At 40.6% G+C, this 116569-nt stretch overlaps 1 protein-coding gene and 1 pseudogene across 1 annotated transcript; one reads left to right on the top strand and one right to left on the bottom strand.

The window, feature by feature from the left end:
• Positions 1–3669: 3669 nt before the first annotated feature.
• On the bottom strand, positions 3670–86215 carry LRRC8C (leucine rich repeat containing 8 VRAC subunit C). The gene is given in 13 exon segments (XM_030324035.1): positions 3670–8253; positions 8256–8337; positions 8339–8871; positions 8874–9464; positions 9467–9812; positions 9814–9893; positions 9896–9976; positions 9979–10023; positions 10026–10205; positions 10208–10231; positions 10234–10297; positions 39853–39994; positions 86004–86215. Coding segments are annotated over 12 exon segments (2385 nt in total). The 5' UTR covers positions 39991–39994; positions 86004–86215; the 3' UTR covers positions 3670–8032.
• Positions 86216–100085: 13870 nt separating this feature from the next.
• Positions 100086–101506, top strand: LOC115520682 (annotated as a pseudogene).
• The last annotated feature ends 15063 nt before the right edge of the window (positions 101507–116569 follow it).

Below are 116569 nucleotides of genomic sequence, written 5' to 3'. Positions count from 1 at the left end.
GTTTTCTTTAATAATCATTGGATCTGCTAAAGGAGTGTGTAAAATTTATCAGTGTTATTTGGCTTCTGTGGATCCTGTATTTATTATATACAGTTGCTAGTGAATGTTAGAGTGTCAGTGAGAGGTGGTGCTCAATGGTTGAAGAGACTGGTGTGGATAGTGTCACAGATTGTAATCTTCACAGATGCCACAACAATATTTTTTGTTCCACGTATTCTTACAATCCTGACACACCTCTTATTGAAAGGTGGGGTGTGTAGTCCCTCTCCCCTACTCCTAAACTGGGCAAGATTTACAACTGTCTCAACCAGTAGAATATGGCAGTAGTGATGTCACAAGAGTAAGGTGATACAGCATCCTTTCTGCCTACTAGAATAGTCTGTTCGGAGCCCTAGGGTATCACATAATGCCTCTGATTCCCCTGAAGCTGACAAGCTGTGTGAAGGCTCAGGCTATGTGGAGAGGACCAGCTGAGGTTATAGCCAACAGCCAGAAGCGAATGCCAGAGGTAGGAGTGAAGATGACTCCAGATGATTCTAGCGCCCAGCCATGGAGTCTTCCCAAATGAGATTCCAGATGCTGTGGAGCAGAGATATGCTCTGCTATGTTTGATAAGTTTTTGCTATGCCCTCCAAGTTCCATACCCATGGAATCTGGGAGTATCATGAAAGAGCTGTTTTAACCTACCAAGTTTTGGGATGGCTTGTTACAGGGCAATAGTAATTGGAACAGGTATGAAACCAGGAGCTCTAACTAGTCTCCGAATCCTCCTGAGATACTTTGTTGGAGCATTAGAGTTTCTTGGAACACTACTGGAAAACCTCCTGACTAACCAATCTTTAAGGGCTCCAAATTCTCTGTTTCTAATAAACCTGGAATATAATAGCTTTATCAAGAAAGTGAAGTATCTTGTCTAGGGTAATGGATTGAATGGTGTCCCCCGCAGTGGCCAAGGAGAGGCTGTCCCAAGATGGGCCACTTTGGCATGAAGATTATTTTCAGTTGAAGGGAGTCGAGACCCTGCAGGCTCAAGAGAAAATTTTTGCCCCTCCTTTAACTAAATAGAAGAATATAAATCGCGGTCTTTCCCAGAGTAAGGGTTATTAACAGATAAATTTTATCTGAGTGACCTATCTATACGGCAGAGCAAACCTCTAATTACTAAACATCTGCTTGTCTTATTGCCCTGTGAATGGCATTCCTTCCCTTCAAAGTCCCAGACCTCTATCCTCTTCTCCTTAGTTCATGATGACATACAGATCTCATTTTTCCTGACTGTCTTTGGAGTTTCCAGTCTGTGTATTCCCCATACATATGCTATCAACATTTTTTTTCTCCTAAAAATTTTTTTTCTCGTATCAATTTGATTCTTAGGCCAGGGACCTGGAAGAGAACAGGAATTCTTGCTCTTCAACATCCTCAGAATGATAAAGTCCTAAGCATTTGGAAATAGGGTCTTTGCAGATTATCAAGATGAAATTATTAGGATGGGCCCTAATCAGTATGATGGAATCCTTATAAGAAGGGGAAGTTTGAACACAGAGGTAGACACACACAGGGAGGACGCCAAATGAAGATGAAGGCAGACATTCAGGGATCCATCTACAAGTCAAGGATTGCCAAAGATTGCCAACACACCACCAAGAGACAGGAGGGAGGCGTGGAGCAGATTTTCCCTTACAGCCCTTAGCAGCCACCAACCCGGCTAACATCTTGATCTAGAACTGTAAGGCGATATATTTGTTTGTGGAAGCCACCTGTGTGTGGTAGTTTGTTATGGCAGCCCTAAGGAAAGTGTGCGTCCCAGAACCAGTTTGGACAGGGATGATGTCCCTTCACAGCCCCAAGACTGTCAGTTAATAGCCCTGTCCAAATGTTAGAGTATTATTTTTTAAAAATGTTTATTTATTTTGAGAGAGAGAGAGAGAGCAAGCACGGGAGGCGCAGAGAGAGAGGGAGAGAGAGAATCCAAAGCAGGCTCTGCGCTGTCGGCATGGAGCTCCACAGGAGGCTTGAACTCATAAACCATGAGGTCATTACCTGAGCTGAAACCAAGAGTTGGACAATTAACCGACTGAGCCACCCAGGCGCCCCCTAGAGTATGATTTAACAAAATTACTCCGCAAAGACCATATGAAACCAGAAAGGAATCCCAAGAACCTGTGCAATGAAGATTGAAGAAACGTTACAAAAAAAAATTTTTTATAGCAAAATCACTGCTAGAAGTTTTTTTTTCTTAGACTATGGAGGAGATATAAAACATAAAATTTACATGCTACCCCTTTTTTGTCGCTTTTCCCAAGATCTATTATTACCTGATAACTGCTACTAAGACACTTTGTTTTTAATGGTGATGTCTAGATGTAGCTTGAGTTGAAATAAAATAAATTCCTTGAAAGATTAAAAAATTAAAGAGAGAGCCCATTTTCAACTTGTTCCCAAACTTTCTAACAGGAATCCCTAAATCAAAATAATCAGAATAGCCAATTTGGTTTACATTTGGTAATATTACCTTTGCTTCATGCTGTGTCTTTTATGCAAAATATTTTAACTTTGAAAAAACTGTCATCTATTGTGGGCCCAATCTTATATGTGGTTGTACGTTGCTTTGTTCAAATATGAAATGTAAAGTATAGCCTGCATTCAAAGACTTACACACAAAAATAATTCAGCCTTTCACTTCTTTTACTACTTGGATATTTAGGATAACATTCAAACTTAGATTTATAAATATGGAGGCCTATGGCCATGTAAGTACCCCCACTGAGTCAAAAATTCCCTTCAGTGACTTTCCTCTTACAGACTTCTGCACCCAAACAAAAATGCTTATATCTTACTAGCCTGACCAACAGTGAATGAATTTATTTAATTCCAGTGTTTATCTCACTATTCTGTACAAATGAAAGGACCAGAAGATGGGACATTAGAAGGGACCAGTGGATAGTCTTTTTCGTATGTACAAATTGCACTGAAATCACCAGCTGTGTCTATTCTATTGTATTTCTCTGCTCTTGTGTCCAAAATTTCTCGAGCTCACACACAATCTGATGCCCACATTCACAGGGCCTCTCCCCAACTCAGAATCCTTCCTAGTCTCAATAGTCTTTCTCCAAAGGACTATCAGTTGATCATCAGTAAAATAACGAGTCATAGATGACTATAGAAAAATACGTTAAGTGACAAATTAGCTTCAAAAGTTACCAATCGCGGTTTTCTTATGTATAAGTGGTGTATTCACTTTTCCTAAAAAGGGCTTCCATAAGCCTGGTGTGTACGTGGTTAACAACGGGGGGCATCCTAACTGAGAACCATTCTGATTGCTTTAAGTAACCACGATCATGACCATAAAAGTATTTACTGAAAGCTGGGCTGGACAGCAATTGTACAATCTGATCTGGCAAATGCACAGAAATTGCACCCCAGATTACATATTAATGTGCTAATTGCCCAAATGAAACTCCAGGGGCACCTTAGGTAGATGCAGTGCAGTGAATTAAGGAAGGAAATAATTAGTCACAATTGCAGAAACAGGCTGGACACGAAGTGGAAGGATCCAGGCAGCCTACTTCCTGCAGAGTACGGAGAGCCTTGGCAACACAACATGCAAAACACCAGAGAAATGCAAAAGATAAATATGATTTCTACAATCGAATAAGGGACAAACCTCACTTTTAAATTACAAAAATGTCTTTATTTAAGTTATTTTCCGTTCCTATGTACTACATAGCCAAATAACACTAAGACATTTTATCATGAATTCGCACTGTGACAAATCAACTTTCAAGCATTTCCTTGACAATCTTAGAGGTTTACCAGCATTTGACACAATCTGAACACATAGAGACAGTGAGAGAAAACAAGTCGTAGGAAGAACAAACAAACAAACAAACAACAACTGAGTGAGCACATAAGGCATTATGAGTTTCAACCCCAGTAAAGATATTCATTGAAGAGGCAGGATCAGGTGGGAGAGAGACTAGTATTCCGCAGAAAGCCAATTTATACCACGTTAAAAACCATGCAGAGGAACTGTTACTTAACACGGCCAACAAATTAAGCTCTTCAAAGTACCCTTTTTCAAGGTCTTCTGATTTAAAAAAAAAAAAATTCCTTGGGGGCAGGAGGACACTCTTTCCTTTCCCCAGAATGAACTTCAGGATGTTAACTTTTGTCAGTGTGTGGCTCTGGGAGAAAGGAGTAAGAGTGGACACCTAGTTTGAAAGCTAGTATGAAATTGTATTAGAAGCATGTCACTGAGGCCTAAATCTGAAAAATCAATGGCAGGCCTGGCTGAGACTGTCCAAATTTTCCTACAACGGGTCTGAATAGACAAGAAAAGATGAGAATACCTTACAGACTCTTGAGGCATTCCCCTCACTGCTCACTGTTCTGTTTTGTTCCTTTGTTTTACTAACTTAAGGCTGCTATTGGACCCTACTGTGAATTATTGAGATCCTACCAAAAATGTGAACTGCTTGACCAGCGTGGTCACTTTCAGAATTAATACAACACGAGTTGAAATTATATTAAAATGTATCTTATGTATTCACTACTAAGTACTGCTGACCATTTTCATAAAGATGGATCATGAATGTTCACTGTTTAAGTAAATACATCATTACTATGGATCAGGTATTTGGCATGAAATTAGAAAGTAAAATAAACTACTTATAAATGGACTTTTTAAAACAAGAATTAGAAAAATAAACAACAGCAAAACTCTTCTTGGGGGAAATGGTAAGAAGAGATGTAAAGAATTTGTCTTCTCTTTCTTAATATCAGAAATCATAAGATAGCATATTGCAAGAACTTGGGCTTTCCTCATACCAAGTAGCCCAAGAAAGAATCCAGGAGGTTTAAGATGCTCTTTCATGAAGACGGCTTGAGAGGCAAATAAAGTGGAACCTCTGAATGAACAAAATACTCATAGCAGGCATATTTTCCAAGGCTTTCTGAAAACGCAGTGCCTGCTGAACAGGATGCCATGTGAATTGTTCGAACTCTTTACAGTAGCTACATAGGAAATGTAACAGCAGGGAAGAGGTGCGTGAACAATAAGAAAAAATTTACAATTGTAAGTAACAGGTTTCACTGTATCAAGAACATTTATATTAAAAATGTTGTGTTAAGAACAAAACAAAACAAAAACCTAACACATGACTAGTTTCTGAGGTGTGGTCTCCTTAGGTGTGAGTTCCATTGGGATATACTTATATGTTCTGTTTCAACCAGACCATCACCAGACAAATAAGCTGTTTGATACTTAACCATTAAAACTGACCAAAAAGCATACCCATCATGGGCGTCAAGCAGCCATAGGAGTTATGATTACATATGGTGCTTTTATATTTACATAAGCAGTTTCTCATGAATCCTATAGAGGTTGGAGAAAAAGAGCTAGTTTGTTTCTTGTTAGCAAGAGCACTTGTAAAATACAGAAAGGGATTAGGTAAATACCCCTTTTACACTGAGTTGATCCATTAAAGGACTTTAGAAAAGTCAGCAGTTCGTTTACCTGAGTTTCCCATTTAAAGGCTAAACGTAATTGAATACTTTTTGCTTATAAATGTGAACAAAACCTTACAATATTAAGAAGGGCCAGAGTCAGAAAATTGAGACTCAAGATGACATTTGAGACTTTTGAATTTTTATAAAATCTAATAGAAACATCTATGAATTTTCCTTCTTAGTTAAAACATAAAGTCATAGAGCAATACCGATTTACTGGATGTTATTTAGAATTTATGTTTGGGGTCAGCCTGTGACATCATTAAGAAAGCAGATCAAAGTCTCTTGGAATTGTGAACAAATTATTACAAGTGAGAAAACTACTTATTAGTGCCTTACTTCAGTTATGAACCCATATGAGATTATGAATTAACACCAGATAAACACTTCAGCATAAATATGATTTTTAACCTGAATAGATCCCTTTTGAAGGGTGACATAGAAAATAACTATAAATTTTGTCCAGAAATATAGTGCACCCAGTGTTTTACCAGTAGTTATTTAAGCTTACCTTTCAACAGGGTACTTTTGTCATGCTCGGCCATGGAGAATCTTCCAGGTCTTTTGTTTGCTTAAAACAAAATAGGGCTATGTTTCTAAATACAACACATCGTTCATAATCAGGATCCTCACCATATTCTGGAATTGAATATTTTATCATACAAGAAATATAACCATGTTACTATTTTAAACATATCATTTCAGTTCCAGTGGGAAATAAATCAGTTATACAAAATCACCATTTGAACACTTTAACACAGAGCAGAAACAGTAAAGCACTTTGGACTATGTGATTTCATTATTAAACAAATGAAAAGCATCTCTTTCCCAAATCCTTCACTCCATGACATCTCATAACATTTAAAACACGACTGAGGTACATGTATCCGTTGAGGAGTTTCTGTAGTTAATGTTCTGTATACGACTCGAAGCAGCACTGAGCAAAATCACCAGGACCAAGGAGCAAATTCTAAAAGCAGTGTTCTGAAACCCCCAAATCATCTTCCTATTTTCTTGCGCTGTTAAGTCACAAAACTTTCTTAGATCAGACTAGAGTTCCGGAAACAGTCCGTATGGATTCACTACGTAAAACAAAAATCCCATGATTGGTGATACTGTTCCTGGATTGAGGGCACAAAATAGTCTTTTCATTTTCCTGTTCTAACAGAGTAAGAATCAGTGATGGATTTTGCCCAAGGTGCATACTATGTTGGTTTAAATACAAAGATAAATAAAAGCTCCGCTGACCATCAAGCAAAAATTAGTTGAGTGACATCCGCTTAGCTATTTATTCGCCCCTTTGAAACAAAAGTAAAAGAACCATTTTAGATGAGATGCTTATTTTAAGCCAAAAGAGAGCAGAAAGTTCCTGTGCTTGCATCACTGGCATCTGCAGCAAGGGCAGGGTTAAGGGAGCTCCATGTCTGTATATATGGGTATTTTGTGTAACAGGCAGAATCTGAATAGATGACCACCCCACACCGCCCAGGGCAATCAGGGCGCCTGACTACAGTGCGCCAGCCCTTTAACAGAGTGCTTTCGCAGCGATTTTTTTTTTTCCATCTGATGTACCCACATATCAAGATATCAGAGATTATTAAATTACTTAAAAACCAGGCTTCTGATTCTGATTTTTAAATTTAATTATCTATTTTAATTAAAATAAATCTAGCTTCTCTAAGGTTGTTCACCAGTACTACATAGCAATATTAAGATTAAAAGGCGAGGGGCGGGGCGGGCCTCTGTATTTTGCTTTTAAATGATATTTTTGAAACGTCGTTGAAAACGCAGATCAGTTAGATTACAAATGACCGATTCGAGTAAGCCAACCATGGAAGATTATTGTCTTCACTCACAAAATCCTAGCCTAAGGATAACTTTCACTGTCAGGTATATGAAATAACACAATTTAGGGTTCTTTTGGAGAGGAGGAGAAATTTTAAAAACACTCGTCTGTGACAATGCACTTATGTGAATTTACACTCCAGAGAAAAATTTTCTGTAGGATGAAGGACGTGGCCAATGGAGAAGGCAGCTGGTATTACAATAAACTAGCTGAAATTCCTTGGTACATACACAATGAAAACAAAACAAGGACTCTGTACAGGTGTAAACAAGCTAAAAATGACCTTGGCAAAATGACTATTTAAAAAATACCAAAAGCATGCAACTCAAAATTCCCTCCCTTTCACAAGAATGGAAAAAAAGGAAAAAAACAAAAAAACCAAAAAAAAAAAACAAAAACAAAACAAAAAACAGATGGAACCACCTGTTCCTGTCAGTAGAAAACAATAATAGATACATTAGGTTCCAGGACAAATAAAACTTTAAAATATTAATGTTGAGAAAATACAATTAAATTTTTATTAAAAAATACATACTCCTTGCTCAATCTCTGTGTACATTTCATTTTGTGTGAAAGAGAAAAAAAATAAAATAAAATAGGAAAGGCATTAAGACTACCTAATTATTGATACTGTATTTGGTAGAAGCATGTGTCAGTCAAGCTCTAAAGAAAAATAAGTTATTCTGCTTTCATTTGTTCCCGGACGTCAGAAGGCAGAGTTTCAAACAGAGCATCTTCGACAACTAACCCAGCTCGCTTCAGAGCCCGGCAGTCACCCAGTTCAGGCGGGAGAATTTCAAAGTGATTGCCTTTAACGTCTAAGTAGGAAAGAAACTACAAATTTCCGATTTCGGGGAAAGTACGAGTGGCTGTTTTTCCCAATCTCAGAGTTTTAAGTTCTTGCAGAAGTAAAGTTCATCCGGAAGGCTCTCCACTTTGTTACAGGTGATGGAAAAGTACTGTAAACTTTGTAGAACTCCGATTTTCAGGTGGGATAAACCGAATGTCATTGTAGGATAAGTCCAAGTATCGGATTTTGTTGCATAGGAAGAGGTGGGAAGGGAGCACCTCTATTTTGTTGTGACTGAAGGCCAGGCGCTCCAGGCTGGTGAGTTTCTTGATATGCTCCGGGATGTAGGTGATGCTGTTGTGCCACAGTTTGAGCACTGTCAACTTTCTCAAGTGCTGGAAGCTAACGATTTCTTCTATAGATTTCAGATTGTTTTCTTTGAGGTCCAATTCCTGGAGGCTGAGCAGACTAAACACGGCATGGGGAATGCGCTCCAGGTCGCAATGGACCAGCTCTAGCTCCGTCAGATTGGTCATCTTCTTTAAATTGTTGAGCATCACCAGCTTGGTGCCGTCGTTGTGTATGCACATCTTCTGCAGATGGCTGGACACGTCCACCACGGCCTGAGGGATTTTGGAAACGTTGCTTTTGATAGAGAGAATTTTAAGGCTTTTGAGATCCCGCAGAGACTCAAGAGTGACATTTTTGGAAATATCGTGACTTAGAGACCAACCAGGTAGAGCTCTTCCAGATTCCGGAGCCCATACATCCAGGGCGGCAGCTCTCTCATGTCATCAAACTTGACGCTCAAGACCTTGAGGTTTTCCTTCAGGAAAGAGAGCGCTGCACTGTGGATTTTGACTGAGCACTGGTGCAGCGAGAGCTCTTGGAGATTGTCTAGCTGTGCGATGGTGGCTGGTATCATTACGTTCTTAATGATTTCAAGCTTTAAAGACTGCAACTCTGTGATTTCAAAAACCGTGTCTGGAAGGCCAGAGAGCATGATGAGAGGCAATTCTAGCCGGTTATGGGCATTCGTCTGGAGCTTCTGCCTCAGTTTGTCAGGAGTCCACTCGTTATTTAAGTTCAGCTGCTTTAATTTGTTCTCGCTCACTTCAGATAGGAACACCGCAAATCTCTTGGAATACAGAGGGTCATACTGATCTATCATATGAAGCATAAAAGCAAAGTCATTTTTCACATCGGGAATATCATCGATTCCAGTCTCCTGCCGGACATACTCGAAAGAGTATTCCCGGAGAGAACGATAGAACAGCCAGTATAAGGTGTAAAGGCACGTCAGTCCATAGATACTCACAAACACAGATAGCAAAAGGACAGTTTTGAGAACAGATGGGCCATGGTATGATTACAAGAAAAGTTTTTATATCCAGTCATGTCCTGAATGTCAACGTTACAGTCCACTGTAAATTGAACTTTGGAAACCAGGGCGCTATTATAGGCAATGATGATCAGGAACTTTATAACCTTAAGTACAGTCTGGCGAACATACATAGCATATAGGATATCACCTTCTTCTACATGCAGCCTGAACTTCTTCACCTTCTCAAATAAGGCCTTTGCCTGCTCACCTTCCTTCTTATCCAGTGCTCCCGCCGTGGACTTGTCGACCACAAACTTCTCGGGAATCGACTTTAGTGACTGAGCGGTTGACCAGGCTGCCTTCCGGACCAGACTGGATGGTGTTGGACCTGCTCATGTTGTTCTTCCTGTTGTCCTTTTCTTCGAATCCTCCCCAGACACTTCAGATAAAGCCCGGGTGGTCCATGGAGAGTCAAAACACTTACCCAGGATCGAGATGAAATGTTCTATTTGGAGCTGGAGCCAGGGAATTTGAACCAGAAGTTGCGGCAGAGCTGAAGACCAGGGTATGGATGAGCACAAGGTAAGGGAAATACTTGGCATACCAGTGGAGGGCTCGCTCGTAACACATCTGGTTTATGAAACTGTACTGCTGAAGGTCCAAATCTGTCTTTAGTCCTTTCATTTCCACAGTGGCAGGGTTAGTAGGAGATGGTTTAGGGGGAGGCAGTGGGGTGGGCTGGCAACTGCCTGAGAGACATTGAAATGGAAGAGTGGTTCTGAGAAGGCTGAACCCTCTTTGGAAGGCAGATTATCTTGTCTTGCATGACCTGAAACACAGAAGTAATATTCCAAATTATATATTCAAAGAGCTTTGATAATGTCATTAGTGTGGAGAGGGCAGCAATAACATCCAATAAATGTCCATTTCCTTGCTGGAGAATACAACGTTCGATTCCGGCACCAGGATTTTATCCTCGGCCCACATGGTGGGAAAGTGAAATATCTGACTTTGTTCAGCATGTGTAAGTCATGACATAAAACACAGCGGTTCTGCTAGGACTTAGAACAACTCACAACAAAATAAATATCTAAAGAATATTTGTGTGTTTTAAAATTTTGCATTTCTTCCCTCACTGGAGCTGGAGAATCAATCAACATGGGAAGTACATGTCCTTATCAGACTCAATCTTTTTTTAAGTAAGATTTATTGCCCAACATGGGCTTGAACTCATGACCCCAACATGAGGAGTCACAGTTCTCCTGACTGAGCCAGCTAGTCACCCCTTATCAGGCTCAATCTTGAATGCGGATGGCTTCTGAGATGACATAAACTTGTGTATGAGAATTAAAAGGATTGGAAGGAGGGAACGTGGAAGAATTTGTCTTTATCATTTCCCCTTTACTTTCTACCCATATCCCGACTGCATGCACAGGAGTGCAATGCCTTATTACAATGGGAATTACTAAGCTTTTATGAAAGCCATTTCATCTCTCTGCAGAAAGATATGGAACAATACAGAAGTGTTTCCACAGTAAAATAATTAGGTTTTAAACTTGCTGGCTTTTTATACAAATATTACCATCACACTTTTATTCCTGTACCAATACTTCATTCATCAGAAAAAATAGTAATCCCTAAAAAATGTACCAGTAGCCCCAGACATTGAAATTTGGGTAAGAGATAGTGCGCGCATACTTTCTGAATATGAGGGAATGTAAGGCAGCGTACTCTTTGAATCAACCAGGAGGAATTGTCCCTACGAAGAAGTCCATGTAGGTGGAACTCTTTGAACACAATCAAATGTGTAGAGGAGAATAACACCCAAGGATCGACAGCAATACACGTGGGATTAATAATGCAGGGAAGATCTATTTGTCCGTAAATGTCAAATGGCTGGAAAACCATAGCATTCAGTATTCTGCAACAGCAAAATACTTAGTGATTTTGGTCATAAACAGCAAAGCCTTTTCTATGGATTATAGAAGCAGGAACTGAATCCGTTGCCAAGTGGGCTGCCGTGGCATGGGGGATGTGACCACGCGTTGATGGCATGGGAGATACAGGCCACCGGAGAGAAGTACGAGGTCTGACAATGGAGTGGAGCACCAGCACTGCGCAGAGCGCCCCGTACAAAGGAGAACACCAGCATGTATTTGCTGAGAAAGTGGGTGAATCAGAACTGACACTGGTATTCCAGTTCGAGTTCCGTATGTCTGGGTGTGGCCCATCTCTCTCCGAGGGATGAAGATACGGATGGTGATTATAGTGGGTGACAGCAGAAAACTTCTGCTGTGTTAATATGCAACTGACCCTATTCTAGAATGTCACAGGTAATCATTCTTTCATTGTCACCTTAATCTGATGAGGCAGGTACTCTTATTATTCCCGTTTCACAGATGACGAGAAAGGCACAGAAAGGTTAAGTCACTCAGGCCACCTGCACCCAGAGCCCACATTCTTATTTTATTTTACCGATTTCTAGAATTAAACAAAAAAGATACCAGTCTTACTTTATGTAGTAACATATTACTTATGCAAATATGTTTTAGGGGGGAAAAAAAGCTTACTTCTTCAATACCCTGTGCAGATAACAGGGAAAGAATGAGGCTAGGGAGAGAGAGGAAGTCTCTCTACAAGAGTTATAAAAGTTCTGTCCTGGGACACCTGGGTGGCTCAATCGGTTAAGCGTCAACTCTGGCTCAGGTCGTGATCTCACGGTTTGTGAGTTGGAGCCCCGCATCAGACTCTGTGCTGACATCAGGTCCAGGTGCCCGGAGCCTGCTTACGATTCTGTGTCTCCCTCTCTCTCTCTCTGTCCCTCCCCTGCTCACGCTTTGTCTCTCTCTCTCTTGGAAAAATAAATAAACATTAAAAAAAATTTATAAGTTCTGTCCTGGAAGATAAAGCACAGAGCAATTACACATTATGTCAATCAAAAGAAGCAGGGAAGAGGGAGAAATGGGGGATGGGCATTGCGGAGGGCACTGCTGGATGAAGCAGTGGGTGTTTGTATGGAAGCCAATTTGACAATAAATTTACCAAAAAAAAACCACAAAAGCAGCAGGGGAAGAATAATATAATGGGTCTGCATTTTAACCAGAATTTGGTGGCTACGAGGTGTGAGAATGGAGTGGTGGTCTTCGGAACATTTTTATCACTGTCCCATGTCAGGGAAAAAATGTTGAGCGTGCCCACCCGGTATATTATTTCTATTCAAAATTATAACCATAAAGTCCTGTCAATTCATATGTGAAATATTAGAAAGCTTAATTCCCTTCCCTTTAAGCCTAAATAAATACAGGCATACCTTGAAGATATTGCAAGTTCAGTTCCAGACCACCACAATAAAGCAATACTGCAACACAGTGAGTCAAATGACATTTTTGGTTTCCCAGTGCATATTTACGCCTATACTATTGTCTATGAAAGAGTGCGAAAGTGTTATGTCAAAAAAATACGAAACCATCCTCTGAGCTTTCAGCAAGTCATAATCACTGATCACAGATCGCCACAAGCGAATAATCAATAAGAACGGAGAAGTTTGAAACTTGCACGAACTACAATGTGACCCGAGACACAAAGCAAGTAAATGTTGGAAAAAGTGGCGCAACAGACTTGCCCAACACAGGATTGCCACAAATCTTCCATTTGTGAAAACACAGTATTTGCAGAGGACAATCAAGGGAAGTGGCAATAAAATGAGGTATGCCTGTCTAAAAGTTTTTGTTTTTATCTCACTTTCAGTGGAGCATCTTTTGCACTTCTGGGGGGGTCAAGGACTCGTACCTTGGAAAACCCTGGATCGAAAATAGGAGGAAGCCTAGAATGCAGACTATCCTTAAGGAATACAGAAGAGAGACAAGTAAGCAGTTCAGTTTGGGGTCATGTTCCTGGATGGTTTCCCATTAGTGGTCTCAACGGATGCTGTAACAGTCTGTGTAGTAAGCAGTAGGCGGGGGCCAGAGCTGAGCAGGGAAAGGGAGCGCTTCCCCCAAGGACCTTCCCCAAGAGGGACACATTTGAGCCGGTATGTTAATAAGGCATTGTCAGTGTTGTGATGAAAACACAGGAGAATCCATTTGTGAAAGCAAGACCAGTTAGAAGGTAAAAAGGCGGACACCTTCTTCAGTGCTAACTCCCTGCCAAGCAACCAGCAGACCCCATTACTGTCCCCTGCCCAGTGTTTCTCCAGGCTTGTTCCTAATGGTGGAAGATGACAGACCTCTGGAGCTTGTGTAGGGTTTCAGGATATGCAGGGCATGAGAGGGTGCGGAGCTAAGGGGGCAAGGGTGGGCTGAAATCCTGTTGTGTTTCCCTCAGCAGGATGGGAGCTCCATCCTCCTGGGGCTACCTATGGTCACACAGCGGGGATACCTTTTTAGATTCTGCACAAAGGTCCCTGACTGGCTAACATCTGCCACGCCAGGGAGGCAGGTCATATTCTCCCCCTTCTACAGAAGAAGAAACCTAACTGAACGGAAGTGACTTGCCCAAGTTCACATAGCTAGGAAATGGTAGCGCAGGAATTTAAACCTGTCTTTTGTTTACAGACTTGTGTTCTTCTAATTCCACACATCTTCCCATCTCACCCAGCTTCTTCTTTGAGGGCTTCACAGAGAACAGCCCAGTTGATCTCCCCAAGTTCCTTTCAGCCTTCTGATGCCCTATTTCTCTTTCAATCTTCACAAAGACAGAATTTTTTTAAATGTGCCTACTTATTAAATCCCAGGAGGGTAAGGATGGTGTTCTATTTTTCAGCAGCTGTTAACTATTCAGAAGTGAGCAGAGAGTCAAAAAAATACTGGTGTTCACTTGCTAAGAACAATAGCTGCTCGAGCTGCTGAGAGAACATTTCATAAGAAGACTCCAGCAGAGACGCAACTCAGAGGAGAATTCCCAAAGAATGTGACGGCAGGTTGCCTAATCCAGGAACCTGGATTGAAAAGGATGAAAAGAACAGGGCAGGTTAAGGAGTCCAACAGTAAGAGCATGAAGACTGGAATACTAAAAACGTCCCAGGCGAGAGGAAGTTACCCCCGCCGTGTTTAATAGACATAAGTATTTGTTGAACATTACAGCATTGAGAAGAACCGGAGAAGAATCTATATTTTCAAAAGGTACAGTAAAAAAGGGAAAGACAGACAAACATAAGGGAGCAGCAAAAACAACAATGGTAAAGGGTGTTTTTGTGGTATCTTTTGTAAACAGCAGCTTATAAGAACTTGAAATTTTTGTTTCATCCTTTTCTTGCTCTTTTGAGAAATTTGCTATTTAAATCTACATACCTCTCTTCTCTTTACCTTTATCCAGCAATTTAAAGGTTAGAGAACCAAACAAGCCTTACCGAGAGGCTAGAACACAAATTTCAAAGGAATATCAGGGTCTCAGGCTGCTGGTGCAGGACTAAGGGAGAGCACCTGGGGGGTGGGTAGGGAGAAAGCCCTCCACGAAACACTAAGGCTCAGACCATCACCACCAGCTTGTACACACACATCACAATGCAGAGGAAGTCCATTTTTATTTAGGAGCAACCCTCAGAATGCCTTTGGAGGAAAAGGGCTTGAGACCAGGAGCTACAATGTGTGTTTGTGAAGGGAAAGAGAGACTGGAGGGGGAAGAAATGGGGTAGGGGAAGAGAAAAAGATTGAAAAAGCAGGATGAGCAAGAGAATCCAACTCAAAATATAGCAAGGTGAGAAAGTTACTATCCTAAAGGTGGATATGAGAATAATTCTTGAATAAAATCATCTATATTAAGGAAAATATCTAAGTTAGCTTGGAACAAGGAGGAGAGGGACACAGAATGTGATCACTGAGAGCAAAGGTCAGGTGAGCCATGGCACAACAATGGCCAACCCTACTTTATCTGGGGATGAACAGGTCTGGAGGTGGGAAGTGGTGAGTCAGCAAAGCAGAGAGGGGCTAGAATCAAACAAAATAGGTCAGGCAACATGGTAGGAGGCTGGAGTATATGCTCATTATTCTTTTCTTTCTTTTTACATTTTTAAAAAATGTTGTTTATTTTTGAGAGAGACAGACAGAGTGTGAGCAGGGGAAGGGCAGAGAGAGAGGGAGACAGAGAATCTGAAGCAGGCTCCAGGCTCTGAGCTGTCAGTACAGAGCCTGATGCGGGGCTCAAACTCACAGACCACGAGATCATGACCTGAGTTGAAGTCAGGAGCTTAACTGACTGAGCCACCCAGGTGCCCCATATTTCTATTTTGAGATAGAAATACCTTTCAATCTTCCCTGAAACTTTGGTATAATCTGCTACAGACACATACACATACACACACACACACACCACACGCACACACACACAGCTTTTGTGAGTAATTTTGTAAAAAATCACAACAAAAAGGAAGATTTCATGCCTGGATCCAACTGTACAGATGGGGAGAATTTGCCAGGGATGGTAATAGTCTATCATCTAAACTGTTTCCACAGAAGTAGGAATGAGAACCATGAGAACCATAAGAACCAAATCCTTCCAGGAGTCTGTAGAACTTGGAGAGGGTCATGGGGCTATGGACTGCAATTTGGTCCATTAGGCTCTGGATCCCAAGGAGCAGCTGATATCTAGGTGATAAAAATGTATACTATGACCCTCAAGGTCTTGCAATTAAAGAACCTGGAGGAATAAAACTATTCATGCAAAAGTCTTCCATCACTGTGATATCTAGGAAATAGTTCTGGAAAAGAAGCCTAAAGGTTTCAGAAGTGGGCTCAGTGAAATTTGGATTCATACATTCCCACTGGTAAATTATTTGAGATAACACAACATCTGTTTTTGGTAGGGGAAGGAACTCAGTGTGTTTTCAAGAGAAATAAAGTAAACATTCAGGCCGCCTTAGGAAAGGAAACAACCATCTAAACCATGCCTGATGTGCTGCTCATATCTAAGAAAAGAATCAAATATTTAACATTGTAATTGTCAAATTTATACCCACAAAGAGTGGAATTAAGTGGAATATTAAGTGGAATATGTTGAAATACTTTACTACCTATTGAAATGCCCTGCATGGTCAATGGAAATTGGGGCCTTTTAATAGTAATTTTCACTATTTTAAATCATTACTGTTCATGCCTCCATCTTTGATTGTATGATATACCTTTGATGATAGCGATTTGATTCCCAGTACTTTGTTAGGATTATAGCATTTACTGTATAATGTAAAAATAAGATCTACTTAACTTACACAATTTCTAGAAAAGCAATGCAGTACAAAGCAGAACCCACTTGCGGTAACAAGTTGAAAAAGTATCATATTGGCATGCATGAGACACCAAAAGAGCTGAGGGTAAAAGCAAAACAGAACAAAACAAAACCACTTAGCTTCAGAGAAGCTGCTTGAAATAACAAAGAGCAACATGAAGAAGGGCCAGCTTATCTATTACATGCCACAGATATAAATGGCATTGATGGCAGTGGGGTAGGGCAGACAGAACATGAAAGTGGAGTGTTGTATGCGTGTCCTCAGGAGAGGTCAGCCATCTTGGAGTATCTACTTATGCCAGATATTATGTGAGGAATAGAAGAACAAGAAGTCCTTCAAGGTCAGGGCACCTGGGTGGCTCAGTTGGTTAAGCATCCGACTTCAGCTCAGGTCATGATCTCACAGTTCACGAGTTTGAGCCCTGCATCAGGCTCTGTGCTGACAGCTTTGGATTCTGTGTCCCCCTGTCTCTCTACCTCTCCCCTGCTCAAACTCAGTGGCTCTCTCTTAAAAATAAATAAACATTAAAAAAAAAAAAAGAACCCCTTCAAGGTCAAGCACAGCAGAAAGACAACTAATCAGTAATTGGTGTGGTAAGTGCTCAATCTCATGCTTGTCTTGCACGATGAACTTTAAAATCAACTTGTCTAGATCCAGGAAACAACAACACCTTGGTGGCATTTTTATTGGGACTAAATTACATTTATAAATTAATTTAAGAAGAACTGACAGGGGCGCCTGGGTGGCGCAGTCGGTTAAGCGTCCGACTTCAGCCAGGTCACGATCTCGCGGCCCGTGAGTTCGAGCCCCGCGTCCAGCTCTGGGCTGATGGCTCAGAGCCTGGAGCCTGCTTCCGATTCTGTGTCTCCCTCTCTCTCTGCCCCTCCCCTGTTCATGCTCTGTCTCTCTCTGTCCCAAAAATAAATTAAAAAAAAAAAAATCTCTTTAAAAGAACTGACATCTTCACGGCATTGATTCTCCTCCTTCATGGTGTGTTTTCAGTTGTTTTCACCCAATTTTATGCCTTTCAGGAGTGTTTTATAGCTTTCTTCACATAGATGTTGGATACTTAATGTCAAGTTATGCCTAAATAGTTTTATTATTCACTATCATAAATCTTCTTTCTAATCATTTTTTTAACACTTTTTTTCTGGGAGAGAGAACATGAGAGAGCGTGTGAGTAAGTGGGACAGGGGCAAAGGGAGAGGGAGAGAAAGAGAGAGACTCTTAATCAGGCTCCATGCTCAGCATGGAGCCCTACGCTGGGCTCAATCCCATGAACTGCGAGATCATGACCTCAGCCGAAATCAAGAGTTGGATGGACGCTTAACAAACTGAGACACACAGGTGCCCCATGAATACTTATCTTTAACACAGAAGGTAGAGTCCTCCTTTCTCCCTTTCTACCCTTGTGCCATTCCTTAGTAAGCCCTGCTAAGTCTGGTGTACACTCTTCCAGATCTATATCTGTGTATTTGCATATATATGACATATAAACACATGGGATCTTACTATATAGACTGTTCATGCACCTCGAGCTTTTCACTTTCATTATACATCCTGAAGACCTTAACACATTGGCACATAGGGCTCTACTTCATTTTAAGGACCACCAGAATTCATAGTGTGGATATGCTATAATTTAAAAACATTCCAATGATGACATGCACTTAGGCAATTTTTCTATTGAAACCAATGCCAGTGTTAAAAAATTATGTGCCATCTGACTTTACACGGCATTCTGTAAAACAGGACAGAAAAGTTGTGGGCAGTTGCCGGGGGTTCCCTGCAGAGTTTCAGCACAGGGGAATTCCTTAGGGTGTTGGGATTCCTCTGTATCCTGTCTGTGGTGGTGACTACAATAATTTATACATCTTTTAAAACTCACATATGTATCTTGTTCTGATAAAGAGTGCATTCTTGAAGATGGCAAGGCTAAATGTGTCTAATATTGACAGTGTCCCACCAGCTTTTTTTTTGTTTTAATATTATTCTTCAATCTACTTTGCACCCCTGTCTGTGATTTTATTTTTTGGGTATGTCTTTTATGGATTAAAAAAAAATCCAAACAAATCATTTCTCTCTTTTTACAAGTGAATTAAATCCATTAATTATTTTGCTCACTCATATTTGTATATTTACTGGTCTTTGGATTTATTTCTGCCTTCCCCTGCACTGTTAACATTTTCCACATCTCTTATTTGCCATCCTGCCTCAGCTGGGTTAGTAAGGTGTAGACTGTATTTCTAGAAAGATACTACCCATAATTTCTTAGAATATATGCTTTTAAATTTTTCACTATTGCAATCCCACTCCAAGCACGTTTTAACTACCCACTGAACTATCGCATTTTGTTACTGTTGGGGTTTTACTTTTCTTCTGAAACACACATTTTAAAAAATGACCTAGAGGTGATTGTGTTTATTTACATATTTATTAAGTCATGTGCTCACCAGTTTTCTTAGATCCTGTATCTTCTCTCTGGGTTCATTTTCCTTTTAGTTGAAGTATATCCCTTAATAATTCTTTTAATAAAGGTCTGTGGATAGAAAACTCATATACTTGTATGTCAGAACATGTCCCTATTGCTTTCATTCTTTTTTTTTTTTAATGTTTGTTTATTTTTGAGAGACAGTGTGCATGAGCTAGCGGGGGAGTGACAGAGAGAGAGAGGGAGTCAGAGGATCCAAAGTAGCTCTACACTGTCAGCAGAGAGCCTCATGCGGGTCTCAAACTCACAAACTGTGAGATCATGACCTGAGCCGAAGTTAGATGCTTAACTGACTGAGCCACCCAGGTGCCTCTATTGCTTTCATTCTTGAATAGTTTCATAAGTTATAAAATTCTCTGTTGGCAGTAATTCCCCTTCAGCACATTAAAATACTATTCCATCTTCTTCTGGCCTGTATTTTCACTGCTGGGAAGTCTGCTGTCACTCCGCACTTGTCCTTTAGTGGGCAATCTCCTTCTCTATGATAACTTTTAAGATTTTACCTTTAATACCAGGTCTTCTACAATTTCACTTTCATTTTGAATGTGTGTGGATTAATCCTGCTCAATATCTATAGCTAAGGACTCAACTTTCTTCAATTTTGGAAAATTTCAGCAAAATCTCTTTAAATATGACTTCCACACTTGCTCCATCATTTCTTCCATTTTTTCCTGTAATTCCTATTAGAGGTATGTTAGAGTCTCTCAATCGATCACCCATGGGAGTGTGTGTGTGCTTTTTAATCTCTGCCTCTCTCTGCTGGGATCTGGGTAAACTCAGAATGCTTATCTAATTCATTACTTCTTTCTGCAGCTGAGTACAGTCTTATTTTTCATATTTTTAAGCTCAGTGACTTTTTTCATCCCCAAACTTCTAAATTAAAAAAATATATATTTATTTTGATGGGGCACCTGGGTGGCTCAGTCAATTAAGCATCTGACTTGGTTCAGGTTATGATCTCCCTGTTCATGAGTTTGAGCCCCGTGTCAGGCTCTGTGCTGACAGCTCACAGCCTGGAGTCTACTTCAGATTCTGTGTCTGTCTCTCTTTCTCCACACCTCCCCTGCTTGTGCCCTCTCTTTCTCAAAAATAAATAAACATTAAAAAAAAATTATTTTGAGAGAGAGAGTGTGAGAGCGAGTGGGGGAGGGGGAGAGAGAGAATCCTAAGCAGGCTATGCTGCCAGTGCAGGGCCCAATGCGGGGCTGCATCCCGAGAACCGTGAGGTCATGACCTGAGCCCAGCAGTTGGATGCTTGACCAACTGAGTCACCCAGGCTCAAAATTTCTAAATGTTTTATAGCCATTTGCTCTTATGTCATATGTACCCATTTTTTAGTTGTTATGCCTTTATCTCTTTGACCACTGTAAGTATATTTATTTGAACTTCACTGTTTGTTTCAAAATTTAGTTTCATCTCAGGTGAATCAGTATTCCAAAGGCTAATTTTGCTGAGAGCCTTTGCTTAGCATAGTTTTCTTCCTGTGCTCTGGGTGGTAGGCTGGTTGGGAGATGAAACTGTTTCCCACCATCTCTTGTGCGCTCTTTTGCGGTTCCCTGCACCCAACCCCCAGCCCCCCAACCCACCATTAGGTCTTATCACGGTATTTTGATGTCCCGCTGTAATGTCAGGATCCCATGGATCCGGTCAGGATACAGCAGGCAGGCTGGCTCAGCTCCCAGCTGGAGGCACAGTTTCCTCAGAAGTGTCAGTCCGCCATCCAGTTACTCGCCATTCTTTTCAGCTTCCTTTTGGGAGTGGGGGCCTTTGGCTTCCAACAGTGACCAGGCTCCAGTCTCTTATCTTGCTCGGTGCATTTTTAGCTCCCCTTGCTGGCAGGAGCTGAGCCCCTGGCTGCTACTGCCTGCTTTTGGCTAACAGCCCGGCAGCTGCTTCAGCCTCACTCAGTATTCTGTTCCTGCTCCACACAAATGTTGGTCTTGTTTTTGAGTCCATGTATGCATTTTCGTTATCTCTTTTTACACTTTATCATGGCTATATACACTCAACAGAGGGAATGTTTTGAAGTATAACACTTGCTTTAGTATCTTTTCCAGAAGGAAAAGAGTGTATGTGCATTCTAGTATAAAAATTTAGTCTTAAGACTAACATTATGAAGAACCACATTGCTCGTGTAGTGCCAAACAAGGCACATCTATGATGCCAAATTCCTCTCCCCACCAAAAAAAAAAAAAAGGCTGACTTACTTTATACATCTCCCACTGTCACAGCATATGAGAGTACTTATTTTCCTACAACCTCAACAATTAAGTACATTACTCTTTTTCTTTGTACTATAACCCAAAAATTATTTCTCTGGTTTAGACTTTAAGTCATAGTTATGACTATGTTATCACTGAAAGAAGTGAGAACATTTGATGCATGTGATAAAAAGGCAGGTGTCATTCCAATATGCTAACTTATGATCCAGACATATTCTTTAGATTGTGGTTGATTCTTCCTTCATTTGCTTTTCCTCCATCTTTTCTTTTTTCTTTTCTTTCCTTTCCTTTTCTTTCTTTCTTCCTTCCTTTCTTTCTTCCTTCCTTTCTTTCTCTTTCCTTTCTCTCTCTTCTTTCTTTTCTTTCTTCTTTATTTCTCTTTTCTTTTTTTTTCTTTCTCCCTTTCTCTTTGTTTTTAAATGGTTATTTAAAGAGGGGGGGGGGCAGAGAGAGTAAGACAGAGGATCCAAAGCAGGCTCCGCTATGACAGCACAGAGCCTGATGGGGCTCCAACTCATTAACCATGAGATCATGATCTGAGCTGAAGTCAGAGGCTTAACCGACTGAGCCACCCAGGCACCCCTGTGGTTGACTCTTTAAAGAGATAGTGCTTTAACTGGGTTATGCTCTAGTTAGTTAGATGGCAGCCACAGAAAGGCAGATGAGCCAATATAAAAGTGATTAACTTTATCCTCTCTCCGCTCCATAGATTCAAATACAGTTGATTCCAAAGGGTTCTACCCTGCAGCTAATCATCCAAATTCCTCCCAGTCTGACAGATCAAAACAATCTCTGGTAACCCAAGAATGGCCTTGCAAGAAACAGACCCTAAAGACCTATTCCTCAGACTTGTTCAGAGATACTAGGATAGAACAGTTTTAGTTTTATCAACTAAAACTTCTTGAATATCTACTCTGTGCAAAGCATCACAGGGAAATCAAGGAGACATAACCAAGGTTTGCTGTTCTAAAAGTAGTTATAATCTGACGGGAGTGGCATAAAGAGTCATATAAAAAGTCAAGCAGGGGTGCAAATAAGGCAGGATCTACAGCAAATGAACGGTGTGGTAAGTACAATGAACACTCAGGCTTGGCGTCAGTGGGGAAGGCTTCATGGGGTTGGAGCACCTCCGTCTGCCCCTCAAAGCTACTGGACGTGGTGGTTACGGGAGGGTCAAGTCAGAACCTCGTGGTTGCAGAGGCAGGAATAAAGGATTGCACTTGGGAAGGGAAAGAGAAAAGATGACAAAGGTCGAGTGCAGCTCTTCCTCTCTGAGGCACACTACCTCCTCCTTGGAGAAGGGATGGAGAACCAAGGGAAGGAAATGAATTTTCACATCTCTAAGTCATCAGTGAGCGCACACACTTACTCCCCCAGAAACAAGGTGCTAGAAGATAAAGAAAACACCTATTCTCAAGAGATGCAATATTTGCCTCTGTCAGGGACAGGATTCACTCTGAAAATGCAGATTTTGTTTCAGGGCTAACTACTGAAAATATTTTCGGTACACACAAATCTTGGTGAGAAAGAAAAGGAACTGAAAAGGTAGAAAAGATGGTTCTCAAGGGGGGAACATCTAAATGCTTTCTTTCTCAGCAAATGCCTTGTTCACAAACCCAGAATGTGTGTATGTGGGGCGGTGACCGCGGCAGCACAGACACAGGCACCCCCGAGCGCCACACGCAGCAACGCTCTCACCAGCACAAACCAGGTCCCAGTCTCCAGGGGAGTTGGGGACCTGTGGCTGCTGCAAGGGTGTGAGGTTCCCGGCCTGCTGTGCGCAGGGCACCGGCTTTCTCTTCAAGGATGGCGTTTAAGACTTCTATCGTGGACAGGAAATAATACCCTGTGTATGGAGGAAGTATATACCCAGATAGTAAGAGGAAAGAGAGGGGGGAAAAAAAAACAAAACAACACCAGCCTCAAGCAAATTGCCCAGTTTTAAGGTGTTTATTAAAAACACAAAAGGGCCGAGTGAAATGCCTGTTTTTATCGGTTGCTCATTTTCTCGATAACAACAGGAAAAGGAAAAGGGAAAAAAAAGGTCATCCTCTAGCACCTCTGAGGCATAGTTGAATTTATTTTATTTGAGAATAACTCCAAGGGATCAGAGGGATGAGTGACTGAAATTTGGATATCTGAGTTTATGAATTCTCTCGGTGGCAAGGTACAGCAATAGTACACTTGCTAAAGGGTTCATCTGTGCACGAGTGAATCCCAGACAGCAAGTACATCTTCTCAAGTTAAGCATTATCAGAAATGTCTAAGCTTGAGGGAATTAAGTGCCACTAGTCTGGCGGAAGAATTAACCACTGAAAAAGTTAAAGCCTCATTTCTTGAGTCATTACTATACAGAACAAGGGTATACAGTTAAACAGAACTGGAAGTCTTTTAAGCCCTGGTTTTCCCCCATCATAGCACCTAAGGAAACCTGGCATAATTGTTTATTATCATTTTACCTCCTCGACCAAGAAGCTCTTTAAAAGTGGGCTCCATCCTTATTAACACTGCCTGGCACAAATTAGGTACGTAATAAATATGAGGCAAATAGACAAACACATGTTCTCACCTAAGGAAAACAAACTACAATCACAAACACATGCATTTATAAGATCAGATGCCAGTGAGCATCAGGAAATATTTGGCTTCTAGCTACTTTCCTCTGAGATGAAACAATTCATTTCACACATCTTCCAAATTGCCAGGTGATGTCTGCCTAGAGATTCGTAAAGCTGGAGCTAAGTGCTTACTCATTTAAGATACACAAAGAAGGGGCCAAGATTTGCGAGGCACTATCCCTTTATTCCCAAATGAAAAAGAAACCATCATGCCTCCATTAGGATCATGTATACATTCGACACTTCACTTAACAAAGGTGATTCTCTTACCACTGTAAATACAGACATACTGACTTTTTGAGGGAAGGATGATTATATACTATAAATGTTATATATTTTTAAACCATTGATTAGCCTGAGACTTTCCAGCCATCAAGGATGCTCTCAATTTCTGTATCCTAGTTGTATTTATCTTGTGTTTTCTTTTCCCTCTTTGAGGTCAGCTGCTCTAGGATACAAAAGGAATTGGAAAAGAAAATTCAAAAATGAAGGAATGGGTCTGATTCAAAACGGCTTTCATTTTGCTTCATGGCATTTTCCCATAAGCCAAGTGGACTAGTGCATTATTTGATCCACTGCAATTCAAGATTTAAGTGGAAAGTATTCATTTTAAAGCCAAAACCATGTGAGAAGATTTAGTGAATATAAAAAAACTGGATAAACATTAGGAACTTACAGTTAATGATTCATAATGGAGACTGTTTCAGTTGCTTGAGAAATTTAAAATATTTATAATTATGCTCTTGAAATAATGAAGGGAAAGCTCTTCTTAAAGCAATCTCCAGGGACTGAAATCCTAGCTCTGTACTCAACATGACTTATCCCTGGACACACTGCAGTTCTCTGATAAACTGTGAGCTGAAGGAAGAGGAGAGAAACTGGGGGGGTCCAAAGAGAAACAAATCCTCTGGATGGTCCACACAATGTACAACCAGTATAAAGATGCAGAATTCTAAACAATGGAAGCATCCACACACAAACAAAATTTGTTTAAATTAAACAAAAACTAATTTACTCTAATAATCAAAGAATAAATTGCTCATCAAGTGAACGATGTCAAGGTTGTGGTCAATCTATGGGAGGGAACTGATGGTATAGTTTACGAGAGAATGCCTGTGCCTTGTTGTGACATCCTGGAAAGCTTGCCGGAAAGGCAAAAGTCAAGGCAAGTGTTATTCATTTAGGTGTGTTGGATGGTAAGGAAAAAAGTTGTTTTTAATCATCATGCTTTTTGAAGCTAACCTATCTGGACTCCAGAAATATCATTAATTTGGATAAGAAAGGTTCCATACATTCCAGGCAAATGGAACTTTTACCATATAGGATGAATTTCAGTGATGGGTCTTTTTCTGACTTATCTAGGTGGTTGACCTCGGGGTACAACTCAAGATTCTCCTTTGTTCCTCTTCCTTCTTTCTAGGAGAAATGGGGTTAGTGGAGATAGCTGCATTCAAGGAAAAGTAGTGAATCTTGGTGCTCATAAGGGGTGAAGGCTCTGAGTTCAAGTGGCATGAGCTCTCAAGATGAGTTCTTCTGGACTCTCTTTAGAGCTTCCCTTGGGGGTCACCACTTTGAAGTCTCTCTTCTTTCTTGAAGCTGATGTGATATGATGGCTCTGGAACTGCCTCTGTTGGAAGCGGACCATCTCCTCGGAGGGCCTGGGGAGGATAGCTCAGACAAGTTCTCCCCCTGGCTTTAGGGAGAATCGACAATCAATCTCCTCCCCCCACTGTCCCGATCTCAGTGTCTTCCTTGCCCTTTCCAACTCTGGACAGGCAGGGATTAAAGTGCAGGGAAAGAGGATAAGGCAGCTTCTTGAGCTGCCCTCCCCCTCCTCCTACCCCAGATCACATAGCCTTCAGTGGTTAGGCAAAGGAAGGCCTTGTGACTTATCTGAGGTCTGGCTTAGCTCACCAGGGGATTGATATAGTGAGTTTGGGGACAGAGTGGGGCTTTTATCAAATGTTCTTTTATTACATGTTCTTTTTTTTTCTTTTATCAAATATTCTTTTGCCTGGTCTTGTCCTCTGTCCATATAGCTCCTGTAGGGTCCTCTGGGAGAGGGAAGAATTGAGCATTTGGTCCTTTCTATTAGACCTTTCTCAATCTGTTTGCCAGAGACCCAACTAATCACACCTAGGGCTGAAGGAAATGCACCAGATGAAGGCATTTGAAGTCTATAGTTAAAGAGACTAAAAAGAATACATTTCTATTTTACCACCATTTTTTTCACAATAAACTGTGAAATGGAAATGCCAATCCTGCTCATTGAATAAAACTGAGGCTCAGAAAAACCATGTGTTTCACCTAAAAACCTATGGGAGAGTTCATGTTTTCTGTTAAAATGGTGATGTAATTGATGGCCTGTTTATTAGACAGAAGATTTGTGGTTAATGGTGCAGAATTTTTTGTTTTGTTTTAGTGTTTATTTATTTATTTTGAGAGAGAGAAGGAGAGAGAGAGAGTGAGCAGGGGAGAGGCAGAAAGGGAGAGAGAGAATCCCAAGCAGGTCCCTTGCTCTCAGTGCAGAGCCCGGTTCAGGGCTCGATCTCACACACTGTGAGATAATGAACTGAGCCGAAGTCAAGAGTTGGACGCTCAACCCACTGAGCCACACAGGTGCCCTGATAGTGCAGAATTTCTAAAAATATAAAACTAAATGACTAACCAGTATGATCATGCACAAAAGTGAACTAGAAGATATGTTTCTACCATATTTCCTCATTTTGCCGTAGGCATTTCTGAGCCCAACATCTCGCACCCACATTTTAATTTTTTTCCCTCTTTTTTAAAAATTAGGTTTTAATTTTAATTCCCGTTAATATACAGTGTTATATTAGTTTTAGGCATACAATATAGTATTTCAACAATTCCATACATCACCCACAGTAACTACATTTTAAAAGTTAACATCGGGGCACCTGGGTGGCTCAGTCGGTTAAGTGTCCGACTCTTGATTATGGTTCGTGGGATTGAGCCCCAGATCAGGCTCTGCTCTGACAGCGTGGGGCCTGCTTGGAATTCTCTCTCTCTGTCTCTCTCTCTCTCTCTCTCTCTACCTCTCTCTCTCTACCTCTCTCTCTCTTCCCCCCAAAAAACAAACAAAAAAAAACTTTAAAAAGTTAACATCAACATCACAAAACATAAGCTAACATATTTGAACTTAAAGTTACACAGCCTTAGCTTAAGGTATCAGTGCAAAGAATCTCACCAGCTCTTACAGACTAATATATTTTGCGTAGGGAGACACAGCTCAATTTAAAAATAGCTGACCCTAATTTGCCAGTTAGCAAAGTTTACTTCTTAGAGAAAGCTAATGTTTAGACCTTGCTATTATTACCTGATGAAAACTCACTATGCATATTTAAAAGCCTTTACTCCTTTATTCTTTAGGAAGAAGAAGTGCTGTTAAATAAAAAATCTAAGAGTCTTTATTTGCTATAATCTTCCAAGGGAACATATAATTAAATTTTACTTTGCCTCACAAGTCTTATTTTCTGTAACACAGCGTAATACTTTCTTCCCCCAGGAATATAATTTAAATCATCCTATATAGAATGTAGACAAACTTGATTTCCCCAGGTAGACTTAACTGTTTTTCCTGCTTTGTAGTCATTGCAATAACTGGTCGTTGAAATATGACCATATAGCATGCACGCATACACACACACGCACATGCACACACACTGCAGCAATTATCTTGCGTTTTAGAAGGATGTACGTGAATGTTTATCTTTGCAACAGTTTAAACACCTTCAGAGTCAAGAGCAAGTTTCGTGTTGTCAGAACTTAGCATGTAACACAGCACAGCAAACAAAACGGTAGAATGAAAGTCTGTTATTTTGCTTCTTCAACTATTCCTTAAGGAGACGGAGCCTTAATTATTTTGTATCCCCCATAGTACCTAACACAGTCCCAGGCACCTAGTCAACAGCCAGTACTGATTTACTTGCAGTTTCATGGCAAAAATTTCATTGAACAAAACACTTCTCCCTATCACCACATATACTCAAACAGGAACTAGGTATTAATCTGTCAAGGATGTTATAGAAGAGATTTCTATATTGGATGGGAACTTATATTAACTCACCTCTAAATTCTCCTCTAATTCTGAAATTCTATTTTTATTTTTTAGAGAAACTTAATTAGTGCGGGACTACAAACTTCAAAGAACAGAATAAACCGATATCATGGAAGTATCACCGTTACTCAAGAACCAGTAAATGTTAATTTTTAAAACCCCCTGAAAGACGAACGTATACTAAAGAGTTAATGAATATAAAAAAACCCTTAAAAGTCCATTTGAAAACTGGTTGTTTAGAATGAAGAAACCATTTTCCCACAAAACAACATGGAGGTTTTTAGACTCTTAGGGAAGCTCATAAAATCCAATCCCTGGGTAGTAGGTCAAGTATTAATATTGCTTTGGAACTTAATCACTGCTCATAATATGGTTTACTTTGGGATGCTGGCAGTATACTTCTCTGTACAACACTGAATAAATGGGCAATTGTCTAGATAAGAAAAACCTGGTTTTCACCATGACAGTCAACTACAATTGTATTAAAAAACCACCACACATGCCAAACATAACAAATTTTCAGTCTGTAAAATATACTCCATTGGTCTCACTGGATTGACTCTATAACTTGCTCTGCTGAGGTGCCTCAATTTCTATAAATTTCTTTGCTCTAACAGCATGCTATTTTTTTCTATACAAATTTTGGCTCTAGTTTTCTAACACATGAAGCCACATAACCACCTATAAGTCAGGGTGTATTGATCTCTTTCTAGCCCATTATTGCAAAACATCCTCAAAGGACTTTTTCCCCCCAAGTTTGTTGCTCAGACACAGAGCCAGTCTTACTTCTTTGTCACTGGGTTTATGCTAATTATTCTAAGGATGGTGCTCCCCAAGTCTTATCCAGTTCTAGAAGGCTGTGGTTACTCTCTGATATTACTAAAGGAAAATTATTTGCTACTGGCTTCTTTTTCTACTTTTGGGGGAAGATCTGATTTTTATCACCTCCTTATTAATTACCCCACACAAAACTTTCCTCTGTCAGTTTTTGGTTCAGTTTTAAATTGCAAGTTCATATAATTGTTTTTATTATTATGACAGTCACTGAATCCTTAGAGCTGCTGAAGCATATTAATGCATCCACTCAACACATTTCTTGAGTGCATGTCAAGTCTAAGACATGCAGGTGGGCAGCACAAAGATGAATTAGACACGCACCCCGCCTTTTAGCAACTTGAAGTCTTTTAGTAACTTGAAGTAGGCGTGATGAGATATGCTCTTGACATTTTCTGCCACACACTGTGGCTGAAGTGTCAACAAAGGGTCATGCTAATTGCTTTAGCAGTTCATAAGGTCCTAGGTTCCAAATGCTGTAGGATTAAATTCTTTGTCTTACGTCTGATGTCAGAGTCGACTTAAATCTGGAAGCGTCAACCTAAGACATGCTATTTGCAGGAGCACGGTGCTCCAAGGCATTAGTGGTAATGCTCACTTTAGGTTAATAGTGATGTCAAGCCTTATAAAGAGGATCCAAGCAAGAAAAACTGCAAGAGACCATAATCCCTGTTCTCTCTCTGTACCTGGAACACTGCCCTCCTCTGTTTCCTGTCTGGCATTTTCTTCCTCTAGATACCTACACATCTCCTTCTTTCAGTTCCTTTAATTCTGCTCAAATGGCACCTTTTCAGAGAGAACTTCCTTGACCACCCTATTTAGAGTAGGACACTTGTCACTCTCCTAACATGGCTTTACTTTTCACAATTCACTTATATCTAATGTTGCACTTTACATTTTTCATTTTTTTTGCCAGGGACTTGTCATGTTTTATCACCACCTAACCTCACTGCTTGGCACTATTTATTATATCTAGAGAACAAAGGAACATTGTTTGCATGACACATGGATTCTTGAGCCATTCACTTTCTGGAAGGGCATCTCTAAGAAGAGAAAACTCACTACTTTGCATGATATTTTCAGAAAGTTCTTGACTTTTTGAGAGTCTGAGTTTGTACTCAGCCCAAATCTTCTTTCCTAAAACTTCTGCTATTGGTTCTATTTGGTGTTCTAGGACACATGGAATGGTTTAAGCCATTTCAACTTTCCACAAGGCAGCCCTTCAGGTGTCTGCTGTCTATTCTCATGTTCCCTTCAATCTTCTCAACTTTAGGCTAAGTGTACTTCCATCAGGCCTCAGACAGGGGCCGTGGGTTCCTCTCTTGTACTGGTCACAGTCTCTGAAGTTACGGTGTGAAACACCCACAAATGAGTATAGTATCTTTGTGATTCAAAGGTCTCAGCTCCTTCCCACGGCTGTTGGATGCTCACTGTACCTTAGCACATGGCAAAACATGTCTCATCTACTCTTCCTTGCTCACTCACCCCTTCATTCCGCAGGATGGCTTCTGGTGAGCACTCACACCTGCCTGTTACTGCTCTCGGTCACGGGGATATAGGATAAATCTGACAGATGAGGCATGGTCTTATGGAATTTATGTTACTAGGAATTTATGTTACTAGATTTTTGCTTTTGAAACAAAAGGATGATAAATCTTAGAGTTAGTGATTCTTCTATTTGTAAAACTTGGAGTTAAGAAATTTCCAGCTTATGAAATCCAATAGAAATATCTGTACAGAGATTTAGAAGTTTATAACTGAAAGAAAGAAAAAGGATGAGATTTAAATGGAGCACCTGACTCATATTCTATAAAGAACATTTGAATAAATTAGTTTATATAGTTGGGGTGGGCTGAATGTGTGTGTGCGCGCGTGTGTGCGCGCGTGCGTGCGTGCGTGTGTGTGTGTGTGTGTGTGTGTTAGGGAGAGGGGAACCTCAAGGCCAGAGGCTTGAATTACCCATATTCTTCAGTGCACAGTATATTATTAGTTCACGCAAAGCCCCTTTCTTCCTCCCTCCTCTCTCCCCTCCTCTTCCCCCTTCATCTCTTTCTTTATTCCCCTGTGCCATTCTAGTCCCCCCCCCCCAAGTGAGCACTTGTCATATAAATTTTGGTGTAAGTTTATCAAATTTCTCAAAAAAATCAAGCTGGAATTTTATTAATATTGCTTTTATTTCATAAAATAATTCATGGGGACTGGACCTCTTTGTAATATCAATTCTGTACTAAGGGCACATAATATCTTCCCCTTAATTAAAATTGTCTCTTATGTCATTTACTAGACATTTTAAAGTTTTCTGTGAAGTTCCTGTGTATCCTTTGTTAGCTTAATTCCTACATACATGATAGGTTTGGTGCTATTTTGAATGGTATCTTATTTTTTTGTTAAATCTTCTAGTTGGGAGTGTTTTATTACATATTTTAAAAAGTGAGCACAAAACAATAATACTGGGTAAAATTTTTTAACTATACAAAGGCTAAATGTTCCCAAACAACAGAAATTTTAAATATAACAAAAATGTAAGAGTTTATAAAGAAAACATTACCACAGAGGGAGAAGGCACAGCAAGCACTCTTTATATTAAACAGAGGACTCCAGATATAAACTAGAAATTTCCTAGCCTTACAATTAAAATGCAGTCCCAGTGCTAGCCAAATCTTTTGATCTCAGGGCCCCTGTGTGGCTGAGATGACCCACATGTCATCAGTGTGGTGTCCTCAGTGAAATGGAAGAAGGGGACTTGAAGAGGAACCAAGTGAGGGCAGGGGAGGGCTAGTCGGTGTTTGGTTGGGAGGATTAGAGGACTGGGGAGGGTCTCCAAGTTCAGGACCCTGATTAGAAATACAAGATCATGCCCTCCATATCAGAGCAAACCTACTCAACAGAGACCTTTAAACATAGGTCTTGGTGAATTACAATCCAGGCTCAACAACAGAGACTAAATCTCCTTTGCTTCTTATAGGAAGAAAAAAAAAACCCACAAAAAATCCTAAAGCCTATCAGTGCTGTGCTATTGAGGGAAAAGGTGTATTATTAAACAATCAATAGGCAACACGATCATAACAATCAATAATAGTGAGATAAAGGGAAATGTTCCTTCTTCACTGACTGGCATTGGACGGCATTAGACGACCTAAGAAAAGCATTTAGATTCATACCCCATGTTAAACCCAAGAGGATGAGGTGAAAGGCACTCATATATTATTCTGGTGGCCAGGGATTCACTGCATATTCAGTTGTCAAGGTGAAAGATGACAAGAGTCATGTTCTAGGGAAGATCAAAAGTATCAGTCTGAATAAACCACCATAACAAGGAAGTCCTAACTAAGACATATTTTTGTTACTTAGATGTAACAGGGACTTTGAAATAGTGCTTCTCTTACAGGACCCACCACCATCTTACAGAGATGGGAAAGGGTGCTCTTTAAAATTATTTTTGCCACCAAATGATTTCTGTTTATATTCCCCAAAGACTCAGAGCAGAATGATGACATGAGGGTATACAGAAACTTCATAAAACATGATCTTAGATGAGGGTTTCATTTTGAGCCTACCCATTAGTGCCATCTGCTCTTTCACCAGGACTCTGAATTTCACCAAATACAACAGGCTAAGTAAGAATTTCTGAGTCTCCATTTTTAAATTCAAATTTGACAAAAGAAAAAGATCAACTAGAAATCCAGACAGTATGGGACAGAGAATGGGGGAAGGAGACAGAAGCCAGAACTCAGGGCACATTATCAAAGTGAACTCTTTTGGAATCATTCTGGAGTCTACAATTTTTACCACCTGTACTTTCCTGGGAACTGCCTGTGAGCATTTTCACCTGAAGGCCACTGTCGTGCAACTGACATGGACGGCTGTAACTCAGAGAGGTGGAACTTACCTTCAATATGTACCAAAAAATCAAGGTGGGACTCAATTCCCACCAATAAGCCAGATGTCCCAAACTCTTCTCCAGTGTAACTCTGCTGGCCGGACTGCTCCTGGGGATTGGGTTAAGTCCCCGAGGATTTTTTTGTAGGTGCTTTCAAGTCATTGAAATCATTCTCTTGGCTTTTTTTTCTTTCCTAATTCAGAAAGCAGGAAATGTCTTTCTTGTGTAACAGTCACAAAGCAGTCCCCTTGGGCTTCCAGGGGGCTTGTTTCTTCCAGTTCCTGTTTCTGGTTTCTAACTACTAACTCTATATTTGGAACAGCCTGCCTGGGGGCTGTTTTGGATTTGGTCATAATAAGATAACCTGGAGTCACTGAGCAGAGATCTAAAGCAATCTTATTTTTCCAGGAAGCAATGTGTTGACCTTTCAGGATTTGTCCCATTTTATTGAGTGTGTTGAGTTTTTGAATAGCGTTGTTTATAGCAAAAAGTTGGGTGTTTACACTACTGGTCCTTAAGGGTGTATGACTATACAGGAATAGGATATGCAGTCTCCCGGTTCACAATGAGTTTACATTTGCTTCTTATGTGGACGGACGTAATCTAAGGAATGCTCTTTATACATTCTCTTATTCCATGGCAGCCTTGAAAATAGCTACTTGCTTGGAAATGGACAAATATTTGTCAGAAGAGTAAGACCAGAGTGTTGACGACAATCCTTTTACATCAGAGCAAAAAAGAATGAACACTGATAACAACTTATTGATAGATAACAACTTCTTCCTTTCCCCAGTAGTTTCAAAATGCATAGTGTTAAACCTATATGAACACAATATTATAGGAATAAACAGATAATCAACTTGCCACTGGACAAAGCCATTTGAAGAGTCAAAGGAGACTCTTACCACCACTGAGCACTCTTGTAACCCTACCTTTGATTTTTTGCTTTGTCATGTTTTTGAACCATAAGAGTAACTTGTTTTGTAAATAAGATCGGAAAAAATTATCACACTTTCATTTTACAAAGGGAAACCCAAGGCATAAAAACACATTTTATGATAAGATTTTATGATTATTTAAATTATTGCCTTGGGAATGGGAAGGGAATTTGAGCTTCACAAAGAACCTTTTGTTTATGAAGTTATCAGTCATCATGTCAATTTCAGAGGATTATGATATCAGAACTAAAATAAGAGTGCAAATTCTCCCCCTAAAGAGTATTACTTTCATGTGTAATATGGATATATGAGATGGTTTTACTTTAAGTAATTTATACCATATTTTATTTCTTGTTTCTTTAATGTTTACTATAGGTTAAAAGTTATTCTTTCTTATAGTAGGTGTACAGTGAATCATCTTTTAGAAAATCTAAGATGTAATTCAGGAAATTCCTTCTTTTTCTAACTTTCTATTTTCCCTTTTGGTCATTTTGCCCTTGTTTTTATACTTAAGATCGTGTGTCACAATCCAAAATTTGGCCATACGATCTGTGCAGTTGTAATGCTTCCATACTATTCCAGAGCAGTGTGCACAGCGTTCATGAAAAGACCCATTCTGGAGAATCAACAGCAGATTGGAAAATCCACTGTATCCCTCTTGGCTTTGGGACAAGTCACCTAACCTTTCAGATAAAAATTCTCATCTGAAAAATGGGACTAATTTACTTTTACAGTTTCATTCTGGGAGCTAAAATACATGCAGATTCTAGAACAGGTTCCCTTATCAGGGTTACTCAATGCAGATGCGATTAGCATTGGAGATGAGACAATTCCTCTGCTATGCAGGAATGTCCCACCCACCATGAGCCGCCCTCTATAACGCCATTGATACTCATCAATGAGGGCTTTGTGAAATGATCATACTAAATCTTTTGTTTGTGCTGATTTTTCCTTCCACTCCTTTAAATATATATATATATATATATATATATATATATATACACATATATATACACACATATATATATATACATATATATGTATATACACACACACATATATATACACACACACACATACACACACATATATATGTGTATATATATATTAATACACATATATATACACATATATATACACACATATATACATATGTATACACATATACACAAAACTAATATATATATGTATATATACATATATATATTAGTTTTGTATATTTATTCATTGAGACTGAGTTCAATTTTCATTTCCTCAAGTTCCTAACTTCGAGCAGCTGAGATGACACCATATTTAATGCTCTTGAAGTCTATCACCATTGAGGTGCTTACATGCTGAGTGGCATTGCTTATGGATTTCTATGGTCTTTTGACTACTAGCAATCTGAGGTCAGGGGCTCTATTATATTTCTCTTTCAGTGTCTAGCACTCTACACAATGCCTGACATATTGTGGGTACTTGGGGATGTTGTTGAATCAAATGGTCCACCTCCTACGAATTCTGAGACTGGTAACCTTCATATTCTGACACAATCTTCCTTTGAGGCATTTCACATTGTTTAGAGCCTTGACTTCTCAGACTATACTTCCCATATCTAGATAACTGGGGTCCGTTTTTTTTGTTTTTTTTTTTAATTTTTTTTTTCAACGTTTATTTATTTTTGGGACAGAGAGAGACAGAGCATGAACGGGCGAGGGGCAGAGAGAGAGGGAGACACAGAACCGGAAACAGGCTCCAGGCTCTGAGCCATCAGCCCAGAGCCTGATGCGGGGCTCGAACTCCCGGACCGCGAGATCGTGACCTGGCTGAAGTCGGACGCTTAACCGACTGCGCCGCCCAGGCGCCCCATGGGTCCGTTTTCTTCTAAAGACTATGAGAATGAAACAGGCCTGTGTGTGAAGGGACCAGGTTAGGTCAGTATCTGATACTCGGTGATGCTGGGTGGGGTGCTAGGTGGGGAGTTCCAAGAGCTACAGCACAGCAGAAAGATGCAACAGGGCTGTGCTCCAGGAACAGAATTCTGACCATGACACAGGAACAGGTGCTCCAGTTGTGCTTGAACTCACTTGTCCCTTCTGAACTTGCTATGGGTGCACTTCTTAAAGGATGTTCACGGTAGATATTTTCATCGGTTCTTGCTCTTGTTTTCATTTTGTTCCAGGTTAACTACTAGTTTTTATGGATAGTCTGTGTGGTTTCTCTTTTCTGCATTTCATCCTGCCATGGGATATGCCAACAAGAGAAACGATTCCAGGCCCTGCCATGGTAATAAAGTAAAACAGGCACAGAGTCCTCCTGCTGATCTATGTCACCTCCCTCTGTGACTTCCCAAACTGGCCATTCTAAATATTTGCCTTTCTCCTCAAGGACCCTACTCCAGGACTCCTTTCTTGCCACATCCTATGGCCTCCCGTACCCTCACAAGCTCTCTCCAGATGTGTTGCTTTCTACCTCACAGAAGCTATTAGGTGCAAACTCTCATCTTTCTGTGCCTCGTCCCTGCCCCTCCAACCAAATGCATCTGTAGCCATCATTCCCATTGTGGTGGAAGATGCCCCCTCCCCCCAAATCAAGGGTTGTCCTGCCACTGGATCCTGGATCCATCACCTCCTCCTCTGTGAAGATGACCATCCTTCACTTACCCTGAGCTCCTTCCTGAGTCTTCTATCCAACTTCTGACTTAACAGGTCTACTTGGATATCTAACATATAACTCAAACTTATGCTCAAAAACAAGCTTTTTCCAGTTGTTCAGGCCTAAAAATTTTAGTCATGATTTTTTTCCCCTCATACATCACATTCAATCTTTCAGCAAATCTTACAGCTTTTCCTTAAAAATATATCCAGAACCTTGGGGCGCCTGGGTGGCGCAGTCAGGCATCCGACTTCAGCCAGGTCACGATCTCGTGGTCCGTGAGTTCGAGCCCCGCGTCAGGCTCTGGGCTGATGGCTCAGAGCCTGGAGCCTGTTTCTGATTCTGTGTCTCCCTCTCTCTCTGCCCCTCCCCCATTCATGCTCTGTCTCTCTCTGTCCCCCAAAAAATAAATAAACGTTGAAAAAAAATATATATATATCCAGAACCACTGCTTCAATCCTGGTGCAAGCCATCTGATTCATGTCTTGCCTGGATTTTATTGCACTAGCCTTCTTCTTCTTCTTTTTAATGATTTTTAAAAATTTTATTATTTATTTATTTATTTATTTATTTATTGAGAGAGAGCATGTGAGTGAGGGAGAGGGGCAGAGGGAGAGAGAGAATTGTTTTTCAATGTTTATTTATTTTTGAGAGAGAGAGAGAGGTAGAGAGGGATGGGCAGAGAGATATGGAGACACAGAATCCAAAGAAGGCTCCAGGCTCTGAGCTGTCAGCATGGAGCCTGATGTGAAGCTCGAACTCATGAACAGTGAGATCACGACCTGAGCTGCAGTCCAAGGCTCAACCGACTGAGCCACCACGCGCCCGAGAGAGAGAATCCTAAGGAGGTTCCACACACAGTTCAGAGCCTGACATAGGACTCAATCCAATGACCCTTGGCTCATGACCAGAGCCGAAATCAAGAGTTGGAGGTTCAAATGACTGAGCCACCCAGGTGCCCCTGCACTAGCCTTCTGAAATTAGCCTTCTTAAACCTCCCTGCTTCTATCCTTGCCCCCTCTACTGTATTCTTAACAACTAGAGTGGTCTTGTTGAAATACAAGTTAGCTAATGACACTCCTCTGCCTGAACCTCAAAACATGTTCCATCTCACTCAGAGCAAGGCCCAAACCTTTACAGGGACCTACAAAGCCCTGTGTGATCTGCAACTACTGCCTCTCAGGCCTTATTCTTCTACTCTGTGCCTAGCTCACTCTGCTCTAGCCCACTGGCCTGGCTTTCTTCAGCATGCCAGGGACATCCCTGCTTCAGGCTTATAACATCACCAGGGGTCCTTCTAGGTTTATCTCAACATTCGGACTTTAAGATTATCCTAACACTCATCTGGTACCAGAATCACTTAGAAAGATCCAGGATTAAAGTCACAGCTTGCCAGCAATGTGGCATCAGGCTTTCTACCTTTGGAGGAACCTTCTTAACTGTCTGTGTGGGATCCACACCCTGCCCAGGACCTCGTCTCTCCCCAGGCCCCTCCTCTCCGGATCATCTCAGGCACAAGGAAAAGAGATCCACTGGACATGGGGGTCTGCATTTACCCTGGCTTAAAAGGCTTATTATGCTCCAAAGAGACTAATCTCTGGTGTAACTCAATAGATATACTTTCTGTGTGTCAAGGGGCATGCCCTGTTATAGGTGTCACCACAATCACAGAAGTCCGGTGGTGTGGCTTCCTACCAGGCATTTATCATTCTTCCAGTCCAGATGCAGTTGACAAAACAGTAGTCATTTATATCACAAGCAACGTTGCCTAGTAACACAGCTAACATTCTACTTTTATCAGGTCTCCAGGGAAACAGAGCTAGAAAGCTGAAGAAGTCAAATGTCAAGTTCTCCTGGAGAAGGGCAAGGAGTCTGTGAACACTCTGCCCATGTGTCTTTTGCTTTTGCTGTTCCCTCTGCCGGGGAGGCTCCTCCCTGGACATCTGCGTGGTCTGCTCCCACACTTCCTTCATCAGAAGTCACCTTCCCAGTGAAGGCTTCCTACGTGAGAATTGCAACTCCTAATATCACCTGCTGACACCATCCACGTATGCTGTATTTTCTTTTTCATTGTCCTTATTACCTTCTAATATATATAATTTATGAGCTGGTTTTGCTTATTTTGTTTTCCCATAGAATTTAAAGTCTATATGGCTGGGGCATTTGTCTTTTTTCTCCTGCACTGGTAATTCTTAGCACCTAGGACAGTGCCTGGAACACAGTAGGTTCTTCAACAACTACTTGTTTTATTTATAAATGAATGTATGTCTTTTCTGTCTTTCAAATTCTGAATTTTCACTGGTATCCTTTTTTGGGGGGTAGAGAGAGGCCAAATATTTTCAGCCTACAAATAAAAAGGGGCATGGTGTTAGAGATTAACACGCAGGCCAAACTGCCTGGGTCTCAGTAAAGGTTTTGCCACTCACCTTGGAGGTTTCCTTAATCTCTCAGTGCCTTTGTTGTCTCTCTGTAAGTGGGGATAATAATAGCACCGATATCTCACTGTTGCCATGAGGATGAAATGAGTTAAAATATGTGTCAAGTATTCAGAAGAGTACCTGTCACTTAGGAAGCATTATGTGTTAACCATTATTAAAATCAAATTTTAAAATGCCTTTGTTTCCACTCTGCACCACTTCTAGATATTTCCCTTTCTTCCAAGTTTTTCTTCCTCTCAGCTGATCAACCTGAAAGTCACACCTACGCCAGTCTTTAATTTCCATTCACTTTTCCAACCACTCAAACTATGATTTCGAATGACCCGGGTGCTACTTGTTTCTCCTTAGTCCGTGAGTGAGTTGTATGCCTGCCATAGTTGACCACACGTGTCTTTCCACTCTCTCCTGGGTTCCACCTCTCCATACGGCTGCCCCTTCTCAGTCTCCCTCAGAGGCACCCCTTTTTCCTTTGCTCACACGTTGGTATTCCTGACGTCATCTCTCTCTCCACATTCTCCCTGGTGACTCCATTCACAGGCATGGCTTCAACTCTCACGCTGATGACACCCAGTGAGTGCCAGCCCTACTGACAGTTTCCCAAAGGTGTCATGTTCTTCCTCACACCCATGACTTCAAGCTTTCTGTCTCCTTCCTGGCATCTTTTTCTACCCCTGGCTCCGTCTCCCTTAATACAGTTGGTTCTCCAAGTTTTAATACAACCATCACCTTTTCTCTCATTCCCAAGCCACGGGCCCCTCCTCTGCACTCTCTTAGTGCTTTATGGATGCCCCTATCATAGTAGAACACTTGACGGCCAGTTTATTTAGTTTTATACAAATATATATACATATATGAAAGTGCAGTGAATATGTTTTGGGCTCCCTTCCATGACTACAAACACCATACACAAGTAGAGCAGGACAACTAGTATTTACATGGCTGAAAATCATACCACCAGCTCTTTTTAAAGGTTTCAACAGCTCAGTGTCTTGCTCTGGCTCCCATTTTGATGTGAGTCTAGGCACCTACCTGCAGAGTACATCCGAACACACCGATCATCAGCATAGCTACCGAAAGGTAGTCGGTAAACACATCCCACCATGGTTTCAGCACACGGAAGGCAGGCTGCTGTTCAGAGAACTGCCGGAATTCTGTCACCGGAATCATGTTTCTGAGAAAGGAAAGGCTGTGAATTAATTTCTCTTCATGTACAACACACCGCATTAACAGCATTTGACGTGCTGCTTCAACCCATGAGAAGCAGTGACCTGAATTAGTCCAGGAGTTGTCAAGGCACCTTGGTGTTTTATGAAGCCATTGAATAACGCCACTGGTAGAGGAAATAAGCCCCACACGGAAATGGCAAATACTTGACTATTATCCCATAAGTGGGTTGCCTTTGGCTCCGCATGACCAGAAAGACCATGGCCAGAGCAGACCATTATTTCCTGGACCTTCCCTTCCCCTAAACAAAACATGAAGATGCCAGAGAGAACAGAGCCCAGCCTTTGAAACGCTTCTGTTATTTATCTTCGCATCCTGGGTTGCTGCTTTAAACTATTTTAAATGTAATCTCAGCATTGGTTTGTGTTAATTATTTACTAGTCTCTATGTGTAAAGCATTTACTTGCCCCCTGGGAAGGCAGACTGCTTTGCCACCTGGCCCTGGTCTTGTAAGATGGAAGGACCTCATTGGTTGTGGTTGTGGTTGTGGTAGGGGGAGGGGATGGCTTGCAAAGGACTTCACTTTTTCTTGCTTCCCATTTTTTGTCCCCGTGCTTTGTAAAACATTCCTTTCTTTTCTTTTTTCTTTTTTCTTTTTTCTTTTCTTTTCTTTTCTTTTCCTGTTTATTTCTGACAGAGAGAGAGAGAGAGAGAGAGAGAGAGAGCGCGCGCATGAGTGGGGAGGGACAGAGAGAGGGAGAGAGAGAATCACAAGCAGGCTCTGCAATGTTAGCACAGAGCCCCATGTGGGGCTTGATCTCACGAACCCACAAGATCATGACCTGAGCCGAAATCAAGAGTCAGACATTCAACCAACTGAGCCACCCAGGCATCCTGTACCTGTGCTTTTGACTTGATTTCTTTTTCTCTATTTTCTGTATTCTGCATATTTCACCGTGAACCTCACATTTATCCTGATTTTCTGCTCTGAGAAATGAGTTGTCCTTGGAAACGCCTATCTCTATCTCAACGACAGAAGATAAATGAGTAGGATGCAACTGAGGCTCCAGGAAAAAGGAGAAAGAGACACATCCTTCTTAGACTGTGTTGTCCTTTCTCATGGCTCAGTCCCACTGCCTTTCCTATGGTCCGGGACTTGAAGTTCATCACCCTGCTACGTGAGAAGAAACGTTCTGTTCTTATGGCAATAAGGGCAGCCAGTGTGGGACAAAAAGAAAATTTCTCTCCCTTTTGCCACCTTTGGATCCAAGAATCTAGCTCTCTGCACCTGTCCTTATCACTCAGTCCTAATTACAGAGCAAGAGCAAGGCTGCGTTTTGCTGCTTATTCTCCCAAGCCTTGTTTATTTTGTGGATCTTCCCTTCCCTCATACTGAATTGAGGGCTGTACAATAAACAGCCCAAAGCCAAGCCATGCCTCCTCTTTGAGTTCACAGGTGGTTATCTTTGGAAATGATTTTAATTATCCATTCTGTCTTGTTGCTTTAGCTGACTTCCTAAAGCGGCAATCTGTCTTCCTTCTAGGCTTTTTCCTTAACACAGTGTTGAAAATTTCAACTGCCTGCTGCCGCTCTCATCTGTGACCTGCCTACTTGACATCCGTGCAGCATTTGATATGATTTTCTCATTTTATCAAAACACGACTTCCCTAACTTCATTCTGTTACTACCACTAGGCTGCAAGCTTCTTGAAGGAAGAACCTATATGCTATGCACGTGTGTTCTCAAAACACATGTTGCAGGTAAGCCATACAAGCTAAATTAAGAACTTTGCAGATTCCTAGTGTCCTTGACATTTCAGACTAGTTCATGATTTCCTAACACTTCATGACCTCTTTGCTTCCCAGTGAGTCATTACAACCTCACTGCCCCAAGTGTTTCCTACTCACGGTTGGGCCAGTGACAGTCACAGAGGCTCTAACTCATCTTAACTTCCGAGTTCTGCTTCCAAAGCAGGCTCTGCGATGTCAGCACAGCGCCCCATGTGGGGCTTGATCTCACAAACACACAAGATCATGACCTGAGCCAAAATCAAGAGTCAGATGTTCAACCGACTGAGCCACATTGTCTCATTCCATTTTGCATTCCCATCACTGACCACAGCACCTGGCAAACAGGAGCAGGGCCTGAACAACTGCTGTTGAGTAAGTGAATGACTGAATTCAGATGCTTGTTCATGGAGCTCTGCTCACCCAAAGGAGATTGGAGGTGACCCCAGCCAGCTGCAGTGACAGTGCTAACGAGGGCAGTATACCTGTGTGCTAGTCCACATTCTTTGACAGATTTGGTGGTTGTTTCCTTCATGGTGAGTTCCTGTACAGCTTTGGAGGAACTGGGCTTGTTTTTTGAAGTGAGGACCAATCTCAGGAATAAAATGCACCAATGTCAAGCAGTGGCTTTCAAATGTTTTGATCTCAGGTCACTTTCACCCTCTGAAATGTAGAAGGACCTCAAGGAGCATTTTTTTTTTAATTTATTTTTTATTTTTTTAATGTTTATTTATTTTTGAGACAGAGGGAGACAGAACATGAGTTGGGGAGGGGCATAGAGAGAGGGAGACACAGAATCTGAAACAGGCTCCGGGCTCTGAGCTGTCAGCACAGAGCCCGACGCGGGGCTCGAACCCACGAACCGTGAGATCATGGCCTGAGCTGACGTCGGACGCTCAACCGACTGAGCCACCCAGGCACCCCAGGGAGCATTTTTTTAATGTGGATCACACCACTTAATATTTACTGTATTAGAAATTTAAACCAAGAAAGTTTAAATATATATACTAAGTTAAAAATAAACCCATTACATGTTGATTATAACTAGTCTCCAAAACAGTAACAAAAAAAAAAAAAAAAGAGAGAGAGAGAGAGAGAGAGAGAGAGAAGCATGGCTTTCCACTTTTGCAAATCTCTTTAACATTTGGCTTAATGGAAGATAGCTAGATTATCGTATCTGCTTCTGCATTCTGTCTGTTGCAATGTTATTTTGATCGAAATTTATGAATCCAATAGATAGGCAGTTGGAAAATAGAGTATCTTAACAGCCTTTTCATATAATTGTGGATATTAACTTTTGATATCAAACTGACCTAGTTAGTTGCAATATGGAATCTGAAAACTATATCAACAAACTTTTCAAACTTCATGATATGTTGGTATTTGGTCATCTGGAAAATATTGGATTGCTGAGTTATGCAGATCTTCCAAATGTTGACAAATTATGTAAAAAAAAATCACATTCATTAATATCATTACTGCTTTCACAAGAAAAGTTTTAAGGAATGGGAATTTTTCCAAAATTCTAATCACCACCTGAAAGTTTGAAGTTTGTGGTAGCAAATGGTAACAGATGTTTTCCTTAAAGCATTACGCTCACTTCATTCATTTCGAGAAAATATCTTCCACAGGCTAAAGTCTGACTAATCAGTTGTTTTATTCAAGTAAAAGTGACATAATACGATAAAGGAGCTAACTCAACTTTCAACTCAAATGAGGACTTTTCCTTGAGACAACCGCTGTACTGTGGAATGTACCAGAAATGCTTTATGTATTCTTCTCCTTCATCGTACAGCACATTAATACAGTGTGTAGCCAAGGCTTATGAGTTAAATAATTTTAATGCATCAATGAGGAGACTAAATAAAACTGGCATTTAAGTTGTAAGTGTATGCTAATGAAGAATGTAATCACCACAGCACAGTCTGATACCTCTATCTTGGTTCGTGCTAAGGTGCATTACCCACCACTGCTTCGGCACCATAAGCGAAAAAGGCAAAAATAAAAAATAAAAAAATAAAAATAAATCTGAGCATGACAAAATACTTTTAACCTTGTGGACTCCCGGTTTAGGCCACCAGGGTTCCATCAACCACACTTTGAGAAGCACTGAGGTAGAGGCTCACTGTTCTTTCATCGACAGCTCTTGTTGAGAAAGCAAAGCATAGGCACTCAGCAAAGGCCATGTTCTCTGAGTCCTTGGCTACATTGCCTTCACAGGCATTAGTCTTTTTAATGTGGAAAATAAAGACAAACTAAGGAATCTAAGAAACTTAAATAGTATGTACTGCCTCCCCATACTGGCACAACCTAACTAAGATGGGTTTTTAGAGAAGCTGCTGGCCACGATGACACAGCCTTTTTGTTAGAGCTCTTAACACACTTCACCGCTTTTGGGTAAGTATATGTATGTGTCCATGTTTATGGCCATGCCATATATGCGTGTACACACATACTCCACATGAATGTACATACACAGATCTACCCTACACACACAGAGACTTTATTATTTTAACATATCACAGGGCTCATCCTTGTAATTATTTTTGATGCAACAAAAGGGTGGGGATAAAGAAGTTGATTAAACAACTCCAAAAACTAAAGAGAGAGCAGATGGACCTTGTGCTTGCTGATTGAAAACAAAAATTTATTTTGTATTCTTCTTTCAAAAATTTCAGCAGCTCTGAAGACCTGCATTATCAGTGGCTACCCTGGATTTCTCTTTCATTACTATTGTGGCTTCCAATGGATTTGTTACCATTTCAAGAGTTACTGTTTCAAGCTCAGGGAGTCACCACTGAATCAACTGCTTGGGTTTAAATATAGTCTTTTCCCCTAGAGATCAATCAGCATAATTTTATTTCTATTTAACTTTTTTCTATTTTGGAATTTTGTCCAACTTTGATTTCCAACTTATTATGTAAGAGCTTAGTTTACCTAATTAAAAAATGCCTTTGGAAATATGGCATTGCATTTCAATCATGAGATTCTGAAGTCCTAATTAAAATTATATAAATTTTACATTATGTTATAGAGCTGCCTCTGTGTCCTTTTGCAGAAATCCACGTGCATTTCCTTTATTAGAAATATTTATTTCTGAAAGTCATTTTAATGGCTTTATAAAATTTACTTCTCAGAACATCATATGATATAATCCTCTGGTAAAGAATATTGGTAAAGTTAGTTGCAAACCCAGGGTTTCTTTCTTTCATTTATTTGGCTCTTCCTGAACAATCTGTCTTTCTCCCTCTCAGGAGAGTTTTATTATTTTCTCCAGAATTAATTACACAGAACAAATTCTGCTCTATTAACCCTTGGCTCTAAGAATATGAAACCTACTCTATTTGATTCAAACCTGATTGCTAACACTGCTCTCCAATGCCTATCAGTTGGATACAGCCAACATTTGCTTTGTTCCACAGTTTTTTGGCAGTTGGAAAATGGCATTACCTTTAGACAGACATCGTTCAAGGGAACAAGAGCCAATTCCAAATTACAGTAATGTGGTGAGTGAACCATTACAAAAATAAATTTAAAAGTTCAATAATTCCTGGGGCGCCTGGGTGGCTCAGTCAGTTGAGTGTCTGACTTCAGCTCAGGTCATGATCTCATAGTTCATGAGTTCGAGCCCTGCATCGGGCTCTGTGCTGACAGCTCAGAGCCTGGAGCCTGCTTCAGATTCTGTGTTTCCTCTCTTTCCCTTCCCCACTCATGCTCTGTCTCTGTCTCTCAAAAATGAATAAATGTTAAAAAAAAAGTTAAAAAAATAAAAGTTCAATAATTCCTCAGCACATGCAATATGGATTCTACAGAGAAGAAATCCACATATATGCTTCATCTATGTTGCTAAACCTATCTAATGGCCAATGCTCAGCCCTCACCTATTTGCTCTACGAACATATAAGCAGCATGGGCATAATCTGACCATCCTTTACTTGACTTTCAAGACGCCATAGCTGTTAGGTTTTCCTCCTCCTTCCCTGGCTGTTCCTTCTTTAACCCTTTTGCTGTTTCTTCCTCTTCTCCTTCACCTCTGACTTTGGAGTGCTCAGGGCTTAGTCTTTGGACCTCTTCTCTTCCCAAAGTCATTCATCCTCTGGCGATCACATCTAGTCACAGTGCTTTAGTTTTTTTCAATTTTTTAAATGTTTATTTTTGAGAGAGAGAGACAGAGCATGAGTGGGGAAGGGGCAGAGAGAGAGCAGGAGACACAGAATCTGAGGCAGGCTCCAGGCTCTGAGCTGTCAGCACAGAGCCCAATGTGGGGCTCGAACCCACGAACTGTGAGATCATGACCTGAGCCAAAGTTGGACACTTAACTGATGGAGCCACACAAGGTGCCCCTAGTCACACTGCTTTAAACAGCATCCAAACTAAACACAAATTCAAAACTGAATTCGGACTCATGGACCCAACTGTCTACTTGACATCTCCATCTGGATATTCACCAGACACATTAAATGCGGTATGTCCCAAACCAACTCCAGGTCCCTTCCCTTATTCCTATTTCTCCCAACCCCACACAGCCCTATTTTTCTTGTAACTTTCCTATCTCTAGGAAATATGGCAACTCCATCTTTCCAGTTGCTTAGGCCAAAAACCTTGGAGTCATCCTTGATTCTTCTTTGTCTCTTATATCCTACATCCAATCTACCAAAACATATTGTGCTCCTTTATGGTCTGTCTCCTACCAGAATATAAGTTTCATGAGGGCAGGTACTTTCTTTTAAGTTCTACTCTATACATTGACGTATCTCAACTATTTAGAAAATAATGCTTGACATATAGTAGGCACTCAGTATTTGCTGAGTAAATAGTGGATACATGGTAATTTTAATGAAGAAAGGGAAGTACAATTGCCTTTAGCTTTAGAAATAATCACTGTAAAGGCAAAGGGTGTCTCTGGATAATGTTATGGGAAGAAGATCCCATGGTGCAAGGCCAGGACATCAGCTGGTGTCCTGAGGCTACTGTGGAAAAGGAGTGCAAGTGAGGAAGAGCACAGAAATACTTTGATTTATTTAGGGATTCTTCTCAGCTGTACCCAAAGGTTCCATAAATCAAAATAAAGTCCTCAAGATATGCTCAAAACATCAATCATAAAAATAAAACAAACTGCTTTTCTTCTAGCAGTGCAAAGATGGAAATAAAAAATGAGAAAATGCCAAATTTTCCAATTCCTAAAAATGATACCCTTCTCTCTTGGGAGAACGTGACTCTAGATTGTATTTTATTCTGTAGTTGTGGCACACATGACAAAATATCTCTAGAAAAGTTCACCAAACAAGATCATAATTACATGGTTCTATAGAAATATATCTAATTAAAAGGAAGTAAGAAATGAGTTATAAAATTTTAGAACCTGAATGGCACTTCAGAGGTCATCTCGTCCATAACTCTCATTTTAAGAGTGAAAAACCTGAGTTGACAGATTAGGTGACTCATGCCCAAGGAACACGGCCAAGGGTGAGCCATGACTTCTAACCAAACCTTACCCCATACAGCTCCTAGTTAAAACTACATCATGATGACTCAAATGCAAAACAATTAAAATATACTAGGAAACAAACAGTTTAAGTAGAAGTTCTCCTGTATTCAACTTCTCTTTTCATATCCCTATTTGATAGCAGGAAATTTCTAAAAACCTATTATTAATACATTTAAATGATTCTTGAACTCTACTGCCCTTACAGCCCCATAAAGCAAGAACTTTCCAGTCAGAAGGAATCGAAAGAGGCAAGTGAAACTTGGAACCCAGTGGATACTTCTGTATTATTAACTCCTTGCATATTTCCACAATGTCATACATTAAATTAATGGCCCAATCACATTATTTCAAAAATATTCAAATTGAGCTTGCCCTTTTTTCTAAGGGTGGTAGTGGTGGTGGGAAGCAAAAATTACTCCTACCTAGCAATTCTCATTCTTAAAGAGAAGATATCATATCTTCTCTTCCTCATTATACCTTTCACATATTAAAGAAAAATCCCTTTAATCATTGTACTTCAGGCCATACATCTCAAGGACTTTGCTTCACATGATAGTTTCCACAGTTACCTATACTGTAGCCAGAAGCTTTTGAATCCACTAAAAATTTAGTATATATGATGATCAACAGCGGATTTTTTTTCTCTCACAAGCACAGATTACCTTCATTTACTTATGCACTTGCTGTAGAATAATGAAACCGTAAAATATGTCAGGTCCTGTGCTAGGGGAATGCAAGTGAACAAAACAGAGGACAAGGTACCTGCCTTCACCCACATGGACTCTCATGGGAGAATGTGTATTAAAGAAATTCCTATAAAAGCATGAATTGTAATTGATCTGCTTTGTAAATGTGACTGATTAGTGTTCCCTGTGCCAGTGGTGCATTTAAAGAGGTTATTTCTATCTCACTGAAGCTGGAGTATATATCTTGTTTATCTCTGTGTCTTCTAGAAAACAACACAATGCCTTAGAGTGGACCCTCCATTCCTATTTGGTAAATCAAACCAGGCCCCCATATACAAGCATACTCAAAGATACACACACCCATTCAAGCATTTTGTAGTAAAGACCAAATTCTTTCTTCTATTATTATCCTGTTATAAAGTTTGACACTGCAATAAATGACTATTACCATTAACTATTCACATTATAAATAGTGATTATTCAAAGAACATGCACTATGAAGAGAGTGAGAAGAAGAAAAGAGTCAGGAATAATTTATAATTTCAAAGTTAAGGATCATTGCAATTTTAATGCACAATGTTCTGTCACTGGTGCTAAAGAGGATGTGTCGATCGATAATGATTTCTTAGGTTTAGCTTGTATCCAATGGCCAACTATTGTGACTCCCTTATCAGAACATTGCTCTATTAAGAAACAAGAGACAGAAAACAGATCCAAACATAATAGTCTTGTTTATGATATAATGGTTTGGAATAGTGCCCTTCTAAATCTTAGTGAGATCTCAAAAGAAGGCTTTGCTTTCTTTGGGATTTTCTGTCCAAGAATTTCAGCTTCATCTCTATGACACTAATAATAATTTAAGGTTTATTCTGTGCATTTCAAGTAAATTTGGATTCAGAAACATTTTCTAAAATGAGACTAACTTGTGATCTAACAGTCTCAAAAAGCGATCATAAAGGATATCAAGGCCTTCCTCATCTCTGTCATTCAGAATTTACTAAAAGTCTCTCCAAGAAACATGGCTCCAGCTCCCTGCATCCCACTGGCATTCTTGGTCACCTCTGTTTCATGTCGTTTCTCTCTCCCTTAAACCAGAAACAGTCTTGCAGGAGGCACACTGTACATGTCAGCCTCCACCCCTTCCCTGACAGGATTCTAAACCCTTGAGAAGACTGTGTGTTTCCCCTCCAACTCTTGATATCATTTATATGTGATTGAGAAAAGATTTCAGTTCATCTTATCAGTCCTGACATCCAAAAACTAAGTCTAGGATTCAACTGAGCAAATCCATAATGACTGTTTTGAAGACTATCTTCTTCCTTCAATGGACAAAAAGAAATTTATCTCCAGTCCAGTTTTACCCCCTGAACCAAGAAAGCGCAATAGTTCTAAGCAGCAGAAGCACCACGAACACATGGTGCAGGTCAGAGAGTCCAGACAAAATGCATGTAGGATCAGTGGTAGGTCTACCTGGAAGGCAACTTTCTTTCTAACAAAAGGAAAGCAAGGAGAGGATGGTGGAGAAGACAGGATGGCTCCTGCCCTTCAGAACATTAAAACTGAAGGTTCCTACTTAGTTTTCACTTTTTGGAGTTTAAAGTAGTCTGAAAAGGCAGAGGCCATCTTCCATTTCATATTGTTAGCTCCAGGCCCCAAAATGCTCCATAGTTTTGAGTTAAATTCTTAGGGATCCTATGGGGGAAAGTTGCCTTGTCTGTTCCAATAGGCAGTTTGGCTGTTTTACAAATACTTTTCATAAACATAGATTGATACTTTTATTTTTTTATTTTATTTTTTCAATATATGAAATTTATTGTTAAATTGGTTTCCATACAACACCCAGTGCTCATCCCAAAAGGTGCCCTCCTCAATACCCATCACCCACCCTCCCCTCCCTCCCACCCCCCATCAACCCTTAGTCTGTTCTCAGTTTTTAAGAGTCTCTTATGCTTTGGCTCTCTCCCACTCTAACCTCTTTTCTTTTTTTTCTTCCCCTCCCCCACGGGTTTCTGTTAAGTTTCTCAGGATCCACATAAGAGGAAAACATATGGTATCTGTATTTCTCTGTATGGCTTATTTCACTTAGCATAACACTCCAGTTCCGTCCACGTTGCTACAGAGGGCCATATTTCATTCTTTCTCATTGCCACGTAGTATTCCATTGTGTATATAAACCACAATTTCTTTATCCATTCATCAGTTGATGGACATTTAGGCTCTTTCCATAATTTGGCTATTGTTGAAAGTGCTGCTATAAACATTGGGGTACAAGTGCCCCTATGCATCAGTACTCCTGTATCCCTTGGGTAAATTTCTAGCAGTGCTATTGCTGGGTCATAGGGTAGGTCTATTTTTAATTTTTTGAGGAACCTCCACACTGTTTTGCAGAGTGGCTGCACCAGTTTGCATTCCCACCAACAGTGCAAGAGGGTTCCCGTTTCTCCACATCCTCTCCAGCATCTATAGTCTCCTGATTTGTTCATATTGGCCACTCTGACTGGTGTGAGGTGATATCTGAGTGTGGTTTTGATTTGTATTTCCCTGATGAGGAGTGACGTTGAGCATCTTTTCATGTGCCTGTTGGCCATCCGGATGTCTTCTTTAGAGAGATTGATACTTTTAAAAACAGTCAGCAAAAGTGCAACAGGCAGCTGAAAAACTTATTATGAAAACTTTCCCACTAAGCTTGCTTGCTTTTTCCTCTTTTCTTTTCTTTTGTTTTCTTTTCTTTCCTTCCTCCTTTCCTTCCTTCCTCTCTTTCTTTTCTTTTTTCTTTCTCTTTTCTTTCTTCTTTCTTTCTTTCTTCTCTTTCTTTCTTCTTTCCTCCCTCCCTCCCTCCCTCCTTTCTTTCTTCCTTCCTTCCTTCCTTTCTCTTTTCCTTCCTCCCTCCCTCCCTCTCACCCTCTTTCTTTCTTCCTTCCTTCCTTCCTTCTTCCTTCCTTCTTTCTTTCTTTTTCTCTTTCTTCTTTCTTTCTTTCTTCCTTCTTTCTCTTTCTTCCTTCCTTCTTTCCCTCCTTCCTTCCTTCCTTATTTCTTTCCTTCTTTCTTTCATCTCTAGTCACTCTCTGTTTCTTCTTCATTCCCTGTCACTTCCCGCCTTACCTGTTTTTCTTTTCTTTTCGTTTGTTTCTTTTCTTTTCTTTCTTTTCTTTCTTGGTAAGATTTAAAAGTTCCAGCTATGTTAAATCTAACAACTAGGAAACAAAGTAACACTGCTCAGGAAACAAAAGATTGGGACTTAAAGTGAGAGACTGAAAGACTAATAGATTTGTAGTATGAATATTTTTATGGCCTTTTTTATTAAGCTCATCTTTGCCAGAATCTACCTTTTAAAATCTCTTTTTAAAAAATGTTTATTTATTTAGAGAGACAGCATAAGGGAGCAGCAGAAAGGGAGGGAGGGAAAGAGAGAGAATCCCAAGCAGACTCCATGCTGATGTGGGGCTCAAACTCATGAACCATGAGATCATGACCTGAGCTGAAATCAAGAGTTGGACACTTAACTGAATGAGCCACCAACGCACCCCTAAAATTTCTCTTTTAAGAGAAGATTTTACAACAGTAAAAAAAAACATTAACTGTTAATCCTCTTAGGGGCTTTTCAAAAAGGTTGTTTTGAAAAAGTCAGCTCTTGGTTTGTCTTTCCTGTTGGATGTGCTCAGTAAAATCCACGATGGAATGAAATCCAGGCCCTCCAGCCCCCAGGAAGAAACAATTCTACATAAAGAAATTAACAACCACCATACTTTTGTCAGAATATTAAAATGGATGTGAATACACCTAAAATTTGAATATTAGGTTTTTGTTCATCCAACCAATAAATATTTAATGCAAGGCTTTTTGCCTATAGGAAAAATATTTGTTGGGTTTGGCTCTAAATTTAACATATTGATTTAATGGCCTATCTTTTCCAAGTTAGACATTACAGGACTTCCCTCTTTCAACTCTTATTTTCTCATAGCAAAGCTAAGTAAAATCTAACATGATGATATTCAATACTAGAGGCTCACATTTTAGAAACTGAAGGAGGGAATAAAAGTTTCTTTATATGAAGGCTCTAGGAGAACATGGTCAAAGGCTACTTGCCTCTCGGACCTAGAATGTGCCAAAAATTTAAATGAAAGAAATGCTTGGAAAATATGAATCAACTTGTTAAAGTACATCTGTTTCTGAAGATTAGAGTCTTTAGTTAAAAAATGAAAACAAAAAACTCCCCCCCCCCCACACTACCAGAAAGAAATAGTGAAATAAGGTGGTATACATTGCATGATTGCAAAGGTCAAGTGATCTGTGTGGCTCTCGAAACGTCACTATGAAGGAGATTCAAGCAATAGCAGGGCCTTGTGGTATTAATCCTAAAGCTGGAATGTTCTTCCAACCCCCCTTGCTTTGCAGATTCCTATGCATCCTGCAGACCTCGGCTCTAGCACCACGAGCCAACCCTGATCTCCCTGACTGGGTCAAATCCAGCCCACAGGCTCTTGGAGCACCCTGGACTCCTGTCACAGACTCCATTTTCCACTCATTTGCATGGTTCTTGGATTAATGTTGGTCTCTATTGTTTTCCCATCACCTAACAGTCTTCGGCATGTCATAGGTGCTCAGTATAGAGACATCAAATAAATGAATAATTAAAAAGAAAGTTATAATACCAGTCTAAGTGTGAGACCTAGACTTACTCATTTGAATACTTTGTCAGCAAAAAGAAAATGGTGGTGTGGGGGCAGGGGGTGGGAGGAATAGAACCCATTAGCCAACTTGGAATAAGACCCAAAGCAGTGCCCTCTTTGTAGACAAACTATAGTATTTTGAAAATCGTTTGCTTGCAGTTGCTAATTTTAGAAAGAAAGATGGCTTGGGGCCAAGGAAGTCTTCCTGAGAAAACTATCTCAAAGACATTGAGAGCCCTGCCAAATGCGTTTTCAAAAATGGCAGAAAGACCTAGAAAACAAGACCCTGAAGCCCCACAATCTGTCAACTTGCAGGGTGCCATTTAGTTACCTAAAGTTGCATTGCAGTTTCATCAGCAGGATGAAAAGGTGGACTAGGGATGCTTGGAAGGAATAAAACTAGTTCAGTGGTTGTTGAATTGGGAGGTTTTATGTAGTGATCACCAACATTAAAAAAATGAGAAGCTGTGTAGAAAGGTCACAGAAATTTACCTAAAACCTTAGATTTAGTTGGAAAGAGCAAGGAAGAAACAAGAAAAAACTTACATTTAAAAGTCAAACATTTCAAAGCTGACAGACCGTCAGAAGTTCTGAAGTAGGGGCGCCCGGGTGGGTCAGTTGGTTGAGTGTCCAACTTTGGCTCAGGTTGTGGTCTCACAGTCCATGAGTTTGAGCCCTGCGTTGGGCTGTGTGCTGACAGCTCAGAGCCTGGAGCCTGCTTCAGATTCTGTGTTTCCCTCTCTCTCTCTCTGCCCCTACCCTGCTTGCTTGCTGTCTCTCTCTAAAAAAAAGTTCTGAAGTAAAGCGGGACTTAGAAATGGGTGGATGATCTTTTAGGTGGCTCAGGTCCAGGGGAAAATCAAGGTTTATGGAACAACAACTGTGGGGATTTGTTTGTTTTTGTTCCTTCTGTAATGTTTGATCCTATTTTCAGATGACCCCTGTTAAAAACTTAACAGACTAATGTTTTAGGAACCTAATAAATGGCTACATAGACATAAATTTAAATTGTTTGGGTAAAAACAAAATAAATATCCATTTCAACAAAGAAACAGAAATTGGTGGAAAGATAGGTTGGTTCATTTCTATGCCAGTCCTTAGATACAAACAGAGTCTGTGTTGGGATACTTGTGGTCAAAGAGGTAGAATTTGGGGAAGTGAGGTGGAAAAAGCCATACCATTGTGATTCGCCCTTGGTCTTTCCCCTCTAGAAACTGAGAGAGGGATAAATTATCATTGGAGATACCCACTTCAGAAGCACAGTTTCTCAAGGCTGGATGTAGTGTCTTTGAAAGCTTTAAATCCCTAGCACCTATCACAGTGCCTGGCAGCTTTATTCATTCTTTCTGCGAGTCCTAGAGTAGTTTTAAACTGCGAAGTACTGGGGCGCCTGGGTGGCTCGGTCAGTTAAGCATCCAACTTCGGCTCGGGTCATGATCTCATGGCTTGAGCCTCACGTCAGGCTCTGTGCTGACAGCTCACAGGCTAGAGTCTGCTTTGGATTCTGTGTTTCCTTCTCTCTGCTTCTCCCCCAGCTCATGCTCTCTCTCTCCCTCTCAAAAATAAGTAAACTGCAAGGTATTGAGCTCACTGATGTGGACATACCAGTGAGTAAGCCAGATATAACCCCTGTCCTTATGAATCTTACATTATGGTGGAGAGACAGACAGAAGTAATGACATACAACTGCTTCATCGCAGTTGTGATAGTCTGATGAAGTGGACGTTTAGGACACTGATATTTACTGCGGTACCTGAGCCACTGGGGGCTTGGGAAGTGGTGCCTGCACAGAAAGATGAAGTACAGGTAGGGACAGTCATCTAGGTAAAGTTGGAGGCCAGGGCCAGAACATTTCAGGCACAACGTAAGGTCTATAATATGACGGCTCTTTGTTCCCACTTTAAGGTGTATCATTTTGCCTTCCATCACTCACCAGAAATGATTTGTTTCTGTTTATTTTGAATCAGGTTAAAGCTGATATTTTCCGTGTCTGAAGACACAGGGTAAGGGTAGCCTGAGCTGGGCCAGATTCTGAGACCAAGTGGGCAACTGAAATGCCAAAAGGCACCAAGACTCACCAAGTCTTTTTCTAAAGTGTACATAAAAATTCACCCAAAGCAACCTTTTTGTAGAGGAAGGTAGACCTTCTCAGCTTCACCTTGTACCTTGCTACTGAACTGCCTTCTAAACACATGAACCAACCCACCACTGGATCTCTTGAATCATCCCCCACACAATGCCTTCACTCTCTTGTTAACTGTCTAACGATGCCCCAAAGTTCTGGCTGGGTAGGCTATGTTCGGTATCGAATTCACCAAATTCTCACCACAAATAGCAAACATTCTTCTAGAATCTCAGTAGGCCAGTCATGACCAGTGAGGGGGCTGCTGAGTAACTTCCTGGAACTGAGCACAGGTGGCAAGCATGAAAGCCTAGGGCTGCTCTTGTCTCCTGCACCTGTCCAAACACGTGCCAGCCTGCAGTGTAGTCACCTCACTCAAAATCCATCTAAGCTAAGCGCGCACTCTACCACTGAGCTACACCCCCCTCTTCAAAATCCATCTAGAATTCCCCCTCAGGAGCCGACTTCCAAGTTACACACAAGAAATTCAGTCTTTGGTCAGAGGATAGTCTCCTATCTATGGTCTACTTATTTCCTCCTTTTCTTCTTTCCCTTGAATAGGAAATCCTCCTCCTTTCCTTTTCTTTCTTCCCCCTCCCCTTGATCTCTCTTCCTTCCCTCCCTCTTTCAACATTTGCTATCCAACTATTTTGTGTCAAGAACTAGGGATAAAAGACAAAAAGAAGCTATAGTCATATGTGTGGGCAACAGATCTGTTAAACAAGGAGATTCAAAATATGGTATCTTTCCTCTTTGCTCCTCAGCTTTTTGTATGATTTCAAACCCAAAGGGCTTGTGAGCCAGACCAGCACTGGGAATGATGCATGCCAACTAGCCATTTAACTCGGGCATGTACTTTGCCAAGAGGCTTTCCAGATGACAGATATAAAACCAAACAGGAGATTGCCCTGGGATGAGGTAAAAATGAAAACAGAAATAAACAGGTGCCTTAACTTTCACAATCTGAAGTTAGAAACAGAATAGATTGGGACAGATTTTTTTTGATGAATCCCTTGCTATACCAACTCTTACAACTTGCTACTCAAAACCTAAGACCCAAATAAATTTGGATAAGAGATACTATTTGTTCAATATTTTCATCCACCATGTCTTTTTAAAATTGAGATATAATTGACATATAACATTGTATTAGCTTTAGGTGTATAACATGATTTGATATATGTGTCTATATTGTGAAATGATTGTCCAAGTAAGTTTAGTTAATATGCACTGACCACATGGAGTTACACTTTTTTTCTTGTGGTGAGGACTTTTAAGATCTATTCTTTTAGCAAGTTTAAAATATACAATACAGTATTGTTAACTATAGTTGCCATGCTGTACATTACATCCCCAGGATTTAATTATTTTACAACTGGAAGTTTGACTCCCTTCACACATTTTGCCCACCCCTGCCTCTGATAACCACCCATCTCTTCTCTGTATCTACAAGTTTTGTTTTGTTTTAGATTCCACATTTAAGTGAGATCACACAGTATTTGTGTTGCTCTGTCTCACTTAGTTCACTAGCATAATGCCCCAAGGTCCATGCACGTTGTTGCAAATAGCAGGATTTCCTTCTTTTTATGGCAAAATAATATTCCATTGTATGCATATATGCACCACATTTGCTTTATCCACTGATCCAGCCACAGACATTTAGGTTGTTTCAATGTTTTGGCTATTGTAACAATGCTGCAATGTACGTGGGGGTGTAGGTATCTTTTCGAGTTAGTATTTTTGTTTCCTTCAGATAAATACCCAGAAGTGGAATTGCTGGATCATATGGTAGTTCTATTTTTAATTTTTTCACGAACCTCATAGTTTTCCACAGTGCCTATATCAATTTACGTTCCTATCAATAGTGCACAAAGGTTCCCCTTTCTCTATATTCTCTCTACCACTTGTTATTTCTTGTTTTAATAATAACTGTTATAACAAGTGTTTTGGTAATAATTATTATAACAAGTGATAGATAACAAGAGGTGATATCTCATTGTGGTTTTGGTTTGCATTTCTCTGATGATTAGTGATGCTGAGCATCTTTTCATGTACTTGTTGGCCATTTGTACCTTTTCTTTGGAAAAAAGAACTATTCAGACCATCTGCCCATTTTAATAGAACTGCTTTATTTTCCTATTGAATTATATGAGTTCTTTACGTATTTTGGATATTAACCCCTTATCAGATATATGATTTACAAATATTTTCTTCTATTCCATAGGTTGTCTTTTAATTTTGTTGATGGTTTCCTTTCTTATGTAGAAGTTTTTAGTATGAGGTAGTCTCCACTTGTTTATGCTTTTGGTGTCAAATTCAAAAAACCCTTGCCAAGACTGATGTCAAGGAGCTTATCTCCCTTCTTCTAGGAGTGTATGGTTTTAGGTCTTACATTCAAGCCTTTAACTCATTGTGAGTTTATTTTTGTGTGTGGTATAAGACGGTGGTCCAGTTTCATTCTTTTGTATGTCACTGTCCAGTTTTCCCAACACTATTTATTGAAGAAACTGTCTTTTCCCATTGTACATTCATCCATTATTGCTTAAACTGGCTTTTTTTCCCCCTCTGGTGAGAAGGTCCATAGCTCCTTTCTAATCCTCAGTGGGATTTGTAATTCCCCCAAATACTTAACTACTATACCAACAGGACCTCATCTATCATGGCTACAAAAAAGCAGAAAACATCTGTGTAAAGAAAGTAGCTGCGGGAATTAAACTAGAAAAAAAGTAAGAACATGAATGAGTCAGCATGAGGGTATAACAGCTTTAAAGGCATCAACTTCAAAGAGAAAATGAAATTATTTGGGTTGCCCTAGTAACACCAAGATAAAACGTGGAAGTGAAAATGCAAGATTTAACATTAAGAAAACCTCCTTCAGCACTGAGGTCTCTCACTCATGGAATGAGCTTTACCATGGCAACAGGCAAAAAACATGTAAACAGATTAAAGAAAGAGAATATCCAAGGGAGTAGAACCATAGTAATCAGGACTAAGCTAATCTAATAAACATTCTGTACCTTTCTTTTCTTTAACTCCCAGAATTAACTCTCAAAGGGTCTACAGGGATCAAATGAGACTTTCTTCAGTGACATGTGATCTTAAATGACTTTAGAAGTTCAGCTATATGTATGATCTCCAACCCACTTACTTTTCTGCAAACGACATGGAACTTCCACACATTCTGGAGCTCTGGTTTTATTATAGGAAAAGACAAACATAAAATAGGTTACATTCTGCATGCCCAACCTCTACTTTTTTGGAGGTGATCCGTCCCTGGTGATTAAGGCAAGAACAGATAGTCGTATTAATGTAGTACTAGAGTTTTAAAGTATTCCTTTAGAATTACAGTGATTAGGGGCACAGCACTCAAGTCCAAGTGCCTGAGTGTGAATCTTGGTTCGGCCACTTGAGATCAGGATAACAACAGTCAGGGTGCTTAATCTTTGTTTTTTCTTTAAAAAAAAAAAAATTTTTTTTTAACCTTTATTCATTTTTGAGAGACAGAGTGTGAGTGAGGGAGGGGGCAGAGAGTGGGAGACACAGAATCCAAAGCAGGCTCCAGGCTCCGAGCTGTCAGCACAGAGCCTGATGCGGGGCTTGAACTCACGGATCAAGAGATCCTGACCTGAGCTGAAGTTGAACGCTTAACTGACTGAGCCACCCACGTGCCCGTTTCTTCTTTAAAATGGAGAATAGGATAGTATCTTCCTTCATAGGATGGCGGGGAGGAGTATGTAAGAGGTAATTGTAGCAAACAGTAACTGCAGAGCTATAGCACTGCTACTAATTCGAGCAATAAAGCAAACAACCAAATTGGTAAGTGTGCTCGGGAGTTTTACTACTCAAAATAAGAACTTCTTGGTGTTTGGCGCCTTGGTTCTAACTCGAGGTATCACACTAAAAAATAATTCTTTATAAAAACAGAAGAAACAGAACTTTGAATCATTTTAATGGGAAAGTAAAAGTACAATAACATTGAACACTTAATATTATTGTGTCTATTAACCACCAGGCATTAAATGTGCTATCTGTGGACCTTCCACATTATACCCATGAGGTAGTATTATCTTTGCTCTACAGATGAGGAAGTGTGCAGAGATCAAATAATTTCTCAAAAGTTACACAGGCTGTGAATGGCATAGCAAAACTTCCCATTCAGTCAAATTTCAGTGCCCAAGCTCATTTCACTTTATGAGAGAAATTATTTCAGTCTCTAACAACTTCCTTTATGGGAAATTCGTCTTGTCATCCACTGGCAACAACACCTATTTGAGGCATTAGGTGTCTGAGGACTGAATTCAGGACAATCGTATTTGTGATGTGCACACTCTGGCCTAAAATCTGGCACTGAGAGAGAAATCCACTCTGAAGTCAGATCTCCTTAGACGTTAGAAAGGACTCAGCTTCTCTCCAAAAAGGTGTAACTGGTAAGAGACTTACCAGTCTATCATAAACAGCTAGGAAAGACATAATTTTACCAGAGCCACAGAAAGCTTTTAATGTTCTACTTTTGGTTATACCTACTTTTCACTTGACACTAACCCCTTGGTTTGAAAATGCAGTCCTCAACTTTATACTGTTCCAAACTCTTTCAGGAGGAATCTCCATGTTATTTCCAGGAACTCAGCAGCAAAATAGCAAGAACCTTCTGTACTGAAAACTTGAATACTGGGAAATGTATACCAAATGAAAATAGAAGGACAGCGACTACTTACTTCCTTTTCATTGTTCTTTTTCAATTAATTTGGTCAACACACTTAACTACTCTTAGATATTAACCACCACTTGCCCCTATAAAATTATCAGGATTTCCCTTCCCTGATGTTCCAGCAACGTGTATTTGCTCTACTGCAGTAAGCCCACAAAGAGAATTGGCTTTTCTTTTTTCTTTTCAAAAAAATTTTTTAATTTTTTTTTTAATTTTTTTTTTTTAACGTTTTATTTATTTTTGAGACAGAGAGAGACAGAGCATGAACGGGGGAGGGGCAGAGAGAGAGGGAGACACAGAATCGGAAACAGGCTCCAGGCTCTGAGCCATCAGCCCAGAGCCCGATGCGGGGCTCGAACTCACGGACCGCGAGATCGTGACCTGGCTGAAGTCGGACGCTTAACCGACTGCGCCACCCAGGCGCCCCCAAAAAAATTTTTTAACGTTTAGTCATTTTTGAGAGACAGAGAGAGACAGAGCATGAGTGGGGGAGGGGCAGAGAGACAGACACACAGGATCTGAAGCAGATTCCAGGCTCTGGGCTGTCAGCTCAGAGCCCGACACAGGGCTCAAATCCACAAACTACGAGATCAACTACGAGCTGAAGTCAGATGCTTAACCGACTGAGCCACTCAGGTGCCCCTCTTTTTTGTTTTTTAATTTTTTAAGTTTATTTATTTATTTTGAGAGACAGAGGCCCTGAGAGAGAGGGAGGGAGAGAGAGAATCCCAAGCAGGCCCTGCACTGTCAGCATGCAGCCTGATGCAGAGCGTGAACTCATGAACTGAGAGACCATGACCTGAGCCAAAAATCGCGAGTCGGATGCTTAACGGACTAACTCACCCAGGTGCCCTGAGAATTGGTTTTTCTAAAACAAAATGGTTCAAATATTCAGTCTTTTAAAAATTATGACTCTGGATTTCTGGCTTCCCCATTCAGGTCCACAAAGTTTCCAGAGGCAGGGGACAGAAACTACCTCAGATGAACTTTACGTGAACATTGTCGTGGGTACCTAAAGTCCAGCTAATGTTCGATGTTGAGACACATGCATACATAGTGGACCACTCTGAAGTTCCAGCTCTCCTAGGGTCTCATCTGGCTTACGATGCGCTTTCATATCAACCTGCCTTCCAGGGCTCACATTCCCTTAGCTTCAATTTTCTCCATAACACCAAATACTGTCCTGTGGACACTTCTATTACTGCTCTGCTTTCTACTTTATCCCAATTCCTTTGTCCCAACTTTCCAAGTCTCCTCGTTTTCTAGTTTTCTCCAGTATAAGTAATCCTGATCATCTGATTGGTCGGATATGGGGTTTCAGTGAGAGGGAGATGACACCAAGGTTTTTGACTTGAGAAAGAATGGAACTGCTATTTGCTAGGGGAGAGGGAAGCCACCGCGAGAGCCGGTCTGGGGAGGGGGCGATGAGCTTGGTTAGAGATGTGTTAAATCTGAGCCCACTATCAGACATCCAATGGGGCTCCATTAACAGCTGGATACATGAGGCTCAAGTTAGGAAGATCTGGGCTGGTGATACAAATGTGGTAGTTATCACATGACAGGAAGTGGGTAAAGCCACAGGGCAGGATGAAGTCACTTAGGAAGTGCATGGAGAGAAGAAAACTACCTAAGGACTTCCGGTAGCAAGGAGCATTTTCCCACCAGATGTGGGACTGAGTCACTCACTTCCTTAGGCTTCTGTGCAAATGTCCTATTATCAGATGCCTTCTCTGGTCACCCTATTTAAAATACTAATCCTAACTGGATACTGCCAGTAGCACAGCAGCCCAGCACTCCCTTTTTCATTCTAAGTTACTTTTCTCAACAGCATTATCTTTGTCAGATGCACTACACCGTATTCACTTGTTTCCTTGTGTTATTGTCTGTCTCCCCATTTATAAGCTCAGTTCCATAATAAACAGGAGCTTTGTCTTGTTCATTCCTGTCTCCCAGGGTGCAAAACAGTGCCTGGAACATAAAAAGTACTCAATAAATAAAGACGAGTGTATGCTTATTCTGAAATTCTTCCAGTTGTTAAAAATGGGCAACAGAAATAGTTCTGTGAATACCAGAATTTAGAGTTAAGTGTACTTCATTTTGGGGAAGAGAACCACCAGATTTCTTTTGCAGCACTCTGCATTTTCTCATGCTATCTGCTATCTGCTTAGGGGCACAGGGGAAGCATAGAAGGCATCAAAGGCCCACTGAGAGATTGATTAGTAGGCTAAAGAGCAAAATCTTCTTTTTCTGCTTTGTTGAGGGAGTTGGGAGAAGACAGGAGTCGAAAAAGAGGTGTTCTTGGCCTGATTTATTTTGAACCTTGGGTTCCTTTATAAAAATATTAGTATTATGTTTGGGGCGCCTGGGTGGCTCAGTCGGTTGAGCATCTGACTTCAGCTCAGGTCATGATCTCACAGTCTGTGAGTTTGAGCCCCACATCGGGCTCTGTGCTGACAGCTTGGAGCCTGGAGCCTGCTTCAGATTCTGTGTCTCCCTCTGTCTCTGCCCCTCCCCTGCTCATGCTCTCTCTCTGTCTCAAAAATAAATAAAAACATTTTAAAAAATTAAAAAAAAATAAAAATATTAGTATTATGTTCTTTCCTCTACTCCTATTGCCTGCCTAAGCTACCTTCCAGGGACTCAGGTAAAGGCCACAAAGAAGGGAAGAAAAGCACCAGCTGTACAATAGTGATCATTGATAATTTGGGTCAAAATACTCAGTCGCAAATGACAGCAATGCACAAGCACAGGAAAATGTGGGAAGTTATGGTAGATCAGAAGTAGAAAAATTCAGCAATGCTGGTGTCCTTTAAAAAACCAACAGGATACTGAATTTGGTGTATTCAGGAGCCAGAAAGTTAAACTTTTTAAATATTATAAAAAAAATTTTTTTAATGCGTATTCATTTTTGAGAGACAGAGAGAATAGAACATGAGCAGGGGAGGGGCAGAGAGAGAGGGAGACAGAATTCGAAGCAGGCCCCAGGCTCTGCACTGTCAGTACAGAGCTCAATACAGGGCTCTAACTCGCTGACTGTGAGATCATGATCTGAGCCAAAGTCAGACACTAAACCAACTGAGCCACCCAGGTGCCCTGAAAGTTAAATTAAAAAAAAAAAAAAAAAATTATTATTTATTTTTATTTTTGTTTTTTAAATTTTAGAGAAAGAGAGAGCATGCTCATACACAAGTGGGGGAGGGGCAGAGGGAGCGAGAGATTCTTAAGCAGACTCCATGCTCAGCACAGAGTCGATGTGGGATCATGACCTGAGCCAAAATCAAGAGTCGGACCCTCAACCGAAAGAACCACCCAGACACCCCTAAACTTTTCTGTTACTAGAATTACTCGGGTCTCTTCCTGGGGTTTAAGACTCTTTTAAGGGGAATGTGGAAAAACATTAGACACTTATTTGAGAGCCACAAATTCTACCTTCAAAAGTACATCCAGATTCAACTGTTTCTGACTCAACTCTACTGCCATTATCCTGGTCCGAGCCATCATTATCTCTCAACTAGATTATCCCAATAGTCTCATAACTGGTCTCCCTGCTTCTACCACTGAGCCATACAGATTAGTCTCAATGGAGCAGCCAGATGATCCTATTAGAATGTCGGGTTTCTCCTCTGCTTAAAACCCTCTAAGAATTCCATTTCGCTTAGAGAAAAAAGAAGTCAATATCTTTACAAAAAGCCTATAAGGTCCCCTGCCATCTGCACCCCTCCCACTTCCAATACCAGTATCAGAGCCCTCTTTCCTTGACTCTCGCTTGCTCCAGCAGCACTGGTCCTTCTTGCAGCTTCTTGAACATCCCAGGTTAACTCCTGCCTCAGGGACTTTGCATTTGTAGTACTCTCTATCTGGAATTCTCCTCTTGGTGATAGCTGCCTGGCTCAGTCCCTGGCCTTCTTTAGGCCCTGCTGAAACTTACCCAGACTCCAACCAGTTTTCATCATCTCTGTCACTACCACTCTGGTCCAAGCCTTCACCAGCTCTTGCTTGGATAACACAGCAAAGCCAATTTAGTATCACAACCCAGGCCCAACCCCAGCACTCCGTGCTTCCTGTCCTGCCTTATTTTTCTTTATAGCATTTAACCCCTCTGAACATACTACATATTTTTGTTAATTATGTGTTTTTTTCTTCTGTTTCCCCCCACTTGAACATAAGTTCCACGAAGGCAGGAGTTTTTGCCTGATTTGGACACTATTTTGTCTGTAATGTCTAGGAGAGTGTCTGGCCCATATTTGTCACTCGAGATATTTGCTGAATGAAAAAGTAGTGGAAACAGAACCTATACAGAAATATTACATGAACAGAGATAAACAAAGGAATTAATGAGTCTAACAGATGAGTCAAGAACCTGGAAGCATATGGACAGACTGAGGTACCAGATACAACAATGCTTCACCTCTGTGTATTAAAACAGACTTCACACTGCTTATATGAGACGTTTAGGGCAGACCAGAAGAACCTGTTATTAAATGATTGAACAGAAGGCTCTAGAACAAAACTTGTCAGTTGGTCATGCCATGGAGATGTGAAAATCGGCAAGACTCCCTGGAAGCAGAATGCTAGTGGAGAAAGCCCTCTGTTGCTCCACTTAGATAGAGCCTAAGGTCTGAGCCAATGTCACTTACTGAAACAGCAGAAAACGGTATGTGTTTCCAAAAGGAAAACACATGGACTGATATGAAATTGGAAACTGCCAATAGGAAAATCTGTTCACAGAATCCGGGCTGAGCCAGTCTGGTGAAAATTATTATATTAGAACATCTTGGGGAAAACAAAACCCTGGGTAGGTAGAGTAGTGGCTCTCAATGTTGGCTGCACATTGGAATCAGCTAGAAAGCATTAAAAATACTAACACTTGGGTCCAAGTCAGTCAGTATATCTGGAGTGAGAGCCAGGCATGAAGTTTCTCAGGTGATTCTAATAGCTGAGTAGCTGAGGTTGAGACCTATCTCTCTAGAAACGTCTTTTTTTTTTTTTTTAATTTTTTAAATGTTTATTTAGTTTTGAGAGAGAGAGAAAGAGGGAGAACAGGGGAGGGACAGAGAGAGAGGAAGACACAGACTCCGAAGCAGGCTCCAGGCTCTGAGCTGTCAGCCCAGAGTCTGATGTGGGGTTCGAACTCATGAACCTATGAGATCATGACGTGAGCTGAAGTCAAACACTTAACTGACTGAGCCACCAGGTGCCCCTAGAAAACATCTTGATTCCTCTTCTTGGGATAAAACGTAAACCCAAGCATCAGATGAAATCTTAAAGAAAAATCAGAACTTTCTCTGGGCCTATCAAGGCAGAATTCACTTAACTTAAAATGACTTCAGTACTCTATGAATTTATATTTTATAGCTGTAAGGAATAAGTTAATCACGTCTTTAGTTACTACATACCTCAGACCCTCTCTCTCCCCGGATCACCACATCAAGACAGACAGGCTTTCCCTGCAGCCCCCTTCCCATGAGAAATACATGCCACTGGATTTGCAAGGGTCTTAGACCATAAGGGCAGTGTCCTATTTTGGAAGCCTGTGGCTGAGTATTTTCATATGCAGTCCAAGATCAACACCTTCCCTACCTGCTCTGCTCACTCCTTCACTCCCCTTCCTGGGTTATTTATACACCCATCTATCTCCCCTCCCAACTATAAATCCTGCGTGGGCGGAGTGTAGCTCATCTTGGCACGCCTCGCCTCTGACCTGGTTGTCTGAGCAGTAATGGTTTTACATGACAAGAAGGCAATTATTTGCCTCTCCAGAACATTCTCTGAATGTAGACGATGCTTTTAAACTGTAAATAGAACTGTGCAATCTATTTTTATTTTATAGGTGTTTTACTTTAGAATAACGGTGAGTACCGATCTTACCTGGCAAAGATCTCTGTATGTATAAAGGAAAACTCCACTTCCAACATAACATGAGCTAAGGTTTACTGTGCACCTAGACAGTGTCTGGCACTTCACATGTGACATATTATTTAATCCCCAAACATTCCGAGGCTCTAGGTACCATTAGCTTGCTCTTACAGATGAAACTGAGTCTTTGGAAGGTTAAATATCCTGCCTGGCGTCACACAGTGGTAAGCAGAGAAGCCTCAATGCAATCCAGGGAATCTGTTTTTAGAGCCCGTTTTTCAAAGTCACTAAACCTAACATTCCATGGACAACAGAAACAATAGAATTGAAAGTTGAATTCCTTCTAGATTTAATTTTGGAAATGGTTAGCAAGAAAGGGTGTTTTCCTCTATAGAAAGATTTCTTTAAAAATGGTAGTGATATCACTTAAAATTTCCTATTAACTTACATTATAATGTCAGAGATTTTTTTTAATTTATAATATACTCAAGGTGTAATATATCCTCTGTGTATTATATTAGTGTGTGTTTTCTCTTAATTTCTCTTTGCTTTTCCATTGGCAGTGGCTCCTAACTCCCTGCCTTTAAAACTCTTAGCTCTTCTGTCTCTTGGTCAAACACTTAACTTTAAAGAATTTAAAGGGTAAAATCTACTTCATCCAACAGCTAAGTCAGAGTATGGATAGTCCATTTTCCTGTTAGAAAAGTGCCCATTTTCAGCATACTGTATATCTTTATTTTTAATAAACATCGTTCATCTTGATAATGAATAATATACAGGTTCAATTTTTATATCCACAGCTTGGTTTTATAAAGATAATGAGGATTTCTTTAATCCTGTTCATAGGTGACTCTAATATAAAAACAGTGATGGTGCTTAGGGATAATCTTTTTTTTTTTTTTTTTTTTTTTTTTTTTTTTTTTAAAGAGAGAGAGAGATCAGAGGAGGGGCAGAGGGGGAGAGAGAGAGAGAATCTTAAGCAGGCTTCATGCCCAGTGCAAAGCTCAATCCAGGGCTCAACCTCACGGCCCTGAGATCATGACCTGAGCCGAAATCAAGAGTCCGACACTTAACTGACTGAGACACCCAGGAACCCCTAGGTAGAATCTTTTTAAAGGTGAGGACATAGCTGTCTATTTTTAAAACACTGTGTTCCTCCACCTTCCTCACTTCCACTAAATAAATTCTTGCTGTGAGATGGTGGATGGCTGTTTTAATACATCATGGAGGTTACAAATTTTCTAACTTTTTAGATTATATTCTAAAAACAAATATATTTTACAATAGGCTTCATTCCAGGTTTCCAAGCAAACACACCCAAATAGATTAATATATCAGACCCTTAGACTGTTTTCCAATGCTATACACTGCTTATGATGTCACACAAATAATTTTGATTCAGTTTGAATATGTCAACAGGAAGAGGTCTGGCAGAAACATAAAAATTCTAAGCAAACTAATTCGGAGACTTGGGCAATTCCATTACCAGAAATGTTAGTTAAACCAAACAGTAGTGTGGCCAAAGAACATCAAGGAACACCACTGTTCTCAAGATTTGTGGTTCCCTCATATAAGGGATCTATTCTGCTTGTATTTGGATGTGGCACAAGGGGGCTTTCGGAAAAGCATAGCATATTTTGATTAAAAAAAACCTCTCAACGCAGCTGGGTAAACGTAAACACGCTCTCAGGCATATGCTTACATTCCTGAGATTCACCATAAATATGTTTGACCTTCACACTGATAACACGCCTTACTGTCTCACCTACATTTCTGGTTTTGTGTATAAAATATTCTAGGGGTGCCTCGGTGGCTCAGTTGTTTGAGTGTCCGACTCTTGATTTCGACTCAGGTCAGGATCCCAGGGTAGTGAGATCAAGCCTTGAGTCAGGCTCCCTGCGGAACATGGAGCCTGCTTGAGATTCTCTCTTTCCCTTTGCCCACACCTCCTGCTTGTGCGCGTGCAAGCACTCTCTCTCTAATTAAAAAATAAAAATTAAAAAAAATTCTAACGTGATATGGTCCTTTGTGCATGGCTCCAGTTTGGGTGTCAAATTTTCTTCTCTTCTATAGCAGACTAGACCCCCTAAAATTCTCTGCAGAGGCATGCGGTCATATTAAGCATCTTCCTTCTAAACCACAATGGCCACTGCTTACTGAGCCTCCTACCATCCTCAGGTGGACATATGAAGATATGATATGCTCCTACTCAGGACACCAGCATGATTTTAATAGTATTTTGATAGAAAATTTAAAGGTAGTTTCTATAAATTTCCTTCTCAGTGAAGTGATTACAGTTGCTGTGCACATCTAGGGTGATATAAAGTCCTTATTCCAAAACAGTATATGCCCACAATAAAACTAATAAAAATATTCCTGTTATTACCTTATATGTATATATTACCTCTTTGAACATCTACATTCCCAGAACTCTAAGTTTAGTAATAAACAACCACATTAATCTAAAAAATAAAAGTCATCTCTACTTTCATTTTTTTCAACGTGATGTACTGGTTACAATGCAAATTTTACAGCTAGAAATTTATAGTGGGTTTGAAATCTAGCTCTGTGCCAACCTCTTTGAATTACGTGCACTTAGAAAAGTGCCTGGCAGTAAATACGACAATTATCAACCTCATTATTTAATTAAGAAAATATTAGCTAGGCTTCTCTCTTGGGAAGATTCTGGATCCTCAAAAATCCTATTTACTCTGTTTCTTTATATCTAATGTTCATAGAATGTGCCTAAAAAGTACTCCCAAATTGTGGTGACCTCTTTAAAACATTTGCTAATTTTTTCCCTTGCCTCGAGATTGGCCAGTTTCTGTGGCACCTGGGTGGCTCAGTCAGTTGGGCGTCCGACTTCGGCTCAGGCCATGATCTCAGTTTGTGGGTTCTAGCCCCACATCGGGCTCTGTGCTGATGGCTCAGAGCCTGGGGCCTGCTTTGGATTCTGTATCTCCCTCTTTCTGCTCCTCCCCTGCTCATGCTCTGTCTCTCTCTGTCTCTCAAAAATAAATGTTAAAAAAAAGGCCAGTTTTTTCAAATCAACCATCTCTAATTCCATTTGTTATCTGTCCTTGTTGTATGATATAGAGAAACAAAACCCCATGAAAATGCCAACCTGCCCCAGTTCTTGAAGTAGATATCTGCAAACGCAGAGGACTCAGGTGTACAAATCTGCTAGATCCTCCATAGACTATGTGGCTTCTAGACCTTACTCAGCACCTAGCATCTCTGGAGTATGACACAGAGTTTTAGGAAACTCTTGAGTTTAAGAAGATCTTAATGATAATGATAAGGTCAACTGAGTAACTGAACTTAAGAACAAAGGCCCATCCCTACCCCACACCTTCAGGTGGTTACACCTGCTAGTGTGAAGAACACAGCACTTTGGAAAGACTGTCTGAGTGCTGCCATCTACGAACACAGCTGCCTTTCTGAGGTCTACAGCATGGTCAGCAGCTGTGCTCCTATGTTCCTTGTGCCTTCGGCTATAAGATAGCAGTACCATTGTGGGAGAGATCACTTATTGCCTTCCAATATCTAGTCTCTCCTTTTTACATAATAGAGAATACCTGTTCCAACCTCCTTGCAGGCAGGGGTGACCATGTGACTTAGTTCTAGCCAGTGAAATATAAAAAGAAAAAATATAGTCAATTCTGAGTTGTGTCCTTAAAAGCAAGGAGTTTACCCTTAACATATCCTCCTCCCCTCTTCTAAGCTGGGATGAAGGTTTAGTATTCAGGATCTTCAACCATGCCAGTGAGGGATACACAATAGCAAGAGCGGAGCATCAAGACATGTGGAAGATGAACTCTTGACATCATAGATCCACATGACTGTGTTCCTACTAGTATGAGAGAGAATGTCCTTTCTTGTTTGTCACTATTAGGGATGGAGGAGGCAGAGATTTTGACAGTACTTGCATTCATAACTTAACTCTTTAGTTGCATGTGACACTGCTCACACTGGAGGAGGTGAACGCATGCCAGCTAGGGAGTGTGAGAAGTCATAGGTTCCACACGGCATATTTTCCAGGCACACTGGCTTCACTCAAAAGATTAAATTTTTTTTTACATTTATTTATTTTTGATAAACAGAGAGAGACAGAGCAAAAGTGGGGGAGGGGCAGAGAGAGAGAAGGAGACACAGAATTGGAAGCAGGTTCCAGGCTCCAAGGTGTCAGCACAGAGCCCGACGTGGGGCTCGAACTCACAAACCGTGAGATCGTGACCTGAACTGAAGCCGGACACTTAACCGACTGAGCCACCCAGGTGTCCCTCTACTCAAAGATTTTGGATGAAAAGAAAGTGTCACATTGAAACCAACAAGGGTGTGGTTTAATGTGCATTTTAGAGTTAAAATACAAGATAATAAATGAAATTTGGTGCTTCAAACAATGCTTCTGGCTCTACTCCAGATTTATGAAACGAGCTGAAATTCTGAAAGTCTGATTTCTGAAAAATCTCTTCTATCCCGAGGGAGGCTCTGATAGACAGTATGAACAGCATTACTTGTAGAAAGAATATTAGACTGGACGTTCAATGTTCTAGACCAAACTCTACTACTGACTATACTGTATTAGACCAGTCCTAGTGCCCTGGTGCTTGTTACAATAATAAAACAGAACCACATGCCTATATGTTCAGCCAATACACACTATTAAACACACACACACACACACACACACACACACACACACACAGACTAATGGGTTGCATGAGGGATAAAGATGATGTAGACATGATCTTGAAAGGCAGTGAGATGTGAGGTATTGTAATTCTGGCACAATGACGTCTAACTGGAAGCCTTCCAGAAAAGGGCTGCTTACCATCTTAACACCTATTATGAAGCTCTTTGGTAGAAAAATTCTACAACTCCCACAGTACTCCTAAACAGCTTTCTAGGCTTCATTATTAAATATGAACACACCATTACAGATTACCAGCCATCTCTGGGGAATGCCTCCAACCTGAAAGACGGATCTAAACAAACACATAATCAAGAGTGAATGAACACACAGAAAAACCAAAAGCAGGAGAAACACACAAAGCAGATTGTAACAGATCACACTTAAAAGACTCCAACCTATATTTAATATTCTCAGAGCGCTAGTAGAAGATACTGTGTCCATAAAATAAACACATCAGAAGAAACTTGGAAATTAAAAATAAGATAATAAAAAAGTCAATCTAAGGGTTAGATTGCAACCTGGAGGAAATTCACTGTAAAGTCAAAAAGGCAAAGGGAAGAAAAAACAGAAATATAGATTCCAGATCTGATAGCTGAAAACAGAAATTGTATTTGTAAAGAGTCTGATAGCTGAAAATGGAAATCTTATTTGTAAAAAGTAAAAAGATAAAATGAGCAGGGAATTATTGCAAGAAAATTCCCCCAAACTGCAGGATATGAGACTCAATATTTAAAAAGGCTGACTAAAGTGTCCAGCACAACGAATGCATATAAACACCTGTACCATCATGAGATTTCAGAACTTTAGGCATAAAGAGAAGATCCTAAAAGCTTCTGTGAGAGAGAAGGTTAGAGAGTACATACAAAGAAACAAAATTCAAATCAGCATAAGACTTTTCAGTAACAACACTGAACACCAGAAGATAATGGTTAAAAAAAAAAAAAAACTTTAGAATTCTTAGTGAAATAGTTTTTTGTTGTTGTTTTGAATGCAGGGCTCAAACTCACGACCCTGAGATCAAGACCTGAGCTGAGATCAAGAGTCCGATGCTTAACTGACTGAGCTACTTGGTGCCCTCAAAAGTAATTGTTAATTTAGAGTTCAGTATCCAGCCAAACTAACTTTCAATTCTGAGAGAATAAATAATAGATTTTAGACTCTGAAATGTTCAGAAAACTTACACTCACATGTAAAATTTAAGAAATAAAACAGATGAACATAGGGGGAGGAGGGGAAAAGAGAGAAGCAAACCATAAGAGACTCTCAATTATAAAGAACAAATGCAGGGTTGATGGAGGGAGGTGGGAGTGGGATGGGCTAGATGGGTGACAGGTGGGTTTTAAGGAGGCACTTGTGAAAAGCACTGGGTGTTGCATATAAGTCACTAAATTTTACTCCTGAAACCAATATTACCCTATATGTTAACTAACTAGAATTTAAATAATAACTTGAAACAAACAAAAAAAGTACAGAGGGATGTAAAGGCAATTAAAAAATCCCTCTCTTAAATCCCAGCTTTAGACATTCAGCTAGGGCGCCTGGGTGGCTTGGTCGGTTAAGCGTCCGACTTCGGCTCAGGTCATGATCTCACGGTCTGTGAGTTCGAGCCCCGCGTCGGGCTCTGTGCTGACAGCTCAGAGCCTGGAGCCTGTTTCAGATTCTGTGTCTCCCTCTCTCTCTGCCCCTCCCCTGTTCATGCTCTGTCTCTCTCTGTCTCAAAAATAAACGTTAAAAAAAATTAAAAAAGAAATAGATATTCAGCTGCAGACTTGACATTTACCATTGAGTGTTTAATAGGCATTTCAAAATCAATCAGTCCAAAACAATCCTTCATTTCACCCCCAAATCTGCTCTTCCCACATCTTCTACATTTCAGTTCCTCTGGTCCAAAACCTTGAATTCCGACTTTATTCTCTCAAATCCAGGTCTATTGTGTCTGCAAACCTACCGGGCCCACCTTTACAGTATCTCCAGAATAGGAACATTTCTCATTACACTTATCGCTAGGACCTGAGCCACCAGCGTATCTCGTGTGGTTTACTGCAACAGCTTCCTAATAGTCTCCGTGCTTACCTGCTTGCCTCCTATAACCTAGTCTCTTCTCTGCCTCTGTTTCTCAAAGTGTGCCTTTTCAGGAAATCAGTAAGTTCAAAGAATACTACACATTACCTGCTTTTTTAATTCTCATTTTCTCATGAGTATACAAGGGAGTTTTCTAGAAGCTACATGACATGTGATAGTGAACAGACTGAATGCCAGACACTGAAGAAATTGTAAAAATGTAAACACTGTCATTTTCTCTTTTTTGGGTGAAAATATAGTTATTTTCATTAGAAAATGTTCTCTGTGTTAACATGTAGTGGCTTTATTAATGTTATTTTAAAATAAAAACTTAGTTTTAAATTCCTAATATGGTAGATATCTACAGATATAAACCACACAAAGCTCTGTCTTTATATAATTTTTTAACTATATAAAAATTTCAATAATTTAAAAAATTTTTTTCCACTTTTTAATTAAGCTTTTAAATTCCAATATAGTTAACATACAGTGTTATATTAATTTAAGGTGTACAATATAGCAATTCAACAATTCTATACATTATTCAGTGCTCATCATGAAAAGTGTACTCTTTAATCCCCATCACCTATTTCACCCATCCCCCCATCCACTTCCCCTCTGGTAACCATCAGTTTGTTCTCTAGAGTTAAGAGAAATCTGTGCTTTTAACAATCCATACCCTTCATATGTTTGGTAGCTACTGATGAAGAGGACAGAACCCTGGCCTATGAGCTTGGAGTCCTGGATTCCTATCAGGGTCTCCATGATTTGCTTCATAACTTCATTTTATTTTTTTAATTTTATTTTTTAAAATTTACATCCAAATTAGTCAGCATATAGTGCAACAATGATTTCAGGAGTAGATTCCTTAGTGCCCCTTACCCATTTAGCCCATCCTCCCTCCCACACCCCCTCCAGTAACCCTCAGTTTGTTCTCCATATTTATGAGTCTCTTCTGTTTTGTCCCCCCCCCCTGTTTTTTTTTTTTTTTAATTTTTTTTTTTAATTTTTTTTTTCAACGTTTATTTTTGGGAGAGAGACAGAGCATGAACGGGGGAGGGGCAGAGAGAGAGGGAGACACAGAATCGGAAACAGGCTCCAGGCTCTGAGCCATCAGCCCAGAGCCTGACGCGGGGCTCGAACTCACGGACCGCGAGATCGTGACCTGGCTGAAGTCGGACGCTTAACCGACTGCGCCACCCAGGCGCCCCCCCCTCCCTGTTTTTATATTAGTTTCCCTTCCCTTATGTCCATCTGTTTCTTAGAGGACTCTGTTTCTTAGAGTCCTCATATGAGTGAAGTCGTATGATATTTGTCTTTCTCTAATTTCACTTAGCTTAATACCCTCTAGTTCCATCCACGTAGTTGCAAATGGCAAGATTTTATTCTTTTTGATTGCGGAGTAATACTCCATTGTGTGTGTGTGTGTGTGTGTGTGTGTGTGTGTGTGTGTGTGTACACATACCACATTTTCTTTATCCATTCATCCATCCATCGATGGACATTTGGGCTCTTTCCATACTTTGGCTATTGTTGATAGTGCTGCTATAAACATGGGGGTGCATGTGTCCCTTCAAAAGAGTACACCTGTATCCCTTGGATAAATACCTAGTAGTGCAATTGCTGGGTCGTAGGGTAGTTCTATTTTTAGTTTTTTTGAGGAACCCCCATACTGTTTTCCAGAGTGGCTGCACCAGCTTGCATTCCCAAATAATTTTTTAAGAGTGAAAGGCCCTGAGGCCAAAAAATTAGCTAAGGGCTTCTCTACACTGCCACCAGAGTGATCCTTTTAAAAGTCAAGTTGGATTTTGACCCTCATTTCCTCACAATCCTCTAACGGCTCCTCATTTCACCCGAGTAGAAGTGGACAAAAATAAAATCTTTAAAAAAGGGGGGGGGGGAGGCGGCTGCTGGGGCATCTAGGTGGCTCAGTGGGTTGAGTGTCATGACTTTGGCTCAGGTTGGGATCACATGGTTCCTGAGTTTGAGCCCCACATTGGGCTGGCTGCTGTTTGCGCAAAGCCCACTTTGGATCCTCTGTCCCCCTTGCCCTTTCCCTCCCCTTCTTGCATTCTCCCAAAAATAAATAAATATTTTAAAAAGGGGAGGGTTCTTCGCTGGCTCAGTCGGTGGAGCATGTGACTCTTGATCTCTGGGTTGTGAGTTCAAGCCCTACACTGGGTGTAGAGATAACTTAAAAATAAAAAAAATTTTTTTTTTTTAGAAGAAGTGGACAAGATACTCCATGAGCCTACAACATCCTCATTTAACAACTACTACTCTCCCCCTTGCTCAGTGCCCTCCTCTCACTTTGGCCTTCTCGCTGTTCCTCCATCATGCCAAGGATACACCTTTGTACCTGCTGTTCACTCTGCCTAGATTGCTCTTTCCGCAGATGTGGATGGCTCCGTCCCCGAGTCCAGGTCTTCGCCTTCTGAGCCATATTTTTAATTGTTTCCCTTTCTGGATAATTCAATACATGCAAATATTTCCTTGTCCCCCTGTGGTAGTACTGTCCCTTACCTTTGCCATGCAAGTATTTGTTTGCCTTACCCCCTCTGCCACAGAGTAAGTCTTCAGGGATAATGGCTGGTTTTTAATCTCCTCAAAGGATAGCAGGTCTGATGGTTTGCACCCAATATAGTCTTAAATGAAAAATACATGATCTCAAGGGATTATCTGGCTAAACCTTCAGGCAAGACCATATTCAACCCATGACAGAGAGCCCCAATGCTACTCTATTTTTAAAGTATCTTAAAGACCCAACCTCTATGAAAATTCGTGTAAAGGCTGATGTCTTGATGTCATCCTCATTCCGCAGATTAAATTTTTACCTCTTTTGAGAAGAGATGTATAATCACTCTTCACACTCAGTTGGAGACCCCTTTATACCCTTGGAAGTAATTGTAACATTTCTCCTCATCCTCTTAATCTGAGCTGAAACATCCCAATTCTTTTCATTTTTTCCACATAGATTCAGTTTTTCAATGTTTTAATTTAATCCTCTTTGTGATGGTCTTCTGACTTCCTTCCAAATTTTTCATCTTCCTGCTTATTTGTGTAGTCCTAAATTAAACCGTAAGAGCTAGTGTGGCGTCAGAGGTTCCTAGAGTCTGCTTTTCTTTTACTGCATCCTGGGTATGCTTTTAAAATATACAATACATTGCCTTGTAAAAGAAAAATTGTTCCTAATCTGTTTGTCTGATATAACTTGCAACCTCCTCCCAGAAAGAAATGTGCTCTCGATACAATGCTTAAGTAGTTGAGTCTCATGAACTTTAATGACATTAAGACTTGTTCTGGGAAATCAGTTACCACCCACACAGTTGACCGGCTGTCAACCACGTTTAGTAGCCTTTAACCAATATTATTTTCTTCTGATGTTGAATCTAATGCTTTTCTAACCATTCTTTTCTCCCATAAAATGTCCCCACCAAGAGCAAATCTTTAAATTAGCCTACTAGGGAGCTTTTCCCTTTCAAGAAGTTTGTTACATACTAACAATGAAGTCGGGGTTTTTTTTTGTTTTGTTTTGTTTTTGTTTTTGTTTTTAGTAAATGAAGAGATAAGTAATCTTGTTCTATAAAGGGAGAGACAATAAGTATTTAGGCTTTTCAGGTCACATATAATCTGTGTTGCATATTCTTTTTAAAAAATTTTAAACAACCTTCCAAAACATAGAAACTAATTTCAGCAAGTGAGCCAGATAAAAACAGGTTGCAGACCTCAAACTACATGGGTCACAGTTTGCCAATTCCTAGTGGAATGGTTCTTGAAGTTTCAATGGAGATTCAAAAGAAGCAGAGCTGTGGGCAGCCTCTGGATCAAGGACCCTCAAGGCATGTTTGCCAATGAGATCCTGTATGTTTCTCTTCCTGAACCTTGGAGTTTTTGCTGCAATTTAAGCACTTCAATGCGAAAGTCTAAAGGCCATCGGAAAGGAATCTCACCCTACGAGACTTAGATAACTTGTCATCCAAGTTGAGAGCCTGGAGAGCAGTTTGGGCCCTAAGAATTGGCTGCACTTGGGGGTGAAGTTAAAATAGAACTCCTCCCCAGAATGAAGTTAGAGAGGTATACTGACACAAAGGATTCCCTAGAAGAGAAGTCAAGGGTAGAACCCAAAGTTTCTGTTCCATGTTTGAAGTTTGAGGATTTCTATGGCCAGTGTTTTGTATTTGACACACTCCATGGCTGAATGTCTGTTATTTTACTAAGAACAATCAAAGCCCTTAGAAAGAAAGTTGAGGATGAGCAAACGTATGCATTGTTAAGAAACAAAGTATCCAAAACTTAGAAATGAGACAAAGGGAAGGCAGTACACTCTTTCAAGGTAATATTAAAGAACTGTTTAACTGGCTCACCCAAAGGTTATTTAGGGAATATAGCTTTCTTTGACTTGCTAATTATTGCTGATTCAATTCCAGACTTGTAGATTTTTGTCCAGTAGGAAACAAACAAACACTGGTTTGTGTGTGTGTGTGTGTGTGTGTGTGTGTGTGTGTGTGTGTGTGTGTGTTTTAATAGCCCTGAAGGACTCTACCTAATTTTTGTATCTAACTGAGAAATGTTATTCTAACATTCTTTTTTCAGATAGTTCCTTGAACGCTCTTTGAACCAGCTGGCTTCTTTATTAAGAACCTGAATAATTCCTCGACATGTTCATTCTATATTAAGAGTCATGTTCAACTTTTTGAAAATTATCCTTTGACAACATTCACAGAAGCCTTAAGTTATTTTGTGTCTTGGTTGCAGTGGGTTTGTGCATATATTTACATTTGTCTAAAAGTTAAAATTGCATGTAGGAATTTATTCAGGGGTTTTCTGTTCATTTGCCTGTATCTGGAAGTGGTTATTTATAGTGTTCTGCTTTTATGGTGAGTGAGTCCTTTGGGCCCCTATGAGGCGTTAGCTTCCCACTTGCTCAGAACATCTCTAAGAATGAAGGTTCAGTGGTTGCAGGAGTTCGTCTTTTGTGTGTTAGGAGAATACCTGTTTAAACAAATAGATTCACTTTGAAAGGAAGGGAAAAGGGAAATGTGTCTGGGTGATTTCACAAGGGTGTGAAGAGAAAAGGTTAGGGGAAATTTCTGCCAGGTCTTGGTCTGACAGTGAATTAAAAGAATAGTACTAAATAGACTGAAACGGGTCCAATTTACCAAGGTAGTCTCTCCATCACCATCCCATGCAAAAGAGCAGTGCCTGAAAAAAATGTTAACCAATGAGAGGTATTTTACTTTCATAGGTGACTTTCCCTCTTTCCAGAGAGAAACTAACAAGACTGTAGACTTGAAAATGAATGGAGTTCACATTTTTTAGGCAGAAGCTAATAAACACTTACATACTTCTAGACTAAGGGAATATGAAAAATATCCCCCTCCACCCTACAATAAAAAGAGGAAAAAAATGCACAAAAGGGAAGTTTGGCGTTAATGGGTGGTGTCCCGGTCGCTAAGGATAAGGAACCAGAAAATATACAAATAATTATGTAGTCAGTCTTCAGCAGGCCTTTTCATATTTCTTAACCAGAACTGTTATTCCAAAATTTAAAGAGATTTTAGTTGCACTTTACTAGTACTTTGCAAACTGTGGCTGAATTATATTAAAATTCAAAATTCAATGGATACTTCTGATGATGAATACTTAGACAAATTAAACTATCTTGTTAATTTTCATTAAAGAGCCAGTTAAATGCCTCAGCCCTGATTTTATTCTAATTTGGGATATGATGCAAAAATTATACTCATTTACATCAAACTCATTTACATCAAAATTTTAAACACACAGTTGCATACAACCCAGCAATTCTATTTCCACATGCATCTATCCAACAGAGAAATGAAAACCTATGTCCACAGAGAAACTTGTATATGAACATTCATAGGAGTATTTCTCAGAACAACCTAAATGTCTAGCAACTGATAAATGGATAAAGAAAATATGGCATATCTATACAATATTGTTTGGCAGTACAAAGGCAAGGACTACTGATAGATATTACAACATGGATAAACCTCAAATGTATGCTAAATGAAAGAAGACACTCAGAAAAGATCACATATTGTAGGATACCATTTACATGAAATGTGTGCACAGTAGGCAAATCTATAGATATAGAAAACAGATTGGTGTCTTTTGACAGCTCAGGAGGAAGAGAAGTGGGAGGGTACAGTGGGGAGTGATAGCCAATGGGTACAGGTTTCTTTTCGGAGTGATGAAACTGTTGTAAAATTAGATTATACTGAAGAATTCTGTAACTGTACTAAAAACCACTGAATTGTATACTTTAAACAAGTATTATAGTATACAACATATCTCAATAAAGTTGTTAAAATGTATTTTAGCTTATGCATGATTGATACATTCTCTGATAAGATGTATATTTAATTGGAAGTTACTAAATTCCTTGTATTTATCTCACAGATCAGATCATTATTTACACTAAAAGTTTAAGTGCTTGTAGATATGTTCAAAATTGAATTATAACCATTCAATGGTATAAGCATTCATACAACCATTATAACTATTTCTCTAATGATGGTTGTAAATTTTAGGCAATGCTACGATAATGTGAAACAATGGATGTTGTATTTCTTTGATATATATATATATTTTTTTAATTTTTTTAATGTTTGTTTATTTTTGAGCGAGAGAGGCAGAGTGCGAGTAGGGGAGGGGCATAGAGAGGGAGACACAGAATCTGAAGCAGGCTGCAGGCTCTGAGCTGCATGAGATCGAGCATGAAGCCTACCTGGGATTGTCTCTCTCTGCCCCTTCCCTGTGCACACACATGTGCATACATGTGCTCTCTCTCAAAATAAACAAACATTAAAAACAATTAGATAATGAATAATCTTTGACAAAGTACTATCATGTGATAATTTAAATTTACATATCATATATACAAACATAATTTATTCTTCATAACATTCAAATAATGATTATAAACACTGTTTTATAACACGCTTTATAAAGTTAATTTTATCTCAAAAAGTAAAGTTTCCCATTTTAAATACTGTCATCCCCAGTGCTTAGCTTATGCAATTTATATGATAAATAACATATACTGAGATACAATTATTTTTTGAAAGAGCTTAATAGATAACTGATAACTGAGAAAGAAAAATAATTATTATTATTATTTAAAGTTTACTTATGTATGGGGGGAGGGGAGACAGAGTGAGAGAGAAAGAATTGCAAGCAAGCTCCATGCTCAATCATGAGATCATGACTTGAGCCAAAATCAAGAGCTTAACTGACTGAGCCACCCAGGTGCCCCAAAAGAAAAATTATTTCTGAGATGACCTTTTCTCAGTATGAGGCTGTAAAATCATTTGCTTATATATCCTACCCAGATAGCAAGTTATTTTTTTCTTCACCCAGCCCCATGTATTATTTCAAAAGGGGCAATTAGTTTTTTGCTTTTGTACTGCTTTTTGGTATTCCTAAGTTATAAATAACTGAAAGCAAACAAGCGGAGTAATAAGAGATTCCTGGCCTCTAGAGATATTAAAATTCTGACATGTTGTATAACTTTCCGATTTAGTTGTTAGTAAATACGACTACCAACAATATGGCTTCTCTTGTCACTGAGCATCTGTATTCTTATATGACATTTTATAATTGTTCTTTTATGTTCCAAATTTGAAGCAATGAAGAAAAGATTTTTTACACTCAGGACATATTTGACACACACTAGACAGTATCCAGGTGGCATCAAAGGTTTGCTCCCTCTCCTACAAGCCAGATTATGGCATTCATAAGTAATAGAGATGCTAGCAATCATTAGCTTTAATTGATTTGCTCCCTAATTCCTTAATTAGGTCAACAGTAGGCTGCTCTGTTTATTGCAATCACATTATGGGGAAAGCTATCAAGCAGAAAAAAAAGTCAATAGGTTAGATGTTATTTAAAAAAAAATTATTTTAGAGACAGAGAGAGCATGAGTCAGGGAGAGGGAGAGAGAAAGAATCTCAAGCAGGCTCCATGCTCAGCATGAAGCTCAACACAGGACTTGATCCCAGAACTCTAGGATCATGACCTGAGCACAAATCAAGAGTCGGAAGCTCAACCGACTAAACCACCCAGGCGTCCTGATAGGTAAAATGTTATTAATGTGACTATAATGTTAGGTACACTCTCAGGACAAGTAAAATCATCTACATGTTTACATACAAGGGCCGACTGAAATAGTGACTGACAACATATTTACTTCTAAGATTTTTGGTAAATTTTGAATACCTGCAATTCAGTTAGAGATTAGTGGGGCACTTATTGTTAGTTGCTGCTTTGTAGATTCCTTAGATTATGGAATCTTCTCTTCTTTCTTTCTTTTTTTGAGAGAAAGAGAGCATGAGCAGGGGTGGGGGAGAGGGAGACAGAGAGAATCCCAAGCAGGCTCTGCACTGTCATGCGGAGCCTGATGCTGGGCTTGAACTCATGAACCATGAGATCATGACCTGAGCTGAAGTCAAGAGTCAGACACAACCGACTGAGCCACCCAGGTGCCTCTGGAATCCTAATTTCTAATCACAAAGTTTATAGGGAGAGATATTTTTGCTACATCCTTTCTAATCTTTTATGTCTTTAATTTTTTCATCATTATTACATTTGCTAGCCTCCTGTATAATGTGGAGTGGGGATAAGACTTATGCTTGGAAACCAGCTACCCAGTGACCCAGTTAATTGCTGACTGTAAGTCAAGAGTCTAGTAACCTTTAACGCACATTTTGTATTTGGTCTCACAATTGTATCTGACCATCCATTACTTTTATAAAATGGCCTTAGTAAGAATGAATTTTCAAGCTGACATATCAGAAACCTTTTTTCTTATATGTCAGACTAAAATAAAACGTTAACAAATACACTATTCTAAATACTGGTGATACAGAAATGAACATACCCAAACAAAACTCTGGCATATTCGTATGGTAGGCTTGTTTATTGTCCTTCAAGATATAATCATATGCTTTCCTTAAGTAAATTTTATTGCTTATTTTTGACTATTTCCTTTTATTTTATTTTAATTTTGCCAAGCTCATTTCCAATCCTTGCTTCAACACCAAGCTACTCTATTCACCATGGAGCCATTTAAAGAAATATCAGATACATGTTTTCTGTTATGCCATCCAGATTCGTAGATAAAATGCCTAAGCCCTCAACTCAGATCCAAAGCCCAGACATACCTCCGGCTAGCTCCTCAACTTTAACCACTCTCTGATTACACAGATCCACATAGCTTTGCATTAACTACAAAGTTGTGTATGCTGGACAGTATTTCCTAACTTTGCTGATAATAATATTATCCTGGACCTAAGGTCAAGGGAAATAATACAAATTAGCCTGATGGTGTTTTCCTAATGAAGCTATTCTCACAGTTATTTTGAAAAAATCAAGGTGTTATTAGATTAATCCTCTAATATTTTTTTCCAGAAGTTGGATTATATTTTTCCCATTTCAAAAAAGAAAAAAAAAACCATATTTAAAGTGGCTTCAATTGTCTAAGCCTCAACAATATTTAAGAAAGACTACTTAATTTGTATTGATGCGACAAGGTCTTCAAATACACAGAATGAACTCATAGGACTCATGACCTTTCATATATTTAGCTTATTTAGTGACATTTGTCCAGGATTTATTTTGGAGTCCTGACTTCATATTTTGCTCCTAATTTCCAATCACACATAGAAGTATTTCCATATACATATTTCATGACCCTAAGAAGGATAACTTCTAGTTACACTATCAAATTTCATAATCAGAATTTAAAGCAATAGAAAGGGGAAAAGATACATCCCCAGCTAGTAGGTTAGAAATGTTCCTGTCACATATACCATATACTTATCCCGTGACTATATCTTGAGCAGCTATGTCTCAGGCACTGTGCAGGTGCTGTGGATACAGACGTGCACAAGACAGATAAGGCTTCTGCCCTGAGGGAGGCTTCAGTGCAGCTCCAAAAATCAAGAGAAAAGATGCTGAAAAATAAATATATTACTGGAGGTTTGAGGGTGAAGGAAAGGAAAAAGAACACTATAGTCAAAGCAAAAGCTACAGGTGATGAGGATGAGTCGTTTGAAGGGAAGGGAGCGTACAGAGCCGATGAGCTCCAGATGCTGAAAGAAGTCAATATACAGGGGCGCCTGGGTGGCGCAGTCGGTTAAGCGTCCGACTTCAGCCAGGTCACGATCTCGCGGTCCGTGAGTTCGAGCCCCGCGTCGGGCTCTGGGCTGATGGCTCGGAGCCTGGAGCCTGTTTCCGATTCTGTGTCTCCCTCTCTCTCTGCCCCTCCCCCGTTCATGCTCTGTCTCTCTCTGTCCCAAAAATAAATAAACGTTGAAAAAAAAAATTAAAAAAAAAAGAAGTCAATATACAAAGAAGCCAAGCTCCCCTAATGCTCGTGGCTTCTGAGACTGAACACCAGAAGCCCAGTCTATGATCCCCAGGGAACTGGAGCAAGGAACAGAACACGAGAAAGCCAAGAATGACTTCAGAGCCCCACTCTCCCGTGAGATCATGACTTGAGCTGAAATCAAGAGTCGGACGCTTAACCGACTGAATCACCCAGGTGCCCTCAACTGAGAAAGGATTTGCAATGGGAGGTATATGGGCTCAGGAAGGAGGCAGCATTTAGGCTGGGCCTTGAAGAAGATACAGCTAGTAGAGATCTGGTCAAGGGTGAGGTATGTGGTAGGAAGATACTGGGATTGTCATGGTGCCTTGAGTGATAAGCAAGGCTGAGAAATCAGGAGAGGCAGAAAACAGGAAAGTGTGTTTGCCAAAAATTACAAATTCCAACTCACTGAAATATGGCTAGTGAAGTTCTAAAAAAAAATATGCAGAATGGAGCAAAGAAAAAACTGCATTAGGTGAGCAAATGTTTTTAAGTCAGGACTACAAAAAAAGGATGTGATTCAAAAGTTAAAGATGCTAAACACTTGATTAGATGTTTGTATAGTTGAAGAATGAATCACTGATAGCAATGACTAATCACTAGGTGCATGTAAAATATACACGGAGTTAAATACAGCAGAAATTTCAATCAGTGCTAGGATACAGGGGTGTTAATCCTTACCACTTACTGAACACCTACCAGGTGACAGGAGCTGTCCTGTATATGGATTGTTACACGTAGTCCACAAAATAACCCAACTAAGCAGGTTTTATTAACCTCATTATACATAAGGAAACTGGGGCTCAGAAAAGTTCCACGGCATGAATTAATTTACACTCCTCCTTGATAGTAGAGCCAAATTTTTGGCCAGCTTTTCCCATCTTGAGGCCATGCTCTTTCCCCCATGCCAATCTAGACTGATTTATATTTTAAGAAAAATTAAGTGGATTCAAGGATACTTCCATAGTAATGTCACCCTCATTGGTTATGGGTGCATTTCATATAGTGATCTAGGGCTGGAGATACAGCCTGCACTTCAGGGATGGAATATAAAAACTTGAGAGTGTATTGCAGCCTATCTGAGAACATCATTGTCAAGTGGATGAGAACAGCTGATGAAAAAGAGTAAAATGTTTCCTTAAGTTCTTAATCAGTCATGCAATAGAGATCAACGGCAAGAACACAGGTTTGAGAAACAGAAGGCCCTGGATTCCAAATTTGAAGTCTACTCTATACTAGTTACATGGAAAACCATGGACAGGTGATTTTACTTCTTCAATCTCAGTTTCCTCATATAGTCATTACGGCAAATTAACAGTAAATTTATGTAGAAAGAAGAAAGGCCGCTTTGGATAATAGAAAAGTACATCATTAAGGCTAAGGAGAGTTGGCCTCATTCAGGCATTAAGTTAGCTCTCTGGTCTTGGGCAAGTCACAAACCGTCTTCTGTAAAATGTAGACAGTCACCATCTCCCTAAACATTTGTTGTAAGAATCTGAGTATAGTGTATGTTAGGTACCTAGAGCAGCTACACTATAGCAATGTACCATATTAAATCATTAACACAATGTGTGGAAAAATATGTATAACTTTCCATCCTATTTGCTTCTAAACTTGGGCTATATTATAATGTTATTGGTGACTGTAACTTAAAAATGCTACAGACTATTGGAAAATCATAAAAACAACTCGGTAAAAATTGGGCACCTCAGGAATTTTTAAAAATTGCTAACTTGGTATTTTTTTAAAAAGAGAAACTTCACATAAGTGGAAAACCATTCAGTCTTTTCCCTTACACTCTCTAATAAGCCCCCCCCCCCAAAAGCATTCCCTTCTAAAACATGCCATTAAACAAAGTACTTAGTCAATCTGGGAAATAAGAGAATAGTACTGTTAACAGTACTGTTAACAAAGACTTTGATAATTTTGTTACTAAGAAATCGTTAAACGTGCTTGCTATCTCTGATACCATTGTTAAATCGGTAGGACTGATCTGTGGTCAATCCATCATGCGAACCACCAAAAAATATCCATTCTTGCAAAGCTGGTCCCACCACTCAAAAACAAACTGACCTCAAGACAGGATTTAAATGAATCACTCCAAAGTAAATCGGGGTTACACTCTTGGTCTTCACTATTTGAGCAAGTCAGGAGAAATGCAAATACTAGATTAGAGTTGTATACATCTGTGTCCACACGCCCAGCACATGGTTTATCGATCTGAGCAAATTTGGGGAAGTTCAACTTACATTTTGGGTTTAGAAAAATAATTTAAAAATGAAGAAAAAAATGTATGCACACATAAGGGTGATTTTGCAGTGTTGTGCCAAACAAGAGGGTTACCATCACTTTGCCTCCTGTCCCATCTAGATGCCATTTTCCTGACTTGTCCATGAAGTAGCCTCATGGATGCCTTAGGACACCACTCCATACCTGTCTGGAAATGTGCCCATTGGTTGAGGCTCCATTTCTTACACTGTAAGAGGTATGTGACTAATTCCTCCTCCATAGAGCTGCGACAAATAAGGTCACTCAAGCCTCCCCTTGTCCAGCATTTGCACTCCCACAAAGATTCTTTTTTTTTTTTTTTTTTTTTTTTTTTTTTTTTTTTTTACTTTAAGGAGGATGGGGACTTGCAGGTGTTTTCCTAACTGGTTTGCCGAGAGTTTCAAATGCTTAAAAAGAATCTGAAACCAAGCGAAGTTTGGTCTTCACACTTTGAAATATCCGTCCTGGGACGTGGGCTGGGTGTCTGTGGTTATTCAGAGCTAGGTAAGGTGTGAGCTTTTGAAGGAACTATAATCTGATGCACACCGGCAGGCGTAAGGTGGGGGAGGAAAGAACCGTCTGAGCAGCAAAGAAAGGAATTGGAGTCCACAGAGCACATCCTAAGGTTCCGGTGTTGCTAACTCCATCCCTAACCACCTCGCTGCTGGGAGGGGAAGGACCGGCGACCCTGGCTTGGGTCTCAACCGCCGGCCTAGACACCTGGCCCTCCGGATCCGGCTAAACCCTCTCTCCCCTCCGGTCCCGCAAAGGGGCAGGCGCCGCGCTCTCGTTCGCGTTGGACACCATCAGACTGCTCTCTCCCTGAAAGTGCTAACTTCAGGGGCTTGGGGAGAGCAGACCAGAAGGGCCAGGCTGTGGGGTCTCCGGAGGTTTTCAGGTAGGGAAGAAGGACGACCGCCCCGGTGGTGGCCGCCTTTCCTCCTCGTCCTCCACCCCCGGTGCCCCCACCCCCCACCAAGTCCGCAGGACCTGCGGCGGCCGCTCTGTGCTCGGCGCCAGGCTGGGGACCCCGGCCCCGCCGCTGGGGCTGGCGTGGGATGGGTGGGGTAGGGGCTGGCGGGTCCCCGAGCCCTGGCAGCGGGTGGCTCCAAGGACCACACAGTGGGCTGGCGACCACATATTCTGCGCGCCCGAGAGCGGGAGCAGTCAGGGACGCGAGCGAGGCGGGGCGAGCGGTGGCTCCCGCGCACCTAGCGGACCGAGCCCCGCGGTCCTCGGCGGGCCGCCCCTCTCCATCCCTCCGCGGTCCCCGCCCTTACCTCTGGGCGCGAGGGTGCCGGCGGGGAGGGCGCTGGGGAGCTGCGAGCGGTCTCCCGGTCGGACTCAGCGGCGGCCAGCGGCAGCGGGGTCGTCGGCGGGGCCGCTGCTCGGGGCGAGTGGCGCCCGGAGCACTGCGGCCGCGGCCACGGCGGCGTCTTCCTCCTCGTCCTGTTCGCGGGCTCCGAGCCGGGACGCAGCTACCGCCCCAGCCCCGCAGCCCTCCTCCCCTCCGCCTCCCCGGCCGCGGACGGAGCCGCCTCCAGCGCCGCCCCGCGCGCAGCCGGGCCAGCGGCAGCCAGCGCCGCCCAGCGCCCGGCCCCGGGGTCGCCGCCGCCGCCCGCCCCGCGGTCCCAGCCCCGCTGTGACGCAGGCCGCCGTGCCCGGGAACTTCCTCCCCTGCGGAGACCACCCCACGCCGGGACTGGTCGGCGAGGCTGCCGCCGGCCGCCGGAGGCTTTCTTCTCCAAGTGGGAAACGAACCCTCCCGCGCTCTCCCGCGGGGCCGCTCCGGCCTTCGAGGCGGCCACCTGGCGGCCTCTGCCCGGGGAGCGGGCTGCGTCTAATACCTCCCCCATCGCTAACTGGGCGCGGGAAACCGAGGCTCTTCTGCGCTCTGTGGCCACTCCACTGCCGCAGCTCCTCCCCTGGGTGTTAGAGGGGAGCAGCTACCACTAAAAATAGCCCTTCTGGCAACTCCCCTGCTAGACTAGGGTCTGGGTAGAGATGATCCCTCCTCCTCGTCTCCCGCCCCTCGTGACAACAGAAGGACCCCATAAGAACACAAGAATGGGAAGGGGCGCACCGAGGGAGACGGAGGAGAAAGATTAAAGCCCGTATCCGTGCACCATGAAGCCCACGAGCCCCAGGACACCCGGCTCCTCTCCAGCAGGAACCCCCATGTTCCTGGACACTGACAGCTGGGCTCCCCTGTCTCTCAGCAGTAGGTTCTAGGGACGCTGAAATTGAGCGCTCCGCCTACAATTGTGAGCTGTGTATAGAAGAGTTGACGGTACTCGTCAAAACCACCTGTTGTTTAAAGAGTATGGGGGAGGGGTTCTCCCTTACTGATTGATCTGAAGTATATTTTTCTTCTCGTTCTCCTCCCACCCAATTTCAGGATTGAAAAGCAAACTCTGTCTTCTTAGAAGTTGGCAACTATCTGTATGGAAAATCTTCTGCCCAGTGAAAAATGTACAGACAAGATTACTAAGTTATATAAAGTCTCCAGGGATGCCTTAGTAATATCAGTTATTCTAAGAGTACCTAAAATTAACCCATTGCTCTGTCCTGGCAGTCAGGAAAAGGCTGATGTTTCTAATTGTCTTTCAGTAGTTGATTTGTTCTTACACAGGAAGCCTTAAGAGGGCAGGTACTTCCTTTTACCCCATTTCTATTTCCAAGTCAAAATGAAAAGAAAATTTGTCCAGAAGCTGTTCTCCTAGCTTTTAACTATTTTCCCCCTACTTGCTTGGAGAACTATCACACTTTTTCCAACTCTTGTACTGTTGTGGAAGTCAACCTTAAGCCCTTGTAGGCTGTAGATGACTCTAACAACAGCCTTAATTCACCTAAATCAACACAAAAGTCTAGGAGAAAGGGTGGGGCCTTTCTCCTAGATAGCAGGTGGAAAAATTCCTGAAAAGTTCCTCTGGAAAAGGCAGAGTTGACTGTGGCAATTTGCTAAAATTGTGAGCACCTTGCAAGCTACCAGATATTATCTGAGGTAGTTCCGCCTCTTAAATAGCTTACCTGGATTTAAATACTCAATGAGGCGAGTACTCTAAGGGCACAAACCTCCCGTCCAGGGCTTCATTCTGCAAGTGCTTTCTGAGCATCTCTGTCCTCCTGTACCATTGTCACCCTGACCTCAAGCTTAGGCATCTCCGAAACGCTCCCTCATTACCCAGTGGCAAGGAACTAACTACTCCACCCTAGACTTTGGACTGGGGTGCACCAGGAATAAATCCCTACTCTTCCTGTGGGAGTTATTGCTAATTTTATATTTTTCCATCATCGGCAATATGGGTATGGGTGCTGTGCGAATTAGATAACATGCTTAAAGCAGCAAGAACAGTGCCAAGCACTTTATAAATACGCAATGAACGGTAGCTGCTACCAATGGTAGCTTACAATAAATATGTGCTTACTGTACTCTTCATAGACCTGAAATCAGAAGGATGAGGAAGAGCAACAAGATTTGGAAATGGGGCATGAACCCTGCAAGTTGAGTCTCCTGCCTCCCCCGGATGCTTAACTACAATACTTTTGTCTGCTACCTGCTTTTTAATAGGGTGCATTGGGTAGGTCTACATGCAGTGATGTGATTCACATGCACTCTGAAGTCTGAGAGGCACTAGTCTGCAAACTGCTATGTTATCCTGCTTAGGTCACCTTTTCTTATTTTAGAACACAAACTCTAAGTCTGGTCACTTGCCTCAGTCAGCCTAACTCAAATCAACATCCACACTCACCAAGCCCTAGGAAAAACACCAGGTGAATCCATAATCAGCCAACTCTTGTGAGTGCTGAACCTTAAGGGTCTCAAAGAAGTACAGTAGACCCCATGATCTGTGGGGAATATGCTCCCATACACCCAGTGGGTGGCTGAAACTGCAGATAGTACCAAACCCTCTATATAGTATGTTTTTTTCCTAAACATACATACCTATAATAAAGTTTTATTTATAAATTAGGCACGGTAAGAAATCAACAAAAATTAATAAAATAGAACACTTACAACAATATACTGTAATAAAGTTATATAAATATGGTCTCTCTCTCTCTCAAAATATCACATTGTATTGAACTCCCCCTTCTTCGTCTTGTGATGATGTGAGTTAATAAAATACCTGCGTGATGAGATGAAGTGAGGTGAGTGATGTAGGCATCATGGACGTAATGTTAGGCTGCTATTAACTTCTGACAAATTGTCAGGAGGGTCATATCCTTCTGGACCACAGTATGGGTATCTGAAACCATAGAAAGCAAAACCTCCCTTAAGGGGAGACTACTGTATAAGGCTCATTCCCTGACTTCAAGGTGTTGACAGAGCTCGAGAGAGGGAATCTGGCAGCACACGAATCCGAATAAACCATTTTGAACTAAATGTGATTGAATCTCAGAGAAAAGAGAGGGCACTGCGGCCCGGGTGAACCATATATACAGAGCCACCACCTTGACCTTTCATTTACCTGATTCTTTTTTTTTTTTTCTCAACGTTTTTATTTATTTTTTTGGGACAGAGAGAGACAGAGCATGAATGGGGGAGGGGCAGAGAGAGAGGGAGACACAGAATCGGAAACAGGCTCCAGGCTCTGAGCCATCAGCCCAGAGCCCGACGCGGGGCTCGAACTCACGGACTGTGAGATCGTGACCTGGCTGAAGTCGGACGCTTAACCGACTGTGCCACCCAGGCGCCCCTATCCGATTCTTTATAGACCAAAATTTGACATTCTCACTGGGCTTTCAGGGTGAGTTCCCACACTTGGATTCCAGATAGTTACAACTTGATCCTGTACTGGTTGGCAATAGGGAGCTGAAGTAGATCTTTCTGGGCAGAACCATGGTAAGGGAGTTAGAATGATACAGACCTGGCTTCACGTCCTGGGTCTACTCTTTACCATCTCTGATCCTGAGCTTCTTAATCTTTGAACCCAGTTTCTCCATCCATCTATTAGAGCAGCAATACCTACTTCTCTTAAGGTTCTAGTGACAGAACATCTGCAACCCCTCTAGTGGGTTGTATGGAAGTGGTTTATATTGTTTTGTTGTTAGCTACAAGAAAATGCAGGCTGGGCTGTCGCACTCCTTGAAAGCTTATTTCAAAAGTCATTTTCTCTGTGAAACCTCTGCAGGCTCTGGGCAAGGGTAATGCTCCCTTCCCTGCGCTCGCACAGCACTTACCATGGTGTGCTACCGTTTATCTCTTTACAGCTTTGTTTCACCACCTTGTCTTTATTCATCCCTATGTCAACACCTAGCACAGAGCTTCCCATTAAATGTTGAATGTGTTTTCTAAAGTTTCCATTTTTTGTACTGGTTCTGACTTTCAGTATACAGTGATTTGTATTAAACTTCAGGCTCTAGGGGTGCCTGGGTGGCTCAGTCGGTAAGGCATCCGACTTTGGCTCAGGTCATGATCTCGCAGTTCGTGGGTTCGAGCCCTGCATCTGGCTCTGTGCTGAGAGCTCAGGGTCTGGAGCCTGCTTCGGATTCTGTGTCTCCTTCTCTCTCTCTCTGCCCCTCCCCACCTTGTGCTCTGTCTCTCTCAAAAATAAACATTAAAATTTTTGTTTTATTTAAAAAAAAACCCAAAACTTCAGCTTCTAAAATGTGAATCCTTGGGACTCCTGGGTGGCTCATTCGGATAAGCGTCTGACTTGGGCTCAGGTTATGATCTCACGGTCCGTGAATTCAAGGCCCACGCTGGGCTCTGTGCTGACAGCTCAGAGCCTGGAGCCTGCTTCGGTTTCTGTTGTCTCCCTCTCTCTCTGCCCCTCCCCCCCCCCACTCTGTTTCTCTCTCTCAAAAATAAATACACATTAAAAAAATTCTTTTTTAATGTGAATCCTTTAGCACATAGAGTTTATATTGAAATTATGTATTATACATATGTATCTGCTTAAACCTTGATTTTTCAGTGCTGGGTTTGTTCTTGAAAACCAACCTGCTATGCTTGCTTTATTTTATATTTGATGTTAGTTGATCCTGCCTAGTAATAGTGAAAGTAAAATCTAAATTCTAAACCAAAACCACCAGCAGCGTTTTACCCAGCATTCTCTACCCACCCTATACACATCTGCTCCCCAGATCCTTTCTGAGCTTTTGTGGGAAGGTCCTGAGCTAACAGAATACTTTGTTTTAAGTTTCAGCTCTTAACACTGTTGCAACCATTAGCACTTTCTGAATTAATAGCTGCCAGATAAAATCACCTTTAGCAACAGTTTTGAAATACTTGTCTCTATGCCATTAAAAATGCTAAGACAGGAGAATAAAACCTCCCCTAGGAAATGTCGTGTGAGCAGGAAGTTGCCCAAGAGGTAATGTGGTCAAATGTGGTCTTAACCCTAAAATGGCAGTTGAAATTGTGCCAGAGGAGAGTGTGGTGGTGCTGAGGACCTAAAAATAGGATACTACACAACTTTGGGCAGAATTTTTATCAAATCAGTCTTGTTTATTTACCCCCCTGCAGCCCTCCCCAACACACACAGACGCATAAGGTTGAACTGGTTAGCCCCACTAATCTGTGATATACTTTGGAAATGGTAATAATAAATAAGCACTTACTAGGTACATATGGTGTGCTAAGTACTAGCTTTCTATTCATTGTCTGATTTTTTTTACCCTTGCTATCCAGGCAGTATTATTTTCTCCTGTGAAGAGAAGACAACTGAGGCACATTTTAAACAAGTAACTAATCAAAGGTCATATGACCATTGAGTGGAAGAATTAGGATTTAGACCCAGGCAAGTCTAATTTCAGAGTTCTCTTGCTTAAGCACTACTCAGTCATATGGAAAATGAATATTTATTTTTAAGTTGAATCCATCAAGTATATTCAGTAAGGTCCTTTTTCAGAAGTTTTTACAATTGCATTAGTTTGTGCTTTTCCCAATAACATGCTCACATCCCAAATGTGTCTTCATGAGGCGATTTTATAGCTTCCTCTTTAATTGAAAAGCATTTTATGACTGAAAGCAAACTTCTTAATGAAAGATCATAAAGTGTCTGTAGCTCTGAGTTTACACAATATGAAATATACCAGAGAAACTCATTCTTAGAATTATTGTTCGGGGTGCCGGGTAGCTCAGTTGGTTGAGTGTCCGACTTTGGCTCAGGTCATGGTCTTACGGTTCGTGAGTTTGAGTCCTGCGTCGGGCTCTGTGCTGACAGCTCAGAGCCTGGAGCCTGCTTTGGATTCTGTGTCTCCCTCTCTCTCTGCCCCTCCCCCACTCATGCTCTGTCTCTCTCTGTCTCTCAGAGATAAATAAATGTCAAAAAATTAAAAAAAAAGAATTATTGTTCATATGGGCCAATGATAAGTAACTTTCACATGCTACATATATAGCTTAAAGCAAAAAATGAGTTTGACATTCTCAAGAGTGGCTTTTATTTTTTGTACCTAAATATCACTGTTATAATAATATTACTAAGTAATATTTTCTTGTCACTATTAAGCATGTACAGCCACTGCTCTAAGAACTTTATATGTGTTAATTCATTAATTAAATCTGGAAATGACTAGCTGTAGCTATGAAGTGAATTATTCTAAAGATAATGAAACATTCTTAAGGGGCTTAGAACTTCCTTATTTATTAAAACAAAACAAAACATTAAGATATACCTCCTAAGGAAGGTAACTCAATTTTCCCAGGACTCAAAATTTCCAGTTTGTTAACATTGTATCTTATTATGCATATGGAATGTACCGTAAAACGTTTCAGATCACAGTTTAAACATTGATTTGTTTCCAATTTCGGTGACATCAGCCTTGACAAAGCTCTTAATTTCAAGCCTAAGGAATTGCTTCTTCCCTTTGACTACGAAGCTGAAGCTGCTGTCTCTCTGAGGCATGGATATCTGATGGCTCAAGAAACCCTACCAGGGAGGTGAAATTGAAGATTCTCTTGTTACTGACATGAACATGACTCTCTTTGGAAAACTGTCATGGAAGATGCTTTGTATACTCAGAAAATGCTATAACCACGCCCAGATGATCTCTTCTTAAAGCCACCACCCATATTGATGCATGATGCATTTTCTTGAATTCATTTATTAATTCTCTGATTTTACTCATGTTGTTTATTTGTTGTTTAACAAAACAAAACAAAACACCAAGAAAGCCTGGTATCCTTCTCAGTATCAATGATAGCAGTCATTAATGGTCAATTTTATTGCTATTAGTGAAAAGAGCATAAACTAGGATTAATGACACCTGGATTCTAGGTGTGGTTCTGCCACTAACTTTGTGATTTGGGACAAGTCTCTTAATATCTTTGCATCGTGTGTCTCATCTGCAAGAAGGGATTGGAATAGATGATTTCTTAGGACTTACTCAGTGCTAAAACTTTTCACATTGATCTTAAGACGATACATATTTATCCTCCCTAGATTTTAGTCAGTGATGAATATAATCGCCAACATCTAATAAAAGAAGCAGGAAGGTACCCATTGCTGCTATCCATAGGAAATCTGCCTAGAGCATGTCTGACCCATCAGGGAACATCTTTCCAAAGCACCTTTGTCTTTCAGCATCCATGGCCAGTGAGCTAGGGTCATTCCTCCACAGAGGCATTTGCAAGCAGCTTTCCTTGGAACTCTCCCCTTGGAGTATCCTGAGAAATAGGGGTCTGTGATCAAATCCCTTGAAGAATACTATATCTCTTTTGGAGATTCACAACACATGGTAACATGTTTAGAAATCTGAGAAGTCCCAAGTTAAAAAGACTTGCTTAACTTTGCTGAGCCTAGCATTTCTCTAATTTTATTTGACAGTGGAACTCTTTTCCTTTGTCACAACTACCAACATTCCAGGAAGACTGTAATCTCTCATAACAGAATATTTGAATTGCTATTTTAGAGTTAAAGACTGCAGAGCCTTCATATGGCCTTTTTTCTTTGGAAAGAGCAGGAAATCATCAGCCCTATTAATTCACTTAATTAATGCCTACCAAGATAAACCCTCTTGGTAGACATTTTCTGTAGCTATTTCCCTTGCAAACATCAGCTGGAATAGAGTATCTGTCATCTTTAATAGAACAAAGAGCACCCATTCTCACTGGTAATAGTGTAGCCTTATTCCTTTACACTGAGGAATATTTCCTTGCCTTTTTTTCTTTCTTTCTTTCTTTCTTTCTTTCTTTCTTTCTTTCTTTCTTTCTTCTTTCTTTCTTTCTTCTTTCTTTCAGAAAGTGTGATCAGGGGAGAGGGGCAAAGGAGGAAGATGAGGACAGAGAGAGAGAGAGAATCTTAAGCTGGCTTGACGCTCAACTTGGATCTCTATGTGGGGGTTCAATCCCACGACCCTGGGATCATGACCTGAGCCAAAATTGAGTCAGATGCTCTACCTTTACATATTCCTATTAGCTTCTGGGTTCTTTGGCAACCTTTCAGAAATGTGAAACTGGTGTAAGACAAACATACATTCTGAGTACTCAAAGTGCTGGCATAAAATTATTTATTTATTAAGAACTGTTGCAAGACAATTCTCTATGGGTCTCTAGTAATTCTGCACATCTTATAAGCAAGGCACTGACTGCTTTTTCTTCCAGACTCAAATTCAAGGGTACTTGTAGAGTGAACAGCCTTTGAAGATAGAGGAAATGTCACCCTCTGGAGCAAAAGGCAAGCATACCTATTGTCCAGTATAATAAAGACACTTTCTCTTCAGAGCAAGAGGCAGGCATGCTTACACTCATTAGAAAACGTTCACATTCCCTAAGCTCATGGTTCCTCTCCTATAACACAACCTGTCATTACTATGTTAGGAACTCCAGGAACTGACACAAAAATGTGAATACTCTGGCTGCTGCTTTTGCTGAGTAATAAACTTTTATCTGATCCAGGGGTTTCCTGTCTTCTACCGCCCTCCAAGAAACCATGGCAGGCTAATTTCTTTGAGCTTACAAGGGATCAAGTCTCAGATCCTTCACAATTCTGACAATAACTGGCTTTTTCCTCCCTGTGAATTGGACATTGGCAGAATAACTTTATATCCTTAGGTGTTCTCCCTCCCTGAATCATCCCTGGTCTTGTGACTATTCTCTCCTCTGAATGCTTCTCTAAGCCTGTTGTAGCATTTACAGTTATCCATCCTTGTTTCTGAGGAACATTCAGCAGAGGGCTATTAGAAGTGATGCACTGTGATTATGGAATTTCAAAGAAAGGCACTATGAATTCTGTCCAGCATGAGAACATTGCATTAAAATGATTAGAAAATATTTTGCAGTCTATCCTGTTTTTTAAAAGAAATTTTAAAGTTAATCCTCTATGAAAAGGAAATACCATCTTATAGTAAACAATGGACATGTATATGGGGGTGAGGTGGAGACGGGGAAACTTCTGAGTTAATCGCACTGATTGCTCCCAAAAGCAATGTCGAAAGAGGCTTGAGTTCAGATAAGATAAATTTCTTCATGTGACCAAGGGGAGGATCGTTTTAACCACAACATGAAAACCACTGTGGCCTTATTTAGGAGATTCAAAACATCCAGATTTCTTGAACGTCCCCAATATTCTTCAGCTTCTAAAATGCTTCTGACAACAGTCTGATCTGATGTCATGTCACATGAACTGTTGATTTCACTGGCTAAACCACGACTCAAAATTATGCTTTCTGTAACAATGCTTCTGTAACAAAGCAAGATAAACTGCTTTGAAACACATAATTTCTGATTGAAAGTGTTTTTAGGGACTTTGGGAACCCAATCTGGAAATCCTATGTGGTAGTCTGATAACTTGCTACAGCGATTTGAAAGCCACAAATAGGGTAGTAAATTAAGCTTTGTTGAGCACTCCATGCCAGGCATGGTTTAAGAATATCACATGTATTATTTCACTAATCCATGTGACGACACTATGAAATAGGTACTCTCAATGTCCCCATTTCACAGATGGGGAGGCTGAGCCACAGATAGGTAATGTCACTTGCCTAAGAGCCAAGAACAGAATTCAGGGAATCTGACTCTAAAACCTATGCTCCCTTTCTGCTTTATAATAGCAGATTTTTTTTTTTAAACACTGCTAGAAAATGTGATTTTTTTCTAGAATGCTTAAAAGAAATCAACATCACTTTTCTTACTTCTTTGGATTTTTATCTCTAGATTGTTATTGTCCTACATATAATGCTCTTCATCATTTTTCTATGAAGAATATATCTCAGGACCATTAAGGGTGGATTACGTCCATCATCAGCCCACGTTGACAGAGAAGGGAGATACTATGTAGCCCCTTTTGAGAAGGGAGATGTTGCAGTTAAGCCACCATAAGATCTTCTGTGTAAGGTTTTGATTTGTCTTGAACTCCTAACATAAGATGCATTTGAAAAATCTTCTAATAATCTAAAACAAATCCACAATAGATGTCGAGTGTTTCTCTTTAGGTTTGTATCCAGAGAAGGAGGTAAAAGCAACAATATTTTGAAGTGATGTTGTAAGTTCTTTGCTGGGACAAACTTAAATCTTTCATGATCAGGAGTGGTAATACCCGCCCTCAAGTCACCCACAGTTGCCACAGTCCCCAGAGGGGCACATTGTGACCCTGTCTAGACCAACAGTCACATCACAATGCTTTTCAGACTGGTCCCTCATCCTCTCCAGTCTCCCAGGGAGCATGGGAGGTAGGAAGACAAGGGAATTTCTGAATGCTTGAAGGGGAAAGGACTATCTTTCTCAGAATGGTGAGGAAATAATTTACTATAGAGCATTTGTTGATTGCTGCCCAGGCTCTGACACCCCAAAAGATTTCTGAAAACCAGCGACAGCAAAGTTCACATAAAAGTCTCTGCAAGGTTACATCTGTTCAGCGTTCTGACGACGAGTGATATGGTACAAATTTCAGATGCAAGAGCAAAACACACCTCTTCGTGCCCCGTCACCATTTCCACAGGCAAATGAGGGAGTCAGCATGGTCTTGGCCGAACAACTTTTGTGCAGACGGGTGAGTACTTTTCTCTCGTCCTGTTAAGGCCTTGAAGAGCCAAGAGGTGAGTGGAGATTCCTGTCTGTCTGCTCCTCACATCTAGAGTGAATCTAGAGGTTCCAGAGGAGTCAACACAAATCCATCTTCTGATCTTTCTGGGATCCCACACGGCTGCACGGAATTGTTTTAACTCCTTAACTAAAAGGATTTGGAATTACCTTCATTTTAACTGGCACTGCTCTTTAAAAAACGTATATGGCGGAATTCTTACAGACCCAACTTTTCAGGCAAAATCACTTTCCTAAAAGTTGCACTTGTTGACTCTGAGGGGACCCGCAAAGTTGCACATGCCTTCAGTGGCTTTACAGCTCTTTACCACCTCCTCTGTTTTGTACATATCTTTCCAGCACCTTCTCATTTCTCTCTCACTTCCCTCCAAATTACATCAGTCTTTAAATGTCCTATCCGAACCCTTTTTCCTTAAGCTTCTCTAACACTTTCTTTTCTGAAAACTCTTATAGTAATTAACCATGTTTTTCCTGCCATAGCTGTGAAAACTTGGATAAGTTGCTTAGCCTCTCTGAGCTTCAGTTGCTTCATAAATAAGTGAGGATAACTATAGTACTTGATATGTGTTGTGAGGATTAGGCAATTTTTTTTTTTTTAATCTTCCAGTAGCCAGTTCTGCACTGGGCACATTAGTCTTTGAAATAAAATATTTCTGTTTGTTTGACTGCTGTTTGGGGTACCTAGAAGAACCTTCAGGAAAGCCACAAAACCTAAAGTTAAGGAAGACTGGAGAGAAACTTGTTTCGCCCTCCTCAGCACTGACCACCCCCAACCACTTTGGGTACAGCTCCATCCTCAAATGGTTAAAAAAAACAACATAGAAATTAAATTATACTATAGTTTCTAAATATCTGTGCCTCCCCCTTAGAAACATTTGTCTATGATTTTTAATACAGAAGGGAACAGATCTAATGTAAATTCAGTCTATAATGGTAGACTCTCTGGAATCTGTGAAGAAGACATTTTTGATCCACAGAAAACATACAATATCTTTCTAGAAGTTTCCTCAAGGACAGAAGAAAGAACGATGGAGCAGGAGTGAACTTTACTTTCTCTCCCCGTTTCCTTTCTTGGGTCGGCCAGTCAGGCACCCCAACCCCAAGGCCTTCATCTGTCACCCAAAACAGAACAGCACCTCCTTTCCAGAGGCTGCCTTTTCTCACATGAGGGGACACAGGATCTGAAAACCATGCATTTCCTTCCCTCACTTCTACTCCCAGCCTAATTTCCTCCTTCTGTCCCTCCAGTTCCAGGCTGGATTTACAGGCCTTACCTGAGGCGGGGAGGGGAGCCTACCTCAGTCCCCCAGCCTAGATCTGGAGGAGATACTACTGCATGCTGCTGCCTGGTGAGGAGCCTACAGGAAGCAGCCTGCGCCTCTTTTTTTTTTTTTTTTTCATTAATTGTTTTAAATTTACATCCAAGTTAGTTAGCATGTAGTGCAATAATGATTTCAGGAGTAGAATCCAGTGATTCATCCCTTACATATAACACCCAGTGCTCATCCCAACAAGGGTCCTTCTTAATGCCTCTTGTCTAATTATCCTATCCCCCCGCTAAAAACCTTCCAGCAACCCTCAGTTTTTCTTTATTTAAGAGTCTCTGATGGTTTGTCCCGCTCCGTTTTTATATTATTTTTGCTTCCCTTCCATTATGCTCATCCATTTTGTATCTTAAATTCCACATGTGAGTGAACTTATATATTTGTCTTTCCCTGACTAATTTCACTTAGCATTATATATTCTAGTTCCATCCACGTTGTTGCAAATGGCAAGATTTCATTTTTTTGATCACCAAGTAATATATATATATATATATATATATATATATATGACACATCTTCTTTATCCATTCATCCTTCGATGGACATTTGGGTGCTCTTCATAGTTTGGTGATTGTCCATAGCACTGCTATCAACATTGGGGTGCACATTCCCCTTCAAAACAGCACTCCTGTATCCTTCGGATAAATACTTAGTAGTGCAATTGCTGGGTCATAGGGTAGTTCTTTTTTTAATTTTTTGAGGAACCTCCATACTGTTTTCCAGAGGGGCTGCACCAGTTTGCATTTCCACCAGCAGTGCAAAAGGTTCCTCTTTCCGAGGATTAGGTGATTTGATACATGTCTTAGAACTGCCTGACGTATCATAAATGTGCATTGTGTCAATTTTTATTAATATTAAACAGATGATGACATCTTCTCTTTTTTTGACACTTGGAATTTTTTTGTTTCCCACATGGTTGAGGTTCAAAAATTATTTTTTAACTTATTTTAATATTAAGTTAAAGGAGGAGTGTTTCCTTCAAATTAAAAAAAATAGATAAACATGAGGAAGTGCCAGTTGCCAGTTTTCTTAAAAGTCAACATCTTGCAGCTTGATATATAATTTCTTTTAAAAAGTAAGCCTACTAAGTGCTTCTTGCAGGAATAAAGTATATATGTTTTTTTTACTCTTTCCTTTCTATTTCAATTTAACATATCACCCGTGATACATGAAATAATCGTTTCTTCCCCCCAATTGAAACCCATGAAATTATTTTCTTGAGAAATTCTTATGTAAAATATCCAGCCTGTTGCAGAACTTCTGCTGATGTGAGTGATTCAGTGTCTTAATTAACATTATGGAAAAAAGAGTACACACAGAATTTTGAGATAGTGCTTTTATTGTTTACTGAAATCTGCATGACTGAAGAAATAACCAGTTTTAACACATCAGTGTTACAGGTTCTCTCTGCCCCATGATTTATACAGTGGCTCATCCCAACATTCCCCCAGCTGCTTCATGAATTTGTGATCTACAAGGGGAGGGAGGGCCTTGTACTCAAAAGAGAACACATTTCAAAAGTCTGTTTGAAGAGTAAAAACTGACAATGTTCATTTTAAAGCAGAAATAGGTCAGCCATTCGAAGACAAGAGGAGGCAACATTTTTGTTCAGAAGAATAATAGAAATATGGCATTAAAAATCAGGACAGAGGTGCTGAAGCTTGCTCAGGAGGTAAAATATTAAGATCTTTCTGTCAGTTTTTACTGTTCAGAACACAAACCTCTGTTCATCGCAAAGAAGCCAGTTTGTTTATCAAGATTACTTGGATTTCTTTAGCAAGTAGTTTAACTCTTCCCATAGTTTTCTCTGGTCATCATGTTGTATTTTGTAATGAAGACAAAATGGAGAGCACTGGTGGAAAGACAGACTGCTCGCAGCTTGGCCTGCCTTCTAGCCTCTCACAACCAGGATTTGCTTTCTGCTTGCCCTGGACGGAGGTACCCATGACAGAGTTATCTGAGGAGAAGACCTGTTCTGGGTGAGCCCACGTTGCCCTGGAATTACATGGCCGAGGGGTGGGCACCAGGGACCAGACCGAGATTGGGTTTCAAGCCAAGATACTGGATTCTCCTGGTTAAGATACAGAACTCTGCATGTGTAACAGTGAAAATGGCATACGCTGCATTAATGTCCCATGACTTGAAGGCATGACAATTCAGGAACACACATGAATTTGTGGCACATGGAAACATGGCACAGAACAAGGAGATGTGTGATTTTCTAAAAGTAGGAACGCATTCATTCTTTCTCACCAAACCAGGTACATTCTAAGCAGTTATCGAGGTTGAAAATCTCCAAGAATGACAGAGACTATGTCACTGAGTTTCCATCATAGCCCTTGGTGACATAGCAGCACGTTCTATCATGGCCAGGATTGACTCTGTCACGGTTTTGGTCTTGACACACAACGGGAGGAAGCATGACTTCATTTTATCATGTTGATAAATTATAAATTATAAAATTCTTTATAATGACCTCCATGCTAGTTTATTGGTCCTGGCTTTGCCCCTTTGGGGTGGAAACTTGAAAATGCTCAAGATAATAAAGTGTTGCCACGCATACAAGTCACCACAGTTGCATCGCCACAGAAGGTGTAACAGATGTGTGATGAAATTGGACCATCACTGTCCTTGGGTCAACAACTGTTTGGTTACCAAAGTCATGCCTTGTTCACCCTGCATCTCCTTTTAGCACCGCTGGGTTGCATTCATGCTGCCTTCATTTTTGTTATGACTATGTTTACATGGCTTTACAATTGGCTCTCCTTTGGGTGGAACACGGTAAAGACTGAGGAAGGCAGCCCGGAGAGACCCTCTTCCAATTATTCCCTTTGAATTAGTGGCACTTGTAGGCAGCTTATTTGCTTTGGGATTAGCTTTGGGAACAACCATAGCTGTTGGGATGTCGTTTTGTAGCCAGATGAAAATAATTCTCAGAAACAAAACTTCTATTGAATCATGGACTGAAGAAAAGGCTAAACATCAAATTCAATATTACTGACTAGATGAGGTCTCTGTTTTTACCATATGAAATAGGAAGTAGATGGAAGAACTTTAAACAGGTATTTACATGGTCAAGGTTCCCTGAAGGAGATGGGCTAGAGTGGCCAATAAGAGGAGGCTGTCACCAGTACAATAGAACAATTAAAACAAAAAGCAAATAGAGGAATCAGAAGGGTTCAGTGTAAAGCAATAGAAGATTATAGTGGTACCTGCTGTCCTCTGAATAAAGGAATTGAAATCTCCATGAGCCACCTGCACTGAAGAGCCTTAAATAAGGCTACAGAAAGGGGAGTTCATTTTAGCCCTGATTGTATGGAGATAAAATTCTTGATGATTCCTTTATCAAAGGTGTTTCAAGAGTAAGAATCTGGTTTTCTAGAAACTGTGTAGAGAAGAGTCCATGTGATGCTGAAACAGATCAACCTCCAGAGGGCGAGAAGAGAAATAGATAGCCACAGTTAAAGTAAAATTATTCTTTAGGTCCTCTCCATTACTTGAAAATTGGACATATTACTAAAGAATTATGCAACGAACCTGCTCTGGTCAAGGTGTTCTTTTTCTCAAAGGTGCCCTAGAGCAATGATCTAAATATTTTACTACCATTTTGAAATGGAGAAACCATTCTGCTTATGCCTTTGAATTCTTGCCCCTCTTTGCCCCCTCTTCCTTTCCCCAAAAGGAAAAACACTTCATCCAAGTAAGTCAATTGCATTTTCTCTAGGATTATTTTTATGTGCTGCGCACTATGGACCACACCTGCAGATATAATGATGCTTTTATCCTGTTTCCACCTCAGTTTTCCCCTCATTTCTTACATAATATTCTAGATACTATAGAACTTAATATGTCAGATTCGATATAAGCCTAAATTTTATTACCCGTCTTTTAATAATGCAGATTTTGTCAAATCACATAAAGATTAATAGATATTCTATAAAAATGAAAACAAAAAAAGTTAGGTGGCAAGTTGAAATCTTCCTTCAAAACCTCTCTCAAATGTCCCCCAGATTTTCCATTTCCACTTGTGCTCCCCCACATTAGCTCTCATCGCTTTATGGCTACACAAGGGTGACTGCCTCCTTCCTAGTCTCCCCCTTCCTGTCTTCACTTCAGCCAGACCACCTTCCATGCAATTGTCTAAATTATCTTCCAAAAGTACAGCTCTCAGCATGTATATTATTTATGGCCCATAGTAGCTGCTCAAGAAATCACTTGATTTCCCACTGCCCAAAGGAAAAAACTTCAACTCAAAGCCCTTATGTTTTGTAAATAATCATGAGAGATTATTATATAATAAAGAATATATTTGGTCTTTGTCCCTGGTTCCTGGTACACAGAGCCCTTGGAATTTCCCAAGTGATAGAAGTGTCTTTGTTAAGCTAATGAGATGACTCATGTGGGCCTTTAGAAAGTTTCAGGATGCAGGCTGGACATCAGAAAGGCCAGCCCTGCTATTAGAGTGTTGGATTTTGGCCCAACCTGACCTGGAGGGGAGGGCGGGTTGGGGGAACTAGGAACTGGGGAGGAGAGAAATTAAGATCAATCTTGTCTTCATAATGAAACTCCAGTAAAAACTGTGACATCAAGGCTCATTGGAGCTTCCCAGTTGGTGAACTCATAGAAGTGCCCAGAGGGTAGACACAGTCTCGCCCCATGGAGAGAGGGCACAGAAGCTGAGTTCTGTCCTAAGCTCTCTTCAAAAACAACTGTAATCATAATTTTGCACTTTCTTGAGTTCTGTGAGTCATTCTTGTGAATTATCAAACCTGAGGGAGTCATGGAACCTCCAGATTTGTAGCCAGTTGGACCGATGAGTGGTTGGCCTTGGGAATCCCTGGGGGGCTTGTGACTAGCATCTGAAGGGAGGGCGGTCCTGCGGAGAACTCTGCACTTAACTTGTGGAGCCTGTGCCAAGTCTAGATAGTATCAGTATCAGGACTGGGTTGGGTGGAAACAGAATAGAGACGGCATTCAGTAGCTATTACTGGAATCTACAGAAATAGAGCGTGTTACCAGAGTATGATTTGGGATATCATGGCTGTAATGGAAAGATTGATTTAAAAGCTTCCGCAGGACCACAAAATGGTACTACTGCTTCCTATGGTCTGGCTTACACAGAACCTGTTAGGTTGGCCCCGTGCTAAGGAATCATGCCTGTGAGTCATTTGAAGAAAGAGGAGTCAAAATATTTTGATGAGCTTAGGGCAAGACATTTGAAATGCTTTATGACCTATGGTCTTAATTCCATGGGGTCCTACTGGTGGTTTATTTGGGCAGAAGACAACCTAAGTGTCCTCCACGTAGCCTCTCTGAGAAACATTCTACCTAAGCAAGACGGCCAAGCCTGGCTGAGCAGTTATAAGTAAATGAGTATGTGAAGAGTTGGAGACCCCTGCACTGTCGACATCCTTGGTAGCACTTCTGAGAAGAATCAAGCTGCTGGTGCTGGTGACGGTGGTTATGGCAAGAGAGAGGTCACCGTCTACTTGTTGCTCACCAAGCTGTCTGTTTCCAACGTTGGCAGTAAAACCTAGCAACAGAGGGTAAGAAAAGAGAAGTCCCCAGGCGCTGCACAGCCCCTGCCTATCAGACCCCGTGTGAGTGCTTTTACTTGACTTAGCTGATTTTGTCCTCCCCCGTGGAGGGGGTGGAGGTATTATCATCCCACTTTACAGAGACTCAAACTGGCTACAAGTGCTGTGAGCTCTCACAGCTAGTAAGTCGGAGAAGAGGCGTGAGCATTCAGGGCTGTCTGAATCCAAATTTAAACTCTACATTCTCCATCACTGCTGACGAGCCAGCTTTGGGCCTCACCCTGGCATGCCTGAGTTACACTCTGGGTTAGGAAAGCCAAGAAAGGTTATCTTTTCCCTCTCAACTTAGTATAGAGTAAGCTCCTGAACCAATTTTCCCCAGACAAGCCAGAGATTGCCAGTGGCAAGACAACATGGGACTCTTTTGCAGCCTTTTTTCCTCAGCATCGTCTCATTTGGGCAAATTGGTGCTAATTCTGGGGCAGACAGGAACAAGTAACCATCACGGCCTCCTGGAGACTTCTTTGGTGCCGCCACCCAGGGCATGCATGGCTGTGTTTACAGAGTGCCCCTTCCACTCCCCTGAATTAGCTCCATCTAGTTGCAAGTAGGAAACAGTGACTCTTCCAGCAAGAATCCTTGATGGTGCGTCCTTCTGACCACCAGAAGATTCCCTAGAGGGTTCACCATGAGCTGAGACCACACTGGGAGGTTGAGGCTGGGGGACCTGCATTATTAAGCATCTGTTTGTCATTAGTAGGTGCCTTTTCTTGCACGGTTAGCCAGGCCCTGACACTGCAGGCCGTGGTGGTGGACGCTCAAAGGACGCTTGGACAAGACGTGCTGACCTTGGCAATCTCATGCAGCCACCGGCACAGCGGGCAGCCTGGGACAGTGTCTCACCTGTGGGCTGGGGCCTGGGCTGAAGACAGAGTGCAGCCACTCACCAGGGAACGCCTTGAGCCGAACACACTCTCTCTCTCTCATCTCTGAAGGTTTCACAGCAGTTGATTTCCCATGGAAACAAGCAGAAATCTGTTTTAATCATCTGGCATTTTTAGTTTCCTCATTTGTATGAGAACCTGGAGATACAGACATATGGTACATTCATTACCCCAGAAAGCTACAGCTGAAAGAAAAATAGTTAAAGCCAGTCTTAAAGCTGGAAAGCTTCAGCATATACCTTCACATTACTTTCCTTAATCTCACAGATTGTCAAAAATGCTGCCAAAATAGTTGTTTCTGTTTCAGCTCAGCGCTTCCAGCAAAATCCACATTTGAACCTGTGTGCTTCTTCCAAGGCATGGCTGCCCCTCTTACCTCCTGACCCAGACGGAGAGAGTAGACTGAGCGCAGGTGGAAAATCCCAGGCCTGACCTTGCCCTCACTAATCCTGTGACCTTGGGCTACAACTGAGCTTCTCTGGGCCTCATTTTCCTCATCTGAAAATGTCAGTCACCTGACAAGTACTTATTGAGCATCTATTTTGTGGCAGGCACTGTTCAAAGAACTGGGAAGATAGTGATAAATAAAATAGGATCCCCACTTTTGTGGAGTTTAAATTCTTTGTGGGGGGAGATAAATGAGTAGAGGACACAGTATGGTAGCCGGCAATAGGGTCATGGAAAAAAACAGAACAGGGAAGGGAGTATTTGTGCAGAACAATTGCAGGTGTGAAACACGCTGGTCAAGGAAGTCCTCAATAGAGAGGAGGCAGTGGAGGAGAGGTCTGAAGGACGTATGAAGGTATTCTGGGTGGATGGCAGAGGAAGAGTATTTTGTGGGGAGGCCCTGAAGCTGGAGACTGCCTCTGTTTTTGAGAAACAGCAAGAAGTCCAAAATGGCTCAAATCTGCGTGTGGGGGCTTTGAAAGCCACCAAAGAGGGTTCGCCAGCGGGTGCTCTCAGAGGGTTTTGAGCAGAGGAGAAACGATCTAAGATGTGTTACGGTAACTCTGGCTGCTATGTGGAGAGCACACTGAAGGGGGACAAAGTCGGGCCGCCATTGCTGTAACTGAAGGGAGGCCCCATGATGGGTTGGACCAGGGCAATTGGCATTTGGTGGTGAGAAGTGCTTGAAGCGTAGCTATACGTTACTTTGAAGGGAGAGCTGTCAAGGCTGGCAGATTACATGTGGGTGTGAAATAAGAGAGCGAAGGCGAACTCCCCAGTTTTTTAGCCTGGTTGCCGGGAAGAGTGGAGTGTCGATCTTCTGAGACTGAGAATAGCGTAAGGGGAAACAGGTGGGGAGGGATGGCACCTCGGGAACTCAGTTTGGGGCACGTGAAGTTTGAGACACCAGTTGGAAATCCAAACAGACACAACGAAAACATGTGACTCAGCAAACAGTAGAACTTATCAGATGAACTCCATCTAAAAGAATGATAGCTTTTGTCTTCAAGAAAAATCAGAGTAACCTCTGGTGATGCCATGTGGTGAGAAACCAAGATGACTGAGAAGTAAATCATTTTGAGAAGTAAAGTTTCTGTGCTTTCCTAGCCTGGACACTATTATCATTATTATCTCCTTGCAGTTAATTACCTAACGCGGGATTGCAAAGTTCACAAATTTAAAGGTAAAGAAAGGTCTGGTCACTGGAACATACAATACAGAAAGCACACATCCACCCACCCATTTTGGGGAAAGTTACACAGCTGCTATAGTCTGAATGTTTGTATCCACACCCCTCCCCAAATTGATAGGTTGAAATCTTAATCATCAATGTGATGGTATTAGGAGGTGGGGCCTTTGGAAGGTGATTAGGTCATGAGGGTGGAGCCCTCTCACATGGGATTAATGCCCTTGTAAAAGAGACCCGAAGAGCTTCCTGCTCCTTCCACCAGGTGGGAACGCAGCAAGAAGTCTGCAGTCTGCAACCCAGAAGAGGGCCCTCACTAGAACCTAATCATGCTGGCACCAGATCTTGGGTTTTCCAGTCCCCACAACCGAAAGAAAAAATTGTTTGGTGCGTAGAACCACCCCGTCTATGGTATTTGGTTACAGTAGCCCCAAAAGACTGAGACATACAGGCCAGAGTTAGAAGAAGGGTATTTATGACTAAGGGTGCAGAGAAGAACTCAGTGCCTATGCTCATTTCGGTTGCAAGAAGCTTTCTGGCTCCCAGATAGAGAAGGCTGTGAAGCTGGAGTTGAGCTGTGTAGTGGAAATGATAATATCTAGCTTGCAAGGTTGCCCGGGGCCTGGCTCATAGTAGGACTCAATGAATCTTAGTTCACTTGCTTTTAAGGACAAGAATTCTGTACTATGAATCTTTGTACTCTTAGTAGGTACATAATAAATGTCCTTATTTCTAGATTCGAATGTAGCCACCTTCGATATTAATATGTTTATGTTATATATTACTAATAATGTATATTAATATTTCTAAGGTACTAGAGACTTAAGGCAGAGTTAAGACTTCAGTCGAGAGCAGTGCTCCCAAGTACAAATATAATGCAAGCTACATAGTTAATTTTATGTTTTCTAGTATACACATTTTAAAGAATGAAAAGCAATAAAATTGATTTTAATGGTATTATTTAACCCAAAGTATTATCCTTTCCACAAGTAATCCACATAAAAATATTGACATTTTATTCTGTTTTTAACTAATTCTTAGAAATCCAGTGTGCATCTTATACCTCAACTAAATAACTCAATTAACATCTCAATTAAAACTAGCTGCAATCCAAGAGCTTAATAGCCACACATGGCTAGTGACTATCATACTGGACAGTGTGGTTCTGGCGGCAAAAGGGAGGTACTTTTTTCTCTTGCTTTATGTTTTTATGTGCCTGACATTCAACTACAGAAACGTGGTGTGTTTTCAGTCAGTCAGGCTCAGATAGTACTTGTTCCTTTGTTTTATATAGCAGGCAGTTATGAGGTCGCTATTTTTACACACAATGGAAACAGAGGATCTCAGACTGTCTTTATGCCCTAGGAATGGAAAATGGCATCTCCGCTTCACCTGTTCTTATCTCCCTTGGGTAGAAACAAAACAGAAGAAAACCCACAAAGGAAAGATCCAATAGCAAAACTTGTGCTTGTGTGGGTGGTCATCCTGATGGCTGCACTTTAAAATGTTACCTTCCTCTGATTTTGTGCTGAGAATCTTTATGATAAAAAAAGCATAAAAATGGTGGTGGTAGAGGGGGTCACAAATCACTTTGAACTGGTGGCAGGAGATCTTCTTAGAAATGACACTCATAGGAAATAAAAACAAAGGGAAAACTGTCTTGATAAACGTAGAGCTCTTAGTCACAGAATAACTGGGACACATTTCAGTTCATCAAAATAACTTCGTGTAGTTTTGCAGACTCAGTCATATCTCTAACTTACAAAATTCCTCCCTGATGCCAGAATCTTAGTGTTCGTACTGAGCGGAGAGAGTTACTGCAAGCAATACTGTTCTAAGCACTTTAAATGCATTGATGTGCTCAATCCTTCCAAGTCTTATATCCCTTATAATAAACCTGTAACAGATTTGAATCTCAGCTCTGTCACTTGCTAGCTAGGAAACTTTCTGAGATTTAGTTTTCTATTATGTAATTAGGTTTTCGTGAAAATTAACTCGAAATGTGTGAAATGTACATTGCACGGTGCTTGACACTTGGGAAGATCTCCATAAACATTGCTACCATTATTGGTGACAAATGGTGACTTTACAAATCTTAAGGAAAGTGGTTGCAAATATTCTATGGCAAGGAGTCCACAGGGTTAGAATCTCTTTTTCTGGCTATTAAGGCTATTAACAGTGGCTTTCAGTTTTAAGAGCCACAATTTCCCTTGCCCATATACTAGAAAGTTTTGGAGGGTATACTCCAAAATTGTTTGTAGGGTATATAAATCAAGAATGTATTCCAACATCACAAATATTTTTTAAAAGGTTTTATTTCTAAGTAATTTCTCTATTACCTCATGTGGGGTTTGAACTCACAACCCCTAGATCAAGAGTTGCAGGTTCCACCGACTGGGCCAGCCAGGTGCTCCCCAACATCACTAACAATTTTTAAAGTGATTTTTGAATAGCTGACATATGGACATGATGCAAACTTAAAAGAAAATGCAAAAAGATACACAGAGAAAAGGCACTCACAGGAAATAAAACCAAAGGAAAAACTGTCTTGACAAATGTGAAGCTCTTAGTCACAGAATAAATGGGACGTTAACTTTTTCAACCATAGATAACTTAGTCCCTCATTGATGGGATGGACCTGTCCCAGGAAGTCATGTCTGATGTTGGGGAGAATTTTTAATCATTGATGGTTGTTTTAAGGTGTCACTGTGATTAGGATCCGGCCACATTTGAGCAACAAGGGGGCAGTCAGGAAATGGTTCTCAGACAGTTTATTCATCTGGGGCTTTATGAAGCCACCTGGAGTTTCAGATGAATCAATTTGTGGAGCACATAATTAGATGCTTGTAGAGGTTTTAGAGTGACCTTAGCAAGACGATAAGCATAAAAAGAGCAATTAGGAAAAGTAATATTTTATAAACATCATGGACATAAGGCATTAATCTAAGAAATTGTGAAGAATGATGGAATATTCATTAACTAAAGGTTCAGTAATTTTCAAAGTGATAGAGCAGATCTAAGGAAGTAAAACCTTACATTAATTTTGGCAAAACAGAAGCGACAGTACAGTTTCATTTTTTAATGAGATTGGTTACGAAGTACAAAAATGGAGTCATTGTAGGCAACTCTTTTTTTAACGTGTTCACTTGAGCTAGTACAGATATGACTGGGGAAAGATTGAAGCAGGTATGGGAACACCTGGTTGTAATAACCCAATAGGTAACGTTTATAGGCTTGTGGGTATAATCAATAGTAGCATTTGGGATGAAAGAGAAATTAGTTATAGGCAAGACCCAGGGGTCTCTGACACGGTGAACGTACCAGAGTTTTTTGGTGACAGGTCTAACAGTCAGAGAGGTTTCTTCTTTTTATAGTAGGCTGAGAAATGTGGATAAGAATATCGTTTCTCTAAGAGAAAGAGGAGGGGGAAAACAAACAAATAAGGTAGAAGCAACAGTGAAAAAAGGGTATACAGGCCTGGTGGGCTCATCCTGGGAAAGCCGTCTCTTTCGGCTTTCATCTGCTTCAATTCCTGGAATTTTTATTTTTAGGTCATCAGTTGGTATGTATAGGTCTGTTCAGGATTTTGCGTTTTGTTTTGTTTTTTAGATGTGACATGTGAATCTAGGAGTCTATTTCTTGGAATTTTCTGGCACAAGGATTGGTTAAATTGTACTTGTTGGGAGTCTTGCCAATGAGACCGAATGGAGTCTTTTTGGAGATGTCTTTTCTAATAGACGAAATCTACAGGTTGTAAGGTTCGTGATGTTTAATATTTTCATTCCCCAAGAGCACACTGTGAAAAGGTTGCTCAACTAAAGTGTTGTTATTTTTAATAGAAGCAATTAGGCCCTTACCACGGTGAAGTATATTGTCTGTTGTCAACTGTGGATCAAGAAACAGAGGCTATGAGTATTGGGTGTCCTGTTACAAGAACAGATTCCTATTGAGCTTATGCAAATACATACCTTGTCATGACAAATAAGAATATTTAACAAGAGTTTTAGAACTCTTTTTCTCTGGGAGAAAAAGATAAATGTTTTAACCTTTGTTGTAAAGACAATGTACCAAATTGTGGTAAGTTACAGATAGCTGAAAGGAGAGGGGAAAGGGGGGTCCTTTAAACCTGGAAAACAAAACATCAAGAAATCAGTTTTTATTAGAGTTTTAGGAATTTTATATACTTTCTACAACATTTATAATATCTATTTATACAAATACAACATAAAGAAGGTTTCGTATTTCTTTTTATTTGACATCATTTCCCATGTAATTGGGCATATCAAATAATCCTAATTAATGTAATATTTTTCTTTTTATAAGGAGAGGGAACAGATCTTTTGAAAAATTCCAGACCCTCTAGAAATTGTCAGTTACTTTTAGGTCAAAAAGACTTTATTTAGAATGCGATTTGGGGAAGTTTGTCAGAAAGGTTTTGAACATTTGACCAAATAGGATCATAAGATTATTGTAAAGCAATATATATTTTTTAATTTCTTAATGTTTTGTTTATTTTTGAGACAGAGAGAAACAGAGCATGAGCAGGGGAGAGGCAGAGAGAGGGGGAGACACAGAATCCAAAGCAGGCTCCAGGCCCTGAGCTGTCATGTCAGCACAGAACCCAGTGCAGGGCTCAAACTTACAAACTGTGAGATCATGACCTGAGCCAAAGTCAGATGCTTAACCGAATGAGCCACCCTGGCACCCCTATTGTAAAGCAATCTTTAAGTATTTTTTTGACCAAAGCGACAATAAAAGATTTCAAAGGCAAATACAAAGGATTGCATAGGTGGAAGCAAAACTTGACTCTCTTAATACCAGAAAACTTGGTTTACTTGAATAATCAAAGATCTGGTGAAGACAAAACATAGAATCTTTGTTTTGTAGATATATTATACGAAAGGTAAAGAAAGGTCTTTGTTCATAATTTTTTATTAAGGGCAGTTATTATTCCCATAATTTAAGGAAATGTCATCCTTTTCACCGAGAGAAAAATTGAATTCTAATGTAGCAGTGTATTTTTGATATTAACATTTTCCCTTTTTAAAATTTAAATAAATCCACTCAAATCTTAGCTTGACTATAAAATTTCCTTTTGAATATTCCTTTCTATAAGCCTTCTACAACTTTTTAGATGTATTTAGGTTTTCTCTTATTGTTTTCCTTTTTTATTTTGAAACAATCATTTTACTTTAGGACACAGTTACTTTCTTTTTTAAAATCTTTTTGGCAGTTTCAACTTTGTTAGTTTAAGTGGTTTTTTGTTTGTTTTTGTTTTGTTTTGAGAGGGTGATCTAGAGTGTGTGTGATGGGAGAGAGGGACAGAGGGAGAGAAAGAGAAAGAGAGAATCCTAATCTTAATCCTAATCTTCCATGCTGAGGTGGAGCCTGAGGTGGGGCTTGATCCCATGACCTGAGCTGAAATTAAGAGTCAGACTTTCAACCGACTGAGCCACCCAGGCGCCCCTCGAGTGTTTTTTTTTTTTTGTTTCCAAAACTTATAAAGTTTATCTAGAAAAGAAATGATATAAGGCAGTTAACAGAGTAATTGCAGATTTACTCTTACAGGATGGTGTAATTCCTTATGCATTGCGTTAAATGAATATAAATTCCTTCTATACAGTATCATGAAAGTAAACCATACACTTCTAGGGAAATTACAGTGTGAGAGTTATTTGTCAGCAGACTCATCCTGCCTTTGCTCCGCTAGAATGGGAATGATAAAACAGGCAGGGACAATAGGAGCCCCATATCATTGCTGAGGAGGGTTGTTCTGAATTAGGCAGAAGAAAGATTAGAAAGGTAGGACAACTCCCTAAACTGATGGCAGAGCTGTATTTATAAGGGAAACCGCCACCAGAATTCCCAGCCTTGCAAGTAGTTGTAAGAAATGGGGGAAGTTCATTAATTTTTTTTTTAATGTTTTTATTTATTTTTGAGACAGAGAGAGACAGAGCATGAGCAGGAGAGGGGCAGAGAGGGAGACAGAATCTGAAGCAGGCCCTAGGCTCCAAGCTGTAAGCACATAGCCCGACACGGGGCTCAAACTCTCAGACTGTGAGATCATGACCTGAGCTGAAGTCGGACGCTTAACCCACTGAGCCACCCAGGCGCCCTGGGGGAAGTTCTTTTAAACAGATTGCTGCCTGGCTGAAAATTTGAAAAGACAAGGCAACAAAGTATAAACCCATCAAAGAGTGATTACAGCTTGGTCTTGAGGAGTTACCACTATGTCTATAGGATAGAAAGGGTGGTTGTTTTGATATTGGCCTTTTCAGCTGGCCACATAGACCTTCTGTTGCTCAATTTACCGGGATATTAAGAGCAGTGGCTTTTAAACATGTTGGATCATTTCACAGTAGGAAATATAGTGTATATTAGGTCCCAGTACATACACTTATAACACCATGAAAGTGACTAAAATAAGAGTTTAATAAATGGACACATATTTTCTATTTTCAGTCTACCCCATGCATGCATTTTTTCATTTTTGAAATTATTCTTTCTCATAATATTTTAAAATTTAAATTAAAAAGCCAAAAGCAGATCAACTCATGTTTAGCATTTGATGTTTATCTTATTTGGAAAGATGATTTAGAAAGCCAATGAATATCCATTATTTAGTTTAACTTAATATAAACTTTGATCTTATTTATAATTATTTAAATTACTTGTCTTTAGTCATTATACGTGGATTAGCTATTACACAGCTAATCATCATTTTAAGTTATTTGTTTTTTTCCACTGTTGACAAATTGTGCATCATAGAGATAAATGAGCTTATTTGATTAGTAAATCCAGGTAAAAAAAAAAAGTTGTTTATCTCATTATATTTAACACCGGTAATTCTGAAGACAGGATTAAACCAACAAACTTGAATTAGCTTTTGTTTATCAAAGGTTATTTTAGATTATATGAACTTGAAAAAAAATTGCATTAGTTTTTTTTATACTTCTGAGAAATTTAAGAATACTTAATTTATAAGCACTTGACTTCTCTCAAGCCAATTAAATAGAGCTCTTTTACAAACTAATTCTGGCAATACCAACCAGAGGTAGAACAATATCACATATCTCTAACATATACATATAAGCAAACAGAGGCAAAGACCTTATGCTTCTTATTTTTTTGTTTTGTTTTGAATTCTAGCCATGTCTCAGGTATGAAACTCAAAAAGAATCGTTGGATCCAAATTATGGTTTTGGCAGATGGACAAAAAACGTTAGGGTTATTGGCATAGATGGCCCAAGTCTTTTACTAAAGACTTTTGTATTATTTGTATGTTATAAGGATCCTTATAGAACTGTTTTTGAAGCCATTTGTGTCTTTTAGAAGCTTCTGTACATCAATCAAGGAGCACATTCTATTGTCTCTCAGAGGTTTGGATTCCTCTCTTCTAAGTGTCCCTTTAAGGTGAATTTATCTAAGTTAAAGTTTCCCCAGCATGGCTTTCACTTACAAGCATATGAATACGTTGGTAGAAATCAGAATAACCAGGATTATAAATCTTAATGACCAAATTGTTATTATTTATTTTTTTAGCCAACTCTAGAGGGTCTTCAAGGGTATTAGGCAATTCTTTAGTAATAGCTCACAATTTAGCTGTAGTCCAACGGTGATAAGAAACAGAGGGAGTTCCTGACCCCCCTTCATTAGGTTTTATCTCAAAGGGTGCTTGAATGACTGGATGACTCAGGGGCGGGCTTCAAGCTTGTTGTTATAGGCGAGAAGCTCAGCTAAATTGGGGTATATGGGTGGGGGGTGGGGGAAAGAAGGCAGAGAAGTAGTAGTGACAGAGGTTGGTTCAGGAGCTCCAGAGAGCTTTTCTAGTTTGGATAGCCTCTGAGAAAGGTCAAAGTTGTCTTTGGAGAGCCAGGATTCATTTCTCATAAAGGAAGAGAGTTTTGAATCATTTGATTGGCTACTTGGAGCCCTCCAAATACCAACTGAAATATGCTTCTCATTTATTTTGCTTGATTTTATACCCCCTTTCCAGTTGTACACGCAAATAAATTAATTTTAGAATTTCAAAGGATCCCCAAAGTGACCACTGTGATTTTATTTTATTTTAAGTTTATATATTTATTTTGAGAGACAGCAGGAGCAGGGGAGGGGCAGAAAGAGAGTGAGAAAGAGAATCTGAAGCAGGCTCTGTGCTGTCAGAGCAGAGCCCAAGGAGCCTCTCACTCAGGAACCCAACTGTGAGATCATGATATGAGATCACGTCCAGAGTAGGACGCCTAACTCACTGAGCCACCCAGGCACCCTGTGAGCGTTGTAATTTTAAATGTGGAGTACTCACCAGATAACTCTGGGTAGGAGAGCGTTAATAGCTTGTAGAAGCCTTACCAAACAGAATCCTCCCAGGAAAGTGTTAATCCCCTACAAGTACTGGCCAGCATCAGACAGGGATGTGTGACTCCCCTCTGAGAAATTCTACGCCACACAATTGGGTCAGAGAAGTGTTAGTCCTCTGTATGAGCCAGCACCAAAAAGACACCCAAAGAAAGGCTAGAACCTCAACCAACGAGGGAGATTCAGAGCCGGCGGGGGGTGGGGGGGGTGGGGGAGGGACTCACCATAGGCACTCGGGCTGTGGGGAGACAACAGAGCACAGAGGGTTCAAGCAGGTACCTTGCTGGTCCAACATCAGCAGCACAGGAGGTGAGACGCTATTACCTCAGATCCCACTTCTTCAGACACCAGAAATGCCAACCAAGAAAAGAGGCTGAGCTACAATAAAAACAAAAGCATTTATTTGGGGTTCAGAATTACAATTCAGGGGAACACAGATTTGGGAAGCAACCCAAATAGTGCCTCCCTCACCACCCCCCCCACCTCCGCCAAAGATTTAAAAGACAAAAAGGAATGCCTGCATATATTGTTTAGAAAAATTTTTGATTGACAAAATAAAAAAAATTTTTTTTGATTGGTGTTGGTGGCATAAAACCAATCTTGGCTGAATATACCTAGTCATTAAGGCTATCACCAAGCAAAGTCTTTTACGTAGGAAGTTGCAGGTGTTCAGGCTAAGTCTTTGGAATATTTGCACTTTGGCCCAGTTCAAAAATTCAGGGTTTTATCAGATGAAAACATGCATATGGCCCATCTCCTTAATGACTTTCTGGCTTAATTAAAAAACCCCTTGACATAACTGACCCCATTTCATTTCATCGTTCACATGATTCATGTGATCTTCTGTGAATATCCAGACTTATACACACACACACACACACACACACGCTTTCAAATACTCAATTAGCACATATATTCAATAGGAGTATATTGTTTTAACTGAGATACTCCAAAGTCATAGCATTTATAAAGACTTGGGGCAGGAGTTTTAATTTAGAAGTTAGAAGTGTTCCCCCAGGACACTCTCTTGCAGGCTCACCATAGCTATTGACGCTATTAGCAATTGCCTTACCAAAGGTCCCAGGGAAATGTCAATTAAGGAGTGAGAAGTGGGTGAGAAGAGAGTTCAGAGAAAGGAAGGGGAAAGTGATGACCTATCCGGTGTCAGATATGACTCTAAGAATTTTCAGGGTACTGTTTTATTTAATTTTCCCAACCACCTGGGGAGATGATTATTATTCTTTCCCATTTTGCAGATGAGAAAACTGAGATGTAGAAAGGTCAAGTGACTTGTCCAAAGCAAAACAGCTAGAAAGTTTTGGAGGCAAGATTCAAACTTAAGTCTGGCTGATTTCAAAGTCCCAAGCCCAGTGACTTCCACCCTACTGGAAAGACAAAGGCGAGCAGGTACCCAGGAGGGTGGAGAGTGGCTGAACCGCCAGTTGTTTTAAATGTTCTAGGAAGGGGTGGGAGGTGAAATCTGAAACAAACAAGCAAACAAAACCCCACAAAAAATGAACAATTACAACCTCAAAACCAAACCCAATAGCAGAAACCACAGACGACAACCCTTCTCTGTCTCAGCACCTCTTCAGACACGTGGGCTCTTTACCAGGCCACATTTTAATTTTTTGTTGTTGTTGTTGTTTTTTCAACGTTTATTTATTTTTGGGACAGAGAGAGACAGAGCATGAACGGGGGAGGGGCAGAGAGAGGGAGACACAGAATCGGAAGCAGGCTCCAGGCTCTGAGCCATCAGCCCAGAGCCCGACGCGGGGCTCGAACTCACGGACCGCGAGATCGTGACCTGGCTGAAGTCGGACGCTCAACCGACTGCGCCACCCAGGCGCCCCTCCAGGCCACATTTTAAATGTTCACAGGGGTCAGGTCTAAGACAAACACACAGAGATGGTGACATTTTGTTGGGAAAGCAGACCTTCTACTTTTATGCCTTAGTCCATCCCCAGAATCCTCACTTTTGTGGCTAAGTGGAAGTCAGTTGGAATCACTTGAGCATACAACTAAGATTTCTGTAAATCAAAATTCCTGAGAAAACAAAACAAAAC

Source organism: Lynx canadensis, chromosome C1 (assembly GCF_007474595.2).
Source record: "Lynx canadensis isolate LIC74 chromosome C1, mLynCan4.pri.v2, whole genome shotgun sequence".
NCBI lineage: Eukaryota > Metazoa > Chordata > Mammalia > Carnivora > Felidae > Lynx > Lynx canadensis.
This window is presented reverse-complemented; position numbering and strand designations above follow the sequence as displayed.